The 128,363-nt window shown below is 46.7% G+C and overlaps 5 protein-coding genes and 1 long non-coding RNA gene across 12 annotated transcripts; 2 read left to right on the top strand and 4 right to left on the bottom strand.

Annotated features, from left to right (window-relative positions):
• Positions 1-8,348: 8,348 nt before the first annotated feature.
• Positions 8,349-20,219, bottom strand: NELFB (negative elongation factor complex member B). Its single transcript, XM_075055988.1, has 13 exons — positions 20,070-20,219; positions 19,682-19,845; positions 19,398-19,497; positions 18,445-18,675; positions 16,220-16,405; positions 14,721-14,833; positions 13,953-14,055; positions 12,893-12,988; positions 12,148-12,290; positions 11,076-11,182; positions 9,976-10,117; positions 9,044-9,152; positions 8,349-8,786 (listed from the first exon to the last, which is right to left on the bottom strand). Exons 1-13 carry the CDS (start codon positions 20,169-20,171, stop codon positions 8,649-8,651), a joined length of 1,734 nt encoding a protein of 577 aa, XP_074912089.1. The 5' UTR covers positions 20,172-20,219; the 3' UTR covers positions 8,349-8,648.
• Positions 20,220-22,717: 2,498 nt separating this feature from the next.
• Positions 22,718-35,837, top strand: LOC142044028 (ectonucleoside triphosphate diphosphohydrolase 2-like). Its single transcript, XM_075055990.1, has 9 exons — positions 22,718-22,860; positions 25,082-25,199; positions 26,865-27,015; positions 27,769-27,910; positions 29,237-29,461; positions 30,571-30,843; positions 31,686-31,781; positions 32,759-32,893; positions 33,944-35,837. The coding sequence occupies exons 1-9, from the start codon at positions 22,747-22,749 to the stop codon at positions 34,172-34,174; spliced, it is 1,485 nt and encodes a 494-aa protein (XP_074912091.1). The 5' UTR covers positions 22,718-22,746; the 3' UTR covers positions 34,175-35,837.
• Positions 35,792-43,517, bottom strand: LOC142044029 (uncharacterized). Of its 2 annotated transcripts, none has more exons than XR_012654186.1 (4): positions 43,298-43,517; positions 39,980-40,113; positions 37,265-37,352; positions 35,792-36,025 (listed from the first exon to the last, which is right to left on the bottom strand). It is a non-coding gene; the product is annotated as an uncharacterized LOC142044029 (long non-coding RNA). The 2 variants fall into 2 exon arrangements; XR_012654187.1 differs by lacking the exon at positions 43,298-43,517 and adding an exon at positions 40,664-40,866.
• Positions 43,518-44,364: 847 nt separating this feature from the next.
• On the top strand, positions 44,365-46,593 carry TUBB4B (tubulin beta 4B class IVb). Its single transcript, XM_075054992.1, has 4 exons — positions 44,365-44,474; positions 44,586-44,694; positions 44,781-44,891; positions 45,381-46,593. The coding sequence occupies exons 1-4, from the start codon at positions 44,418-44,420 to the stop codon at positions 46,439-46,441; spliced, it is 1,338 nt and encodes a 445-aa protein (XP_074911093.1). The 5' UTR covers positions 44,365-44,417; the 3' UTR covers positions 46,442-46,593.
• Positions 46,528-61,693, bottom strand: CIMIP2A (ciliary microtubule inner protein 2A). Its single transcript, XM_075054993.1, has 7 exons — positions 61,638-61,693; positions 57,842-58,035; positions 53,923-54,236; positions 52,799-52,916; positions 51,519-51,613; positions 49,208-49,325; positions 46,528-46,669 (listed from the first exon to the last, which is right to left on the bottom strand). Exons 1-7 carry the CDS (start codon positions 61,691-61,693, stop codon positions 46,581-46,583), a joined length of 984 nt encoding a protein of 327 aa, XP_074911094.1. The 3' UTR covers positions 46,528-46,580.
• Positions 61,694-63,372: 1,679 nt separating this feature from the next.
• Positions 63,373-126,663, bottom strand: LOC142044030 (discoidin domain-containing receptor 2-like). Of its 6 annotated transcripts, none has more exons than XM_075055992.1 (17): positions 126,536-126,663; positions 97,574-97,711; positions 92,607-92,709; positions 90,178-90,406; positions 86,276-86,423; positions 85,959-86,064; positions 83,048-83,234; positions 79,508-79,754; positions 78,406-78,498; positions 77,720-77,877; positions 77,284-77,479; positions 75,851-76,095; positions 73,118-73,239; positions 72,540-72,737; positions 69,504-69,738; positions 67,083-67,232; positions 63,373-65,847 (listed from the first exon to the last, which is right to left on the bottom strand). In XM_075055992.1, exons 2-17 carry the CDS (start codon positions 97,635-97,637, stop codon positions 65,707-65,709), a joined length of 2,622 nt encoding a protein of 873 aa, XP_074912093.1. In that variant the 5' UTR covers positions 97,638-97,711; positions 126,536-126,663; the 3' UTR covers positions 63,373-65,706. The 6 variants fall into 6 exon arrangements, with proteins under 6 accessions (XP_074912093.1, XP_074912094.1, XP_074912092.1 ...); XM_075055993.1 differs by lacking the exon at positions 126,536-126,663 and adding an exon at positions 126,299-126,372; XM_075055991.1 differs by lacking the exon at positions 126,536-126,663 and adding an exon at positions 109,597-109,765.
• Positions 126,664-128,363: the final 1,700 nt, after the last annotated feature.

Here is a 128,363-nt window from a genome sequence, read left to right as displayed (position 1 = left end):
ATGCAGAAGCTGTGGTCTAATACTGATGCTTTTCCTGTTTCCTGAGCACAGACCCTGCTGATCAAGGAGCAGCAGCAACACGGACTCATCTCAGCATAGCAGTCTATAAACCCAGGTGAGATACCTTTGCCCCTTGTGCAATTGTTTTGCAAGAAAAGGAAGCTGGTTTCACTGCATCCAGTTGTTCAGCTTTGTTGTTCTCATCAAACTCCCCTTGCAGGTCCAGCAGGCCAAAATCCACCCACACATAGGGTTTAGCTGCTTTCTGTGAAGTTATCCTTCAAGCTGGACTGACCTCGTTATCTTTAGCATGGTCTCTACATGCTAATGTATACTCTTCTATTTGCTGATGGTCATTCTTGCATGACAGAGGCTGGTATTAGCCAGGTTTAAAATCTGATTCCCCTAGAAAGTAAGAACCTTTCCAACATCAGTGTCTCCTGCCAGAAAAATCTTATTATTAGGGGCTGACATATAAACCCAGCAAAAAATTGGAGGCAGTCTGTAAGTGAATTCCCAGCACAGAAGATTGACAATAGGCAAGTACAAGCTGCTTACCTCCTGAGCCCCAGGTCCCTAAACACACCAAGCTGAGCCCTGCTTTGCCCCCAGGCAGAGGCCACCAAGCTGTAAATGCAGAGGGAGCTTGGGCTTGAGCACACACAGCCACACAACACCCCTCTCTCTGCCCAGCCAAGCCGCCAATGCTGGCCAGGCTGAAAGTCCTGCTTACCCTGGCCATAAAAGCACTGCGTGTCAGCCTCCCTCAGGAACCCGGCTGGAGGAAAGGGTTAAGGCACCTGCCCTCACCTAGATGGGAAAGATCTCTGCCATCCACACTGCCTGGTCTGCTGGGATCAGATAAGGGAGAAGAGACAGCAGCAGAGAAGACAACAGAGCTGAAGATGATGGCAGAAGTGCCAGGTGCCCCAGGGCAAGAAGCAAAGAAAAAAGCACCTGGGAGAGAGCAGTGAATGCAGAGGATATCCATGAATGGCAAAGTCTGGAGCAACCATAGAGCTGAAACCCTGTCTGATGTGTCCTCAACAACAAGAGTGGCCTGAACTTGGGTAGAGTTGCCCTTAATCCATGTTTTACACCCACCTGAGGCTCAGAGAAACTGACTTGCCTCTGGTTTTGATGCTGAGCCTGGCTTTGGTGGAGGGAGAGTGCTGGCAAGGATACCCACAGCATGTCTTTGGGTTCAGAGCCATGGGGATGGAACTTGGATGGGTCCACTGGGCCCTGCTGGGCTTAGCCCTTATTAACATAACAGCCTGAAAGGGAAATAAAGGTGAGAAAGCAAGCTGGAGAATGCAGAGAGCTCTATGGCCACAGCGGAATCTATCAGAGCTGCAAAGACAATTGCAGAAATACTTACTCCTCCTGAAAAGCTGCTCCATCAAGACATCTCTCCAGAAAGACAGCTGCAGTAATAATGCCATTTGTATGCCAGGACAGACTTGTTACTGCTGTACAAAAGCAAACATAAAGCAACATCTGTGTGTCATCCATCAAAATGGCAATAAAGGCCAGAAACTCTCTAAATCACCCTGTGTTGTTCAGTTTCCTCTCTGGTTCTGGGAGAGACTCCCAGCACTTGGGTACAGGCTGTGGCACAGCTCCTGCCCCACACAGCCCTGCTTCTGGTCACCTCCAAACACCACCTCCCTGAGACACAACCCCAGTCTAAGGAGGTCTAAAATAGAATTTAGAGCAGCTAGAAATACCTTTATATATACCTACAGGCAAAATCTGTTGATCTCCATCATCAAATGGCTGAACTATTCTGAAAAAGGAATAAACAAGATTTTTCATGTCACTTCCATTTTCTGGGCTAGATACAATCTTCCAAAGTCAAAGCAAGACATTCGTCTCGAGGGAAGCTGGATAAGGGGATCCTCACTTACAGGGAAAGTCACATACCAAGACTCCCACCACCCACAACTCATCAGAATTAACCTAAAGGCGACTGTAAAGCCTGAACCATATAGCAATGCCACCAGAAAAATATCTTGGAGAGTGATAATTCAGTTTTATGCTGTGCAGCATCTCCTCCAGACTTTGTTAGATACTCCTTTTAAATGTCCATCTTCCCTCCAGCCATGCGCATCACAACCCATTGTTCCCAACCACTTTTCCAATGGATCCACTGCCCACAGCACTAAGGAGAACAGGGTGCTCTGCCAACAAGCAGATGCTTTTGAGCGTTCAGACTTGTGAAGATGCATGACAATGCCTTCCAGTTGCTGGGTCCCCACCTCTTATTATGCTTTAAGTCACAGCCTAACAGAGCCCCAGCTGTGGCTTTTGTGGGACTATTTGGGAAGTAGTGTCAATGGGTTGGAAACCAGAAGTTGGCAACCTGTGCTCTTCAGGAGGATGATTTCATGGCTATTTTTTCCCACCACTTTAGGTTTCGTCCAGAGAAGTGCAGGAGTTGCAGGCTGTCAGAATCCAGCCCATTTTTTGAACAACAGGCTTCCTCTTATGGGTGGAAATTGGTGCAATAAAGTTTCTCACTGCACCCCTAATGATCCTACTGAGGCCACAGCACAACCAAAGGGATCTTCACAAGACAGACTTCTGAATACTGTTGTAAGAGCAGCTATACCCTACCTGCCAAGCTCCCCAGTTTCCTTGTTGTCCTCCCACTGCTTCAGAGCAAAGGAGGCATGAGAGATAAAATGTCTGAACCTTTGAGGCTTCTCCTAAAGGCACTGGGTAGATACACATGGCTCCATGTCAAAAGGCCAAGGTTTAAATGTTTAAATTGGATGGATGTCAGTGGGAAATCAGGCACCTAAGTAGTAGGTAAGTATGAAAATACCTTTTTATTTTGTAAGGTAAAAATGCTCATGCTGTTTTTCAGCATGTTCCAGCCAAGCGGGACCTGGGTAGATGTCACCAAGGCACTGAAACAGCATCAGCAAGAACCATGCCAGTGTATTCTTTCCAAGTGCTAGGTTGTGGTGTGGCACTGCAGGCAAGGAGTGTGCTGCTGTCCCACCGCTCCCCTTTTCTTTCCTCCTGGAGAAATCCACTGAGCAACACCCCTGGTGAGCTGCAGGAGATTTTTCAAGGTCAGGCACATCTCACAACACATCTGAACCGATGCACCAGGTCAGCAAACTAGTGCTAGTCAGCGATAGGCTGTGCATCTGCCAAGTGAAAGGACATGCCCTTCCCCCAAAAAGAGCAGTAAACCAAACAGAGGTGTCATCGCAGCCTCAGGGACCTCCAGGGAAGCAGGAACAGACTTGCTGAACCACAGACAAAGCCAGGATGGTCAGGACTCCCAACAGGACAACCAGGGTGATGGTCACATCATACCCTGGTTTGACCTCCCACTCACACCAGATGAAGGTGCACATTGGGAACTAGTACCTACCATACAGTTCTGCACTTCTCCACAGCAGAAGTCTCATCAGATACATTTACCTGCTTCCACCGCACATTGCCCCAGTAGCCAACCTTTGAAATCATAGCAAGAACAATTTGGTGGGTCTCCAGGCATTCCGGTAGTAAGGAGAAAGATCAGGAAGGCTGTTTTCTCTAGGACTGACTGCCTCTGTCCCTTCCCAGGGAAGCCGCCCCAGCAGTCCTCCTTCCATCGTCTGGTGATGAACAGGTACAGCAGAGGAGACAGCAAAGGACACATCATATGAAAACACCATGGATGCTTCTCTGCAGTTCTGTGCCTGCTGAAATTATTAAGGTCCCTGAAGGAAGGAAGGGCAGGACAGACGGTCACTTGTAAGCCTGATGCCCTGCTCCTTGCTTTGGCCAAAAATCAAGCTTTACTTGAGGCAGCACAGCAGCCTGAGACATGAAAGTAGAAGAACAAGAGGGGATTGATATCTGCTTCTAGCATTTCAGGTTAAAAACAGGGCCCAAGCATTCTAGCCAAGTTTAAGGCATGGGAGATGACTGTAAAGCATCATTTCCTCTGTGCAAGGCTATGCCAAGGCCTGCCCAGCATTGAAAGGTGAAAGCTGGTCCCTGGCAACTGCTGACAGCTCTCCATCTGCAATGAACTGGCCAGTCCACCAGCAAGGCAGAGCCGCATCGCCTAAGAAGCAGTGAGAGAGCTGGCAGCCGTGACCAGTTCACCCCTCCGAGCAGAGAAGACTCCAGCGGGCAGAGCTGGTCTGCTGGGACCTGTGCTCCAGAGCCAGACACACAGGGACCACAGAGTGAAGCTCAGGACAACCCAACTTTTGCATGCACCTCTGCAAGAAGACAGGGTAGATGTGAAGGCGATGCGTCTTCCCAAACCCAGCAACTTCAGTTCAGCACAGGAATCAAACAGGTCTTGGCAGAATACATCCTGCACCCTTCCTCCCCACGTGGAACTCACTGCTGGAATCCTCTTTTGGTTTGAAGGAGAAACCTCTAAGCTATCCCTCATACCTGGTCTCTCTTTTCATTCAATGCCTAAGCCATAGCCACTTCTGAGGTTGGACTAACACCTTTCTTTGCCCCGTTGGTTAAGAAATTCCACTGCTTTGGATTGCAGTTAAATGCACAGAAACTGGGAAAAAAATTATTTCCTCTGGATTTCAGCCATTTCCTTTCTTATAGTGCTTGCAAGAGAGTCAAGATAATAAATCCCCAATATCCTGGAGCTGGAATTTCAGCCCAACCCATCACCTTCCTTTGGGAACTGATATTCTCATACACCAAGAAAGTCTCCAGCATCACACTCCCAACAGAGCAGATACCCAGACCAGCAGGGTGAACTGAAACCAGGCTCCTGAACCAAACATGCCCCTGCTTTCAGCAGGAAGCATTCTAATCAGCACTGCACATGCACATTAACTAATTCATTTATCTTTGAAGTTAAACCCATGACAGGTTTCCTTTACACCATTGCACAGAGAGAAGGCCAAGAATCACCTAAAACCCAAGTAGTTCCCAGCAAAATAGAGAGGACTCACATTTGCTGAGGGGTATCCAGGGGGTCTTCATATTCTTTCTGGCCAAGGTGATTTGTTTGGTCTCCTTTTATCTTGGTCCACAAAGAGCTATCCTACATCAAATCAATATATCAAGTGGAATCTGGCTGTGTTTTGAAATGATGCTAGGCATGCTTTGGGTGTCAGGTAGTTTGGCAGTAAATATTTCACTACAGTAATCGTCTTTTCCACAAATTTTATATAAGACCTCGTTCCTCTGCTAGCACAGGCCTCAGTAACTGGCTGTTTCCATCAACTATTGCAGTTACAGTGCTCTATCAATCTTCTGACATAGCTCAATCCAAATTATTTGTTTCAAAGCTAAACATAAACTTTCAGTTAAATGTTAACCATCCAAAAAGCCTGAAGAACCTCTCTGGGCTATTAGTTACTCTGATCTCTCAGGAAAACCACAGAGAGGATCAGATTGCTCAAGCTAATTAGAATTAATTGTAAAAATTCACTCCCCAGTCAGGCACGGCAGGTTTGGAGAGAATACCCATTTTTTCGTATCACAGGTATCCCACCCCTGTTGTAAAGACAAACTGTGACGCAAGTGTAAATAGGGAGCGATTCTAGCGCTCTGTGCCGTGCCGAAAGGGAAGGGATTTCAAGCAGCAGCCTGTTAGGGGCAGGAGGCGGGGAGCCGGGGTGCACTACCCTCTAGTGTGCACCCACAGCAGTGCACGCTGCACAGCATCTCGGCTGGGATCACTTACACAGGGCTACGCATAGAGGCACCATAAAAAAAAAAAAATTAAAAAACCCAATTCTCTTACACAGTCCAGCTGTACTTCACTTTGTAGTTGTGCCGCAGGGTAGTACCATCCGATACAACAGCATCTGGAGGAGTAGAAAAGAGTGAGCTCCTCCGAGCAGGAACCGCAGAGGAGAACCCAGACATGTGTTGGCCCTGGACCAGGCGGAAAGAGAGCATCCTGCAGGCAGCTGCAGCCAGCTCCTGCTTCAGGTTCTGCAGAATTTTACACAAACAGGAATCTGTGTAATTTCTGGCACTGGAGTGAAACCATCCTCATCTCCAAGAGTGGAAACAGACCAAGATATTCACTACTAAAGTGATGTTTTCTGAAGTCTCTCCTCTTATCACATCTTTGTGCAGAAGGCAGGCCAGGAGAGCACAGACTGGCAGCTACTTCCACTCTCTGCTACCCACCAATTTCCCCTCCTCAGCTGAAGCAGCCACCAGCACAGGTAATGGCCAGTTTGTGCTCTAGGATTCAATTTCTTTGTGGATCTAAAAACCCGGAAAAAAATCACCAGCATGTATCTCAGTTCTGTGGGTACAGGCTGAAACACACGAGGTTTTTCTACCAAGTAGTAAATCACACAGTCAACCTGGATTAAAAGAAGTTTGTGCTGCAGGAGAGTACCAAGTCAGCATGCAGTATAAGGGAAACCTTTAGCGACAGAGAATCCCCAACACAAACCTAAAACAACCTTTGAGTCTGAGCAGGGCATGGCCCTGAGTAGGTTCATTGCGAAAGGTTCACCAGAAGCGTGGGTTGTTATTTTGTGGAAGTTACCATGACAGTTTAAACAGTTTAAAAACAAAACTTTGCAAGAAAGACCCGATTGTTATACCAGGTTCCTGTTTCCAACGAGTCCGATGCCAGAAGTGCCGAGAGCCTGCCAAAGGCAATACTGATCCCAGGAGCTGGAGTGGAGATGAGGTGCACAAAGGCACTGTGGACTAGAGGACAGTGCCCTTGTCTCATACACAAACCTAACCCACCTTCCCAGGTCTCCTACAAGATATGACAAGTCCCTGCATAAAAGGAGATATAAAGCACTAAGGTGATGAAGAGAGGTGACACTCACTTTCCTCATGCAGCACTTGAGAACTCAGGAGGAAGAAAACCACACAAAGAGGCGGTCAGCAGTTTGGGGAGGGATTTCCACCTCTACCTAACTAGTGCTTGTTTCTTTTTTTCGTTTTGGACACAACTTTAGGAAACAATAAAGTCTCATCAGTATGACTTGGTGCTGGGAGTGCTCAAGTCCCAGGAGACAAGGCTTGATGGGGAAAAAAACCCCAAACCATCATATCCAGAAACATGACAGACAAGAAAGTGACAGGGCATGGCCAGCATGGATGGGTAAATTCCAAGGGTTAATTGCACCTGACAGACCTAATAACCTTCTACAAAGAGATGCCCAGCTTGGTGGATGCGGGGAGTGCAGTGGGTAGCTTACCTTGATTTTAAACAGCTTTTGGCACAACTGTCTGAAGAATCCATATAGCCAAATCATTTTGATACAGTTCAGATAGCTGCACGGAAAACTGGCGGGACACCAGGCTCAGAGGGTTGTGATCAACAGCACGAAGTCCAACTGGCAGCCCGTTACTCATGGCATTCCTCAGGGGTCATTAATGGGGCTAGTACTGTTTAATGCCTCTATTTACAACCTGAAGACAGAACACACCCTCAGCAAGTTTGCAAATGGTACCAAGTTGTAGGCATGGCTGCCACACTGGGCAAGGCTGCTGTTCAGAGGGCCCCCCTCAACAGGCTGGAGAAATGGCCTGACAGAAACCTCATGAAACTCAACAATGGTAGATACAAAGTCCTGCTCTTGCGCAACCTCACCTAGGCTGGTCCTGCTCTGAGTCAGGGGGTGGACCACAGACCCTCAGAGGTGCCCTCCTACCCAAATTACTCTGAGATTTGGACTAATTCGTGTAGGCAGCTCTCTGCTTACAGGGGACTGGCAAGATTCTTTCCAGGCATATTGTACCTGCTGAAATGAGTGTAGTCCGTTGTAAACTCACACAACTCATTCTTCTCCCATGCCCATCTTCCTGCACACTCTACCTGAGGCTTACACTGAGGCGGCAATAAAAGCAGAACAGGAATTAACTGTAATAGTACAGACAGTGACACAAATAAGCCATGAAGAACAGGCTATTTTTTCAAAGACAGAATTTCACTTCACCTACACTCAAACCCTATTGTCATTGGGGAATACGCTAGTCTTGGTTTTTTGCACTGGCTCCAGGACTCATTTCAAGCTACTCCTTTGGAGAGAAAAGGGGAGAGAACGATTCAATTTCTGGCCTTCTTTGTACGAGCCTAGCTGAGAAGATGGCTGTTGACTGCTTCTTGGTCTAGTGACAGTGGTGGACATCTCTGACTAATGCAGCACGTCTTACCACGTACCAAAAGAGCAAGAACCTCAAATGGGAAATTGTATCAGTGGAGCTTATCTCCTCTGACACTTCCTTCTCTTTAGCATCATCTCCAAAGACCCAAACTAGCAGCCAAAGAAAGCAATGGTTAGCCTTCAGGAGTTCACACTATCTGCTCAACCACAATGGAGTTAAACACTCATTGATCAGTTCTTAAGGTAGAGTTTAAAAATACAAGATGCCAAGCTTAAAAATATGCATTTTCTTTTTGAAAAAAAATGTACAGTCAAATTTTAAGTGGATCTACAAGACACTCAGCTATCTTTAAGAAAAGTAAACCTTTGCAATGCACTGCAGAGTTTTCTAACCAGCAAGAGCCAGTGAGTTGGGTAAACTGCAGTGTTTCCTGAAAGAGCTTCAGTGGCTTTTTTTTTTGTTTCCACCCTGTAGGCAGAGACACTTGAAAGGCAGTACAGTGCCTTCACGCTGCAGAGCACTAGGTTAGTTCTTCTCCTGTCTCACTCTTGCACTACAGACATAGCTCAGCGCGAGGCTGGTGTGGGCACAGTGGGCAAGGGCAGTTCCATGGAGGGAGTCTCAGTCACTTCAGCTGGACTTGGCTTGCGAAGCTCCAGTTTCTCAGTGAGTTGGTTATAAAGCTCCTTCACAGCTTCCCCACTCTGCAGAATGAGAATTAGGGAGGGGAAAAACAGAAGTGTCATACTTCATTCTAGCTGCTACTAGCTAGAACGCTAAGTATGCAATTACCCTGTGTGTTTTAATACAAACCAACACAGAAGGAGGGAGTTACAAGGTTAACTTCAGACACAACTTGGTACATTTGGAAAGTAGAGCTCATGTTCCATTAAGCAACGTCTGGAAAGGCAGATGCTTTCATTTGCAATTGATTTTCCCTTTCTCATGCCTCCCTTCTTACCTGCTTGGTGGGTTCCAAAGCCTTCTGGAGAGACTCTAATTTGGCAGGCGCCACTTTGTGATGCAGATGAAGCAACAGTCTTAGCACATGTCTGTGTACGTTCTCCTTTCTGCAAAAAGCAATTTTTGAAGCAGAGTAACTGATATAAACAAACACCATCTTGAGAACAAGAAAACTACAGCAACAGTACCAGAATAATTCACACACCCACAGACTGGCAGCTTTGTTGTAATTTTCCAAAACACCTGAGAACTATAGCCTGTGTATTGCAAAGTGCCAACCCTGCCTTAAGACTTTCAAGCAATTCGTGTAATTATTCAACAGGAATGGACTAACTGTAGCAACCATGAGGAAGGAGGGGGAGATTTTAAGCACAGACTGTAGCACGTGGCAGCAGCTGGTCTCTGTTGGACAGGCCATATGCACATGCAAGAGGATGTTTGTCCCTCTGTATGTGTGGAGGAAGTGGTAACAGCAGCGGCACATGCTGCTATGCCTGAACAGCAGTTCTAGTCACTTTTGGGGAAGCCTCCTGGAGGTTAGATCTGGTCTCCAGGCCACCAGTTAACCACACTGACTTAACAGAATTAACAGATACAAACAGATTTTCTGCATGTAGCTGATACTGCAAAGAGCTGAAGTTAGCTCTTCACGTTCAGAGCTACTGCAAAGCATGAAGGATATTGTCTTTTGCAACTCCAACTTATGAATAATGAATTACAGTTTAGGTAATAGTTCATAATCAACAATTTTGCTGATAAAAACTTGATTACAAAATATAAGCCTTAAAGAAAAACAGCATCAGGCTAATATTTCCACTATATGTGAGAAGTTTGCTGTACTATTAAACTACAGTTCAAAGCAGTATAACCTCTCTCAGGTATCCTATACACTCACTTTCCTCACTTTCCCCTAAGGAAAATCACATTTACCTTGAGCAGGCAGTGAGAAAGAAGCCATCAAAGAGACTGGTGCAGAACTCCTCGAGTGCAAATTCATCACCCAGCAGCGTGAGGTTACCAGTAAGCAGATGCAGAAAAATATCACTGAAGGCCAAGTCACTGAATGTCTCAACTATACAACATGAAAAGGAAAGAGACAGACTGACAAGGGTGTGCCAAAACCTCACTACACAGCAGATGTTCCTGCTGAAAACTTTGCAGTAAAATTTCCTTTTAAAACAGGTAGCCCAGGCATGTCGCTTTGATCTTTCAGACATAAAAGATTAGGAGCAGAGGGGTGAGAAGAATATGTAGAAAGCCCATGTGTCCACCATGGCTGAAGTCACGAAGTAGTTTGCTCCTGCCAAAATCACTAAGTCCCCTGCTATCCTTGTCCCTCCATCATCCTTTGTTCATGGCCACATCCACCTCCTTGTACTCCTCAGACCCCATAGTGAGCAGATACAAATCACTTACCAGTGGAAAATTCACCCATGTAAATGAGCTGACAGTTCAGCAAAGGGTTCAAAGAACACCAGAGCTGGGGTGAGGGAGTGGAAAATGAACCCCTGCCACAATTACTGGGAGCTGCAATTCCTAAGATTGCTTCAGAGCTCTCAAGCAACTTACCCCAGAGAAGTCAGTGAGAAAGGTAATCCCAGGAAAAAATTTAAGGCTGTGTTCGGTCCTGTTTTGTTACAGGTTTTTTTTACCACACAAAGCCAAGTCACAAGAACTTCTGGCCAACTGCAATTACTATGAGCAGCGGCAGAACTAAGCCACCTGCTCTTTCATCTTTCAGATTCATTCCAAACAGTTCTCAGCTAATGTCATTGTTAATATAGCCTTCAATCTAAGGAACTACTGACCTTCAGCCACTATCCCTAAATTCTTGGATCAGCAGAAAAGTATCCTAATTGCAGACAAAAACAAACACTTCTGCAGGGCCTTACAACTAAGCCACCAGAACAGCCAAAGGCAGAACATTACATCTTTGACTCTGAAATCACTTTCACTCCAGCTTTACTTGCCTCCTAGGTGTCCAGTACAAGGCAAACAGCTGTAGAATAGAACACAAGACAAAAACTTACCTAGTGCTGGCAGGAGCCTAAGGAAAGCATTCTTGTTCCTCTGTTTAGTGATGTGAAGGATGTAATACAGCCCAATCTCACAAGCTATTCTGTTCTCCTGCAAGAATCTGTTATGGCAGAAGCAAAGTTTCTTAATTGATAAAGCTAGAACACTTTTTTTTTTTTTTTTTTAAGAGGATTTAAAGTACCGTTGGATAGCAATCGAGCAGTTACAGCAGTGGCTAACCTCAAACCCATTGAAGAGCAGCTACTCAGTGATTGGTAGATGATCATCACTATGTTCATTACCATTGTCCAGAAAAATTTACCATTCAGCAAACATCGCGCTGTCTCACAATCAAACAGTTGGATTTGATTGTGAACATTTATAATAGTATTAATGATAAAAGTGCTCATTCAAAACAGGTTTTAGAAGGCCAAATACTCAAAATTATACAAAGTCCAATACTGTTTTGGTTTAGTTTCCCAAACATCAAATATCAACACTGTCATAGAGGAGAGTACAACTACCAGGATATGGTACTCCAGATTCTGGCATACAGACAAGAATTGTGCTGGAAATTAGTGCAAGATCTGAACACAACATAGCACATAGTGGTTTTATTTATCTTTTGGACGTCCCTGAAGTGATAGGTTATGAACAGAGAATGAGTATCTGTGTAACAAAAATGCCAACTTTACGATTTACAATAGCACTCTTCAGAACCAGGCATGGGCACTCATCTAGCTGCACCTGAGCATCACACTCAAACACTCATCATTCACTGCTTGGGAAGGTACACAAGCAGCATATTTGAAAGCAGTAATACCAAATACTTCCATATTCAATCTGCCAAAAGATTGGTCATTAAAAGAAATATTATTTTTTGTCTATAAATTGTATTTGAGGAATCATGGTGGAAACCTGTTCTACTAAAGGAACAGTTCTGGTTTGATTAACCAGGACTGTCTTACTCCAAGAAAGTCTTCATTTTACCACATACAGTGGTTTTTCCTGTCAGTGTTGGCTGGCTCCTTGATGTTTTACTTTGGTAACAAGACTGGTTCAAAGGTGGTAAGGCAGGTTACGTACTTGGTGAAAGCTTCAGGAATGGTGCTGGGGTAGGGAATTGGCCCCTTCTCCTCTGAGGGCAGTTTCTGATCCACATTGTATGTGTGGTCATCCACCACAAAAGACATCAGCATAGGTAAGAACTTCGTGATCAACTCAGCTTCCTTAGAGGAATGGAAGAACAGAGGAAAAAGAACAATGCTTTCATCAATCAGTTGATGCCACCTAATGGTCCTAGAGTGCTGTAACAAATAGTAAGGCAGTATTACGAGCCCCATCCTACGCTTAGGAAAACAAGCTTTCAGACATCTAGTTCCAGTCAAAATTCTTGACTAATTCACTTCCCCATGTTCCACTGGTAATTAAGAAAACTGTATTTCACCTCATCTACAGAAATACTCCTGCTCAAATTCTTTCTTTTGACAATTTCGTAGCATTTCTTCTGAGAGACCTTTTCCAATTCCACAATTCCAGCTATGTAGAAGTTCCCAGGAACAATGAGCAACCAGTGCAGAATTTAATAGAGGTACAGTCTGATTTTAAAACAGTAAGAGCCAGGCATTCATGTAAATAAAAAAGCAGGTATATGAAGCTTTACAGCATGTCCATTCGAGCTGCTGCTCTGTGACCACTTACATGTTTTTCTAAGAAAGCTATGATAAGAGGTATGCAGAGTGAAGGTTAAATCAGGGATGCAATAAAATAATAAACAAGTCTAAGTTTGTTTAATTAAATAAGTTAAATTCTAAACATCAAAATGGCTCACCATTTTTGGTTCCTTGAAGACTTGACTGTCAATCATGTCCCAGGCCCCCTGTCCCAAAGACAGCATCCTAAGGAGCAGCAGCAGATCTGGGCTTTCCTCGAATTTTAAGGGGAGGAGAAAAACAGCTATTTTGATCTTCCACAAGTTGCACATATAGATACTTACTTGGAAGTAGTGGTTTACATTCAAAACTCTCCTGGACTGCTGGAGGCATTCAGTTCTCCGATTTAATTGACAACTGATTCCTCAAATGGGAATCAAATAACAGACACACCTGAGAGTTTGCGGTTTTTTGTAACGTTTTATAATGCACCAAGAAGTATGCAGCCAATCTGATCACGACAACATTTTTAAATGTGTCCAGCCAAATTAGTATACTGAAATATAATGCGTGACAGGACAAATCAATTCATCTCAGCAGAAGTAAGAAAGAGAAAGCGTGTGTAAGAATGACAATGTTTTTTTGTTTATATTATGCCCTGAAACCAAAATAACTTTCAGTCTGAAACTGTAATGAAAAAGTAACTCAATACAACAATAAAATTTAACAACTGAGGGTTAAAACCAGCAAATGCCTCACACTGTTCAGACACCTGCAAGGCTACCCTCCTTTAACATTTAAGCACCTCCTGCAGACACTGCTTGCAGGAACTATTATATTGCAGCCAACAGACCAGAAAAATGTAAACAAATCCATCGCATTTACCATGGCAGGAAAAAAAGGCTGCTGCTGTTAGGCAAACTGATGAAAGGACAAAGCAGGGAGGCATATATTCTATATATGATTTTATATATGCATAGCTCTTAGGATACAATGAGCCATGCAGACAATTCACTGTCAATTCGGAGAGCTCTGAAATGCCCGTCTCCAAACAGTGCTCCTGCAGAGCTCTAAGATATGTGCTACAAATGGATAGGCAGTATCACATTTCACTTATTTCAATTTACACATGCATTTGAGAACTTAATTGTACTTCTTCTGCAGTGCCAGCCCTTTGCTGATGAATGCTGTTCAATTAAGACTATAGTTCAGATTAGGTACACAAGCTGCGACACTCACCCTGGGTAAGGTGTCCTGCCCAACCAGGTCTTGCAGGTGCCTTATGGTACTCAAGGCTAAGGTGTTAATGGCAAAGGGATCACACAAGATCATTGATAAGTCCCTGAGAAATAAAAATCAAATACATGTCATACATAACAAACAACCCTACTGTACAGTTCCATATCTAGCTGTAGGACACCAGCATGTTTCACTAGAGTAAGATGTTTGAGCATATTCTTTGTTGTAACCCTGTCAACTATCAGATGTAACATCAAAGTAGTGTGTACATATGTACACTATATTTTTATAAGCACACACACACTGCTATGTTTTAAGAAGAGAGGTAGACGCAGGACAAGTACTGTAACAATACCCTTACTACGATAATGTAGAATCTGAATTTCTGTCTTTTGTCCACCTGATGAACCTTCTCCTGCCTTGTAAAAACACCATGACTGTTATTTCTTTGACTTGAAAGAGCCTGTTATCTGAAACAATTACTAAAGGTCTTCTGCACTGAAATCAAGCAGATGTCCCATAGTCAGTTACCAGGCCACAAGGGAGATGCAAGGGTGGTAATTTAAGCAGTACAAGCTACATCATCAGAACATGTCTGGCTATGCCCTAGTGCATTAAAGCTCACGGATGTACTGGATTTGACCACATAGAAGAGCTACTGGCTGCTAGCTGGCTCTAGGGAAGAATTAACACCTACAATATCTGCCAGATGTTGTGATTGCCAGGAACCCATTTTCAGTTTCTCAATAAACAGCCCAAGTGCCTTACCCCAACACTTGTTCTTGTCCTTTCTTCACTCCATCCAGAAACCCTTGCAATTCCCGAGCTCTCTTGTTGTCCACAAACTTCTCCCGAATGCAAGCATCAAGGCACCAGGTGAACTGTTATAAAAAAGGAGAAAGCTTTATGAACCACAGCAACTCCATAAACCAGCAATAAAATAGACAATGTCAGAGAAAACAGGCTCAAATAACCTCCAAATATCTGGAATTATAACATTTTATTAATATACTTAGGTATGGTAGCAAGCTGGCCACAAATACAGAGGACGTCAGAAATACCAACATTCCAAAAGGAAGTCAGAGATACCAATGCAAGCTAACCTGGTGTCACTTTCTACCCTCCCAAGAAAGGCATTCCCTGGCAGTTAAGGAAGAGGCATGTATAAAACATACCGCTGCCCAGCACAAGTGATCAATGTGGATTTACACAAGTAGGAGGCTGACAAAGGAGGAGCATCACTTAGCAATAATAATATGGGATATTTTAGCCATTGCAATACCACTCCCACCCTGTAAGAAGGGGGTATTAACAGTGGAGGTGCTTCTGCTTTAGAGTTGTATTATCAAAATGGAAAAAGACAGTTAAGTAAATGTTATACCTGACCTAAAATTAAGGGCTTTTTTCCTCTTTCAGAAAACAACATATATTTTCCCCCAGTATTTCAGCTGTCGAAAAAGAACAAGTTGCTGAATTTTCTGAAATGCTTTCATTGTGGCTTCCTTTTCTTGCAGCAGTCACTGCATTTTGCAGTGGCAAAATGAGGTTGCTGAAAATGATATGTGACTTGAACAAGAATTGCCCTTTTTTATTCAGTCACTGTCTGTATACTGATTTGGGGACTCCTGATCAGAAGACGTTAAAAAGCATGCAGTAACATCATTATTCTAGAATATATTCTCTACAAGCTGAATACACATAAAACTTAGAAAAACTACTTAAGGAAAAAGCTTTGTTCTAGATCAGAGTGATGCTGACCACAAAGGACCAGTAAGAAGATCCTGGTGTGACTTTAACAACACATCTGTCACCCCCCAATATTTTAATAATGTTTTCTTATAATTCAAGATCCAAAGTATTTAATGTTACACACACAGTTTACTGACAGATGGGAGTATATCACACCAGGCGCAACAGGGAGGGAAGCAAGATTTGATTAAGAACCTGGGGCTAGCTAATGTTTTTTATTATTTTTTTGCAGCATCCTCATAGGTCAGATTAGACATTTTTAACACTGCATAAGTACCATAAATTTGAATGATTTATGGGTTATGAAATGAAAGCAAGCTGCTGGTTAACCAAGATGAAATTTTCACCTGAGGTTCCAAGGAATATAAGATGACTTTTGGGTTCAAGGTCTGAACTCTCTTCACAGAGAGGAGTCATCTTCTCTGGGCTGAAGTCCTGCAGGGCAGCAGGTATGCACAGGAGTGGGCGAAACAGAAAATTCTGCAGTAATACTCCTATCTGTCCCACATGATTAATACCTTATGACAGGGGTCAACGGTGCAGATTTCACTGATTTCCAGGTCATGCAGCGACATCAGGAGCTCTGCCCGAAGCGTGCAGTAATGAACATTCCTTGTCCGAAGGAACAAGGTTCTCAGAAACTGCAACACCATATCATAGAGCTTCACATTCTTCCCAATCATCTGAGTCAGCTTCTGAACCACCTAAACTCAAAATGGAAAAAATGTGTACTCAGTACCAAAAGAGAGTGTTATTTCACACACACACAAAACACATTGATGTGAGTTCCTGAAAAGGAACTATTTATACCAAGATTTCCAAGAGCATTTGTTCAACAGATGTTTACCAAATCTTTAATAGCCATAACGAAAGAATAAAGAATGTCCAGAAAAGGCTCTCTTGCAAAATGAAATTGAAGCATTTGTAAAATCAGGTGCTCAGCTATGTAAAACAAGTAAGAAGCAGTACCCGTTATTGATGAATATAATTTACAATTACTGCAACATGAACAAAACTCTCTGGAAGTCTTTTTGTATTTCTATCTACCTTCAGGCTACAGGCATGAGAATGAAGGTCGTCTTGTACTGTTTTTGGCTGGGACAGAGTTGAATTTCTTCACAGTAGTTTGTATGGGGCTGTTTTGGACTTGTGCTGAAAACAGTGTTGATAATACACTGATGTTTTAGTTACTGCTGAATAGTGCTTAACATAGTATGAAGGGCTCCTCATACTGCCCCGCCAACAAGTAGTTTGGAGGTGCACAGAAAGTGGCGAGGGGATGCAGCCGGGACAGCTGACCCCAACTGACCAAAGGTATATTCCAGACCATAAGGTGTTGTGCTCAGCAATAAAACTGGAAATGGAGGTTGGTGGGGGAGCCCGCTACTTGGGGACTGGCTGGGCATCGGTTGGTTGGTGGTGAGCAATTGTTTCATTTGCATCACTTGTTTTTCTTGGGTTTTATTTTCCTCTCTCTGTCGCTTTTTTTCCTTACAGATTTTTTTCTTTACATTTCTTTTTAATTATTAAACTGTTTTTATCTCGAACCATGAGTTTCTTTCTTTTACCCTTCCAATTCCCCCACCCATCCCACCAGGGGGAAGTTAGCAAGCAGATGTGTGGTGCCTACTTGCCGGCCGGCGTTAAACCATAAGTCTGCAGTGTAAACTGCAGCACTTACACTAAATGGGCTTTTGAAAGCAAAACAGACCCAAACCAAACCCCCCATGTAGCAGAAGTGCTACCCTCCCTGAAATTAAAGCTTTATACTGCCTTATCACTGCAATTCCTTAGCATTCTTGATAGCAAGGTCCTTACAGGAACTCTGATATTTCCCTTTTGCAGAAAATGCCCCCTGAGGTAAAGCAACACATTATAGCTGAACCACTGTAATGGCTTGCTGTTGCCAAGAAGAGGAGAGACCCACTCCTCCTAATGCCTATGCCACTGTTCCCTCCCACATCAAGCCTGCCTGTGTGATCCAGCCCATCTCCTCGCAATGGCTTTGGTGCCAGCTGATCTCTTCTTTGAGCAGATCCAGCTCCCTGTCTTGGAAAACTACTTACTGGTTTTATTTGCCAGAGTTTCTGTAGCAATTACTGAGCTGAATCGGCTCATGGAAGGGTCTGATAATCTCCAGAGCTACAGGGAGGGAGGGGAGGAGCAGCACCTGCCCTTCCTGTGCCTGAGTGTTGGATCAGCTCAGTCACTTCATGTAATTCCATTCAAAGAGCAACTTTTCTGAATGCCAGCTTAGGTACAACTTTCAATGTCCTTTTCCATGATCAAAAAAAACCAAACCAAACCAAACAAAAAAAAACCCAAAGCTTTTTTAGACTATGTCCTGCTAAAAAAAAAAAAAAGTCCCAAGAAAAGAAATTTAAGATATTCAAACTGATTTGATAGACACTCATCCTTCAGAACAGATGAGGGGTATTAAAGCCAGACTGAGCAATAAAGGAAAAAATTTGGCCTTGCTATTTTTTTTAAAAGCTCATAAACAGTTTAGAACATTAATCAATTATTACACAGCACTGAGTAACTATTAAAATAATTCCTGCTACTTTCATCAAGCTATGTAGGAGAAAACAGCCTGGTAGTTCTCACAAATACCTTGTCTAGCCAAAGAACTTTAGTAGTAAAGTTGGGTGGGTGAAATGGACATTCTGTTATTTGATGAGGTTGACTGAAAGCTGATGAATTCCATTCACAAGCATGTTGTAAGAGGTTTCCTTGTCCTTACCTCTCCTTGACGTCTTGTTTTGGGAGACGGACTGAAGAAATTGTGCAAGACAGAAATATCATTGCTGAAGAGAGTATTTTCTTTCTCCAGGATATATTGCTTCAGCAGTGGAGATACCTCATCACCAAACAGAGCCTGGTTATCCTGCCAAATCTGGCGCTTCACCTCCACTGCACATGCTTTATATAAATCCTTATCAGCCATTACTAACTTCAGCTTCTTTTCAGGGACCTGTGATCAACAAAGCAGTTACCAAAGTGCAGAGCAGCTTACCTGGCTGACTGTCCGAGTAACGAGTAACTGACTACAGAAGACGTCTAAATCATAATCTCGGGCAGTCTGGTAATTTACACAACAGCAATTAAACAACAGGCAGTATCACAGACTCATCTTTTGCCTTCCCTACTCCTGTAACAGTAAGCCAGTCCTAAGACACTTAAGACTTCCTTTAAACCTACGATGCCAAGATTTGGGGTGATGCTTCAAAACTCAGTAACTTATAAAAATTCTAGTAGCAGTTTTTAATCCATTACCTTTAAATACAATATGATGCTTTTAATAAGGCTACTCCTAGAGGGTTTTGTTTCACAGAACTGAATCTCACTCCTTTCTACTTCTAGTTGCATTCTTCAAATGTTATTTTCCACTTGTCACAGATTTTTAAATCAGCTGTGGAAAAACCCACCTATCAGCGACTTGACTACTTTTCAGGAAGATGCATGTATTGAATAAAACAGGGAAATAGTCTCATCTGATTATGAAAATGTAAAACATTTTTTGAATTAGTCTACTAAGTTGTTACCAGATACAGGAATGCAGTAAATCTTCAGTCACTGAACGACAAACTTGCAGAAGGTCTGCAGATGGAGCAGGCAGCCCAGCCGACAGCACAGCTAAGAGAAGCTATACAACAGAGAGGTAATGGAACAGGCCAACGGGCAAAGCGGTTTTACCTTGGGCAAGTGCTTCATGACACACATTACCACAGGCTGTATGGAAGGCATCTTGACCAGGGAAAAGCTCTTCTCTAAGAGATCTTCCAGCTTCTTGTATCTGAAAACACGTAAGAGCAAGAGACTACCATGTTACAGAAAAGGACCGCAATGGCTCATCTCAAAGCCACCGGAACTTGATCCCCCAGCAACCCAACTCTCCTTTGCAGAAGTCACCCGTCCACTCTAGTTTTCACACAAGATTCCCAGCTCCCTCCAAATAACCAGCAAGACTGCACACAAACCTCTCCTCAACTTTCCCTTCCAAAGCGATGGCAGAGACCCTCTCCAGCAGCTTCTCCCTCAGCTCGTCGAAAACCGACTGGTGGAACTCCAGCCGGGGGGTGCCGTGCAGGTCCAGGAAGGGCAGGGCCGACTGCAGCGAGGGCAGGAGCACTCCATTTTCTGTCTGCCGACACAAACACCGGACAGGGACGGAGGCGAGAGGTTAGCCGGCTCCGCTAGCCAGCAGACGACGGCAGGGACTGCTAAAGCCACGCTGGTCAAAGAATAAAAAGAGGGGGAAACCCCACAAAACACAGGCCCCGCTTCGGGCCTTCTCGTGCCCCCCACCGCCCCACAGCCCCGGCCCCTCACGGGCGGCCCGCGCACCTCCGCGGCGACCCGCCTCACCTGGAACTGCTCGATGGCCTTCAGCGGCTCCGTGCAGTTGGTCAGCGTCTCCTTCAGGTCCTCGCCGTTGGCCACCCCCAGCTCCTGCAGCCCCGCGTACATGGCGGCCTGGCCGGGCCCCGCCGGGCCCGCTCCCGCCACAGTTTCCCGCCCCACCCCCCCCTCCCGCCGCGCTCCGCGGGCCGCCCCGCTCTCCGGTCCGCCCCGCTCTCCGGTCCGCCAGCCCAGCGCGGTCCGGCGCCTTTCCCCGCCCCGCGGAACCCGCTCCGCCGCACAAAGGTTCCGCCTCTACTGCCGCGGGGCGCCCGCCAGTGCTCGGCTGAGGCCTGGCAGGCGGCGATGAAAACGAGAAATGCAACCAAAAACAGCCTCACAAAGGAGAAGTGGCCTTTCCCCATCGCGGTTTGACCTTTGCAGGCCCGTACTTCAAAACAGCTGCTACAGAGCAGGGGAAAACAATCCTGATTTGTCCTTCATGAGGTCTGCAGCCAGGCGCCAGGACTGGATCGAGCTGCATCAGGCCAACCCATCGCAGAAACCCCTTTGGCATCTGCCCACCTGTTAGTATAATTATTGAGGCAAAACCGATGTGATTTAGAGCCCCCCAAACCACTTGGGTCTGTCGACAGACCCCCATGAACCCCGACGTCCGGATGACAGAACAGACGCGCTCCGCTATTCCCAGCCCTGAGCTGCTGCAATGTCCTCAGGTCCGGCATTTCCCCATTTCCCCTCTCCGTGTCCCAGCTGCAAGAGCAACCCCTGCATGGTTTGAGGTGCACGCTGCTCTGCCAGCGGGTGGTTTCTGCGGGAGCGAAGCAGGACTGGCCTGACCACGGCAGGATCTGGCAGCTCCTCCGTAGCTGCCAGATATCCTTAGGCGCTCATGATATATCGCGATATTGGTATAAACTACCGTGACCAGCCCATAGGCATGAGCAATCAGCCAACCACCACAGTGCGAGCAGCTGCTCCATGCATCCCACATGCAGCATTTCTTTGAGACAGGAGGATGCCTGGGGCACCCGTTTTGTTTGCGGCACTGCAGCAAGCTGAACTGCTGTACAAATCCTCACCAGCGAAGTGTGTGAAAGCCTGCCTGTCCTCCCAGGCCGACGTGAGAGCAGGGGGAGGAGGGCTGTCAGCACTCTGGCAATTTAATCTGTGTCCTGGTTGCAAACTAGAGCATTGTCAGCCCAAGTGTAAGCAAACCAAAGAATCACAGAATGGTTTGGGTTGGAAGGGACCTTTGAAGATCACCTAGTGCAATCCCCCTGCCATGGGCAGGGACTTCTTTCACTAGATCAGGTTGCTCTAAGCCCTGTCCAACCTGGCCATGAACACTTCCAACGATGGGGCTTCCACAACTTCTCTGAGCAACCTGTTTCAGTGTCTCGCCATGCTCATCGTAAAAAATTTCTTCCTTACATGCAATCTAAACCTACTTACTTTCAGTTTAAAACCATTGCCCCTTGTCCTGTCACTACAGGACATCTGCAGATGCATTCTAGTTGCTGACCAGCAAAATCTGAACTGGAGTCTAAAGCCTGCAGGAAGATGAGGGAATTCTGGCACTTTGCTTAAAACAACTCTAAGATGGACAGGTGCGTCTCCAAATACCCCTGCAGACCAAGGAGGTGTCAGTCCTTTAGTTCTGGAGACAGAGGCCTGGCTAGTGAAGTCCTCTGGTGGGGACAAGATGGCTTTGCCAGTACATGGTCCAGCTCACACAAACAAAAACATTTCTTTAAAGGAGTTGCACTTTTATTCCTAGACCTAGTCACTGGGACACAGCTGAAGACAGCCTGAAAGAAGCACCTCTCCTGGGACTAACACATTTTTCTTCAGAAATTCTGGTTTCAGAGACGTGTCTTTGTGGCACCAGAAAGGAGAAAGCAGGCGCGTGTTTTGTAAAGTCTGGAGGTTGGTTATCTTTCATGGGCATGCTGTCAAGAAGGGGTGTACAGGCACCTATCCTGACACTGGGCCTCTGGGGGCAAAAGACCCAAGCAGCCCCTGCCATCTCCTACCCACAGCAAAGACCAAACCAGCAGAGTCTCCTGCCGGTGGAAACCCAAATGTGCAGATGTTTTCCTGTCCCAGTGCCACCTGAGAATGAACAAGGAGTCAGGAGCAGTCTGAAGGAACCAGGCAGAGTGCCCACACTCTGCCCCAACCTGATGGACACGTGCTTGCAGGGAAGCACCCCAGGTCCACCCTGGAGCCTTCAGATATAAAGTAAACCCAGTGACAAGGAGTTTTCCCACTTCTAATTTTGGCAGCTAGCATTGCCAGGCGCAGAATACCAAACGGATGAGTTTTGCCTGCTTTCTGCTTATTACACAGCTGAGTTAACCCCACATTTCTGTTTACCTCAACCCCATCGCCTGGGGCAGTTTCGAGGTTGCTCTGATGCCTTTGCAAAACTAGCACTGGAATGGGCACGAAGCTGTCATTTTATTTATTGCATGGAGCAATGGAAGGGAGAAATGCCTGACACATCGCAGCTTGGCCCACGCACTTCTTGCGGTCCTTGTGGCTTGGGGCTGGGCTGAAGTCAGAGCCTGGCCCTGGCCCCGCCTTTCTCCACTTTTTGAAGGTTATAAAGAGCAGCCACTGTCAGTTTGCTGCTCTGCTGCTTCCTCTTTTGACTCTTTGTGAAAGGAGAAAGCGCTTCATGTCTTGGCGTGAACTCCTTCCCCCCTGGCTGGTGATCATAGCAGGACTGACGGGCATCGTGCTGCTTTGCGTCTCCACTAAAGATGTGCCCGTTACCCCTTTCAGGACTAAGGTAAGGGCGTCCACCTGCCCAAGGGGTGGCCAAGCCGAGGGTCAAGCGGGGCAGTAAGCAGAAGACCTTCTCCTCGTCTCTCGGGCTGCTTCTTAAGGAGAACCTGCCTATTTCCTTGTGCAAGCCAGGCATTTAAACTGGTGTGTTTTGTTGCTTTTTACATTCATTGCGCTACTGAGTTATTTACTAGCCTGAAACAACAAACTGAGGAGGGGAGGTGACTAGAAGAAGACTGTGAGGATGGGTTGGCATCCTTCAACATGCTGTAGTTTTCAAACTGAAAACAAGCCAACCCCTTTGGCTGGTCAGGGAAATAGAGGCTGGATATGGTCCATGGATCAGCAGAGATGCTCACTGCAGGCTGAGGAGAGGCAGCCTGTGTCAGGAGCTACTCCAGAGCGGCAAGGGACCAGTGCTGTCAGTGGAGGGAAAGAGCTAGGTCACTCTTGAAAGTTGGCAGAATTTGGCCCTGAACTGCTGCTTCTGTTTTTAAAAAAAATATATAATTATCTTCCATGCCTTCTCCTCTTCTGTCCTCTCTTGATTTTAACCAAAGAGCCAACCTGCCCTATGCAACAGGGTCAGATCTGCCTGGTGACTGGGGGGTTAACACCCATCCACTATGCCTCCTGATGCACCACTGCTGAGGTGAGATCAGTGGCATGGTTTTAATCGAACAGGAGTAGGTTAACCTGTGCATTTAGAGATACTACCCCTCCTCCACACTCCTCTTGGAAACAAAATTGGATTTAAAAAAACCCCTTATTGCTCCATGCTCTATCCTTCCCTGGTGTTGAGCTGAGGCAGAAATGTGGTGATCCATTCTCATCCCTTGCACTCCCAGCAGCAGCCTCTCATTTTGTGAAGGAGGAAAAAAAATCCAGGTTTCTCCACCAATACCATTTGTTTCTTCCTCTTCTGCGGCAGCTGACATGTCCCTGCAAGAAATACGAGCTGTCACTTGTGGGGGAGGATGCCAGCAGGCTTGGGCAGGGACCTCCATCCTCCTTCCGCATTTCTGCTCCAGCTCCAGTCCTGGGTGCTGTGTCTGGTGCAGCTGGGAGCTCCCAGGAAGGCTGCAGGCAGCCAGCTAGCTTCGCTCAGAGGTTGCAGCCAGGCTCTGTCTTGTGCTAAAACCCTTCTGACAGTGTTAACATCAACCTCTCAGGAGGTTTCTCCTCCCACTCAGTCACAGCTACAACTATTTCTGTGCAAGATACAGCTTAGACCATGCATTACCACATACCTCCCAGATCTCACAAGTTTCTTTCCTGTCTGTGTAGATGCCCCAGATTGGTATCATATAATAAGGGGGAGAGGGGGAGACCATAGGCTAGCACTGGGGCTATTTTGAGTGTGGGGATGTCCAGAACAGCCACAGAGAGCAGTGCTGCAGGGTACCCCAGCTGCGTCTCATTTCCTAACCCTTGCATATGAGGTGCAGCTCAGCAAGGCTCCATCAGCAGCAAATAGACCAAGCACTGGGCTGCAAAGAGACTAAGAAAGCCCTTGGCCTCACTGCTAGGCAACAGAACTGTCAGTGGACAAGGTGTTGAGAAATCTCATGTTTGCTGCTGCTGTTTCTGCCAAGACATTGTCTTGGTCTCTGTGGGGCTGCTGCATTGGACAGCGTATGTGCTGGTTGATCCCAGTGTGCTGTGGCTCCTACAGGTCTGGCATGCACCAAGGCAAACCCAGCCTGTGGCACACCATCTCTGCAGTGGGGCATCAAACAGATGAGGGAGGCTCAGGTTCCTCAAAAGTAGGAGCAAGCCACAGCCCTCCAATTCCTGCACGAAAGCCTTAGCAAACCAATCCAGCATCAGTCTGAGTCCCAGAATCATTCAAGAGCCTGTATAGTGCCATCTCCCACTGCTTTAGGACCTGTTTTTCCTGAGCTCCAGGTGGCTTAGCTCTTAGTGGAAGCCCTTTACCTGATTTCAGGAACAGCTACAGAGCATGCCACTGTAGGTCTGCTGAATTTCTGGGTGTTTCTCCACTCCTGCTGCTCCTCATGTATATTCAGAAATGCAGATGGTTCCCTGCAGATCCACATCATCTTCTGGCTTCACCCTTTCTTTGAACATAAAAAACTAACTCAAATACTGCAGTGCAGGCCCATGGGTTACCCACAATACCTACATAATGCTGAGTTACCCTACAATAACAAAGCAGCATGCATTCAGTGGTGTTTATCTAGAATGTTTTGGGGGTTTTCCAGTATGGCATTGTTGTGGATGCTGGCCCATCCCGCACCATCCTGTTCATCTACCAGTGGACCACCACCACGGCAAACAAGACTGGGGTGATCAGAGAATGCAGTTCCTGTCCTGTGCAAGGTAAGGTGCCTGATTCATGTTTGGTGGTCTGTGGGACTGGCATGGGATGGATGGAAACCCAGAGATCTGTGCGTGGACCATTGCCACAATTTCCTCAGCTCCTGTATCATTTAGCTGTACACTGAAGCAGTGTTGATAGTGAAGCACAAGCTGCTTATTTTCAGCATGAGTCTTCTCGACATGGGCAGATTTAGCCATACACAGCTGGATGTCAGAGCACTTAGCAGTAGCAGGTGACAGGCCTGCTGCAGGGAGGGAAGCATGCAGGGAGGATGGGGTTCATCCTGATGTCCACGTGGATCAGTGGCAGAGCCAAGGCTGCATATCTTCTCACCCAGGCAGGACATTTAACAGCAACGGAGACAAATCTGGTTGCAGGGTGACTCCTCGTATCCTCTGCCTCGTCCTGGAGCTACACCACTTAGTGCCCAGAGTACAGTCAGGACAACAGAGATGCAAAGACTCCAGCCCCCTATGTGGGGTTTGACAGCACAAGCATGACTTCAGCTTGGTTTTAGGTCTCACATTTTGGAGAATATTAGGGTCTTCTTCACTAGTTTGAATCAGTTTGGCCCTGCCAAAGGCAGCTGAAAGGGTTTCATGCATTAATGCTCAGGGTTTAACTTCCCTATCTCTCAATCTTGCTTTGATGTTGAAGCCTGATTATAGCGGTATGCTGGGAAACCCTGAACTCCCAGCAGCAGTGCTGTAGGAAGGCAGCTGCACAAGAAGCAGGGAAGGGAGTTTGTGCCCTTGCAGATTGTAAGCAATACAAACCACATACAGAAGATGCAATAAGTGTTCCCTGAAACCTTGTGTGTGTCCCTTGACTGCTGCCATCTTCACAGGGTTAAGAACAGCAACTGTAGCTCAGTACAGCAGTTTGTCAGCAGCAGCAACAAGAAGTCCAGGCAGGTGTCTCGCCCAGATGTGGGAAGTAGTCCTCTGTCTGCATGGCAGCGTGGTCACAGCCTTTGAGTAGCCATAGGCAAGCTGCAGCTCAGCCCTATACAGGGCCCAGGAAAGCAGAGCACATGGTGAAGGAGTCACACAGCCAGGAAGACGAGTGAGCCAGAGCATGGGGAAGTGAGGCTCTTCCTGGATAGTAGTTCAAAACCAGCGTTTAAGAAACCATTAAATCTGCTGGAAAGATGAGTCAAGGCTTGCACACAGCTTCTCTCCACACAGCACCAGCATCCTCTAGAGCAGAGGTGTCTTGCTTGCTGGTGCGGGACTCAGAAGATGGCTCCTCCAACACAAGAGGAAGTGGCTAGAGGAGAGAGGTGACACATCAGCCTCAGCACTGCCTGCATGGCAGTGTGTCCTTCTGCTATCTTTTATAGCAGCTAAAGCCCCATTTCTTCCTCTGTGGGCTGAGACAGCCTCAGCTGTTGCAGCAGTCACGTGGCTGATACGTGGTCATTTACGGGATGTCTCAGCAGCAGAGCTAGGGTACTTTTAGTGCCATTTGGGATTTATATGCACATGTGTTTTGCTCCCAGTACCATATTTTAGCAGGATGGCTACATGGAGGAACTCCTTCATTCCACCTGCGACAGGTCCTGTCTTTAACCATGCCCTAGGACAGCAACCTCTTGAGTAACAGCTCTCGCACTTCTCCCATATGTTTCCCTAGAAAATTTCATTCTTTCCCCTGGTCCTCAGGTCCAGGAGTCTCCAACTACTCAGATTCTCCTCAGACAGTAGGGAAGAGCTTGGAGCCATGTTTGAACTGGGCCCAGAAGGAGATCCCAGCAGAGCAGCACAGCCAAACACCCCTCTACTTGGGAGCAACCACCAGCAAGAGGCAGATGAAGTGAGTGAATGTTGCAAACCCACACCCAGAGATCAGCACGTGTCGTGTGGATCATTCTGTAAATGCATCTCACCCTGTCTGCTCTGCAGTGTTTCATCCCTAATCTGCTAGTCAGGTAAACCTTCTTCAGGTCCCAATGTACTCAAGAGGAGTACGGCATAGCTGTGTCTCCATACTGTCCCCCCAAGCAGCCATGAGGATGATGGTCTTGCTACTGCTACCAGTCTGTGTAAAGTCTTCTTCACAATTAGTGCTTGGCAAAAAAACCCCTGTCAGTCTGGAAGCTAAAGTGTTTTCAGTTTATGTGACAACCCACATGGGCTTTCAGGGATGCTTCTTGTCAGCAGGTTGGAAATGGCAGCGGGAAGATCCACCTTATCATACACACTTTTGTGGACACTGTTCTTAGTCACCTCATTATTGGGACCTTTATCTCCTTCTAGACACTGGGGAAAAGTAAGGTCTGGAGGGGACCAGGTCAGTGGGGCAAGGCCACAGGGTTCCCTCAGTGACAGAGGGTACTAAACTCCCAAATTCTTGAATGGTGGCACAACTGCTCAAATCATCCCTCTGCTGTTCTTGCCCCCGGTGCCATGTGAGGGGAGAGGGAAGTGGCAGCAATGTCATTGTGCCTCTGTGCTACTACCCAAAGTGGGGAGCTCAGCAGAAACCCTGCAGCTGTGCCCCCACTGCAGGCTGCTCCTGGCAGGGTCCTGTAAAAAACAGTGTGTCTTCTTTTTCTTTTCTGTTTAGCCTCACCCATCGCCTTGCAGCCCTGACTGTGGCCTTGAAGTCATCCCCCTTTGACTTTCAGGGGGCAAAGATCCTGTCCAATCCAGACAAGGAAGCATTTGATTGGGTTGCTGTTAACTATGTCCTGGAGAACTTCTTCAAGGTAAAGGACAGTCCTGCCTGGGGAGTACAGAACTGAGCTGAGCAACTCCCATTAACAAACAGCCACAGAGACATGTGGAGGGACTGTTAAAACCCTTTACTTTAAACAATGCTTAAGCACAACTTCCATGGCCTTTCAGAGGAGGCAGGTTATATCCAACACCAGCTGGTTGGGGGACATAATGTGAGATGATTATAACTAGATTGAAGGACCGAAACTCTAATATAGCCTTTCATGGACATGTTCATGCAGTTGCCCTAACAGATGTGAGGTTTTCTGGGCAACACATCCAGGATGCTCACATAGATGACCTTACATAGTCTAGCCCAGGATGTTGACAAGAACTCCACTGCTCTGAGTCCCTGCAGCTCTAGCTCAGCATCACTGTCAAACAGGCACTGCTGCTGTCTGTGGGGTGCTGTGGGATTGCCACTGGAGTCCAGCTGTCCCACAGGACATCCTGTGGATGATGGACAGAGAAGCAGAGTCTTTTGCTGCCAAAGCAAAAGCCCATCAAATTTCCTTTCATTGAGATACTAGTGAGAGTATAGCTGGGTGCCCCCAGCATAGAGGCCTGGTCTGTATTCAGAAGGCACTTGCTAAACAAAAAGAATACATTTAAGTTTCCTTGCTCAACCCATAGCTTCTCAAACCAAAGGGTCTCAAAAAGAACTCAAAGTGCAAGAGAAAGGTGGGTTAGACTGAGTCTTTCCACATCAGGGAAGTGAAAAGCAGTTCTGATAACCAGCAGCAAGCATGCACTGGTTAGGGAATTGCTAGCCCTGCTGGCAGCAACACAGCCTCCCCCAGCCAGGGACAGAGTGCTTACACCCACATAAACTTCCCTGCCTGTACTGCTAACTTCAGCATTGTCAAAATCAGTTCTGCAAGACTGCAGGAGATGAAACCACAGTGTTCTTCTGACAGGAGGATCACTTTAGCATCAAGGAAGCACCTGAAGCCCATATCTGCCCACCTGCAAACCCCCCTCCCATTCCCTACCACCACCACCCTCTCCTCTCTCCCCTGCTCCTACCTGCTGAGACCACTGCTTCGAACAGCAGTGGACATCCAGGATGGTGAGCCCTGTTTGCTCTTGCTGGCTGTGGGGACCTCTCTGAGCAGATGGCAGTGCTTGTACAATGGCTCCTTTGCTCCCTCCAAAGCCACCAGTTCAGCATCTGTATGTCCTGTGGACAAAAAAAAAAAAGTTGGGCTGTACTGCACCAGAAAGCTGCTTTCCCTCTGTGCACTAATGCTTGCATTTGACTGCAACCCAGATGTAGAAATCTTAAGAACTGACCTCTCTGGTTCTTTTTGGGTCAGTACGACTGGCGAGGACAGTTGGTCCCCTCTGGAAAGGGGATGGCAGGAGTCCTGTCTGTGGGAGGAACCTCAATACAGCTCACTTCCAAGGTAGAAGAGAGCCAGGCACCAGAAGAGGGAGTGAGGCTGCAGCTGTATGGGCAGATGCACAACGTGTACACTCGTCACTGCCCCTGCCATGGCACAGACCAGCTCCGCAGTAGACTGCTTTCTATGCTCATTCAAGTGAGTATCTGCCAGAAGGACATTTGCAAGGTTCTTGGATATGGTATCACTAAATGGCAGTTACACAAGGTGTAGCTTCTAATGGGCAAAATGTCAATCACTGTCTTTAACAGAGGGCATTTGCATATATCTAAAAAAGCCCAGTGCATTTGTAAAACATAGTCTCTATGCCCAAATCAATGCCCTCCAAGCAGACATGCAAGCACCCATTCAAGAGTTTCCTACTTGCAGGCTCTATTTGGCTCCTTATTTAATACACATGAGCACAAAATTGCTCTCCAGAGGTGCCAAGATAATTTTCAGGCTGAAGGGAGGCAAAGACTTCCCTTGGCTCCTCAGAACTGCTCCTCCATCCTAGAAGGGGAAGCTAAACAACAGCACCCAGAAACCAACTGGGACCTTCCATTTGGGGTATTTCCTTTGCTGTCTTTAACCCTGTAGCAGCTTTAAAAGAACAATATTTCATTTTGAAAACATGGTGGTTTTTCTTCCAAACTTTATTTCACGGGGGGGGGGGGGAGGGGGGGGCAGGATCTGATGCAAACTCAGGAATCATTTTAGTCTCCACCAAAACTAAGTTTTTCAGAAATAAACTACTCGCTGCCCATCTGCTTGCCTCCCTATAAACCACACCTCCCCTTAGTTGAGATCTGAACGTCCCACATGCAGACCCACTTCACCACAGTTATATTTGGGAATTCCTAGAGATAAGAAACACTGATTCTTAAGGGGTTGAGCCATTTGGAAGGCAGACCAGAACAGCCTCTTTCTTGCAACTAGAAAGAGTACAGGATTCACTGAAAATGTATTTCTGGTCTAAGGGAGAGCAGGTAGGGCTGGGACTCCTCAGCCTCCCACAGCAGGTCCAGTCATTGCAGCTTGCCCTGAACTCAGGAGGAGATGGGAGCCTGCTGCATCAGTCTGGGCCTTGCAGTTGGCTACCTGAGATAAGGTTTGGCAAACTTTTTGCAGCCTGCCTGCTCAATTACAATACTGTGGTGCCAGAGGCAAACTGTTCTTCGCTGTGTTACATTTTGTCTTCCTTTGTGAAACTCTGGGATGCCAACCTCCTCTCTTGTTGCCTCTGTCCTTGTTTTATTCTGCTCTAGGATCAGAGAAGTGCTAAAACTGTGTCTAATCCCTGCTGGCCCCTCACCTACTCCCGGGAAGTGCAGTGGCAATCAGTGCATACTGGGCCTTGTGCTCTCAGTGATGACGCATTGGACATCCCTGGCCCTGAGGAGGTCTTCAACATCACCGGCTCCAGCAATCCCACCGCCTGCATAAGGCTTGTGCAAAGCCTGCTCAACTCTTCTTCTTCCTGCAGCTTCTTCAAGCATTCCCTCAGCAGTGTTTTCAAGCCCCTCCGGACCAGGTTTCTGGTGGGTTCTCATTTACACTGGGGTAGGCAACTAGTACAGAGAACGCATGAAATGGGACCAGTTTGATCATTAATAAATACAGTGGGAACAGCCATGCTGTGCCCTCTGCTAGCCAAGAGAGCCAATGCCCTGGCTAATGCTGTACACATGCACTCCTGCCCTCTCCCCCTCATTAGCACATAGCTGTTCAAATATAGACCACAGGCTTCCCACCAATGACTGTGGTAGGTCTTTCTTCATCCATGCTTCAGCAATGTCTGCTTGTGAGACAAAGTTTGGGCATCCACAGAGCCAGCAGGGATAGGACAGCCAGGAGTTGCATGCTGAGCAGGTCTTCCTCCCACAAAGTCTGTGGTAAAAGTGAAGATCCTGCGCCACTCCCTTAGCAAACATCTGGGCATGCTCCACCACAAACATGCTTATATCTAAGACCCTAGATTTAGCATCCAAAGTCATTGGGTTAAGCCAGGACCAGCTCAAGATCCTAGGACAAACTGAGTGCATTTCAGAGGGAAGAATTACAGAGATTTCCCCACCTCCCTGCTCCTGAGAGCCTCCCATGGACACGGTGCCAAGGAACCTAAGGACCAGACTACTTAGCCAGGCTGGGCCAGGAGGGCTGCTGCACACAAGCTAGAAACAGTCCTGTTTCCATCTCCAGAGAGTAGCAGATCTGCTTGTCTTCCTTGCACCCATCAGAGGCACTGTAAGCCCTAACACAGGCACGCAGAAAGGGCACCCTGGCAATGCACCCCACAGCTACTGCCACTTACTTTCCTATAGGCACTGTATGCAATGCAGGGCACAGTCCAACCTGATGATTATTTCTCCTGCTGTTGTAGGTGATTTCTGAGGCCATGGACTTCATGAGAGAAACTGTACCCTCTCCTGACTTGGGTCAGGCAGTCAACAGGCTTTGTGGGATGTCCATCAAAGAGGTAACTGTGGAATAACTTAGTGTGCAGGGAGAGTGGGAAGCAAGGAACAGTCTGTTTTAAAAGCCCATGGGGCTCAGACTGACAGAGCCATAATTTACTGGCTCCCTCAGGGAAAAAAAATTAGTATTTGCCTGGTTTTTGGGGGGTGGGGTTTTTTTTTTTTTATTTGTTTGTTTTTACTTTGAGGAAACAGGCTCCATTTATTTTCCTTCCTCTCAAATCCCAGCTGCTGCTGGTAACACCTGGACTTAAATGAAAAGCCACAAGTACCTTTTACTGCATATTAAGGAGTAAACAGGAAGGCTGTCCACTCAGTCCTGTACATCATCTTGGTCTTCCTGTTATCCTCCTCTCCTTAAGAGCAAGGAACACATCCACTCAGGCTCCAGGGTCTTTCACATTTCACCTGGGCCCATGGAGACCATGCCAGGGGGAATTTGTAAGTTCTCTCAGTTGGTGGCTTATGAGGTCACCCTCATTTGCACCTACACTGACCAAGCATCCACAGTAACATTCAAATTGGACAATTTCTACAGGGTTTGCTAACAGGGTAGCAAAGCCCATAAGCAGTTCCCTAAAGCTTTCCCTTCTGTATAGAAAAGAAGATCTTGTTAATGCTCCTATTGAGAGAAAGGGTGCAGCATTAGCTCAACCTAATTAGAGAGCAGAGAATCATACCAAGCAGTTCACCTGCAAGGCAACTGTAGGACATGTGGCTGCCAGTCCTGCTGCTCTTGGAACTGCCTGGTCTTTAATAAGATGGGTACAGAGGCATTAAGAGATGACACTGGTTCCCAGACCACACAGCCCAGTGGGTGCAGGAAACACGGTTTCAGACTGCACAGACACAAACCCCTCCTCCAGTCCCACAGTCAGTCCCACAGCAGAAAAGAAAAGTTACAGGAGGCCTGAAATTCAGCTACTGAATATTTACTTCTTGTATTTTTTTCCCCATCTTCTTTTGGAAATGACACCAGCTGGTTAAGGAGTCCCAAAAAAGCCTGGATACACTTGTTGATTACTGTATTGTGTCTGCCTTCATCTTTCATCTCAGTACAAAGGGATACACATTTGACTTTGATGGGTCTATCTGGACTGCATTCCAGAAGAAGGTCAGTTACCTATATTGTGGTATTTCTAATTACAAGGGAGGGTTGGTTTCAGTAAAGCCAGCCTGTCCCCAATCCTACAAGCCCTAACCAGCTGGGTTTCTCCAGCAAGATTTTTTTGCAAAATAAAGTCACAGTTGTGATATGCAAGAAAACTAGTGTCAGAGAGCTAGAGATTACACTTGTCCCCACTGAAAAATAGATGGGTCAAAAGCCTTTTCTGGAGCAATACCATCTTTAAGAGTCTGTGCCCAATAAGGAAGGAAGTATGGCTTGATCACCACTTAATGCTAAGGACAAACTACTGATAATGTTTCCTGAGCCAAAACACACTGCCCTACCTCTCTGCAATCACCTTCGTGCTAGTGAGGGTTTATAACTGGCTCATAAGGTCTGAAATTGCTTCAGGATCTGGAGCTCCTAAGGAAGATTTGATTCAGGTCCTCCCCTTCACAAAAGAAAACAAAGCCTATTCCCAGACCTCTTCACAACTCACCAGCAAAGGCATGGTCCCATTGAGCAGGGCCACATCGTGATAGCAGTTCAGTCAACTATGTAGTGATAATCAGACTAAGGCAAGGTAATGAGGTAGGTCCAGGGTCCATCCAGGGAGCCCAGCCTGGAAAGCCAGAGACAAGCAATGTATAACATGTGTCTGAGATTCAACCAGGCAACAGGGCCAGAGGCAGAACTACCCACAATGTAGACCTGAGGTCCACCCAGGAAAACCAGTCAGTAAGCAGAAAGAACAACACACAAGCACAGCACAGCTCAGCTCAGGAAAAAAGTAACTGCCCAGGCCAGAGCTTAAATGGAGCTCCCAGGCCCACGGGCAGAGGGCGTAGGTAGATGTCCCAGGTGAGACTGGTCAGGGCAATTAAGGCCTATTAGTGCACTCTGGGCACCGAGAGTGGGAGAGCTCCCCATTTCAAGTCTAATCCTTGTATCAGTCTCAAACAAAGTACAGGAAGTCTTGGGCATGTGCACAGAAACACAGCTGGATCCAGACTATCTCCTTCTCTTCTGACCTCTCCTCCTTTTTTATTTCAATAGATGGGTGATACATCATCCAGCTGGACTCTTGGGTACCTGCTGAGTCTGACCAACACCATCCCCCAGGACAGCCCAAGCTTCCTCAAGGGAATTGAACCTGGGGTCTGGTCTTTGCTCCTTATCCTCTTTGTCATGCTGCTCACCGGCTCTTTCATGCGCATCTCATACCGAGTGATGGTCAAGGAAAACAGCTTCAATAACAGGAACAGCAGTGTTTTTGATGACAACTGACAGTTATTCTGGGACTCGATACTCTTGCCAGAGGGCAGTTAATAGGGTACATACAAAAATCACACAGGTGTAAGTCACTGGAGGTTGCGAGTGATTTTTCTGCAGGACTCCCAGAGCCTCAGTGCCTTATTTCAACTTGCTAGCACTTCCACTACTGTACTGAGACAACAGATCCTGCTCCGCAGGAAACCTATGATTCCTGGTGGATGGCAAGCTATTCGTTCTCCAAATGAGAGCAGCCTGCACTGATCTTGCTTGGGCTACAGCTGAGATTACTCATGTCAACCTAATGAAATAATGCCTCTGAGCAGGCAGGCCCCGAGCTATTGTAAAGTTAATATGGAATAATCCTGTCTAATCAGGAGACGTGGTGCCTGAAAAAAGAGCTCTGCCCTCTCCTGTGCCCACAAGAGAGACAATACCTGCAGTATTGTCATTAGTGAAGAATGGAACAGCATTAAAAATATAGTCAGAATATAACTGCCAACTTGCTTCCATGTTCAAGGGAAAAAGCAAGTATTTTCTGCCTGCTACTATTGATCTGTCTGTTCTTCCACCTCAGTGACGGCATCCATGCATCCCTTCCAGCAAATGCTCTTGCTGACCAAGAATCCTTCAAAAGCAATGCTTTTCAGTCTTGGTCTCTACAAAATGTGCAGAGCATCAAAGGAGGAACAAAGGGCACAGACATACAGCTGAGTTCCTGTCTCTCAGCTGAGTCATGGCAACTCAGGGTTAAAATTGTCAATTTAAACTCTTTAACCAGGACTTAAATTAACACATTTAATTTCACATCAGCTAAAAGAGGGTACATGCTGGGCTAAGGTTCACCAGTTTGTTCATTCACACTGAACTGCTTGTCTCGCTGACTCTGAAAGTGAAGTTATCTCATCTAACATTGTCCTTTAGACAAGAGCAGACCCAGGAACAGAAGCTTTCCTAATTGTCAGTCCAATTACTCTCATATTAGACTGTGACCAGAGTTACTTTATAATCCAATACTCAGGATTCCTCTGGGACTTGGCAGTCATTCCAGCTCCTCTGGTCTGCTCTGCTCATCTAAAACATGAGGTGCTGTACAAATTCTCTGTGTTGGTGTGAAGAAAAGGGATCGAATCAGACAAACACTGTCCTTGGACTAAAGTGTTTAGAGTTCACTTCTTGGATTGCTTCAGAGAGTTAAACACACAGGCTGTTAAAAGCCTAAGGGACGAGTGTCTCTAATGCATTTCAGACCACTTTAAACAGAAATTAAAATGCTCACAGATGCAGTGATGTGCCTTGCAGGATTTTTAAAGCTACCATGGCACCCAAATGCTTTCAAATCTGATTATTAATCCCTTGTGCTCCCAACTCATATATAGGACATACCCCCTCCCCTATAATATTGGGGTATTCATAAATGTTCAGGCCAATTAATGAAGGTTTGGAACCTGTCAGTCAAGTTTGGAGGGGTGTGGAAACAGATTTAAACAAGCTTCATATTCATTTCTTTGAGTTGCACATTAGATATTTTTAATTATATCATGTTATTAAAGATGTTTTAATAGACTGTCTGTGTTATTCTTGGCAAGAGATCAAAGCGGGGGTTTTATTGTGAACACAGAGTGTTTCAGTGAGGAGGACGGGGGATGCTGATTTTGCCTCTGTTTACTCAAGGGCTGTTATGCTGTGTACTTTCGGGGTACACAATGAGAACCCTTGAAGGCACTTTCTTCCCAGTGGCAGGCAGGTAGAAAATTACTTCAGGTAACCTGGTTGCTGGTATTTAGTTGATGAGAGACGTGTCTACAACTTTGATGTGTTCTTTGCTCAAACCATCTGAAGAAGGTAGGAGGGATTCAGGCAAGCCTGCATAGAAAAAAAAAAAGAGGTTATCAGGGAGTCAGCGATATCGGGGAAATTCCTGAGACTTCATTCCTCCCGCATCTGGAAATGCAATCATTAAACACTGGCTCTGTGACCTGTCAGCACATATGAGAACTGTGGGATTCCTGTCTGAGATTTGCAACCTGCCCAAGAAGAATCCTACCACTGTCAGAAATGGAAATAAGCCAGTGAGATGCCAGGAACCCCAGGACTCCAGGTGTTCTGGCCTGCTAAGTCATTACACCTTCTTGATTTTGAATACTAGATTACAGGGTCCAAGAGAAAAGGACATTGGCTGGAACTTCCCCAAGCTCTTGTTTAGAAGCTTTGGGACTTCCATGCAGATAATAAGTGAGCAATTAGGCAAGAAGCTCAGCATGTCCTCCTGACACTTTACTTTTGCCTTGCACATGCCACTGAGCTGTACTGGGTGATGGCACGTACACATGGCCTAATTTGCCCCATTAAATCCATGACACTTGAGCCACCATTTGACACTGAGCCACCGCTCTGTGATGTGAAGACAACCCACAAACACTTGATTTAGAGCAGATCCTAAACTCTTGAGCTAAAAGCTGCAAAGGCACAGTGAGACATTTCAATGGCTGAAGTTCTTTCCCCAGTGGTCCACGCACTACAGGCGGCAGCTCTGCTCCCTCCTTTCCCATCATTCCTTCCAAATACTGCCAGTGCTGTCTCCTCCTGCAGGCAGGTCACGGGGGCAGGCGTGACAGGCAGACTGTGCTGCCCAGCTCAAGCTGCAGCCCCAGCAGCTAGGGTTACCGGGTGAACCGGGCTTGGAATGGGCAGTATTGACGGTGTGTACCATTCTCTATCTGGCAGAAAAAAACCTGCTTATAGATGCATTACTAGATGATGAGCTAGACTGGTATGCTAAAAGCCCTGAAGTGTGCTTTTAGTCATAAAAAAGGCAAAAAATAACAAAATCAGGAACTTATGAGAAGAATGGAAACTAACAAAAGTAACATATTCCTTTCTCCCAGCTCTCTATACAAGCAGCTCCTTCATGTCAGCAGTACATAAATTTGCAGAATTAATCCCCATATTACCTGGACAACAGAAATCTACTTAAAAGCAGATTCTAGATTAACTCACTTTGAAACGAAGATGCTTGCAGCCCTTTGGCTACAATGCAATTGTAGAAATGATGAATAATGAGGATTTTCTAACTGTCTGTAAATTATTTAAGTTTATGCGTACCTCTTGCTTCTCAGTCAGGCTGAACCATGGGAGAGCTCTTCTGGAAGATAATGTCTGCTCACACGTAACTGCAGTTCTGCTGCTGTCACTAAGTATCAATAAGAGGGAAATCAAAAGTATTAGATATAAAAATTGACACCAGAAAGCACTTTCTCTATCTTAGCTCCAGAAACTTGTAAGTTGGCTGACCTGCTGCTGGCTAGAGTGGCCTAAATTTCATTTCAGTATGTTTGTAGGAGTATGTTAGTTCCTATCTTTCTTCCAATTTATACCATTTCCAAAGCGTCATGGATTCCCAAACAGTACATCCCATCTGGGTTGTACCAATGAATTTCCATGAAAATTGAGAGAAATAACGGTTTACTGCCTGCAGTCCCATTTTGCAGTATGAAGTTCACCACCACAGGACCAGAGTTGTTTCTTTCTTCCTGTTCTGATGCACCCAGGCTCCCTGCAGTTGTAGGAGAGACACCTAACCTCCCTCTCGGTACCTGGCTGTACCCAAGGCAGGGCTGTAGATAAGTGCTGCTTTTTGAGATACAGGTATTTCACAGGACATTTATGGATTAATTAGTTCACCAGGATTTCACAGAGCTGGACTCTCTAGCAGGTGCTGTCACAGACTTCCTAGCTTATCTTGGCAAGTCGTGAGAACGTCATGCATACTTCAAGGACTCTGCAAAAGTTGTCATGTGGCTGAGCTCCAGCTTCCCATTAGTAATGCAGTGATTGTAACTCCTCCTCCCCTTGAGATACTGTGCTGCCTGTGGAGGTATCTAGTTCAGTGGTTAAGGGAAGACCTCTGGAATAGCAAGTTTAGAAACAATGTACAGCACCAGGCACTGCAGTACTTGCACTCATTTCAGTTGTTTGGGGCTGTTATAATAAACAATAATGAAATAACTTGAAATCCACAAACACTGGAGGAGCAAATCCAGCACAACATGAGAGGAGTGCCTTTTAGGATGGCTGGATTTAAAGATTGATCAGTACATTTTTATTTTGTTCTTGTACCATGCCTATGATCATGTGCCTGAGTACCTTCCAGAGTAGTAGGAAGCCATATGATGTTTATATCCTACCTCATGGATTGTCACTCCTACTCCAAGAGCTAATTCAGCACACACTGAAGTAGATGGAAATGCTAGCAGAAGAACAAGCCCGAATGAATACTGGGATCAGTAAAACCCCAATTTTTGTCCTAGCTCTCTTAATATAAAAGTCCTTTCGCAATGCCATCAAACCCAGGCAAGTCAAAGCGTTTTGATGTTTTGCAAGTGCAAACATCACTGTGTACTCGTACACAGTGGAGACCAGGCAGAAGTGTCTTAGACCTGGTTTCCACCATCCCAATATGAGATATTCAGAGTCTTCTTGCAGTACCGTGCTTTTAGATCCCCTGTTCAACTCATAAACGCAGAACGTAAGCTGTTGCTCCCCTGAGTGTGTAATGACAGGGATTAGTCACAAGAGGGAGGCTGGCAGAACAGCGCCTTAAGCCTTAGGAAAGCTGCAACACAGCCAGTAGCTGGTCCCACCACAAATCAAATAAATTAGCAAGCAGGCTTGTCTGGAAACTTGTCAAGGAGACTCCTGATGTGGACACAGATGAAAGACACACTGCAGTATGGAAGCTCTCTATGTGTGGGATGTAAAAGCAGCTCTAATCAGTGATTTAAGAAGCCGTGGCTTTAGTGGAAGAAGGCCTCTATGCAAGGAGAATGGGCACTAGTGTGGATGAAGCCTTTTTTGGAAACAAGAGGGAGAAAGAATAATCCCTAATAGGAAGAAGACTGCACTGGGAATGAAGAAGATGAGGTTTGAGAGAGACAGAGGAATGATAAAATCAACTTCTGTGTGAAGGAAAGCTTATTTTTGTTCACAGCAGGGGGTGTCACCATATGCGCACCTCATGATCGAATTAGTCACCACTTCTTGGTGGAAATTCTCCGGAGAAACAGATCTCCCAAGTGAAAGAAAGCAATACCTATAGGCCTTATCGCTGGACAGTGTACAGTGGCAGAGCTCTGGAACCGAATGAGGGAAACTTTACAGGAATAGTGTTCAAAGTTCACTGGTTTTAAACACGGAGACGTAAACTGCCAATTAATGCTGAACTTTATGCCACGTAAAAGCTGGTTTAGCATTACCTTCTGTTTCATGGTAATCACTGACAATGTTTAAGACTCTCTTGAGTGCAAGCTTTGAAGTGACAGGCTTTCTTCTGAACTGAGGATCTCAGTGGAAATCATCAAACCAAATGGAAGGAGCTCTTCTTCCACACAGCTTGTGGTTAAACTGTGGGACTCATCATGACAGGAGGTTGTTTATGCCAAAAGTTCACATGGCTGCAAAAGGTGATTAGATAAATTCATAATAATCCATTGGGGCTATTAAACCAAAAGTTACTTGCTTGTGGCTAAAGAATTGCCTGCCACATCCATGTATGTTTGCCCTGTTCTTCCTTGCCAGCTGCTGCTAATCATTAGAGACAAGATATTGGCCTGGATGGACCAGTGGCTTGATCCCATTCAGCGGCTCCTATTTCTCTCAAGCAGGAATCCCACAATTGTACATCTCACTCACTAGTCTCTGGAAGCAGCCCCTCACCTTCAATAACTTCAATCGCTCAGGAGCAATAATTTCTATAAAACAAAGCATTGTTTATCCTTAGAAGTAACAGAAAGACTAGACTGACAAAAGGTCTGTACATACCCACGTCATACTTCAGTGTTACCGTAAACCTGGAATGACCCCAACACCAAAAGCTTTTCAGTTCTGGAGGCAGGCTTCCACCCACATTTGTTCTGCAGTGTCCCTCTCTTGAACTCAGGGCTTCAGATTTTTACCTATATAAACAGAATTAGTTCTGTGATTTCTGTTTGGGCTCCTGCCAGCCCCAACATCACCCCAGCCCCAGGTACTAGGCTCAGTTTAGACTAGGATGCTATTTCAGAGACACAGACTGCTATCTTGCTGGTTAAGCATCAAGAGATGAATTATAGCCGTTGTCTGCCTGCCTGCCAAGGGGAGGGATCATCTCTATATACCCCATAGCACACAAAGAACACTGGTTCAGTAAAAGGGGAATGCAATACTGAAAAGTTAAGAAAGCATCTCCCCACTCTGCTCTAACCAGTTGTATTCACAGTAAAATCTGTTTCCCTGTCAAAAGCAGTACAGACAGTTTAAAAAAAAACCACAAAAACAATTACAATAAAAAGTTAAAAAACAACTAATATATAGTTCAATGAAACAGAAATGCAATTTCCAACTTAGTTTTAACTTCACTACCATGTCTTTCTTTGGATTATAACCAGGGACTTTGCCCTCGTGATACTGGCCCCTAATGTTTTCTAGTACCCCCGTTACAGCCATTAACTGATATAGCAAACTTACAGATGGAAAATTTGGAAGCACATAAATGAGGTGAAACCTCCTCGCTTGTCACTTGCAGCAGCGTTTGAGGAGAACTTTCAAAGAAATCAAATACCCAATAAAACAGATGTCTTCAATGAAAACATGATGTGGGAGCCATGTACCTCCCCACCTTGGTCGAGCTGTTCTCGTCTCTGCTATCCCAATTGCTTTCCAACTGCTCCCTGCTCCCCCGCCCCGGGAATCTGCAGCAGTGTCTCTGTGCAGGCTGTCCACTAAACCAACGACGATTAGAAACGCACTTCAACATTTTGCTCAGGCAGGACCATGGAATGTGCATTTTTTTCCTCCCAGAATTTGCCCAATTGTCAGTGTTTTGTACAGAGGTTTGCCTTTGAAGGAATGCTTCATGTGAGACAAGGTTCTGGCAGAAACCTGCCTTGTTACTTGCCAGCTCACCTTCTGGTACACACTAATTAGGTTGCTGGGCTGCCACAGTATTAGAAGTCACAGGGCTAAGATAGTCAGCAGCTCCAGCAGCTCTCCATGGAGATTCCTGGCAGCTTGGCTGTGTTCCTCCTCACAGAGAGCTTAGAAGTACTGGCATTTTACTTTAATTTTTAAAATGCAAAAATATTTAAAATAGAATTGTCATTTCCTGTGGATCTGCATGTAGCCAAGAACAGAAGTACTACCTGACTGGGACAGAATTAGCAAAAATAAGTGTAGCATGAATAATTTGAAATGCCTCCTAACCCATAGATCTTCAGGTGGCTGAATCTCCCAGGGAAACCTCTGGAGGCTCAATCACAGGAGCAAAGTTTTAGCTACCCCATAGGGTGCTACCCCCTGCTCTGCTGGGTGCAATCCTGATAGCATTTTAGAGACAGAGATTGGAAGTCTTAACAGAGCAGCGTATTTCCACTTTTTTGCTGCCACTGGGAATGCTAGGGGTGCAACCATTTCTCACTCTACACATTACAGAACAGCTACCCAAACATTAAAGGCAGTGCGGGCTGAAGCACAAGCTGTGAGAAGCACCGGCTACAAAGGCTCATGATTTCTAACAAAGTAAGGAAATAGATCTTTGTCACTGATGTGCAGTCCTTTGCTTTCTGGCCCTGGCTGAAAAAAAATCCATATCTGCATTAAATACAGCAGCACTTGTACCAGCAAACCTCCTACTAGCCCTGTAGTGGCTCCCCCTGCTCCATTTTAGGGATGGTTTTCTAGGGCTTCATGAGCGCAGAAGCTTGCTAACGCTGTTCTGAGTACGCCTCGATGAGAATTTATGCTGAATGTACTTTCCTAGACAGCAGAACACGGGCAAGACATTCTATATTCTCTTTTTAATCAGAAAGAAGACAGCATTTATTTTTTATGTTACTCTGAAGAGATGGCATCACGTCCTGGACAAAAAGCTGTCTTTACTGATTATTACAGCTTTGTATGAAATCTTGAGCAAGTCTGATCTGGATTCATCTTGGCTGCCTTTGATACTTAAATGATACTGAGATTTTGGATTTGGTCACCTCAAACACCTTTACAGAGAACAGAAAGCTGTTGTCAGAGGGCTATCCAGAGCTGGAATAGGCCGAGCCATCCCTTTCCACCGACTCCAGCGTGAATACAGCCCAGAGTTAACTATTCAAATAAATGTGTATATTTAGGTGGGGTAAATCTGGACCCTAATGCCTTTGCATTACTCAGCTATCTCGAAGTAAACTGCATAAACCTCCTGCATTCTGGCTTTGAATGTGGAGGATGAGCTGTATGTGTGTCTTCCTAGTTGTGTCTGGGCACCTCTGGGGCTGATAAAGGTCTTTCTCAGGAGCTCCTGGCACTGCCCAGGATCCTCCTGGATCACTCCTGATGCTCTGGGGCTCCTCCCAGAGTCTCTCCTCCCAGGGTCTCTCCTCCCAGGGGCGGCTCCAAGTGCTCCTGGGCTCCATCCAGTATCTCTGGGGGATTATGTTGTTTACATGCCAGAACTATCAATCACCATAACCTTTGTATTAAGCCAACTACCACAGGCTATTCAATCTGCACCAAAAGTCTTCACAGTGCCATTCTCCTGCCCACCTCCTCACGTGACCCAGTCACAGAAACAGTTGGATTATTGTTAGCCAAGCATAGATCATGATATGTATACAAGCCATAATGTACCTCTGTCTCATATGAATGCCTGAATGACACAGAGTGCCAGCCCGATGTGCTCTGTTTGTGTAGAAAGAATTGAGGTCACTGCTGCTTTTGCCACAGTCCACCCCCACATCAAGGCAGCAGTTTGACACTAGCTAGGTTTGGAGAATTCAATTAGGAGTCTCTTTCAAGTTTTAGCTACAGTATGAAACAAGAAGAGATGCTAGGACTTGTAGACCTTGCTGGCATCCTAATGAATACATATAATCATAAGACGACTCTGCTGAAACAACAAAGTATGCTCAGTAGAAGCCGTGACCAATAGATGAACAGCCTATGCAAGAATGTGCTAACAAAGTTGGATGGCAGAAGGGAACAGTACAGCAGAGTAAGAGACAGAGAGAGAAAAGTTAAGCGAGGGAGACATTTATCCAGCTTCGGATGCTCGGCTGCCTCACGATAGGGCTGCAACATGAACAGAGGGGTCACCTAGCACAGCGCTGCTCTGCTCACCCTCAGCAGGCAGGACTCGGTGAGCCAGCCAGCCGCCCACCTGGAGGCCCGTGAGAGGACACCACCTCACACAGGCCCCCTCCCAGCAGGACACCACCTCACACGAGCGCTCCCCTCGCCGCACAGCGTGTTCCCGCAAAGGAGCTGCCGCCAGACGGCTCTCCGCGGCCGCCGGCCCCCGCGGGCTCCCCGAAGCAGACGGCGGGCTCCCCGAAGCAGACGGCGGGCCACCCCCGCCACTGACCCCCGCCGCAGGCCGTGCCCCGGCCTAGCCCCTTCCCGCCGCGGAGCGCGCATGCCACAACAACGGCCGCCCGGCCCCCGCAGCCTCAGGCGGCTGCGCGCCAGAAAGTGCTAGAAAGGCGCCGCAGCCCGCGCCTGCGCAGACGGGCTCCCTGCCCCCACCGCGCCGCTGCAGCGCCCCGGGGCCGACGGAGGGCGGGGGAAGGGGAAGGGGGTGGCGGCGGGGACGGGCGGCCGAGGCCCTCCCGGAGGAGCGGAGGCGAAAGGCGGGAGGAGTGGGTGTGGGTGTGCTCGGGACCCGCGGGGGGGAACGGCCCGGCCCGGTTTCCCCGGAAACCGCCCTCCCTCCCCCTACTCCCGCAGTAAGGAGGAGCTGCCGCCTACGCTGCGCAAAGCGCGCACACGGCTTCGGGAATGGGCGGCTGCGCGAGCCACCGCCCAGGGCCTGCTGCGGAGTCATTGCGACGGTTACTAGGACACTTTGTTTTCAGCCAATCAAATGACGTTAGCTCATCCCTGAGGCCGACAGCCAATCACGCTCGACATCAATCATTCAATTAAGCCAATCGGGAGTGCCCTGAGCGAGTAGGGCGGGCATTCGTGGGCCCCCGTTGCCTAACAGTAAAATCAACAGACAGTCGGGCGGAGCAAATAGGAGCCACTGATTTGAATGACAGCGCCCTATCCAACCAGATCTCCTCATTTTTAGAGCCTCGTTATGAGTGGCCAATAGCTGCTGCGGATGGCCGCCTGGGCGGGGAAAAGAAGGCTGCGCGCGCATTCCGCTGCTATATAAAGCTTGGCGGTCCCCTCGCGCCGTCAGAGTCGGTTGGGGGAAGAGTGGCGTTGGGAGGGAGTGAGCCGTGCCGCCGCCATCATGAGGGAGATCGTGCACCTGCAGGCCGGGCAGTGCGGAAACCAGATCGGAGCCAAGGTCCGGGCGGCGGGCAGGGGGGCGGGGGGGGCAGAGGGGGTGGGAGGCGGCGGGAGGACGGGGGCGCGCCCGGCCCGGCCCGGCCGCCCCTGACGCGATTTTCTCCGGCAGTTTTGGGAGGTGATCAGCGACGAGCACGGCATCGACCCAACCGGTACCTACCATGGAGACAGCGACCTGCAGCTGGAGCGCATTAACGTCTACTACAACGAGGCCACAGGTAGGGCCCGGCTCGCCGCCCGCCCCCTCCCCGGGCCGCCCGCCCCCTCCCCGCCGTAACAGTCACGGCTTCTCCCTGTTTTGCAGGTGGCAAGTACGTGCCCCGCGCCGTGCTGGTGGACCTGGAGCCCGGCACCATGGACTCGGTGCGCTCCGGGCCCTTCGGCCAGATATTCAGGCCGGACAACTTCGTGTTCGGTGAGTGCGCCGGGAGCGGGGGAGGGACCTGTCGTGTAACCGGCTCGGGGTGGGGTGGGCAGGGCAGGGACGCTGCAGTGCGGGCTTCAGCGCCGCACATGCTCCTGAGGCAAGCGCGGCCCCGGGAGGGGGGTTAATCCTGGCGCTTCATGACGGGCACGAAATACCGGAGATCTGCGGATGGTGCATGATGGCAGCTGCTGGGAGGGCAGGTCCGAGAAGGCACAGGAGGTCGTTGCTATTGCGATTCGCATTACCTCCTCCATGCCATCAGGAGAAATTAAATGGGTGCTGTATCATTGACAATGAATGTTTTCCCTGTATTTGCCGAGCCGTTTCAGAGGTGCTTGTGTGAAACCACAGCTCTGCGCTCGATAAAATGAAAGCTTTAGTGGGCTTTTGCTGTAGCCTGATGCTCTTAAGCTTTGCTTGCAAGCAATAAGCAGGAAGCAGTGACCGTAATCTAATACGAAAATGGCTCTCTTCCAGGTCAGAGCGGAGCAGGAAACAACTGGGCAAAGGGCCATTATACGGAAGGTGCTGAATTAGTTGATTCTGTGTTAGATGTTGTAAGAAAGGAGGCAGAAAGCTGTGATTGTCTCCAGGGCTTCCAGCTTACTCACTCTCTTGGTGGTGGTACAGGCTCTGGCATGGGTACCCTCCTCATCAGCAAAATTCGTGAAGAGTACCCAGACCGAATTATGAATACTTTCAGTGTTGTACCCTCCCCTAAAGTATCAGATACTGTAGTAGAGCCCTACAATGCCACACTCTCGGTGCACCAGCTTGTGGAGAACACAGATGAAACATACTGTATTGATAACGAAGCCCTCTATGACATATGCTTCAGAACACTGAAGTTAACTACTCCGACGTATGGTGATCTGAACCATTTAGTGTCAGCAACCATGAGCGGTGTTACCACCTGCCTGCGATTCCCAGGCCAGCTTAATGCTGACCTGCGGAAGCTGGCAGTGAACATGGTTCCCTTTCCCCGTTTGCACTTTTTCATGCCTGGTTTTGCCCCGCTCACGAGCCGTGGGAGCCAGCAGTATCGTGCTTTAACTGTGCCAGAGCTAACACAGCAGATGTTTGATGCAAAGAATATGATGGCTGCGTGTGACCCACGTCACGGCCGCTATCTGACCGTAGCTGCTGTTTTTAGAGGCCGTATGTCAATGAAAGAGGTCGATGAGCAAATGCTGAACGTTCAGAACAAAAATAGCAGCTATTTTGTTGAATGGATTCCTAATAATGTTAAAACAGCGGTCTGTGACATTCCACCTCGTGGCCTGAAAATGTCTGCCACCTTCATTGGTAACAGCACAGCCATCCAGGAACTGTTCAAACGCATTTCTGAGCAGTTCACTGCCATGTTCCGCCGAAAGGCTTTCCTGCACTGGTACACTGGCGAGGGCATGGATGAGATGGAGTTCACAGAGGCTGAGAGCAACATGAATGACCTGGTGTCTGAGTATCAGCAGTACCAGGATGCTACAGCTGAGGAGGAGGGGGAGTTTGAGGAGGAGGCTGAGGAAGAGGCAGAGTAAAAGCTATGCAGATGAACACCTGTAAATTTTGTTTAAAGCTGTATGAACTCTTTCATTCAAAACTTCTCTGTCTGTGTTGTGTTCCTCTTCCTGTCTGAAAGTCACTTCAAATGCTGTACAGGCACCATTAAAGCATTTTTCACAGTGCACAAGCTTGTCTCCTTTGTTCTTTTTCGTAAGCTTTTCGGGTGCCGTTTCCAAAAGTAAGCAAGTAGGTGTGTCGGAGACCTGGAAAAGAAAATAAGGGACTTGATGTGAGCCCTGCTGCTTTGCCCATGGCAACTGCACTTCTCTCCCTCCTAACGAGGTGGATGCCTGTTGCTTGTGTTCCTGGATGTGGTGGCAGTCCTGCTTCCTCCTGGTGGTGTGGGAATTGAAGAAATTCTCTGGTGTTCCTTTATAATCAAGGGTACTGATGGAGCGGGATACACTGCACACAGAGGATGGAATCCAGCTCCAAGCTGTGTCTAAATTTAGGTACCTGCGTGTAGACTCCTGTTACAGGCTTCACTCTTGGCAAGAGCTGAGCAGCTCTCCTGTCTATCATGGCTGTGTAGGTTCAAATGTAGGTGGCTGTCACCTATAGCTTGCCCCAGCTGCCTGGGCAACAATATGGTGCAGGCAAGTTGCCTTTCTGATACAGGTGGGTGTTCTGGCAGAAGATGAGCTGGGTTTGCCCCAGCTGATCCACTGCAGCTACTCAGCAGTATAAACCCAGCAGGTAGCTGTGGCCTGTCATGAGAGCATTGGGGTCAGCTGTGACAAGTTGTGCTGTGCCTACTGCTGAGGACAAGTGACACTGAAGAGCTCCCAGGTATGCAGCCTTGCTGGAGTCACTTTTTTAAAAAACAGTGTGTAGAGATTTTAAAATTAAATCAATCGGGTGTTACTGCAGCCTCTGCTTTTGAAGTGAGCTGAACAGCTGATAAAAATTACACTATTTTGTCTCATGAAAACCCTATATTAGCAAAGCAAATTTTTACACTGGAAACAGTTAAGATGTTCAGTGTTACCTGAAGTAACAAACCTGTCACTGAATAGCTGGCCAGGGGACAGCAGGCTGATTTCCTGCTGAAGCAATTCTGTTTGTTATTCTTAATTGTAACTGATTTTTTTGTTAAGTTTTTCTGTCTTAAAATAGGTTTCTCCTTCCAGAGTCAAACTGGTTGGAGTAGTTAAAATTGTGGTGGCTCTTGGGGCAGTGGAAATCAGTCTGTCTACAGAAACAGGTGGTCAGTTTCAAACCTACACAGGAGAATACTTCTATAGGTGAAAAGGTGGCAACAGATTTTTCCTGGCCTACCAGTTACCAAAAGCAGGACCGTGTTGTCCCCCCAACACCCTTTTGGGCAGAGCTACATTAGTCAGCCTCCCCTAAAGAGCTCCAGCTGCTCCCCCCCTGCTTTATGCAGGCTTGTGGAGAGAGGGCAAAACACACGGCTAGGTTTTAACACTGGAGTCCAGTTTACCCTTAGGTTCATAACAGCTTTTCTCCAGGGGGCTTTAGCTCGCAGGCTGCAGCTTTGTAGAGTGTGACCACAGCCGTTCCTGAGCAAGCCAGCACAGAGGAAACGGGCACCTGGAACAGTCAGGGCTTTGCTGTGAGACACCCAAGCTGCTGCGCGAAGGAAGGGGACGGATTGAGTGTAATGCACTGGGGACAGCAGCTGCTGGGCTTGCCATCTTCCCTGGAGCAGCAGTGTGGTGACAGAGGCCAAAATGAACACACTTCTTTTCATCTTTGATCAGAAGGCCTGTCCAGCCTCACCTTTCTCCATCAGCAAGATGCTTCCATTCTTTCCCTTAGACCATCCCTCAAGCTCCTGATGACTGGCTGTGTGTTAAACTTTGCTTTTTCTGCACAGCTTTCCTATGCCCCTGATAAAAGTCTTGCTAGAGCCACATTCACTGCCTCCACATTCTCCTCTCTGGGCTCAACCTTGGTATCAGCTACAGTCCAACCCTGCCAGGAGAGTTTGTTTTCCCATGCTTTGCTTTCATTTCTACCGCATTTTGCGTCTTCTACCATTTTCCTCCTCTACATTGGATTAAATACAAGGTATGAGTTTGGTTCTTTCTAGCTTATCCAGCGATTTCCTATCCCATATTACTGAGCTCTTGGGCTGTGGGCTCTTGACGTTGCTGTGGCTGAAGATAGCAATATTAGTTGCTGATTTGTTGGCATTTTAGCCTAATAACTAATGCTTTCAGGTGCATGGGCAGACCTTCCCCTTAACATACACAAAATTACTTTCTTCAGACCTCTCCTTTTAGGCAACATCAATAACTGACAAGGATCAGGCAGACAGTATGGGGTAGCCACCTCCCGTCTTGACAGCTAATACCATTTCACTGCGCTTTTTTTTGTGCTTTCTCAATCCCTTTGTATCATCTACCTTTTGCTTTTTATCAGACGTTAAGCTTTTTAGAACAGAATCACTTTCCTGAGGAAGGGATTGTAATGCACCCGTGTAACAGGTGGGGTGTTACAGAGCCTCCTCTGCTTTAGCAGGGGGTTGGTGGCTGGAAACCAGAGGAATGTTCTGCACAAGCCCAGGCTGGCAGCGAGGATGACGGGCTCTCCTGCAGGAAAGCAGGGGATGGCACAGCTCCAGCACTTTGGCACGGACTGGAAAAAAAATCTACTACTTGTGTGGAACGTTTCAGCAATTGTTCACTACTATAACACTACAGCTAATAACAGCGCTACATAGTGACAGTAATTAGTATTAGTGACTTTCATTTTCACTCAGCTGATAAACTTACCTGGTACAAAGCCCATGTAGGAAGGTATCAGTCCAGCGCTGGTATAAATTCTGTTGTTAGGCCAGTATGTTTGGGGAAATCTCTTGCCAAAGCTGCAAGCTGGGTTTCTCTGCAAAAACTGGAAAACAAACAACAAAAAAACCCTGGAAAACAAACAACAAAAAAATCCAACAACACAGTACAGTTCATTTTAAACCATACTCTTGTTACCCAAGTCATGTGCTTTGACTCCATATTAGAGAAAATATTTAAGCCAATGTTCAGCAATTCACTTCCAGTTCTATTTTCTTCTAATTAGGAGCTACATTGCATCTTCCCCATTTCCACTTCCTAAGTTTTTCTCCTGACAGGTGTTGGCAGCAGCCGTGGACTCTGCTGCCTCTGCTAGCTCATACCCCCAGGTGCACAGAGCAGCTCCTGGCCTAGGTGTAGTCATCAGGATCTCTATAGACGGGACTGCATTCATTGCCTTTGGGCATCATCCACAAGTCCCAAACACCTTGTGCTCATACATTTGATACACTGTGAGCTGGCAGGATCTGCTGGAGTTGTATACGTGCCTCGTCTGCTCCTGTGCTATGACTCTGCACATCTGCATCTTGGTTTGACCCCTTCAACTGGTTTTGTTTTTCTGTGAGTCCCACTGACAGTGATTAGCCAGTAATTCCCAAGCTAGGAGGAACAGGAAGGCTTAGGGAGCGTTACCTGAAGTGTAAATCATCTCCTGGAACTGTCCCTGCCCTCTGAGGTCAGACCCAGATAAGGGGCTGTGCTGGAGGACGGACACTGCAGCTCTGCATGTCTCTGCAGCGGCAAAACCCCTAAAGGTGTCTCTAGAGCTGCGCTGCCCTCCTCAGCACACCCTGCTGGGTGGGGAAGGGACGGGGTTCATGGAGCAGAGCAAACCGTGGGGCCATCGAACCATTTTGTGACTGATGGTGGAGTGACTGCTGCAATTCCTTAAGCGCAGCACTGAAGCGAGAGGATTGCATTATTTTGCCTGATGCAGCTAGTAAGCAATGATCCATGGCACATCCCAGTATGTAACCTAGGGCAACAGAGATTTAGGGCAGAAGATTAGTGGCTTGAAGTCAGAAGCCATCTTAGAAATGCGGTATGATTTATTTTTTTTTTTTTTAGCATGCTTATATTCCTTCAGTGCCTGATGTGCTGCAGCTAACCTCTATGAGCCTGGATTCTGCTGTATCCTGCAATGAAGAAACACCTCCCTCACTGATTTACTACATGGCAGACATTTCTTAAGAAAGCGGGAGCAGAAAGGCTTTGCAAACAACACATTTATTTTTTATAATGCCTGTCTTTTGTTCTGTTTGCTTCATTTCGATTCCTATTAATGGCAGAAGGAAAGGATAAGGAAGCCAGCACAGGGAAATACATTTCAGCCGAAGCATGAGGCTGCCATGAGCACTGTCAGCCCTGCTGCTCTCCCTGCTGAGTCATTTCTTCCCAGCTGAGTTTCTCTGAGCTGGAAAGCTTCAGTCTTGGACTTTTTTCTATATCAGACCCATACGCTCTGGGATGAAGGCACTGCAGTGAATCCCAGTGACCAGAAAGGGCTGGAAATGTAACCTGCTTTTAATGAGCTGTGTCACTGAGCTGATCAGCCCTCACTGGCGCTGGACCAGCAAGACGGCTGCATCCCAGGAATCTCACTCCATCCTGGTAGCAGGAAGAAATGTGTAGCGTTGAATGCAAACTAGTAACTACTGTGGGAGGGATCTCATTTTCCCCATGTAGGAGGATTATACGGCATTATATGGGAGATTTTAACAGTAGGGGTACAAAATAGTTTTTCAGTAGGGATATTTCTGCATCCTTCCCAAAACGAGGAGAAAGAAGATCTAGATCCCTTTAAAACAAATAATGTCAGTAAAGGAAAAAGCCTTACAACCAATTAAAAGGGAGAAATATCCATCCAAGCAGCTCAGGAAGCCATCCAGCACTGCCATCCAGGTAGAGAAGATATATTGCATAAGGGAAGCGCAGATAGCTGCATCCTGTGTTTCTGCACTCAGAGCAACATTTTTAATAGCCAGCCTTGACCCAACCCTCAACAGATTTGCTTAATCCTTTTATGAACTCATTTATCCTCCCTTTATGTCCCAAGGAAACAAGTTACAGAATTTAACTGCTCATGATTTTTTTCAATGTTACCTAATAGCATTTTATTTTTCTTGTACTTATAACCCCAGTTTTAATACTACTACTGTGACTGAAACCACTTTTGGTGTTGCAGATGAATCAAAACCAACATTATATTGTTGAAATAAGATTTGTGCATATAATCTACCTGATGTCGGTCAAATTCGTTCATTGCTTCCTTCACACCCTGTATGTAGTTCACACCATTAATCCAGGTGAGGCGGGGAACGAATCCAGCATACCCTTTGGATGAAGACAAGAGAGAACATTTTCTGCTTGAGAACACATATATCATATAAGGATTAAGCAGTGTGGAAGTGGAAGAGGCTGGGATAAATATAAAACCTTGGCAGAGAACAGGAAGGAAAAATTCATCCATTTAAATTGTAAAATTAACTCTTATATGTGAAGTATCTTTTCTGAAAGAGTCTTATTTATGATTCCCAAGGAAAACTCAACAAGCTGAGCTAATCTCTGTTGGTCTCCACAAGGTATGGAAGAAACATTTCATTTTATTGTAGCTTTTACACCAACAGCTCTGTCATGTTCTCTCCCAGTTTAATACACATTCAGGGGCTAACAGCCAGGTGCCCAGCCATTCCTCCTCATTTGTCCTGTCCATCCAACAAATTTTCACCACTTATAAGACAGAAACTATATAAAGTCTAAAACTACAGAAAACAGAGAGAGGTACAACCTAAAAGCAGCCAGAACTCCCTCTTTCTGAAGAAATGCTTTGGAGAGAAATTTGTCTTCTGCATCCTAAAACATCAATGCAATTTCATTTCGACTCAAATATTTGGATACGCCATCCGTGTATTTGCTGTGGTCTGCTGCAGAGCAAAGTATCCCTCCTGCTGGTGTTGTACCCTTTAGGGGGGAGTTCAGTGCATCACCCTTTGTAGTTCTCCTGCTTGTAGAGGAACACTCTTTCAGAGCAAGTGGAGAAGTTAGAGAGTATAACTCCTTGTAAGAAAGACGAGAGTTTTATACATTTATGATGGTGCAATACACCACTGTGTCTTGTTTTGATGATTCAGAAAAGCATCTTATTTCTAGGTGAGAAATAACTACCTCAACGGTAACAGATACTCATCAAGCTGCTGGAGTTGGTGCAGAGCCCATGACCCATCTCTCTTTGCTTTCTGGAGCATTTTCTAGCCTGGCCCTGCAGCTGTGGGGAACCGAGGTGGCTCCTGCATCCCTTCAGCCTGCCCATGGGCACGTGTCCCTCAGTGTGAGATCCACGGGGGTGACAGCATCCCAAAGAAACACCCTTGCATGGAGAGAAGCAGGGGCATTTTTCCATCCCAAAGTGTCAAAGTTGGAGCGACTGGCCAATGTCTCTGAGGTTTCCCCAGGGGGAGAAGGGTGACATGATTTCTTCCGAGGTGGACTCGTGCTGCATGTAACCTCCCTCTCTTTTACCTGGAATGACTTTCTGTTGGATCGCATTTGGTACATCCAGTTTTGGTAACCGATTATCTTGCTCCACATCCATGGTTTCAGCTACTCCTGGCAGTGTCATACCTTCAATTTTTACAGGCTCAAAATAAAAGCAGAAAAAAAATAAACACCAGTAGAACCCATTTCTTCCTTTGGCTCCATTGCTTAGATCACTGCCAGAACCTGTGAATGGCAACTACCATTTCCATTTCTTCCCAGCTTTACACCAAGAGCAAATCCAAGATTTTCTGGTAAAGTCAAATTACAAGACAAGCTCTCTGTACATAGAGGTTTTACAAAATCCCCAGGGAGAACAAGGGGAGCTTTGGGCACTGAGCTCCTCTCTAAATCTGCTTCTCAGAGCAAGGAGCAGGAATGCTCCTTCTTGGGATTTATATCCAAGCCAGCTTTTGACTCACTACGTCAAATCTCTAATCTCTGCCTTCAGAGGATTTGCAGAGCCCTAGCTGGCTGTGATGTGACAAATGCTGTCTCTGGTTCCAGAAGAAATAGGGGCCTCAAACACGTTGGTCCTGAGTGATACCAGTGGTGCTGTGCAAAGCAGCACCCAGCTCCATAGACAAATCCCAATGCTTGTGTTTCAACAAGGGATAATTAATGGTGGTGGGAAATTCAGGTGAGCAGTGCGAACAGTTAAGGGGTCAGAAACCCAGCACATAACCAAAGGTGCCAGGACCGCTCTTTTCTTGGGAGGAGGAGGAGGAGAGTAGCGGCAAAGCTCCTAATTTACCCAAAACACAAGCCTGGCTGTGTAGCACAGTGTAACGCAAGACCTAATGACTCAAATTTGAAGCTAAAACTCAACCAAATGAGAAGTTAAACCTTTTTGATTAGGAAGAGTAGTTAATGATTAGAACAATTTCCTGAAGATGTGGTGGATTTGCTACTGCTAGAAGAGTTTGTGTATTTGACATTTCTCTACACGACACTCTAAACTTTCTGTTCTTGCCATCCATGCCCATGTGAAATTCCCTCTTCACCACTCCTAGACCAAGGAGAGCCCTTCCATGCCCACCAGTCCCCAAACCCCATCCCTTCGCAGCAGCACCCCTTACCAGGCATCTCTTCCACCCAAAACCACTTACTGGTTTGCTTCCTGCCAAGGCATCGCTGAGCTGGCTGGGTTCGAAACTTTTTCCCTGTCCACAAGCTGGGCTTAGCTTGGGCAATCGCCACTCTCGCTCCTCAGAGGCAGGATGGCATGAAATCCTCTGTGGGTACCCATGTGGCAGTCGTGTCCTTGGGACATACTCGCCGGGGTGATGCTGGGGCACGGGGTCCATGTGTGTCATCGTCAGCTCTTCCTCCGCCAGCCCTGGCCCCAGTGAGGGAGGTTTTGGCCCAAGGGCTGGTTCAGGAAAGCTTGTTGTGGCCCCAGCTTTCTCATAGGGAAAGTACCCTGCGGGATAGACACTGAGTTAAGGGAAAGAAGTGGCCAAATGAGGATGAGGGATTCCCATCACACTAGACCTCAGCCCACACGCACCCCCCCTGTAGTGAAGGAAAGGACCCAGGAGGTCAACAGCATCCCACAGGCTGTGAACATACCCTGCAAGTGCCATCAGCCCCATCCAATAAACTGGCCTGCACAGAAAAACTGCACAAATAAAAGTTCGATAATTTAAAATTTATTCTAAGTGGCACCTAAACTGTAAAATATCATCAGCCAAGCTATAAAGAAGTAGGGGGGGGGACAGACCCAAAACCATATCCTTTTCTCGACATGGCTGTCAGCACACCCTGAACACAGACACCCACCCCCCACCCCCAGAGGAATTCTTGCACTGGCATCATTGCTACTCCTCAAGGAAAGGGTCTGCTGTAACGCCGGCCGGAAAAAAAAGTTATCTTACATCCAGTGTATGCTAAATATCTCCACTGTGAACTAGGGAGAGAGCCCTGCAGCTTGAGACTCCGCAGGGACAGCTGAGCTTGGCAACTTTTGTCTGACTTTCCCTTAAAAATATCCCGTGATGTGGCTCCTCAGGCTGCCCTGGCCCTGTACGACACCTCCAGCTGGGGTACTTCCTCATGCTCTGTGCCAGGAGTGAAGCCAATTTCTCCCTCCTCGGTGGTTATGAAGAATGATCACTCTTACACCCCACAACAACCTCTTCCTTATTGGAAAACCGTTCCTATGTCAGTCTTGTCTTTTTTTAAACAAACCAAATTCCTTCCATTTTTGTTCTCATAGGTCATTTTTTCTCAGCCCTCTGCTCATTACTGCCTTCCCCTGTCCTCCTCATGTTTGGTGGACATCTGCATCACAGTCCAAAGCCCCATGGATGAGACACCGTCTTCCAGTGAAGGCTTCTTGTGCACAGAGTCCCGGAGAAGTACAGTGTGTCCTGGCTCAAACAGCACAGAGCAAAATTTGCCCCTTCTGATAAGCATTTAGGTTTGCAATCCGCTTATAATTTTATTATAAAGTATATATAACTTTGTAAAGTATATATACTGTATGTAATTGAATTATCAAGTGTGGTCCAGTCTAGCAACAAAATAAAGACAAATCCTTGATGAAAGTGATTTTTCAAGCCAGTGTGCAAATTTTAAAGCAGGTTTGTAGTAGTATTTCCTTCATTATTAATGAAAATATTGCATTTACTCTCTTTATCCCACAAACCAGAGGAAAAGGAAAAATGAAGTTGTCTGGTACTTGAGAAATACATACGAGCTTTTTTTTTATGACCCTGAGTTTTGCAAACTTACTGATTCAGAAAGGTTGCACAGTAAGGCACTAAATTAAAAGCCAGGAGAGCACTGTCCATTTGATTTAAGTAAATAGACACATGTTTTCAGTTCAGGTTCCTGGGGAGTGAGTGCCTGCACGCTTGGCCTGTGCCATAACCCCCTCAATGCCAACACAGCCACCCCTGGGGATCCAACATAACCCTGGTTGATATCCCCAACCAACAGAGCCTGACCTCACTTCCAGCAAGAAAACAACATGGGATTCAGCTGAAAGAAACCAGCAAAATACTTGGTGCCCATCAAAAAGGCTTTATCAAAAACAGACCTTGAGAAAACCTCTTCAGACTGAGTTTGCTAATGGCAACCACACAGATCCAAAACTGCCGTGAGCATTTTGGTCTCCATCACGTAAAACACCCAGAAGGATGCCAGGCAGTACTAGTGAAGTTTGCAGTGAAGGGTTTAAGGGATCACTCACTGACAGCTCGACAGCAGGAGCTGTCGATGAAGAGTTATTGGCATGGCAAGGTGCACTCCTGTGGTCACATTCTTCAGCATTTCGCCAACGAGCAGCAAACGTGAGCTCCCAGCTGCAAATGTTGGCAGATGACATAAAGGTTGGCAAGGAGAGAACAAGAATGAGGACGGGATAATGAGAGAGAGCAACTAGGTCAACTGGTTGGTTGGGTCCATCCAAACTACATTTTAGTCCAAGGAAATGCAAATTTAAATGTCCAGGAATGAAGCCTGTAAACACCACCTGCATAGTGGAGAGCTAGATCCTGGAAAACAGGGCTAGGATGAACAGAAAGGCCAAAAGTTTGCAAGAAGCTATGCGGCATGAATTCCCAGCAAGAAACGGGAAAGCATCACTTTGGTGTGGCCATCCCCAGGGATATGAAGACTCAGCTCCTGCCCGAGCACATAAGCCCTGTGTTCAGCCGGGAGAGGACTCGCTCCCACCGAACAGGATGTCTGTAACAACTATGTGACGTGGTACCTGGCACGTGAGTCGCCAGGAGGGGCTGATCGGGATCATGGTGCAGCTGCTCCTGTGTCCTGATTTGCGGCTGTTCAACAGGGACCAAGCACTTTGCCCAGAAGGGCTGGAACTTGGCAGGAGATTCCTGCAGATTCCCAGTGTTGGGAACCTATGTGAGCATGTCCCAGTGTCTGATGGAGGAGATGGGGCCTGTTACCAGGAGTGGGGAAGGTGTGAAGCAAAGGGAAGGGCACACGAGCCCTTCTGCTGAGCTGAAGTAGGAGCAGCAAGATGCAAAATGAACCACAACGAGCTCTGCACCAGGTGGGTTAGCCAGGAAAGGGTTGGAGATGGCAGAGCTGACCTTCCCTAGAGAGACGGATTTTAGCCAGTAGAATTGTGCTGGGTTTAACTGGGATAGAGTTAATTTTCTTCGTAGTAGCTAGTATGGGGCTATGTTTTGGGTTTGTGCTGAAAACAGTGTTGATAATACAGGGATGTTTTCGTTACTGCTGAGCAGTGCTTACACAGAGTCAAGGTCTTTCCTGCTTCTCACCCCACCAGCAAGTGGGCTGGGGGTGCACAAGGAGTTGGGAGGGGACACAGCTGGGATAGCTGACCCCAACTCACCAAAGGGATATTCCAGACCACAGGACATCATACTCAGAATATAGAGCTGAGGGAAGGTTGGGGGGTGGGAGGGCTGCTGCTCGGGGACAAGCTGCGCATCAGTTGGTTGGTGGTGAGCAATTGTTTTCATTTGCATCCCTTGTCTTGCTTGGGTTTCATTTTGCTCTCTTTATTGTTTTCCTTTCATTACAATTTTTTAAAATTATATTATTTTATTTCAATTATTAAACTGTCTTTATCTCAACCCATCAGTTTTGTCACTTTTACCCTTCTGATTCTCTCCACCATCCCCCGGGAGGGGAGTGAGCAACCGGCTGTGCAGTGCTTAGTTGCCGGCTGGGGTGAAACCATGACAGGAATAGGGAGAAATTGGGAAGTGAGTTCATCCTATGCCATCAAATCATTGATATTCATCTAACTGAAGATAACCTGGGAACTAAAGTTCTCCCCACTCCACCAGACACCAATGTGAGAAGCCCCGTGCTCATCAGATGAGGCTGAGCACTCCAGCTCCGCACTGGTGCTGCTCTCCGGGTGTCTGTGCTCCTACACCAGAAGTAGGATTGCTCCATGGAAAATATCCCATTTCACCCCAGGAGCCTATCGAGGACAGATACAGACCCCGTTGCTCGTGATTGACCCTGTGTTCGTTAGCAGAGCCCCTTCTGGCAAAGGGACGAGACCCAGGGTCTGCTCACCTGGACGCCCAGGGAGATAACCCTGGACACCATGCTTCATCCCGCTGAAGTCCTCAACGAACTTCTGCTTGTGCAGCGGTGCCAGCAAGGAGCAAGGGCTCTTCCCAACACCAGGATCCGTCAGCAGGTGGTACGTGGTTTTGCCAAAGGTTTCTCCAAACTGATATTTGTACTGAGGGACGAAGCCCTCGTAGCTGAGGAGGAAACCAAAAAAGAGCAGTCACTGAGGAGCCATTGGAAAGCGTCCACCGGTAGGATAACCTGCTTTAGAGCTTTTGTACACTGGAAAGGCCACAGCCAGGAGCACACGTGGCTTGGAGCAGATGAGCCCAGGGAAGGTGATTGTACAGGGACATGCCTGCAAGCGTGAATGCATTTATGCCACTGGAGCAGCAGTGCAAGGGAAGCACCAAGAAGATGTATGTGGTTATGCATGAAGCCAGGTGGGGGGGAGCGTGTGTGTTTGCACATGACTGTTTTTACATGTCAGCATGAAAAGTGGCTCAAAGATTTACAGGTGCGTATAGGCACAGGCTTGTGCTTCAGTTCATGGAGGAATACAGGATGAGGTCAGGGAGCATGGCTGAAGCAGCACCTGCAGATGGGAAAACTTATGGCAGGAGCACAGCGTGGGTTGTGGGCGCTTTGACGTTGACAGCCCCCCAGTTAAAATATTATTTCCAGTTAAACATGCTTTGGTTTTAAATTTTGCAATCCCCCTCTCTGTTGTAAAACACAGTAAGTTACTGGGAATTTCCCAGTGTCCCTTTTTCAATATTTAAACTCAAATATCAGAAAAATTGCTTACCTTATACCCTCCAAGCCTCTCTGCTCTGTACCCTTGTGCAAACCCACCCATGCACTGCATTGCACGGGAGAGGCAGGGGCAGGCGGGCGGCTGCTCAGCCCCAGTAACAAACATTGCTCGATTTTTTTTGTGTTGGGTGCATAGTGACATACTGCTGCTCTGCTCCCCATGGCCCAGGACAGTTAATTTGATTTTTTGGTGGCTGAGGATAGGGCAGGTGCTGGAGCTCTGGCTCCACTCCCAAGGCCACCAGTATGGATCAGAAACTTTAGCTATTCCCAGTATCAAATTTCCTAATGGTGATGTTATTCCACCACCAAAGAAGAAAGGTAGAGCTGCCAGTTGCAATGTACAGACAGAAATATTCAATCAATGAGCCCACTGCGTATCTGGGGATAAAGCCGGATGATGCATGAGAATCATAAGATGATGAGTAAGTACTTTCCCTTCCAAATACTTTAAACAACAGTGAGCAGAGCCATGCATTTACACTTGGCAAGTTTTCCCACTTTGCATGCAGGATCTCTCACCAGCAGCTGCCGGAGGAGCTCAGTGGCTCGTCCCCATTGATTTTCAGTAAGTCTTGCAACACAGGGAAGCTACACCAGGACGATAAAGCTGAGCAAGAGCACAAATGACATAGCCTGAATAATTACAGGATGGCCAGAGGGATTTTGATCATGAACAAAATAATGGTAGGGCTGAGAAAGAATTCAATTCATAAGCAATTAAAAGCAAGGTAATCTGAGGAGCTTGGGCAAGTCAGTCTGGGTTTATGGAGAAGGGATCTGCCACAGAGTGAATTACAAGTGCTGCTGCTGAAAGCCATGATGCTTGGGGAAGAGATTGGCCTCAGCAGGGCTGTTTGTCCTTCTCCTGCTTGGTATTTTGATTAGGAAACCAGAGGGATCCCCTGTTTCTGTAGTTCATACTGAAGCGCTGCAGCTGCTGATCTCAAACCTCATTGGCGAGCAGCGAGTAACCTGTTTTCCCAAGGCTGAGCCTATTTCACTTTTCTCTTACTCAGCCATATCTCGTCGATCGCCACTCCCCAGACTAAGCTTGCTCAGTCTTCCTGATCACCAGGGAAAAGCTTTGGCCCTGGGCCCATCCTCACTCAGCTCCGCGCCCTTCCCAGCTCTGCAGAGCCAGGATGGGGCGGGTAGGGCTGTGCCTGGTGTCCAGAGTTCATGGATTTACCCCTTCTCTGTGCATCAAGTCCTTCCCAAACCATCCCACGCATTGGGTTTGACTTCCCAATGCTCTTGAGCACTGCGGTGGTATTTTCAAAGCCCTGGCTATGACCATTGCCCGACTTGAGTGACAGCAACCTATTTTGATGCCCTCGTGTTTGCGGGTTCACTGGCACGGCTGGGTATGCCACAAGGGACAGCTGGTGAGATGCTGCAACGCAGCATCTTCCTCCTCCTCCTGCCAGCACCCCAGTGCAGGGTGCACCGTCTGCCAGCAGCAGAGCCTGGGCTCCAGCAATACCCTTCAGGCAGCTCCTCTTGCACTCAGCCACCCAAAGCAGATGCAAAGCAGCACCCTCAACCACCCATGGGGGCTTCCTCTGGGGCTTGGGTGACGCTATGAGCCTGCATGGCACTGCAAAATGCAGTAACAGAATTTGTTTCCTCTTCCTCCTGCCTTCAGTGGCCAAAGCAGCAGCCCAGAGAGGAGCAGCCCCAGCTGCTGTGTCAGTATTAGGGCTTGAAGCTGCTTCTGGGGCAGCCGTCTGCAGGCAGGAGTGAGCAAAGAAAAGTTCTGAGGCTTTCGGAGGTGCGAGGCTGGCCGCGGCTCCCTCCTTGCTGTTACTCATCTTTCCCAAGCTGCTGTCAGCACACAGTTTTGACAGGGTGACAGCACGCACAGAGTAACACATCACATCATTCAGACAACTGCAGCAATGCAAAAACATGTTAAAAACCCCCAAGCCCAGAGCTTATGTAAGTTTGGAAGATAGGGAGATCAGTAATGGAAAAATCCTGCACGCTGCTCTAATGGGAAGGACTGATGTGATTGTCACCACAGGAGCATCATTAAGGAAGGAAACGCGCTCCACCCTCTCTCTGCAGCTTGGGAGCTGCCTGCCTCCTGCCCCTACCTGTGCTGCACCTGCAGCCGTATGGGACACAACTAGTTTTCTCTGTACCAAGGTTTGCAGCCTGGTCTGTAACAGCCCTGAAAAGTCATCCTGACGCCCTTCAGAGTTAGCCTCAGGCTGGACTAATCTGAGTGATTTCGTACCAACAGAAGCTTCTTTTCCCTCAGTGGCCGTCCAGCCCTTCCCAGCCCATTTATGTGTGTCATGGACCACGTCTCCCAGCACAGGTCACCAGGGGATCCCACACACAACTCCTCTACTTCACGGTGAAGCCTATCCACTTATTTCTGCTGTTTGTGTCTTACATTTTAACCAATAATTCATTACCTCTTACCCACGACAGCTTGGTTTCTTCTTTCCAAGCCTTTAGAGGAGAATGTTGCAAAAAGCTTTGGAAAAAAAAAAAATCTTAACTACCTATCAACTAGATCACCAGCATCCATAGTCACTTTGCTGAAATCTGGCAGCAGGACTGTGCTCCAACCAATTTGACAAGACCATACCGTGTCTATGCAAATACTTATTCAAAGGAGATCTTCAAACATCCTTGATACAAAAGTTATGACAGTTTGAAAGCCAAACCCTGCACAGCAGCCCTGGTAACATTTGGTAGCTTAAAACAGATAAAAAATAGGGGGGAAAAAAAGAACAATTTTGACTTTACCCTCAATGTGCTATGGTATGGTCTTTAATTATACCCTGTTATAAGGTGGTGCTTCTTGTCCTGGAGCCCTCCCTCCTTTGACGCACTGTTACATGGGATATTTCATAGTGCCTTTAAAAAAATCCAAAGTATCATGAATCATAAATACTACGTGATCCCAACCAGAGCTATTTGCATTGGAAATGAACAGGCATTTTGGATAAACTTCAGAACTTACCCGGGGATATAGTAAGGATTGGGAGGGAAGAGGTTATTTTCCTTTGGGGCTGCCATGGCAATGCAGCAGCTCTCAGTGGTGGGTGTGGGAGGAAGGAGTTTCAGCTCAATGCAGTCGCCTGGGAAACCTCTATGATGCTGCCGAAAGCAATGTCGGTACCTGACAGCACTTCCAGCTGCAGCACACAGCTTACCAGGTTTTTCTGGACATGGCTTTTTTTTCCCCACCACCTGGAAATTTTGGATGAGCATAGAGATTTTATAGCATTTGTCAGGTTTCCTGAATGCTCATAGCCCTTGGGACAGTAGTGCCAGATGTTCCTCATAAGCAGCCCCAGCACAAATACATGTTCACACTGCGGTTCGTGTCCAACATGCACAACTCGGGAGAGCCTGGCTGTGGGTGCCCTGGTCCCTGGTGCAGCCCACCCAGGGCCAGGCCAGCACCGTCTGCACACGCAGCCACGTGCACACCTTTGTGTTGAGGGAACCCCAAGGCAGGGGTTAGGGATTCACTGCCCTGCAGTGTAAGGCTCAGCTCTCCTCTCCCTGCTCTTTGTTGCCCTCCTGGTCTGGCTGTTTGAGGATGCAACCCTTCACCACCTTGCTTCACATGGAATAAAGGTTGTTCCTGTTCCCAGGAACAATCCTGTTCCCAGTATCGTATGGTCATGTTGTCTTGTGTGCAGTTTCAGCTGGGTTTCACCCCTCTCCAGCTGAAGGGGGGCCCTGGACATGGGTCTCCTGTTTACTGAACAGCCATGGTGGCCAGTATATCCTCAAATCAAAGACCACCACACCTATAAGCACCAGCATTGTTTCACCAACTGCAATACCAGCAGCAAGCCTGCTTCACTGCCAAAGTCCCTCTATGGCCTTGAAGAGCTCGGCCACATGGCTGGCAGATATTTCTGGTTAGTATCTTTGAAGTCATAGAGTATTCAAGGGTTGTTCTCATCTGTTTAGGTGTCTATATTCCACTCAAAATTGTATCCGAGATAAAAATGCTGCTTTGACCTTTGCCCTTGGTGCCTAAACACTTTGGGAGATCTGGAACTTCCAGCCTTTATATTTGAGTTTGCCCAAATACCTGAGCTCTGATCAGGGGTCTACCTCTCCAGCAACCCCAGGTCTGCAGGGTGGATGGGTCTGCGAGGTGTACAATGGCTCTTCTCAGAGGCATGCAGTGAAAGACCAAGAGGTAACAGGCACAAGATGTGACAAGGGGAAGGCCCACTGGACACAAGGAGAAAATTTTCCCCTGAGGGAGAGGCACAGCCCTGGCACATGGTGGCATCTCCACTCCTGGAGATCTTCAAAGCTCAGTGGGGAAACACCCAGAGCACCCCAGTGCAGCTTTGAAGTTAGCTCAGCTTTTAGTGGACAACTGGATGGGATACCTACAAAGATCCCTTCCAACCTAGATCTTCCCGAGTTTAATATGAACGCACAAAAAAAAATTGCTTACTGAAATACAGCACTGTATTCACAGCACAGAACAACAATCCCAGGCTGTTCCAGGTCCCACCAGCCTTCTCAGCTCCTGATGAAGCTCAGGCCAGCATCGCCCCAGCATTTTCAGAAACACCCTTCAAAGCTCACTCCTTTAAACAATCACAGCCAGTGGCTGCTCCTTCCAAATCTGGGGGTCACACATTTACCAAAGAGCTACTGAATAATCAGACCCAAATACTTGTCCTGACTGCAGACACCTAGGTAAAAAAGTAGAAATTCACTTTTGTCAAGGTTATCGTTAGAATTTATTGATAAGAGAGAAACTTCGTATGTCAACATGTCAACGGAGGAACAGCACATCCTGACATAATAGAAGTACAAAGCCCATCCAGGTGACGTTACAGCGCTCTGTTATCTCTAAACTCCAAAATACAGGAGATCATGCACATGGCTGTGTATTACTTGGGTACATTTTCTGGGACAGGATAGAAATACTCCAGAAATACAATCGATGCATGGTTTGCCAGCCACCAGTGCCCAACAGGCTGCAGCAGGGACCACGCTGGCTTTGACTCCCATTGCTCAGCTCCAGACAGACGATGCACACATGTAACAGCAGCTAACCCTGGACCCCTCTAGTCAAAGGCGAAAAATAACACTTATTTGGGGATGAGATTTAACTGACCCTGTGTAGCCCTCGCAGGGAGATGAGATGACTTGGACGTAAATGGGGCTCAGAGGAGCAGCTCGGATGGAGATGCCTACATGCAGCCAGGGGAACCTCACACCAGGTCTGCAGCGGGACAACCTGGGCACAGTCCTATCAAGTAAGCTGCAACCTGGGAACTTCACAACAGAGTTTGTTCTGCCCAGGGAGCAGACACAACCATGCCAGGCTTCATCCTGGCAGCTGCCAATTCAGAAGCATGCTTTTCTTTCAACATAAAGTTATCTTCGTATTATAACTGTTTTGACATTCCCTCTCTCAGCAGTTCCCCCTGTAAGAGCTCATAGCACAGACAGCTATTCATACTATGCTTGTGGCCAAGATAAAAATTATCTTTATAATCTTTACTGGAAATACATGCTATGCTGGATGCTGTTTAAAAAAAGCCAAATGCTGAGCTTTCATCTTCTCCCAGCCTATGAAATATTTGGTTTTCCTAAGTATCTTGCTAAAAGAAGAGGGAATAGCAGAGTATTCCCCAGACAGCTGGTAAATCCACAATGGATTTATTGTAGAAACGAGCTGAATTCTCTAACTCACTCCAAATGGATTTCAGAGCCCTCTAAAACCCTCCAAAGAATGAGCCGTTTGTGACACGATGAACAAAAAACAACCCCAATTTTAATGAGTAAATGGTCTTGCATTGTGCAGGGAGAATCCAAAATAAAACACAAACCCAAACTAAGGGGATGTGTCAGTCCCATCTCCCGATGCCAGATTTGATCACAGCAATAAAGGAGCCTGGGCTGAAGTGCATCTGCCTGGCTGATAGCACTAACCCTGCTGCAGGCCTGAAGAGGAACCACTGATGCTAGACATACGTATCTGAGTGTGTGTGTGCACACATGTGTGCCAGGGGACGACCTGTACTCTGCTCCTTTTCCTCTCACGTGAGCTATGACAAGTGACATAGCGGGTTCTGCTCTCAGCCATTCGGTTTCACCAAATCTAAGTTCCCTCTGCACATGTAACAGCATTGACAGATCTCATATTAATGGGTACTTATACAGGATTAATTGCACATCAGTCCATTGTGGCTACAAGTTCATTAGGCTAATAAATCTACATAGTGACAGTAGTACAGTATCAGCTACTTTTCAATACAAACTCCCTACCCTAGCCTTAATTTGTAGGTCAAAAGAAGAACTTCTACTGCAGTGACCTTCCTATGACCTTTAACATTCATTTTCAAAATTTTTTTTTCTAGAAAAAATCCAGTGTGGGGAAAATGCACATATATAACAAAAGCAGTGCTTAACAACCACAGGAAAAAAGAACATGATCTTGGACTCTTGTATCAGCATCCTCCGTAGACCCTGGTAGTGTTACTTCCAAAGGGTTGCTAAATGCTCCGTCAGTTCTCAAGTCTGTTAAAACATTTCCTAGCTCTAGACGTTTCTAGTCTCTCACTATACATATTGTCTGTAGCAAGAGCATACAGAAACACTTGCTAATGTGCACAAGACTTCCATTTGATTTAATGGAATAGTTTTAGAAGACTGAAGTCTCTACTTCTAGAAATCTGTTCTTCAGTGGTAGCGCTCTCAGTGACTGGTAGCCTTCTATTCCACCCAGGAGAGAGCTCCGAGACCCTCAAAGTTTCACTCATTTGTTTTGCCCAAAGGTGTACGGGTATCTAATAAAACCCCTCTCACAGTATTCCCAGGAAATGATTCAGAAGAGGAGATGATTTTTCAACCAAATGAGATCCTCTGGTCCTGTATGTCAGACCATGGCCAATAGAATGAGCAGCTGCCATGGACGTCTCAACTTAAATACGGTACAGTCAAGGGAGGAGAGCAAGGTGGCCTGACCATCTTCCTGTGAGGTACAGGCAAAGAGACACCAAAGTCACTCTGTTCTCAACAGTTTGTCTCTTTTTCTGGAGTCAAATGTTTGATTCCATTTGTTCTAGCAGGAAGTGGTGAATCATGTCAAAAGTGGGACGATCTTTTATATCCCTGCTCCAACATTTCAGCATCAGGTCAAACACAGGGTTAGGACACAGAGGAGTCTGGGAGAGATAGATCTGAAAGAAATAAAGTTACAGCTATATCAGTGTTTTTTCATAAAAGAAATGAACTTTTACTAAATTAACACCAAAAGGACAGTTTCATTCTAGGTTTACAAGACAAGGCCATCATGCAATGTTTGAAATCCTTTAAGTGTGAATCTGGCAGTGAAGTCTGGATGGAGCTTTGATGCCATCTCAAGTGGCATTGTGGACACTTTGCCAACTTGTTTGATGAGCTGGTCACAAAACAGTCCTTTGTCCCCCAGGAAACATGAATGCTTCAGAGAGATTTGTCTTCCAAGTGACAGCAAAACACAAACCAAAACCAAATTTACCACAATAAAATCCAAATACTTTCACTCACCGTAGACAAACCATGAGGCTTTCTAAGCATCGTGACAGCTTGTTAGCAGAGACAGAAAAAACACCTTTTAGAGCTTATCTAAAGCACAGCTTGGCAGATTTTTTTTTTCCCCCTCTCATTTCAATACACATCTTTTAGGCTCTTCACTAAATCATTAGTATTCGGGAGACAGTGAATATAACCTCCCATCATTTTATTCTCCTTAATCCTTTAACTTGCTTGGTGCTAAAGGTGCATTTTGGGAGAACAGCAAACTGTTTTAACTGGCACTCCACTTTTTTGGGTGCAGTGATCCTCAGTACTGAGAGGTTGGATGGTCCTGTGTCATCACTGGTATCTATTGAAGGCAGAAGCAGTGGAGTGCACAGTCCTGCCTGGGAGTTAGTAAAAGAGGATAGAATGACACAGACAAGCCCTTCAGCAACTAGAGATGGCCAAAGGCTTTTCAGCATATGTGGAGCTACTACGGGGAGCATTTAATCCCTGGGAACTAACAACTCCTCCTTCCCCACCTCAGTAAGCACTTCCTTGTCTTTCAGAGAAAATACTAGTGGGAGAGAGATCTGACAAAGGAAAAAAGCAAAGGATTGTGTAGGAGAGCCCAGAAAAGCTAAGGAGGACAGGGCAGATTGAAATAGACATGGCTTATAATAAGGAAGAAGCACTGGACAGGGCCAAGAGATTCTTCCAGTGGGACGCCAAGAGAGGAAAGCTGGGGCAATGAGCCTAGATAAAGGGGAAGAGAGGCAGGACACACTTGAGAAGATGAGTAACAGAAGCAGAGACTTCTGCAGATGATGTAAGGCCAGCAGAAAGGCCCTGGGGAGATCCACCTGGATGTGACCAGGTCAAGTGAAGGAAGGAGAGGTCATGTTTGCTTTCTTACCTGCCTGCCCTGGCTCCGGAAGAACTCTCCTGTGTTCTCAATAACTTGCTCATCTGAGAGGAGGCTGTAAGGTTGCTCCTTACACAGTATGAACATCTCCCAGAGGGTGACCCCAAATGCCCAGACATCACTGGCTGTGGTGAACTTGCCCTGTGAACAGAAAGGATGTTGTAAGCCTAGGTTGCTCACAGCACACATTCAGCAAAAAACATTTCAGTCTACACCCTCTGCAGCTAAACACAAGGATGCAGAATTTATAACTGGGAAAATGCTTTGAAAAAGAGACAGCAGAGCAGGTGACCTGCTCTCAGCAACACACAAAGGGACCAAGGTATGACATGGCTGCTTTGTGGGGCAGGAGCAGCATGTCTGTGAGACCCATGGGACAGCTCTAAGAAGGTACAGTTTTCACTGGGGCAAACGTCTTGAAACAGGGAGCAAGCCTCAGAGAAAGCCAGAGACTACTGTCCCTCCTGAGAAAGTCTGTATTTGCAGCAGTAGGAAAATGGACTGTGATGGGGGGGGGCAGATAGCTGCTGCCTACCTCCACCCAAAACACAGCAGTGCAGCACAGAAAAGCCTTTGAACAGGAAGCAAAGCCCTCAGGCTGAAAGCAGAGCTGAAGCAGACTCCAGACTCTTAGAGAAAGGCCAAGATAATTTTGATCTTTGCACATGTAAGAAGTCCCTAACAGTCTGCTTGCTGTCCCTGTTTTCTGTCTTCAAAAAATGTGCCCAAACTGGCCGTGTTTGGAACAATGTGTTTCTGAAGTAGTAAAAAGAAGCTAAAGATTGCTCAGAAAATAACAGAGAACAATCGGGGGCTGGAGGGCCTGTTTGGGCAGAAAACATCCAAAACCCAGATTGCCCAGGCTTATCCGGCAACCCTAGCAGTCTGTCAATGTTTGGAAGATGTTCACACAAGGAAGATGGGAGTGACTTATGGTTTAGATGCAGCTGTAACCAGGAAAACAGGGTGAATTTAGAAAAGCTTAGGCCTAATCAGCCTTTATAGCAGAGGTAATTACAATTTTTCTGGGTACTTGGAGAGCATGTTGTAAGAAAGTATAACCAGGTGATCTCACCAACTAGTTTGAAAAAGAAATATTGGGCTGAATATTAAGGAACTGCCTCCAGACTGGATGTGTTTGAGCTGTTGAACAATCTCCTAAGGGAAGACAGCAGGACCCTTAAACACAAAACAAAACCCCAACCTCAAAACCAGACTTGGCACTTGAAACTCATGAAGTTTTGTCCCTGCCCCTCTCAGCTTCCCAGCTGGGAAAATAAGCACAGAAAGGAACTTCTTTATGATTCCAGCAGGAATCCTGAATGGCATGCACAGAACAGAAATTAGGCCCCAGATGAGGGCTGAGGGATGGGATGCCATCCAGAGGGACCTGGACAAGCTTGAGAAGTGGGCCTGTATGAACCTCATGAGGTTCAACAAGGCCAAGTGCAAGGTCCTGCACCTGGATCAGGGCAACCCCCAATATCCATAAGAGGCTGGGGATGAAGGGATTGAGAGCAGCCCTGCGGAGAGTGACTTGGGGGTACCGGTGGATGAAAAACTGGACGTGACCTGGCAATGTGCGCTCACAGCCCAGAAAGCCAACCGTATCCTGCGTTGCATCAAAAGAAGCATGACCAGCAGGTCGAGGGAGGGGATTCTGCCCCTCTGCTCCACTATGGTGAGACCCCACCTGCAATACTGCATCCAGATCTGGGGTCCCCAGCACAGTAAAGACATGGACCTGTTGGAGCAGGTCCAGAGGAGGGCCACAAAGATTATCAGAGGGCTGGAACACCTCTCCTATGATGACAGGCTGAGAGAGTTGAGGTTGTTCAGCCTGGAGAAGAGAAGGCTCTGGGGGGACCTTATAGCAGCCTTCCAGTACTTAAAGGGGTCCTACAGGAAAGACAGGGACAAACTTTTTAGCAGGGCCTGTTACGATAGGACAAGAGATAATGGTTTTAAACTAAAAGAAGGTAGAGTTAGACTAGATAGAAGGAAGAAATTTTTTACGATGAGGGTGGTGAAACACTGGCACGGGTTGCCCAGAGAGGTGGTAGATGCCCCAACCCTGGAAACATCCAACGTCAGCCTGGACAGGGCTCTGAGCAACCTGATCTAGTTGAAGATGTCCCTGCTCATTGCAGGGGGGTGGACTAGACGACCTTTAAAGGTCCCTTCCAACCCAAACTATTCTATGATTCTATGATCTGTGCTGTATTTGCAAGGACACACTCCTTTCCCAGGATATGAGTTATGCCCAACACAACCTAACAGACTTCTCACCTGGGGTCATCTGTAGCATACATTTTGATGCTATAAGGACCATTACACATACACGTGTTACTGTTTCAGGGGCAGAGTGAAAATCAGAGGAAGGGAGAAAGAATGGTTTTGTGCAGTCCCTACCAGGAGGATGCTTTCCCAGGCCATCCAACGTATGGGCAATACAGCTCTTCCCTGGATACGGTAGTAATCCCCACTGTAAAGATTCCTGCTCATGCCAAAGTCTGCAATCTTGATGGTGTAGTTGTTCCCCACCAGGCAGTTGCGAGTTGCCAGATCTCTGTGCACAAAATTCAGAGATGCTAAATACTTCATTCCAGAGGCAATCTGGGTGGCCATGTACAGCAGGTTAGAGTAGCTGCATTAAAAGAAAACATAACAGAAAGAAAAATCAATAGTTACCCACATTCAACTATTTCTTGCATTTGAAATGGCAGAAAATAACAGGTCACTGTTAACACAACAGTGAAACTAAACTGTCTAGTTTCAGAGCACTAACCCCCCCACTTGCCAGGCTAAGCCAAGCTCCTGAGCTGACTCAGCAAGAACAGACAAGCTGTCCCTGAAATTCAGGGCCCTTAAAATTTGACATCCTTTAGATTTTTAATATCAAGCATTAATCTCAAGATTTTCAAAGACTTTATGCATCAAAGCACCAACTTTTTGCAGACACATGAAAAATTAAGCTGTACAATCTCAGAATCTCCTATCTTAACTGCTTAGCCTGGTATTCCAAACACTGCCACTATTGCATGCTTACATTAATATATGTATGTCACTTAACATTAAAGAGAGGTTACTTTTTTTTAATACGTTTAATATTACTGAAAATATAAACATGCATGTTCCATCTAATATAATTTTAATTCCCCCATTAGCAAAATGAAGATAATATTAATAAGTTGTGTGATACACAGACAGAGTTTGGACCATCTGACTTGTGGCATTCTTCACAGACTATTATTCTGTGATGCTCAGCTTGTTTCCCACTGTGCACGCTCAACTGCTTCACACAACCAAGCATTTCTCACAACAAATCTAATAAACTGTTCACAGTATTTCTCAGATAAAGGTCAGAAAAAGAAAGTCTTAGTCTCCTCCTCTTTGTGTTCTGGTGGCAATGAGAAAAGCTCTACCATGTTATCTAAATTACATGGTATAATGTGATGCCTCTAATGATAATAGATCCAATCTATCTATTCTAATCAATAGCTAAGCTATCGCTACAGCAATTCAGAGGCACTGGCAGGAGGGTCTGGTCACTGCTGCCCTCCCAGCCTTTCAGCATGGTGAACACCACAACTCAGGAAGGTGACACTTGGCCCAGTCCCACAGTCAGCTCGATGTTTCTCCTGATCTGGGTGGACCTGTTGTGCCCCCAGAGAAGGAACTCTGCCACCCACTTGTATCCTTGTTAACCTGGTTGTTGGCTTTTCACATAGGAGTGGGCATAGCCTCCAAGATCCTCTGTTCTCCCCTCCCCCTGCTCAGCTGCAGTTGTCTCCCTGCCTGGGGCTGTTGCTCTTCCCACTCAAGAAGCCCAGTCTCTCCTGTCCCACCTGCACCCTGGCAGGGTCCTGGGCAGCAGCTACCTTTTGGCTCCCTGCCCCTCTGCTCAGCAAGCTCTGCAGGGCTTCTTGCGTGCAGCTCTGCATACAGAGGGGCAGGACAGGAGACACTTCTCAGCAAACTCATCTTCATTATTTGCTAGATAGCCAGAGAGACAGTAAGGAGATGGATTTCAAACACCAAAGAGCCATAAGGACTTAAAAATGTGTGACCTCTCTGCAGGTAAAGGGCTGGTTACCACATTTGGTGCATCAAATATTGGGCTTGAGACACATGGGATGGTTGGACCTTGCCACGTCAATTACACACCCACAGGCACCAGCAGAGACAAGCTGCACTCTTTGGCAGGGGGATTCATTTCACTCTCAGTAAACAACTCCTATGTAGATATATATCTGAGCTAGTCATACTGGCTTCCTTTAATGTGAAACTGTATCTGGCTGGAAGGGACAAAAGGAGAAGGTGAAGGATGAGCTGGAGAGAAAGAAAAACTAGACGTAGAGCCAAGTAATGGAAACCAAGGATGAATAATGTGAGCAACAGTGCTGAAGTCAGGTAAGAGGTGAGGAGGAGATAAAGGAAGGACAGTCTGAGGCTTTGGCTAGGAAAAAAAGCCGCAAGTCTAAAGGTGAAAGCTGTTTCAGATGTGCAGAAAGGGCAGGAGACTGGAGAGAGCTGGAATATGTTTCTACTCAGATGCAAATCCTCTCCCATCCTGCAGTTCCTGGTGTGTCATGACTGCAGGATGCCAGTTTAACAGTCCCCAACAGGACCACTGACCACTGCCAGCTACTGGCAGAAACACTGGTGGTGTCTCAACCCATGGTAAGACCCAGCCACCTCCTCTCTAGTCCATCAACAGAACTGGCTCTGCCTAACTACCTAGTTCTTGAACTATAAATAAATCTAATCCTTTGGGGAGGTACATGCCAAAGGCTAAGCAATGCAGCAATTTCTCATCAGTGCAGGTTTCTTCATCGAGCAGAATACATTAGTACTACACACAACTCTCCTCTGAGGAAAGGATTTCTGCAATAGTAGAGATGCTTTACGTTAAGATTTAATCCTTCCATAGAGGAGGGAGATAAGTGCCACCGCTGACAGAAAAATGGTTTTCTTTGCCAAATATTCTCCTTCTGTTGACTGATGAAATCTTTCCTTAGGAAAGCTCCACACTCAACTCCCCCCATGTAATATTCTTTAGACATCCAGAGAACATATGAACCTTCCTAAAAGCCTAAGAGACATTCTTGATTTTCATCCCAAAATTCTTGCTGTAATGCAACTGGCTCCCCATATTAATGAAATATTTGATGCAAGCCCACTAACGTAAACAGATGGTCACATCAGCAAACAATATATCTAAGACGGTCACCGTGACCAGAACAGCCCACAGTCAGGGACACCTCATGGAAACACAGACCTCCAGACGCCTCAAGAACAACCTCCCATACAAAGCAGAACTACTGTCCACAGTATGTACCATGGCAATGGCTGGGCTGGAGGAAGGTCACTGCCTGGAGCACACAGCAGATGAAACTGGTAGCTCTGTATTGTTGATTTGTCCCAAAGATGGGTGGCTCCCCTTACCTGACACAGGGAATATTATTTGAAATGGCAAATTTGCTGTAGATCTCCCTCTGCGACAAGAACTGATTGAGGTCTCCATTTTCCATGTACTCTGTTATCATGCACAGTGGGTCATCACGCACACACACCCCCAGAAGCCGGATGATATTTGGGTTCTTCAGCCGTGACATGATCTTGATCTCCTTCAGGAAATCATTTCTTGTAAAAGAGAAAACACAGGTTTGAATCCTAAACTATTCCTTTGTCTAAGGAAAGCAGAAGCAGCATGTAAGAAAATCTCAGTTCAGAGACATTTACACTTCTGCACACAGTAAGTTTTAAAGCTGGTTCTGTGCTTGTGTTCAACATTGACCCCTTCCCCAGCAAACAGGATTAATACAGCATTTCAGTTTGACATTATGTCTATTCCTATTCCCCACTCCCTGCTTGCATCCTGTTCCTTACATGAACACACAGAACATAAACCAAAGACACACGACACTCTCTTACAGAAGTCACCAGGGTTACCCTATGTGAAGCTGTTGCTTGGAGAGTATTTGCTTTCCTTCTCAGATGGTCAGCATTGCAGATGCACTTACCTGGCTGTTTTGTTGACATCTGATCTCAGCATTTTCACTGCTACGAGAACCGGCTGGTGAGTGAATTCTGTAGACGAGACTCCCAGGAATTCCAGCAGGCCATCGGCTTCGCAAAGGTGTACCTGTGGCGCAGAAGGCAGAGGCAACTATGAGAGCGTGCACAGGCAGAAAACCAGAGGAAAACAACGTCACATTGAGGTCACCGGTTTGGTCACCGCTGGCAGAATGACTAAGCAACTGATCTAATGAAGGTGACACTGTTCTGATCAGAAACAGCCCATAGGTTGGCCCTAGATCCTCGACAAAATGTGTACGTAACACTAGATAGCCCATGATGTAGGTACACACGTGTATTGCAGCCTGATGTGTCCCCAACACACTGAATTTACTGCATGTGTGCAGACTGGTGCAGTAGACTACTAGGTGGGGCAGTCCAATTCGCCCAGCAAATACTGGAGGTGTTCAGGAAGGCCACTGTGCTTAAGAGTTGTCTGCTTTAATCTGCATGTACATGCAAACAGCACAGCTGCAGCAGGTTTGGTATGTAGAGCACATCACACCAGCCATACAAGTCCAGAACTGTCCTGCAGCCCAGCTTGAGTCACTGCTCAGACTTAACTGAGGAGCATCCAGGAATTAGACAGCTATCCAAAGTCCTTTAATTCCAGAAAAAAAAAAAAGGATGAAAACACGTGTGTGCCTGTGTGTCCGTGTATGCATCTGTGTGGGGGTGACAAGAACACCTCACTCAGAGTTGAATACTCTAATGAGTACACAGAATTTCAAGTTTCTTCAGATAAATAAATGAATAAAAACATAAACTTACTGCCAAGGTTGTATAAGAAGGGGTGACAAGACACTGAAGTTATCAGAATGAATATTCAAATGGAGAATTGCACAAGAGATGCTGGGGTGGGGAAAGCAGACAGACCCGAGTGTGTGGCATAGGAAAAAGGACTGGAGGAGGGGAGTAGACTGGATGTGTCAGTCAAAGACTTGCAGCAGTGAGGGTAACGTAATGGGAGCTTAATGAATTTTATATGAAGAAAGCAGTGAGAACTAATGTTACAAGCATGGCGAGGAGAAAAAGGAGACAGCATAGAATATGGGACAAACCCACAGAACAAACAGAAACGAGAATTACAAAGATGCTGCTGCAGTTACATGGAGAATGCAATCTGCTGTGGTGAAAGTACAGTCACGAGACTAGGAACAGGAAAAAGAGCCACAGTACTAAGTGCATGTATTACAAGCACAGGTAATGTGTCACTGAATCCAGGGAGTGGATGGTTAGGAGCAAGGAAGAAAAAAGACTGAAAGAAGGAAGCTCTGAGTGGCGAGGTGAAAAAAGCAATGAGCCATGTTTCTAGAAGCAAGACTGCACAGTAAGCCAGAGGACGATGACCAGTTTGGTAAAGACTAAGGAGGTGAGAAGGAGAGATTGGAGAATGTGATGCGGCATATTTGCAAAAGTAAGGGAAAGAGCCTGTAATTTGAGGAAAGCAAGAGGCTCTGAATCAATCTCCAAGGAAAATGGAGATGGGAGACCCTGGCTGCTGCTGTTTGACAACACAAAGGAGGAGAAGGAGAAAGCTTTGACAGTTATTAGAAGGACAGGAATGAGAAGGAAGGAGAAACCAGAAGCAAAACAACAAGAAAAAAAGCCTCTCTGTTTCACTTTTGGAGCACAGCCCAAGACAGGGCAGGATCCAGGCAACAGCAGAAAGGGCTACACTGACAGCCAGGTGAAGAGGCTGAGGATGTCAGCACCTTCCCAATACACAGAATGATCCAGAAAGAAGTGAGGGGGACAGGGAAGGGGCTGGGGTAGGGAAGGTGTGTTGTCAGAAGGGAGGAATGATAAAGATGGACACATCACAGAGGAGGAAGCTGTCAGTAAAAGGCTGTGCTTTGTCAAAGTGCAGGTAGAATTTAAGGCTGTGAGTGAGCAAAAGCTGGGAAGAAAAAACAGACAGTGGAAAAGTGAGAGCAGGAGAGGGGAAGACCTATTCAGTATGAAACTAGGGATAGTGTGGAAATGAAGCAGGGAGAGAAGAAAAGGCAGGGTGAAAACATTCACAACTTGAAAGGAGCTCAAGGAGTAAAGAGAAAGCTTGGAAGGTGACAGTTGCATGTATCATGCTGCCTGAGGCTTCTGACACAAACTGGGGCTTGAGCAATCAGCTATGCTAAATAATATGATCACAGTGCTTGGGAAATGTCTGTCTTTGCTTGGGTCAGCGTGCAGAGCCCCACCAAAACCTGCATCTGTTCACAGGAAAGCCATTTTTACAGCTAGGATCCATCTGTCTTGGCTGGAGTCACTGCTAGAGTTTTCAAACTCACATGCCTAAAGGTGGGTGACAGCCATGTTTGAGATGTCCATGGAAGACAATGAAACAGTCCGAATTCCCATCCCCACGTCTTTTCTATAAGGTCATAAACAGTGATATAGACAGTGAAGAGAAAAAGTTTGCAAAGTTCATCTGTTGAGAAAGACTCATATGGTAACAAGCAGCAGCCTCACAGGTGCAGAATGGGGCCCTCTAAAGCCTATCCTGAAGGACATCAGCTTTTCCCAATGCAAAGACATGTATTAAATAAAATACTGGTATGCAGAACCCTCCCCTCAGCCCCCAAGTATGAAGCAGTGCCAGAGAGGCAGGTCAGAAGATTCAGCTCTGCCAGGCATCTCCTTTCTGTTGGAGGAAAAGTGGAAGAGAATAGCTGTACCTCTCCAAACTGTCCTTCTCCCAGCTTCTCCTTGAGTCGCAGCTGCTGCCTTGGGAATTCACCCACTGAGATGTCCTTCTTGGTAAGCGAATCCACAGTGAGGGCTGGGACTGCATACATGTTGTTGCCGGTCACACCTTGCAGGTGGACAATATCTGTTTCAGCATAGTGAGGAACATTGTTCTGAAAGCCTTGGTGAGGAGTGGACTTAGTCAAGTCAGGCTCAGCATAGTCCCCACTGCACACTAAGGGGAAACCAAAGACAGGCAGAGTCAGACTCCCTTAAAACCAGTATGGCCCAGCTTCCACTCCTCTCAGTCCTGCAGACCTCTGGGAATTCAGCCTAGCTGCATGCCTACTACCTTGTACCAAGGTACACCCAGGTGGAAAACTCTGCTTTGTTTTAACTAGGGCTTAAACCAGAACAAGCAGCACTTCTGCAGACACCAGAATACCTGTGAGGTGCCAGCTATGCAGTTATGAGAGCTCAAGTTCTTGCCCAGACATGGAGGCATGAGTCTGGAGTGATTTCCTGTTTCTGATTCATCCTAAATATGACATGTTCCCCTTACCTGACGCAGAGATGTTGTTTGCAACGTCAAACTTGCTCTGGATTCCCTTCTGCAACAAGAACTGGCTGAGGTTTCCATTTTCCATGTACACTGTTAGCAAGCTACACTACCTCTTACAGCTTATTCACATAAATATCATGGGATAGCTCTTTATAAATAACTCCCTGGTCAGTATTACACCAAACATTTGTTCTGCTTCAAATTCACATCCTGACTCAATCCACTCAGTCTCCCTGTGTAGTATAATGCTGGATCTTAGCAACCTGTCAGTGCTTGAGGAATGCAGCACTGGCCTTCCATTCACTAATCAGCACTGCCATCACTGAGTGCAAAACACTGTTGGAAACATTCCCTTCTGCATGCATCCAAAAGCTCCCCAGGGGCTGGAAGCCAGGGCACCACTGACGTTCTCTGCCACATTTCCCTCTGTTTTTTCTAAGGGAATTTCAAAGAGCCCTTGCTTCAGGAAAAGGTGCTAAAGGCCTTCTCCGCCAGCCAGTCTGGACAGTCCAGGAGGGCTGCAGGCAGCAACTCCACTGCCAAGGAGCCGATGAGATGAATGACATGCGATTGCCATGATTGCCAAAACGAGCTCCTAAAAGATGACCTGGCTAACGTATAAACACAGTCTTCAAAGACAACAGTAAAAGGCCACCACCCTCTAGTGGGGCTGGTGCTCCATCTGCCAAAGTACATGCTAAAAAGTTTCAGAGCTCCAGAATATTGTCTTAGGTGCCTAGGTTAGTATTGTATTGCCTAGGAGTCAGAGAAATCACTTAGTGAGAAGTGTCACATTTTAAAATCTGAGAGAAATAATAGAAGAATAAACACGTAACTTCCGGAGACTGACAAGTACGTTACCTGAATCCTCTGCACTTTGGGAGAGCTCTGGAAGCTTTTGGAGCAGTGTAGCTGGCTGGTGATACTCCAAATCCAGTGGGAAAGCTCGTTCATAGGTGGGATTTGACTGGTGGATCTGGGTCTGGTTGTTGGCAATGGTGTAGCTGTAGAAGGAGAGGCGAACAGTGGCATCCTCCTCTAAGATTCGACGTGGGGCCTGCAAAAGAGAGAGAAGAAAAAAAAACGTTAAGGCAATGCTCAGTTGTTAAGTAATGTATTGGTTGCAGCCACAGCACTTTCCAGTAACATCTTGGATAGGGCTGGCATTCTCCCCTACTGTGAGAATAGAGTTTTAGCTGCTCTATGGAGCTGGGGAAACCCTGTGCTTTCCACATAATTTTGAGCTCATTAGAGTTAATGCTGAACTTGTGTCTGCAAAATAGCCCCATTGTATTACCTTTTCCAACCTTTTTTGAACATACTGCTTCCAAAGAATAATGATTATAATCATCAGGAGCAGAAGAATAATAGCCACAAGGCAGCCCACGAGGATGGAGGTATTGGAGTCATCTGCTTTCTCTCCTATCCAGGTGCTGGTTACTGAAGATGTGGTTTCTGCAATCATAGAGGTATGAAGAAGAATTTGGAGTTAACAAAGCACAGGTTGTTACCTGTGCTGGCTAACCTCCTACATGTCCCTTCCTACAGTCTGGTACAGAAAAGATCTTAGGCAGCTTCCTGAGCATTAACATTAGCTGTATTCACATTTTGTTCTTATCAGAAATTCTCATTTTGGAGGCTTGCAGTTAAGAATTGTGCAGAGGACTTCTGCAATCAAAGACTGTTCTTAGCATTGGAACAGATTCCTGCACTGGATCCGTATTAGAACAGACAGTTTTCAGAGTTTCACTGGCTGCACATATGCCTTCAGCCCGCTTACTCTGAGGCAGCCTTGGCCAGCTGAGGGAAGGAGAAATAGCTGAGGCTTTGAGGACTGTAAGATGCAGCCCTGTGCATGAGGACAATAACCAGACCATACTTGGATCTCCAGAAATGGAGGGAGAGACTATGTTAATTAGGATGTTACTGTGAAATCCCCCAACACTTGAGGCCTTGGCACAGCTAAGTGACAGAAGTCCTTACCCCAGGTACCCTCAGTAACATTGCACTCTGTTTCCAGGAGATCCGTTGTGCTTGTGGCTACTGTAACAAAATTAGGATTCACACTCTCCATGTCTGTGGAAGGGAAGGGAAGGTGTCAGTTCAACAAATGACCTCCCTGCTCCTACCAGCGGTCAGTGCAATCCCAACCACCACCCCTACCTTCCCAAGGAGGACAGGGCTGAGACCCATGCAGCAGGTCATGAACAGCATGAGCAGAGATACCTGCTCACTCAGCACGTCCCAGCACACCTGCAGGACAAGCCTCTGCATTGAGCAGCACGTACATCCTGACCACAGCAAAACACCAGTGTGTGTAGGATGCTTCCCTGAGCTTGGCCAGACACAGGACTGGAGCAAGAGCCTTTTTTCCATTTTAGCATGATTGTAAGAATTGCCATCCCAGCCTAGACCCACGTGTGACGGAGGGTAGCCAGGAGGGGCTGCTATCAGCAAGATAAGCAACAAGCTGCAATCAGAGTGCTCCTTCCCCAGGAATGTCATCTCACTATAGATGATCAGGGACCTTCCAGTAGGAAGCTATAGCTAGATCACTTCGCTGTCAGTGCTGGCAGTTTTCTCCAAGACTCTTGTCCATTCCATTTTAGAGCCTTTTAAAGCACCTCATGGCACCGACTTCTGCATCATAGTTAAGAATTTTTTAAGAAAAAAAGTCAGCTTCTTATTTTTCATAATGTGCTAACTTCATTATCATCTGTAGATACACTTAAATTATTCATAACAAAATACTTGGTAAAGAGAAGTAAAAATCAACCCTACAACCAGCAGGCAACTGTCTCAAAAAGAAGAAATGCTCTATAGTCCAATTTTTGGTTGCCCTGGTTGTGCTTCTGCGCATGTGCATCAATATTAGCCTGAAAAGCATCCACTGTAGACTGGATCTTTCTGCCCCTGCATTGCCCTTCCAACCCTCTCAGTGCTTCTACTACCTCCTCTGCCTTCTCCCCATCATGTAGCCCCACAGTGCCCTGCACTCAAGTTATCCCCACATGTCCTGCACCTCCACATCATGTCTTTTGCTCTCTGTCCTTCACCAGATCTGCTTGACTGAAGGAATACTCACCTGACTGGAAGGAAATCTCACTCATCATCATCCAGGTGTCAGCAAAGTAGAAGCGGCAAAGTATGGCTTTACCTACACGCTGATTGAGGGGGACAGTCACAAACCTAGCACTGGGGTTTTTGTCATCTAAGACAGTTGCCACTCCAACAGGTTCAGACTCCCAGTCTGCAATCAGGCGTGGTTTGAACAGACACTCCACTTTTTGGAAGATCTTCACCCCCTTGGAAAACATGTTGTTACAATGCACCTAGGAAGAAGGGAATAGATCAATCAGACTGGAGGAAGATCTACTAAAAAGTAAATCAAGCCTCACGGATTTTCTGTTCATGAAGATTTTCTATTTCTATTATCTCCCTGTATGAATACTCCTAACCCAGAACGAGTAACTTGTTTCAGTATAGCTCCAGCCACTTGTAGTGTGCAACGAGAACATTTGTGCAAAAAGTTATTCTGAAATAGCTCTTAACTTCACATGCAAAAGCTACATTAATGGTCAAATTTTGGCAAGGTCTTCAAAAGGCCCATATAAAAATCTATCAAACAAGCCCTGTACTAATCTAAAGCCCCACAGACCAATTCTCCTTGAATATATATCCGAAGAAGGGAATGAAAAACCACACCTGGGCTCTAGCCTCTTTTAGAAAGCCTTCAGCATCTGCAGTCTAAGCTAATTTCTTCCAAAATAAATGATACAAGCTCAAGAAGATATTCCCCTGACATACAGCAGCTCTTCTGCTGTGCTTGCACCTTGAAGACAACAGAGGATCTAAGTTTTAAGAAAACCATCATGTAAGCCTGCATCCATCAGCCTCTCCTGGTGGCTCATCACCAGGTTGTCCCTGCTGTAATGGCACCACTGGTGTAGCTCATGATGCTGGAATTTAAACTGCAATCACTACGCTGCCAAGCTAACATCTCACTAAAACAAAGGCATCCTCTCATCTCCGAGTTACAGCTCCACATAGTCCGCTTTCAGACTAAGCGGTTCACAAAATGCTTTCAGGCTGACTTGACACCTCCATACTTGGGAGGTTTGTTTTACCCTCCCAAGAGCTGATAGCAACTTTCTCCTTTCCTGCTCTTGAGCTGCACTCAAACCAAGAAGCTACAGCATAAAAGCAACATCTCCCTCTTCCTGGGTGGCAGCACTGCAGACCCATCAACACTAAACACCTGGCACTCTCCCAGGCCTCCAGCACTTCCAAGGAAGCAGGCTTCACAAAGAGGGACAAGGCTTGTAAGGATCCTTTATGCTGTTCCACTGTTTGTCTTCAATGCAAATGTTGCCCTGCACCTTTTTTAATACAAAAAAACCCACCATGACAGTTTAAGTTCTGCCATGCAGTCCCGAAGATCTGGACCACAGTATCTTGGCACTACAGACAGTGACCAGGAACCAGAAGGAATAAGGTCACCCTTAAAGTCTTCAGTATCCCTCAGACTACTCCACTTTCATAGCCATGGTCATCCAACCCTCCCTAGCAACTCTAGAAATTACTTCCTAATGACTGTGGAGTATTAGCAACTGTGACAACAACAGTTTCCAAACTAAGTGCAGCTTTGAAGCCTATTAATCGCTTGGCCTCTGCAAGGACTTGTAGTGAATAGCAGTGAAGCAGTAATGAGGACGACAGGCCTGATGAGCAGTAAAAAGACAGAAGAAGGGTATTTGTGTATAATTAGGAACAGAGGAAGCTTAGACAACATTATTCAATAAGGAGAAATAGTCATCCATAACAAGGCAGGAAAGCCTGATGCCTGCAATATACAATTTGTGCCCTATTTGGACAGGAGTTGGATATGTTCGCATCTTGTACTGATACAGAGACACTTTCTATTTGAAACACCACCTACTAAAGTCCAATTTTACAATATGCAAGTCTAAGTAATTTGCAATGCAGCTGCAGTATTTGCTAACGTTTATTTTTAATACTTTTTTGGATACTGGGGAAGTTCAGAAAACTGGGATAAAGCTAACAGATATGAAGGTACAAAAAAGTATTTACAGACCCCTAGCCTATACAAATTAAATGCAAAGCTGAAACAGGCAACATTCAATAAATAATCAAGAATAATTTAAGCTAATCAACACAGCTTTATAACGAAATACTAGATGAAGTAGCTATTTTTACGAGCTTGTGTGTTTGGTTGATCAGAACGGCTGTGTTTACATGACAGACTTTTGCAAGGCATTTGATTTACTTATAACATCTGACTCCAATTAACATAGTATGAACTCATGAATTATATTAATTTGATTAAAAATTGGCAACTAGTAAGTCTTACAAGTTTTAAGGCACAAGTTCTTCTCTAGGTGTTTTTCTAACAGGAATGTATTCCTAGCTCAAGGTTATTTGCAACCTTTTTCAATGATCTGAAAGAGACTGCAGAATCACTAGCAATAAAATAAATTAAATGGGGAAAAAAGTAAATCAAAGTTTCCTAAAACAATCTGAAGTTTTCACGATTGACTCATTTCAGGGTAGTGAACTTGGGAACAAATTGTAAGTGATGCTTTCTACACTGGACTTTTACCCTGGACACCAATAAGTTTGAACTGACTTTTAGCATGATACCAAAGTCTTAATGAATATTGGCTCCCTATCCGTTGGCTAGGAGGACTAATATCATCACAAGATTGATAAACAAAGAAGAATCATCCAAAAGCAGGGAATTGGTACCATTCTTTTATGCAGTTTGATGGGAAGCCTGCACCCAGTTCCAGTTTCTATACCCAAGGAGTACTGGCAAAGAAAGGATTGGAAGATAGCTACAAAAATGACCCTGGATCTCACAGGGAAAGCATTAAGAAGTTCAGTCAACTTAGTTTACTGAAGCAAAGATTAAAAGAGTGGTTTAATCACAGTGTAGAAGCAGGAAAATTTCTGAGAAGGCAGGACTCTTATTTTTGTCAGTGAAAGCAGGCTAAAAGCCAATGGTTGCAAGTTAAAAATAGACAAAATAAAACTAGGGTAAGCAACCACCAAAACAATTTACTTAAGGATGTGGTAGGTTCTCCTTCATTTGAAATCTCTACAAGAAAAGCCACCAATCCTTTGTAAAAGATTCTGCTGTTTACTACAGACTCAAAGTTCAGCTCATCCTTTTCCTGTGTGTTTAAGTAATTTCCCACAGCACAAGCACAGATTGAGGCATCCAGAGAAATTTTTGGTCGAAATGGAAGCACAACCACATTCTTTTACCTGAAAGGTGAGTCAGGCAGCCCTTAGGCAGTAACTAGCCTACATCCTAAATCCATCTTCAGCTGCCTAACCACTGCTTCAGGTGTCTGCTTTTTATTCCTTTAAGACAAATACTGAAAGGAGAGTGTCCAAGCTCTGGAGAGGCAAGTGTTCCCCTGCTTCACCTTTCTACACTAGCAAACTTGGGACATCTGCTGCTCAAATTCTGCCTACGGTGGACTCTGCTGTCAGGCACCTTGTACCCTCCTGCTTTGCGAAGAAGATCCAAAGAGGCAACCTGGGAGCATGCAGACCCAAACCCCACTCCAGGCTGCTGGAGAGGGACAACGCTGACTACCTTCATGGAGGTGAAGTTCCGTGGTCGGTCAAACTGGAACTCCATTTCAACAGAGCCTGTGCTGAAGCTCTCATTCTTCCAGCCAACGTAGTCATAGCCTGGCCACACACGGTACTGATGGCTCTGTGTGAAATCGTCCAGTCCTAGCACACCATCTGTCAGCTGGCCCAGACCACCGTACAAGTGCCTAGGCAAGAAAGAACCAACAGTTAAGGCAGAATACCAGCCAGGAGAACTCATATGTGAAAGCACGTGGGTCCTTCAACTGGTACCAGGAAAACATTAGTTTATTTTCTCTTAACCCATCCTGGACAAGAACTCATTCCCTGTTCTTATGCAACATCACCTTTATGTTGTTTGGGCTGGGCTTTTAAAATCTTTCCCTGCTTAGGAAAAGGCAGAAGTTTTTGCCTGACAAAGCCAAGCTACGAGCAGAGTTTCTTGAGAATCAAAACTACGACTACAGAAAATGACACTATGCTCTCCAAACAGAGTGCTTTAATTGCAGCATTTCATCATGGAGCTGAATGGGAGGAACACTGCTCCATCCTGTCCTGGGGGGACCAGTGGGGAAAGTTTTGCAGGCAGGCACAGAAAAGCAGGAAAAAGAACAGCAAGACCATGGGCAGCTCACCCAGCCACAGCCAGTTCTAACTGGGATAATTTCTGGCATTGCTCCTTGTGTAAGTAGAGAGTGTTACCAGCTCCATTTCCAAGGCTGGTTAGACTCTTTGCCCAGGACCCTGCCTCATTCTACTTCTTATCTGAGAGTGCAGAGCCCACTATACAGTTTTCCAGCACTGTCCCAGAGTAAATGATGCCAGATGTGGTACACTCCTGACCCACCTGCCTTCTGGGAGCCATCCCTGGCATGTCCCTTGTCCTGTAGCAGGGAAGTGCAAACAGTTCAGCTGTATTAGTGCCTGAACTTGCTCCCTGGACCTGTTTCATTCAGCTGCTTCTAGGCAGTCTTTGTAACCTGGGCTGGGCTGCTGCTACATGCACTGAAGCTCTGCGAGTCCATTCCAGGTGAGCCCTCCTGTCTCAAACTAGAATTTGCACAGGTATGCATGCCTTTGAACTCCACAACAGGATTAACAGCTGGAAAAGGCAGACTCCTGCTTCCAGGCCAGTCAGGCACATGACCTAGAGGTTAAGGAGTTTGAAAGAATCCTTGCTTAGCACATTGGGTTTTCTGCCTACATCTGTAGCTCCCTGACACTGCCCAGCAGGGCCAGCTTCCTAAGCTAGTGCTGGACAGCTGAGCGCAACACCTACATCTTTCTGCGTGTAAATTTATTTTGTTTTTTTAATATCCAATCCCTACTATATCAGTTCAGCTTGAAAGCATCAGATATTAACATATAAAGACATTGTTACCCAGTATCTTACAACATCCTACAAGCATGAAGAATGTACTTTCCAACCCATTATTTTAACCTCCAGCACAAAAAAACACAAATAAGTTTACAAAAATCACCTCTAAGCATAAAAAAAATTTTAGGCAACACTAAAAATTTTCAGGACTTTAATGACAACTGAAGCAGGACATATGATAAAAGCACCTTAAGTCAATGGATGACACCAGGTCACTGAAGAGACACTGTCAGATCACTTATTAGGCACATTCCTGCATGGGCAGGAATATGCTGCCTCAAGAGTATACCCATGCCCAAGTTTGTCTGAGGTTTCAAGCTGCTGAAACACACTCAAATCTGTACTTATAGCAAAGAAAGTGGTCACACTAAATGTTAAATAACTGGCTGAACTTTCAGACATTTCACATACAGACTCTTAATGAACTCTCCTTCCATGAAAGCCAACTATTAGGTTAACCAGACACCTCAAAATGTCAATAACATGCCACCCTACCTAACTAATCTCAGTGATGTGAAAAATTAACAGACCTTGTAATGAGCTGTCAAAATCCAGTTACTTTAGGCTTTTTGACTCCAAATTGGAAAAGCATCATACCCAAGAAATCTTTACAGTGAGTAATCGGCCACCTTCCTCTCATACCACATTGGCAGTGGTGCCTCTGCTGACTTGGAGCTTCTCACAGGGAGTGATGCAGTTTTCCAAGTTGTTTCAAGTCCACCAGAGCTCTGTTTTCAAAAACAATATCTCAAATCTGTCCAGAAGCTCACAGGTATCAAGTGCAGGCCTAGAGTTCAGGTGTTGCGCACTTTCTCGGATGCCCAGTTTACCCTGGAGACCTCCTGCAACAGTTTAAGATGCAATCTGCTAGAGAATGCATTTCAGATGTCAAACTGCAGAAGCAACAAAGGCAGTGAAGAGGGGAAGGACCTTCATCTGCTCCAGGGACACTGGGACTGCACAGGTAGAAGGTCCAGCCGGCTCTCTAACTCCAATCTGGGGCAACAGAAGAGTAGCAGCACCTTACAGTCTGCGGTATCAACGACAGCTTAAGGCTATACCTGAACCAACAAAGATATCAGTGCAATGAATATGGTCACAATTAGAGACCAAGAGTAAGGAGGGCTTTAAGGCAATCGGACACACCAGGACTGTGTCATCACATCATGTAAAGATGGAAGCTATGAACAAAGACAGCACTTAGCTGTATACAGACACACTCTTCTCTTTAAAGAGAAGCAACAACAACTTCCAATAACAAAGAAATTATTTGTCTCCTGCCAGCCTTTGTGAGCTGGGGGAAATTAATCTGATGCATCCTGATCCCATGCCTTCCTTTAAAAAACAGCAACTAACAATGTGTCAAAGGGCCTGGAATAACAAACTTACAATGCTTTGGAGAACCAGTAGGTTAGCTTGCAGCTCTGGAGGTCTCAAAGAAATGTTTGGGATAAAAGATACTAGTGACAGGGCAAGTAGGAAAGAAGAGATAACTTGCACAGTGACCGAGAGAGAACAGGACGACTTCTCCCACCTGCGCTCCTGGTATCCATCATAGGTCGAGTCATTCAGATAAACGATGGGGAAGCCAGGAGCCGCTATTGTCCCTCCTTCAGGGATGCTATAGGATGCCAAACCATCTAAAAAAGAAGGCCATATACCTCAGAAATACAGCAGCAGCAGCCTTCCATCATGTCTGTCCATATGATCCTTTTATTTATGATGTGGACCAACAGAAGCAGTTCCGTGGGCCTGGGATTCCCTCTGCACATGTGGGGACGCAGGTGAGTCCCAGTCAGCGTTGTATATAAGGACTACTTTCCAGTGACAGGCATGGAAATTGCTACTTACCATACCAGACACAGCCATAGAGCTCCACCCTCATACAGACAGTCATTGGCATCTCTGTCACAGGAATCACCCGGATAAAACGAGCAATGATGGGAGGCCGAAGATCTTTCAAGACCACATCATAAGTATCAATGTTCCCTTGGATCACCTGGAGAAGAGAGATCCTTACTAGCAACTTCTCTCTATTGTGCTGTTCATTTGTACAGTGGTGTACTTGTACCCTATCATTTGACACTGGGGAGCTTTCCCATGCAGTATCTGCAGAGGGTTAGCTGCTGCTGCTCCCCTCCTCCTACCTGGTACATGGCTTACAGGGTGAAGGATGCTGCCATTTCACCTCCTGTCCACTGCAGACCCATACCAGGCAGTACTCTGAGGGAGAGGAGAAAGGCAAGTGGGAGATGAATGTACATGTGGACTGTATGTTGCAGAGAGCTCCGGTTATAGTACATAACCTCTCTTTCTTCAAGTGAGCCTCCATGTACATTCTAACAACAGGCAACTGAGCACTTGCCCTTATCACTAGTTACCTGGTGGAGGGTCCTGATGTCCTTTCTCTATAAGCCAACAAAATTCCAGAGGTGCTGCAGTGTTTGGGGGATGAAAGTGCAAGCAGCTGCACAGATGTCTTGAACTGAAGTGTTCAGCATTACCACAGTCACCCCATCCTGCTGAAATACAGTCTGATATGGCACAGACTTTCACCCTCCCCCTTCCCGTCAGTTTCACTATGGTTCTGGGAACAATCCACTATTTATTTTGACAGTCAGTGTGCAGAAACAGCTGAAGCTGTCAATCCCCCAGCAGTGGGCACAAAGTGCCCAAGAGATTTTTTTGAAAGGATTTGGACTTATGGAAACAAAATAAGAACACCTTTGATATCAAAAGTCTGAATTACAAGTGTGAGGGCTCCTGCTCAAAGGTGCTATTGGTGGGAAGGATGAATCAGACTGAAGTTACTCAAAAGACCATGTAGATTGCAATTGTTGATGTACAGGCAATTTAAAAGATGAGGGAGGCCAACAAGGGAGCAGAAAGGTGGCTGCGTCTTCATGGCAGCAGAGAAGATCTCCAGAGAGTGAGTACGGCTGGACAGTCCATCGAGGAGTGAAAGACCTTATTGTATCACAAAAAGAAACCACTCCAAAGACTGCATCTCCCTGAAGAAGAGCCAGCCACATCTGGTGGTCTACTGGACTGCACCGGGATAGCTGTGAAACAGCTTCCTGCACCTGGCTGGACAGTTCTACAAAGGTGCACAGTCCCAGGAGTTGACCAAAGAAAACAGAAGGAAAGCCAAAAAGTAAGCTTGCTTCCTCATCCTCTTCAGCTCCTCAACAGGCTTTTAAATCTGCAGCCTCTTAATATCCCTCTTCCTAGGACAAACACCCATGACTTCTTCCAGTGAAGTAGGGACACGTAAGTAATCCTTGCTTTCAGGAACCAAGTGACAGTTATTAACCCTTTTGGTCATCAGACGGCCTAAGACAAGAGGCCTGGAAGCCACCTCTGCTGGCTCCACAAGACCTTGCTGATAGGAGATAAAACCCAAGAGCAGACAACATATGGCAGAATATCTCACATCTTCATCACAGAAGTTGGACAGATCCTCTGGAGTTGACTATTTGGCAGGGAATCTCTGAGGTGGCAGATATGTCAAGCCAAAACGTCCTAGATGGACACAGGGCAGACAGAGTAAAAGGAAGAAACCTTTTTCTGAGGGGGGTGGCTGAAGCTATCTTTGAACCAGCTCCACAGTGGAAGAGCTGACATTTTTGCCTGTCCTGTACAGACATCTTCTGAGAAGCAAAAGAAAAGATGCACTTTGCGCAGCACCTCCACAAGGTGGGGTTGCTGCTATTGAGCACACAGTTTCTCAGGGCCAAAAAACCCGAAGTGAATTAGCTGCATGTGGAACAAACTCAGCACCAGTTTCCAGTCCTGGCTGCTACTGATGCCAATGTTCCCAACATCAAGAACAAAGCAGTGCTGCTGGCAAACAACTGTAGGTGGCTGATACCAGAAGTTGATGAGGGACCAGGACTTAATGGTGCTGCACCATATAACATTAGTGCCAATGGAGAGGACCATCCTTAACTGATGTCACTTAGAGTCAAGGGGACCCCAAATTGACTCTTTGCCTTTACTGAGCAAATTAAAGCTGGAGGTGACTTTACTGGTAAAGCAGCAGCATGTACTACCTGTCTGAAACTCAGCAGCACAGTGAAGGGGTTGGTTTGGTTTTTTGACTAAAACCAATTGTGTGATCCCCTTGGACAGAGACATACCAAGATGGGCTCACATAGTCACACTGAAATGTCAGTGATTGGGCATCTATCAACCACAGGACTGGAAGAGGCCTTCCTAATGCATACAAATAAGTAGATTAGGATCTTGCACCTCCATCTGCACCTCATTCCAAGGTCAGAATGATTTTACAGGACATTTTTACCAAATTATTTGACCACACAGCAGTGCTTCTGAAATATGGATTCACTAATGGAATATGTGACATGTTACTGGTGACACATTTTGAAAAATATGTTTTATGGAAAGTCATTTTTCAGAGGAGCTGAAATGGCAGGAATTGCACCCCATTCTGTATGTCCAGAGCAGCAGGAACAGAGGAGCAGAAGCATCTTCCCTAAGTATACCAGGAGGGAAAACTTTTTGGTCTCATGCAATGGGGAACAGATACACACTGACAATATATGTGTACTTCCACATATATAGAATAGAATAGAGGATGGCTCAAATTATAGCATCATAACACAGCTGAATACATGCTCATTACCTTATTATGGCCTAGGGAGATCTTGCAAAAATTGACCCATAGTAAATCATAACACCTGACACTAACACAGTCCTGAGGGCCCAAGAACACTGCTCTGCACAGGACTGGGGTGGGAAACAAGGAGCATTTAGCTGCTTGTGAACAGTGTAACCAGTTGAATTCTGGTATAACTCAAGATGCAGACAGACTTCACCTAAGAAAGTACCAACAAAGAAAAGTTAACCCCATGGAGTTTAAACTTCCCCTCCCATCCTGCAAACACAGTGTTTGTAGCACACACCAAAATGTGAGGGATGGGCAAGATAATGGTAATGGCCAAATAGCCAAAGGTCTGAGTGAGCAAATAATTCATTAACAAGCTAGAAGCTATTACCTAATACTGCAATACAGACCCCACTGTGACTTCCAAAGCACCCCCAGTGCCATAAAACATCACCACACCCAGTACCTTTCTAGTCTGGCTTAGGTCTTCAGACTCCACAAGCCAGCCTGAGGCAGGGTGATCAGGTCAGACGAGCTGCAGATGAGAGAGGGGATTCCTTCCCAGGGAAAGTTTATTAAAGGCTTATGAACATGACCAGAGCACATCCAGTGCTAAGCTGTGTGCTCAAGTCTGGAGATAGCAGGAGACAACTGTGGTGAACAGGGAAGCATTTCTGAGTGTGCGCACTCAGCCCATTGCCTACCCTCTAAAATCCTTCCTCTTCATTGCTCCCTACGTTCAACACTCATCAAGAAACTCATTTCCATTCCCTGCCACCCCCTCCTTTTTTTTAATCATAAAGCAGGCATTTGCTTCGCAGCTTCCAATTTAGAAGCAAGTGTCTGGCTGGTAGAGAGACATTCACATGATATTTTGAACATGCACAGAAAGGTAGTGAAGAGCCACAGTTTTCAGTGATGGCAATGGCTGGGATCTGGGGGATTAGGTCAGGGGAATAACAGTCTAACATGATAGCAAACACAGGACTAAGGCAGAGGATGCTAAATGCCTGACAGAAGAGTCAGGATAAAGTACAATGCACTAGGCAGTACGTAGAGGATGTGCCTTCTACAGTCTAGTTCTTTATGACTGTGTGCTCCATGATTCAGTTCCTACTACACTCACCTTCCTGCCCTGACGATCTTTCCAGGAGATCCAGCGCTCTCCATTGCGGCTATAGTCAATTCGGTAAGCACGGGCAAATTCTTTGCCTGTGGCACGGGCATGCCGTCCCTGAGTCCCAATCAAGGTAATGAAGAAGAGCTTGTGCAGGTCAATTTGAAGGAACTGTACATCTTCTGGTTGCAACAAGCCAGCCGGGCACCAGGCTCCATCCCCCTCTTCCCTTTGTAACCTGAGGGGAAAACCACACACATTAAAAAAAAAAGTCACTTCCAAGGATCCAGCCTTCCCAGTAACTGAGGAAACATCTTGAAACTTTGAGAATTGGGAGAAAGAAACCAAATCAGCAAGCGAGACCTGACAGCTGGCTACCAAATACCTCTCCCCTTCAGGGTGATGGTCAATTGAGACTTAGACTCCTGTAGCCAGTTTTGCCCTGTTAAGAACAATTCCCTCAGTTTCAGGTATCTTTCATTAACTGTTAGAAGTAATTTCTTTCCTAGACACATACTTCCATGCTGATCAGAAACAACTATGCTACTCAGTAGGTAATTGCATACTGCATGCTCTTTAGCACCTTGCTAGTAAAGTGCATACTCACTTCTCCTAAACCCCATAGAGTAAGGCCTGAACCTCTGCTTGACCACCTGCTACAGCTCTAAAAGGCACAAAGAGGAGCAATCTTAAAAATACATTTTAGAAAGAAAAGCTCTGCCCATCTACAAATTATTCTGGGTCATCTCAACGCATCTTTCACATTTCCTTCATTCATCAGAGCTGCTTGTGCAGGACACTGCTAGGTGTACGATGTAAAGGTCTGCTTCCAAGTTGAACATTATGACACCAGCTGCAAAGGTTAAGGCTTTTATCCTTGGAGATCGCATGCCGAGCAGAGTGTTGTAGCAATCAGCAGGTGGAGCCACTAAAGGAAACACTGCCTTACCTAGGCTTCTGTAGGCTCAGCTGTGCAAGCCGCAAGGTGGTGAGTTTTAAATGTGAAAAATTTATCCAGACACAAAAAGACCACGTAGGCTTTTTAGCAACAGGGATTTCTTAGCAAACAGCAAGCCCATGAAGGGCCCTTGTCTTTCAGACAGCAATTCCTGTCTCTGACGGGATTGGTGAGTGCCAACCCCTGCATCAAGGAAGGTAGTACTCAGGAGACACTGAAGGTCAAGTCACAGGCTAGAGAAGATTTTTGTCTCAGGTTGGTCAGCTGTTTGTGCAAATCTTTCTTACGGTGAAGTGGCAAGTAAAACAAGTTCTAAGAAAGGCAGAAAGGGTGACTATGAAATGACAGGGACAGACATCTGCATAGGACAACTATGACCTCTAACAAAATGAAGTCAGGTAGAGGGGTGCCTTCACGTCTTCACCCTGTGGACATCCAGCTGCCCTGGCAAAGAGATGATGATAACAGATGGTAAGTGATGCCTGAAGTATTTGCAGAACTGGAGATAGGCCCTGTCTCAGAAGAAAGTAAGTCTCCCAGCTTTCAGACCCACAGGCTTGTTCAAACTCCATTAAAACACGTGACACTTAGCATCTTTGCTTTACCACAGACTAAGAAAAAAAAATAATCAAGCACTAGGAGAATTTTATGATTTTGAACTGCCCAAATTCATCATAAAAATGTAAGTATCATAGTTAACCTGAAATTCGCATCTAACTTGCACCAAAACTGTAGGAAAGTTTGGTATCATCATTATAAACAATTCTAAGGACACTTACATTTTTAAGTATTTTGCAAATCATCAGTTAGTAGCTTTGAGAAATGAAATGACAAAAAATGAAAAGCCAAGCTTATGAGAAAGACTGTAGTACTGCTTGACATTGAAAGAAAATCCTTTAGCTACTTTTTAACAATTCCTTAACTCTGCAGTTTCCAGGTTTTTGAGCCCATTTCCTTAATAGGATGCAGTTGAAAAGTTCATCCTTGTAAATGATTTCCTATGATTTACTTTAAAGCACTCTACAAGAATCCCAGGGGCATTGTATCTAGCTGACCTGTAAGTCACAAATCCATATAGAGATTTATTCACAGAACTATAGGAAGATGAGGGTCGGAAGCAACCTCTGCAAGTCTCTAGTCCAATCTCCTGCTCACAGCAGGGCTAACTCCAAAGCAACAGTGTGTTGCTCAAGGCCTGGAGACACCATCACCCCTCTGGGTGCCTGTCCCACCACTTCATTCTCATGGGGGTGGATTTTTTTTTTTTCCTTAATATTGAATCAGAATTTCCTGTATTAAAGCTTGTGACCAAGACCATTGCCTCTTGGTCTTTCACTATGCACTAATTAGATTTAACACAGAAGCAGTGAACAAGCTAAGCAAACAGGTTTCTTTAAGGGTGAGGGAACTTCTTCCTCAATCACATATTGGATAGCTAGATGAAAAAAAGGATTACATTTTTTGCCAGAGGTTAACCTACCGTGCATACTGGGGTCCCGTGGAATCATACCACTGGCTGGAAGCAGTGATGTCTTCGTCTCGTATCGTCCCTTCATGCATACCCAAAGGGTAACGGCATATAGCTGAAAATGGGAACACAAGCAAGTAAAAAAGATCAGTACCAATTCTTCCTAAATCACCAGACAAGTTTAATTAAAAGGCTATCATGCCTAGGGAATAAACATGGTAATGATAAAATAGAGAATGCAAATAAAAAGGATGAAATACTTCATAATTACCATAAACTGAAATTGTAAGTAATGAAATACACTCACAGTTAATACCATTCAGCAGAGTCCTAGCAAGGCAAAAACTTTACAAAGAAACATTTTAAGAACATGAAATCCAAACCATACTAGTGTTACTGGTTGTACAGGCCTATTTTACAATGAAAAATTATTTATCAATAATGATGCAACATAAAATGGATGTATTTGTTAAAAGATTTTTCTTCTTCTGGAATAAACTGGATGCTTGACTTGCATTCAAATAGGAACAATTATTTTCACCAGTCCAGTAACAAGTGAGAAGTTAAACAGCTTCTATTACAGATTACTAGACTAGCTTATGGAAACATCTGCTGTGTCGTGTCACTGCAGGTTAGAGCTCACACTTGAACACAAGCCCCTGACCATCCACACTGCCCCACCCTAGTCTGTTCCTTGCCTCCAGCCTCACATGGAGCAAGCATTTCTCTCCAGGCTTGAGAAGACTCTTAAACTTGGTGCTGCCAGAGAGTACAGACACAACTGGCTCAAGCCACGGAGCTCTACAAGCTCAATATGGCTCACTACACCAAAGACAGTGCAGATGTAGCTTACAAATCCAAGCTGGCCAAGCTCTCTCCCCTGACACAAGTTTTTAAATATGTCTTGGAGTATTAGAGATGTTTCAGAAAACTCAGAATCTTAATGTGTTCATTAAGGCTCAGTATTCAAAACAGGCAAGCAAGATATTTTTGTCAGACTGACATCAACAGGAGATTTAAAAGAAAGTTATATGTGATTAAATCATGAAACAATTAAAAAGCAAAAACATAGTCAATGGCAAGTCCCAGAAAAAAAGGAAATGGGACTTTCCTATAGATCTTTCGTCTTTGTCCTCAGAGCTCACAACAGCCCCAGCTCCTCCCCTGTCTGCAGTGACACAGACAAGTGCCAGCATGTGCTTCAGTCACTCCAGAGTGGCATGCATGCCAGTTGGCATCTTCACTGCTGCGCTGCCTGCTGCCATATCAGCAGTTCCACCTGCCTTTCTCTCAGTGATGGCACTGCCTTGGGCGTCTTCCTCATTTCTGTATCTCAGGACTACTACCCTTGTACCAAACCTGGATAAAGCTGTTCACCATGTTCAGAAGCTACAAGAAAAGATAGAGGCATGAAACCCACCTTGTTGTTACCACCACAGAGAATAACAACCACAGGCCAAATAACTACCTGACAGATTTCAATGTAGAAATGTTTGCAAACAGAGGTTGTTTCAATAGGGTTTGGCTGCAGCTGTTGTCAGGCTCAGTACCAATGAATGTGTGACATTCTGTATATTCCTAAATAATGTAAAGGAGATGGGTGCTGAGGTGACAATGTTTGCTGATGATATCAATTATTTAATATAGAAAAAAGCAAATTATGGGAATACATACAAAAAACTAGAAAACACCATTACACCACTGACTGTGTTCATGGTCAGATGCCAGTCGGATATGGAACAGAGCTCTGTCATCGTTTAACCCCAGCCAGCAATTAAGCACCACACAGCTGCTCGCTCACTCCTGCCCCACCCAGTGGGATGGGGGAGAGAATCAGGGGGGGGAAGCAGAACTCATGGATTGAGATAAAGACAGTTTAATAGGACAGAAAAAGAAGGGAAAATAATAATAATAAAAATATACAAAACAAGTGATGCACAATACAATTGCTCACCACCTGCTGACCTGGTGCCCAGCCAATCCCCAAGCCACGCTGTCCCCCAGCCAACTCCTCCCAGTTTATATACTGGGCATGATGTCATATGGTATGGAATATCCCTTTGGCTCATTTGGGTCAGCTGTCCTGGCTTTGTCCTCTCCCAACTTCTTGTGCACCCCCAGCCTCCACTGGCAGGTCAGTATAAGCAGCTGAAAAGTTCTTGACTTAGTATAAACACTGCTTAGCAACAACTAAAGCATCAGTGTGTTATCAACATTCTTCTCATCCTAAATCCAAAACACAGCACTATACCAGCTACTAGGAAGAAAATTAACTTTATTCCAGCTGAAACCAGAACAAGCTCTTACTCCTTCCTTCTCCCATCAAAGGCAGAGAAGGCAACACAGATTATTCAAAACAAAAGATCAGCACCCTCACCATTACAAAAGAGATTACTGAAGTGCAGTATGACAAAGATTATTTATATCCTGAACAATTACTCGCTGCCTCTCAAAATACCAGAACTAGGAGGCATCAAAAGATCAGGTAGCAGAGTTCAAAAACAACATATGCATCCTTAACCTATTAAGGCCTCCGAATGCCAAAGGTTCATATGGGTTCAAAAATCAGCTAGACAAACTCACAGCTAGCACAAGCAAATACACAAGTGCTAGCTCAGAAAGCTCCTAAGCAGCAGACTGCAGTGAGCCGAAAGCATACCTGGAGTAAAGCACTGCTGCATGCTTGCCCATCTATGCATTCTTCTAGAACCAGCAGAGATGGGACCCTGCTGGAGTCAGGACACCAAGCTGGATCGCCCCCTGGTCTCACCCAGAACATTCATTCATTCATATGTCTGAGGTTTTTTAAGAGGCCTGTTTACAGAAGAATTCACTGGAAGGTAGCTGGTGTCTGACTGGGATCAGACATGATGACTGTGGCTGCTGAAAGCCAACTGAGAACTCTAACCCTGCTCTGATACTGAACAGTAAGTTTAGTAAACCAAACTAGCCTCGACCGTCTGCACTCTTACCTGTCCCATCACAGACCAGCACAATCTGATCTATTGCTGGAAAGCTAGTATGTTGCTGAACTATGGGTAAATATCTGAAGATTTTCCAAAAGGGTGGGGTCATCATCTGAAAGCAGAAAGTGTTTTTGTGCTTCTGCAATAGGAGTCCTGTCTGGTCACACCTTATTTAAAGGTCAAGTGCACACCCTACAGCAATGCCAGACAGAGAGCTAGCTAGTTGGGAAGAGCTCCGGGGGACGGGGACTTACTGCAATCCTTAACAAAACTCATTTGTTCACAAATCCAGGGCTGGCAGATGGAAGCCAGAGTGTCCCTGGCATCAAGGGATACACTCTACGGGTGGCTGTGGCTCTCGCCAAAACAAGCAGCATGAGGTTCTCAGCAAAATGCACATCCTCTCGAGCAAAATCATCCTTGGCTTCTGTTTAGGTGCCACCAGACTCCTGCTCAGATATCACTGACACTTTACTACGCACTCATGCCATGCAGACAGGATACATTGAGGATCAAAGTGTTAGCTCACCTCTCTTAGTGAGGTCAAACAACTGATGCTAGGCAAAAGGACTCCACAGGATCTTTCCTACATAGGTCTGAAATCATCCACAAAGCAGTCCCTTCAGTTTAGAAGGCAATGCAGGAGATGCTTCAGACCACTCCTGGAGCAGATCAAGAGGTCAACATAATCAATGGAGCCTGTAGGCATCACAGCTGAGGAGCATCAGCTGGGCTATGGGTGTGCTGGAGTCTGGCTGGGAACAACAGGGAATGGCCCCTTGGGGCAGAGAGACAGCTGAGCAGCTGTGGGAGCTGAGAAGGCAAAGCTGCTTAAGCCAGTCACAGGCAGTACTGAGAAGTGCGAGCAAAGCTACATGCTTATTTCTTGGTGGAAAAGATTACTGCAGGAGGGTGGGACCACAGCACTGTGCTCAGAGCCCACCCTACCTTCCAGGATCTGGTGGTGGGGGAGCTATTCCTGCATATTTACGTGTGCTAACTTCTGTATTTACCACCACCAAAAGGAATCTGCATGTGACTGACCCTCTAGCTGCCATCTTCCCTCTTCCTCCACTAGGTTTTAACCATTAGAAGCAGATGGCACCCCAGTTCAAAGTTGGACATGGGAACAGGGGAGCACAGGAGTGTCTGCTGAGCTCCCCCACAGGCCTCACTTCACTTCTGGCTGGTTGCTGCGCAACCTTAAACCTCTGCAAAGATCCACAGGCTAAAGCAGGGTCAGAGCCAGACACAGTCAAAGGGCTCCAAACAAAGAGCCAGACCCAGCAAACAAAGGCCCTCAGGGTAGCACTGCTGCCTCACCATACCTTCAGCCAAGCTGGAAAAGGATTAGACTCGTTTATTTCACAGACCGTCTCCAGCTCAAACTACCTAATTAAGGGGATTTTTGCAATATATGCAGACCATTATCTTACTCATCTCCATCATGATTATAACTTGCCAAATGCTGTAGGATAAGAGGCCGTGCGCTCCATAGGGACTCAGGCTCATATCCCTGTCTCCACCCTAGCTTTGTACCCGGTAGGGTTTTCTACCTTTCTTTCCACACTTCTCTCTCCAGAACCCCTCTTGCTGGCTGGAGAGCTGTGCCTTATGCTTTACTAACTGGTAATTTGCTTTCCACAGTGAGCTCATTAACTCTGAGCCAGTCTAGAGCCAGGTTTGTTCTGCAGATCACATGGTTGAAGTGATGAAGGGATAATCAGAAATCAGGACAGGCCTGCTGAGAGCACAGACCCTCTGGGTGGGCAAAAAAAGTAGTATATCCATGTGCCTGAGCCATCCTGGCACTGTCAGGACAGATGTCCCACTCCAGCACAGCTGTCATGGAAGACTGGCCGTCTCAGTCCAGAGGAGGACATTCAGGAACTACATTAGTGATTGCATTTACGTACATTCATATGCATTCACCATGAGAGGCAAAGAAAGGCTGAGAACAACCATATGAAAAGTGGGAGATCAGAGTCCTCTCCCAGCCTGGCAGCTCCCTACCAGGGTTGACTTCGGTGCCAGATGGCTCAGGCAGTAAGGCCAACAGCAGCATGCAGAAGATCATGGTAGCAATCGGAGGTGCTGCGCAGGGTCAGATGGGTGCGAGTCCTTCAAAGACAGCAGCTGCCATCTACATTTCTGAAAGACAAAGCAAAGACAGAAGATGAGTCCTCCAAAGACAGGACTTCTCTGTGCTGCAGACTTGCTATATTGTCATTGCCTGCTGATGTGTTGGGCATTCTTTTGTGCCTTCAAGAGGGTCTTGACTTTAGCCCTACTCTGACCCACCACCTGATCAGAGGCTTAGTGAAGTACTAATGATTGCCTGACTACCCATACCATTGCTAAACCTATTAATGTAATTCAGCTTTTAGGAGCTCAGCTGCCATGACTACTGTGTGGACATACTCTCTTAACTGCTCTTAAAGAAGTCCAATGCAAAGTAATCTCTCCCCCATCAATTTTCACTTTCCTTACTATATTAACAAGTACTGAAGCTGCATCTACAATGAACCTGTATAGTCCAACCAGGCTCCCCAAGTGGTGCCTATCCACCCAGTGCACACCTCTATCTGCACCAGCTGTGTACTCCACATGGCCTAGTGGACACTCTGGAACTTGTCACAGAACCTTAAGATAAATGTCTAAAACAGGGCGAAAATAATCTCTCCCTACATGTCCACATTGCTGCCAAAAGAGCATGTGCACTCACACATGCGAGCACACTTAATTTCCTGTTTGGAAACAAGAAAAATAGCAAAGGGCTTAAATGCTGGCAATTTCAGTGGAAAGCCATGATAACACCTAAAGGAACACAAGGTCATATCAGCAGTTATGCGAATTCTGTGTGTCCTACAGAAAGCCTCAGGAGGTTCCCATACGAGAAGACAGCTTTACAGAAGGCAGGTTAGAGGCTCTGTCTCATATTGAAATGTCAGGCGAAAAGAAAACAGAACAAATCAATAAATGAAAAGTTGCCAGGACCAGAGGGTGTTTGCTCAAGAATCCTCAGAGTGGTAGTAAAAAGGCAAAACTGAATGTTAGGATTTTAGTAAAGGAAGAGAGGATAAAAAGGGGACCATCACTATGCCAGTGCATACATGCATGCAAGAGCATCACATGCCATTAGCTCGGAGATTTGTAACAAAAGGCTTTATTTTTTCCACCGAACATAATTAAACTGTACAAGTAGCAGCCATGAGTTGCCATGGATACCAAAACAATTGGATATATTCACAACAGAAAGATACACCACAGTTTCTTAAATCCAAAGGTAAAACCTTTGGCTCAGAAAATCCCCCAGCCGCAGATTGCTCGACGCCCAGAAGCTAAATCAGGGTTAGAATCACTGAGGCTTGCCCTGTTTTTATTCTCTTTCCTAAGGATTTGCTACTGGCCATTGTCCCTACTGGATTCTGTCCGAAAAGATGGCTCTGAGCCTGAAAAACAACTAAGGGCCTTCTTGGGAAAAGAGCCAAACATGCATGCAGGAGGAGAAACCAATGATCAGTGGATGCTGCCCAGCAGTGCTGTGCCTGGCCATCTGACAATGCAAACTAACCAAAAAAGACCTTAAAATTGCCAGGATCCCTCCTGCTTCAGCCACCTCTTGTGCTCCAGGTGAGCACCCTGGCCACAGCTGGGAGGAGGCTGTCGACAAGGTTCTGTGATTTTGTGGCATCTCAGGTGGAAAGTGTGCAAAAGCAAAGCACTGGAGAGAAGAGGCAGCCCATATCTCAGCAGGAGGGTCTTGCAATCAAAAAAGAGGTTTTGACCAAGCACTCTCGAGCTACATGTGCATCCACAGTCACCTTCGCCCCTGAAATGGAGGGGGGTGATCTCTGATGCAAACACACCAATTCCCACCATCCCATGACACACTGCAAGTACCATGGAGCAGAGACTTCTTGTAGTCATGCCGAGGGAGATTTTGTAAAGACATTTTTTCAGCAGAGTTTGAAGACAGACCTGGTGGAAGTTAATCTACACAGGGTGCTCCAGAGGCTCCAAAGCAGGACTTGCAAAGGGAACTGCAGAGAGTTCAGCACTAGAGGAGACTGTCCTCTCATAGGATGTGAGAAAGTAAAGTGTCATGAACATTAAGGCTTTAACCATGCTCCTGGAGGAGGTGATGGGAAACACAGTAGAGAGCTGTTTGGTGGTATATGGGGTGCCCTGACCATGATCCAGGAGTCTGCCCAAATCAGCTGGGCTATGGGGGTGTAGCCTGGGCTAGAGAAGATCCTTCCCCTGGGTCCCCATGCTGGACCAGCCACCAAACAGAGCTGCAAGTTGCTGAGAAGACCCTGGCAGGAGAACAGCAGCTTGAAGACACCTCCCAGGTGACTTCTCAGCTGGAGGTTTAAAAGCTGCCAGCTGTATTGGAGTCCTCAGATGGCAGAGGATGAGCACACTTACACTCCACACCCTCATCACCCCCTCAGGGCCTAGAAACAGAGCCTGGCAAAGGGGGAGAGGATCAGGCATCTGTGAAGGCATAGGCTAGCTCCCACCAAAAAACACTCTTGGATTTCCCTCTAACTTGGCCAGGGTTAAAGAAAAGGGGGGCCATACAGCACTGAAACAGCAATTCTACATGGCTAGGTGAGGACCAGAGCCCACTGCTGAAGCCAAAAAAAAAAAACCCCCCAGAAAAACAGACAGACATCACTGTAAGCATTCAAATGCCTTGGCCTCCCATTTGACCCAAAAGCCCAGCAAAGAAGGATGAACAGCAGGGAGGCAGATGCCTGCAGCAGAGCACAGGGACGAAGTAACACCTATCCTCTGCTATCAGCACAGATGTCACAGCCCAGCTTGGATCAGCTAGCACCCTGAGTGAAAGTACTAAGCTAAATTTTGGTGTAAGGGTTTTGCCTGTTGACAAAAAAGTAATTGTGCTAAGTTTGTCATGGTCTCAAAATGACTTGCAAGCAAGTCATGTCAACGGCCACCAATGTCACAGCAGTAATAATGAGATGTGTAACACAAACAGCAACATTATCTCATTTGACCAGGTACAGACCAAACACCATAATTTAAGTGCCCATTTGCTTTACACAAAGCTCACACCATGTTCTAAATCACACCTATTGTATTGCCACATAGCCAGTCACATCATTTAACCACTGGAATACAGTGATCAGAATGTAAAAGGTAACAGAAGCGAAGAGGGAGTGGGGTGGGGACAAGGGAAGTCACACAGAGGTGCCCAAGCACCACATCAGCTCCTGCCCCTGAGATAGCAACCAGTGCTGGAGGAAAGGTATGGCCTGGGGCGGCACAGACAGTTGCCTGTCCCACCCTGCTGCAGCCAGCACCCTGTGAACAGGGGGCTTCTCAGGACTTGATAAGCACATGGAGCTTAGCAGGTCAAGCAAAAATGGTGTGGCTTGGGGGAACTGCAAGCCAAAACTGGAAGATGTGGCCATAGAGACCAGCCTGGCCTCCAGGAAAGACAGAAACCTTCAGAGCTGACTCTAGAGCTCACCTGTCTGCACCCCTGTGCTAACAAAAGCCAGCTTTGAATTTGGCCCTTGCCTAAGTAGCATCCAAGATGAGCAGGACGAATCCCCTCAAGATGTGTCTATCTCCACTGATGACACAGGGAACCTAAATGGCTGGCCTGGACTAGCCTCATCATTCCCAGGTGGCCAGTCTGGCAAGACAAATCCTCACCTTTGTATGTGGCAGTGAATAAGTATTTACAGCAGTTCAGCCATATGCAGGAACCCCAGCAGCTGAGTTCAGGCTGTGCGGAACTTACTCCTCCTGCCACACTTGATTCCTGGTCCTGGACCACCAAAGTGCATGTTTGGGAGTCCCAGGAGAGGTGCTGCACACAGGGAGCAGTGTCATTTCTCATCTTCTCATGCTCTACAGCAGCTGCTTGGGCAAGGTCACCAAGAGTGTTTTTCACCCCTGTCTCATAATTTAGAGGAAATTCAGCTCCACTCAGGATCTCATACTGCCAGAAATCACTGTTTGAAGAACTACTGATGTTGATTTCTCCTAAGTCTAAATCTCAGCTAGTAGTAGATTGGATTCCCAAACTGCACAATTCCCAGCACTAGAACACACTGGAATATACTTCTAAATACAAGCCTCTGTACAAACTGCTTGGAAATCATCTTCCTAATGATTTTTTCTGGGTAGACGACTTGATACTTTTCGTTGTAGCTCTTTCAGCTGCATTAGAGTCCCTTGCTGTACTCATGCCTTTCTTCCTGACCTGCCCACACATACACAGAAAGTGCCAAAACTACAGCACAAGCCCAAAACCAGCAAAAACAGGATTAGCAACATCCTCACAGAGGCAAGAAAGTGTTAAACTCTGTTCTCAGGACTGAATGGATCAAGTTGCTAATTGCTAACAGCTGGCTGCAGGAGAATAAAATCCTGTTACAATCATTGTGAGTGGAAAAAAAAAATCTACTTGCTGAAAAACTCAAAGAAATGCAAAAGAGGACAGTTTTTCCCGATATACCCAGCAGATACCATGTCTAAAAATCCAATCCATCTCTCTGAAGAGAAACAGCTCATTGTGACCCAGCACTGTACCCAGCACAGCATGGGGCCTGCAAGCAAAAGCACAGTGGGCACAGGAGGGAGCTATTCTTTAGTGATGTGCATGAAGAAGGTGGGACTTGGAGCTCCTCCAGGTACTGTTCTCCCTCCAGAGATCCATTACGGAGGTCTGGCATGTTTGCAAGCCTCTCTAGATCCCAACTGAAACAGGCATTTGTTTTAACTGGTTCCTTCGCAGATCATTACCTTGGAGTGGGACCTTAGGGTTTGCTGCAGGAATCCCATTACAGATGCCCAACGCCACGCCAAGAAACTCCATGGTCATGATCAAGACTCATAGCTGTGTGTATGATGCACTCTGTATGTATTACAAGAGGATCTATCCTATATCAAAGTATGCTCAGAAGATGTTCAGGAATGGTCAGGAGGACTGGATGGTATCTCCTAGCATTCCTAAAGGAATTCAAGGAGGAAGCAGCAAAGCTACTAATTGGGGCAGTATCTGAAGCCTGAAGAAAGAGAGGCTGGAAAGTGTGATTTCCATTTTTCTGGCTCCAAAATGATGGTAGAACATTTCTCTTTGCCTCAGAATTAATCTGAGATACCCCAAATCCAGCAGTCTTCCTCTGGAGCCCATGCCGCTTCAGTTTGGACCAAACAGAATTTGCTGATGAAAATGCTTACAGAAAGGATTCTGATCACTTCTTAAAACATTTTGCTTAGTTTACAATTCAAATACTTCTTGCTTCTGGTATCAATTTTGGTCTTTTAAGGGGGCTTTTAAGCCCCAGTCATCTCCTCCCTATATATTCCTATTTACCATTAACAAAGATTCTGACTTTGCCACTTGGCTAGCATCATGCCAAGAGTGTACAGGGACAACAATCTTAAGGAAAGGCACTCTCTTCTAATGAAACCAACTGCCATAAGATTGGAAAAAGCAGAGCAGGGCTGCTGGCCTGAGAAGATGGCCACCCACTTCAGCAGAGCTGCTGGAGGGTGAACGGATGGGACCAGTATCAGGACAGCCATGCCATATGTGCAGGAGACCTGTGAGAAGGCAGCAACAAGTTTTCCCTTAGGTGAACTTGGAATCTGGTCTCTGTGGCCATCCCTAGATTCAGTCAACCAGGCAGCGTGGGGAGAGGTCTCTGAATGACATATGTGTGGCACCTGGACAAACCAAGTGCAAACAGTGACACCAAATATCAACATGCTGGACAGTAACCAGGGAGCTGGGCAGGCCCAGCAAGATCCTGGCATGAAGCGTGAGGCTGCAACAGGACATCTTGGATATAGGCACCAACAGAGATGGTCAGAAAGAGCAAAAACCCATGGCAATGTTAGGAATGTGGTGGGAGACATAGGGCAGGAGCAGTGACACCACAAAGGGATGTCCAGAGCAGCAACAAGGCTGGACAGATGAAAGCAACCAGATTTTAGGTGAAAGGGTTGGGTTAATCAAGATGCGAGAAGTAAGGCACAACAATGGGAAAAGTGAGACGGGAATAGGCCCCAGCATGATCTTTGAGGTGGCATTAGGAGACCTGTCACCACAAGAGACACAAAAGAACACATGGGGCTAAGAAAAGGACCACAACATTCAGGAGTGGTACTTGGGGTGGGAACAGGAACATCACAGAGCTGGGTCTAAGGTAGTGGCAGAAGAATGGGAACATTGAGGTCTGGGTATACTTTGTGGTCACCCTCTTGAGGGGTGGGTGATAGGACTGCCTGGAGGCTGAGGAGGGTTTGAACCTCATTTTCCATGTTGTAGCCAAACATCTAATGGGGCTATTATGAAAAAAGAGACACCTCACTCTAGATTTTAGGAGAAAAACAGCATTCCAGTCACCTATGACACAGCCATTTAACACTGGGAGAAGGTTCAGCCCATGGACTCAAACATGAAGGAGTGCCTTACCTACAGCCCAGAGGAAGGTGCTGGTGTTTTTGTAAAAGGTTTGGAGACCTGCAAATCCTCCAGCATTTTCCCATTGCCTGTTGCCCAGTCCCACAGGAGTGGGGTGTCCTGTGTTTGTGAAACAGGACAGAGTACTTTTGTCACAAAACCAGACTAAGGGATAAATGAACAAATGTGATTTAATCTATCGAAGTAACCAGGCCAAAATTAGAAACCATTACAAAGGCAAAGCCAAAGATAAGGAAATGCAAATTCATTATACTAACAGTGGGTTGTTCTTGGCTCACCTAATCCAAAAACATAGCTACCTTTTCCCACTGACGCCAGGGCAGGGGTACTCTGTGCTTCTTTCACCTGAGGAACCTGGAGGTACTTCCCACAACCCAGGCAGACATGCCAGGCATGCCGCGACTCTACACAGGATAGGAATGCACACTGCCCCCCAGGAACCCTAAACTCAGCAGCCAGGGCAGGGGGAGTCTCACGCACTGCAGCAAGCACTCCAAAATACAGGTCCTCTCAACTAAGGGGCAGCCTCCAGGCTCCAGTCCCACTGTTTCTGTATGACAGAAGTGGCAGGAGAACAGAAGTGCATGAACAAAAAGTTCCCATTACCTCCTTTCTCCTTGCCAAGCAGCAGCAATCACTGTCCTTTATCACTGCTTCCCTCCCATGCAGAACAGGCACCAGAGAGCACCTGGCACATTGACATTTTCACTCTATTCCTTACACTGGCATGTCTCTCCAGCTTTTTTTTTTTTTTTTTTTTTGAGGAGGTTGCTTACTTTTTTTCTTTAAACTATCCTTAAAACAGATCAACTACAGGTTAGCAATAGTCCTCTCAAGACCTACAATCTTCCACTGCGAGAGTCTCATATAGCAACCATATATATGACATGTTAACCACACAGATGACAGATGGAGTATTAAGAACACTCAATCTAAACCACCTTCCTCCCTCCCCGTTCTCAAGGGGCTCCACCATAACCTTTTACTTAACTGTACTCAAACTTGCATTCAGAAGGAGATCAGGTTACTGAGTCACAGAATTATTCGGGCTGGAGAAGATCCTCAGGAGAGCATCTAATCCCACCTCCTGCTCAAAGCAGGGTTAGCACCAATTTCAGAACAGCCTGGGCAGGACTTTGTCCAGCTGGGTCTTAAAAATCTCCAAGGATGGAGCCTCCCCCACCTCTCTGGACAACCTTTTCCACTGCTTGACTCTCTGCAGAAAAACTTCACCCCTCCTTACGCTAAGGCAGAACCTCCTGTTATTTCAGTCAATGATCACTGTCAACCCTCCTGCTATGCACCACAGTAAAGAGCCTGTTTCTGTCTTCTTCATAATCTGCTCTTAGGTATCCCAAAGCCTTTTCTTGCCCTGACTAAACCACCCTGCCTCCAACCACCTCCTCATTGAAGCCAAATTTCAGTATTAAGTTACTTAATATTTTCTCCCAAGTCAGCACTTGTGAGACCAAGGCTCCATTCAGGCAGTGGGACAGCTCTGGTCGGATTTTGCTATGACTCCCACCAGCTTCTTCGTGGGCAAACTAGGGAATAACTGTCCCGTATTGATGCCAGAGCATGGCTGGAGCACTACTCCATGGCCCTCTGTTTAGGGATTGCATGGATCACATTCCCACTGGTAACTATTTTTGAGAGATATCAGGTGGCACTTCCTAAATCAACTTATTCAACATAGTACTGATTGGCAAAATGGAAACTGAGATAATGCCACCTTAGCACAGTGAGGGCAGGAACTGGTTACACTAACAGCAAATAAAGACGAGACACCACCAAACTGGTCAGGAGGGTGTTTCTCAGCTCAGAGCCCACCAGCCAGCAGCAGTGGTGAGGCACCCTAGCAGAGCATGAAGGATATGCCAGAGATCAGACCCTGCCCAGGACAAGGGGGACCTGCCTTCACCGCTCCACCCAGGAGCTGCCCTGGGGACCTGACACACTCCTGCTCCCAAAGCAGAGCCTCTTCTGCCTTCCCAGAGGAGCGGCATTGGGTCAACAGCAGGGAACTTAGTCGGGATCCAGGTATATGATGTCAACACAGTTACTTTTGGCAACTGGAACAGGAATCTCATTAAAAACCACAATCTGAAGACTTTTCGGACATGATCTGCTTTCCATCAGAGCACATGAATCACTGAGCATGTTCTTTCTTTAATTTGACATTGATTTACAAATGCACCAGCTTCCCCAGATCTCACTCTGGATGGAGGCTAGTCTCAACTGCCTGTTGGTTACCTGCTCCCACTCTATTTTAAAACACTGCTACAACATTTATGTATTCCCAAACTTCTGGAACTCCTTCAGTCTTCCCAGATTTATTACACATCAGCAGCCAGGATTCAGAAAGCTGCTTTGCCAATTTATTTAAAAAAACAGCTTCCAATCTTGCTCAAGTTTCAAAGACTTCAAAAATGTTATCTTGTGTTTAGCACCCTCCCTTGTTACCAGTACAACGGAAGGTATTTTGATATCTTCATAAAGGAGAGTACATCATCCAGCTTCTCCCTAAACACAGGAAATGTTTTACTTCTCGGTATTGTTATTAGCAATCAGTTGGGTTTTTTTAACCTTTCCCAACAATATAAACACCATTGATGAAATTTATTTTGTTATATAGATATTAAAATATTTCTCACTGCCCTGAGATATATTTGCTATGCTTTTTCAGTTATCTTTATAGCTTTCCTTATTAATTGCCTAGCTTCCAAAACACCCACTTTACAGTAACAGCTACTTATCTACAACTTTTTCTGCAAATGGCTCCAAGTGGATTCTTTTTAAAAGATAAAAGATGATTACTGGGACAGACTCTTTGCGAAACAAGAAGGGAAGCAAACAAAGTCATGTACAGCAGCACATACTACCCAGCACCAAGCTGAGAAGCTGCTGGTTTTTGCAAGGGTGGAAGCCAAACTCTTAAGAGATGGTTCAGTGAAAATCAAACCAGAAACACTATTTTGGAACATCCACTAATTTAGCTGGCCATCTAGTTTCCATCAAACCGCCACAGAAATGCTGACACTACCAACAGCTACGTTTTATGAGTTTTGTAAAATGTATCTTCATATTCAGAAAACAAAAATTCAGTGCACCTGTCACTGGCACACAGACATTGCCCTTAGCTTGAGGAGCACTACTGGCTCTGCTGTAGTCTTACTAAAAAAAGTTTATAAATGTGAAAAGCCATGCCATACATCCTCAAAAAGATACCAAACTTGAAGCTTTTCCAATATCAGAAAGAAGCAAAAATTATCATCACTTACTGCATTCCACAGATTGAAATAAATCCAAATACCAAAATGCAACAAGTGGAAAGTGTTACTGCCTTCCCACAGCACACTAGCCTGAACCAGAGGGGACAAGGCAGGTTGTGTCCTCAGTGGGTATCATTTCTTCAGAGGCTGAGCAGAATACGCATCAGTGCACTTAACCAAGAAAGCAAAGTCTGGGTACACACAGCTGTCACATTCTGCTTGAGCAAACTTTGTTTACTACACAAAGTGGTTTTAAAGTTTAATTTATGAAGTGCCTGGCAAAGATGGGAGCAGTGAGTGGCAACACTTACAGATCACCTGAAATAGCTGCATCAAGCCTGGAGACTCCAGTGAGAATTTCCAGAAAGGTCTAACCATGTTCTGGTGGGTTTACTATTTACTAGTACAACTCTACAAGACAAAATTTAACTTTTCATGTCCAGAGATGAAGTTTCCATTAACTAAATGTTCCAGCAAAATACCTAGCATGACTATGGACAGTTTAGAGAAGATCTTTGCTTACCACACAATGTATTTCAAGCAATCAAACCAAGTGTTTTGCTTATAAACAAAGGAAAAGACAAGAACACTAAAAAAGCTCTAGCAGCATTTCACAGCTATGGAAATCCAGAATGGCCAATTCTGATCAAATTTTCTCAAGGCAGACCAGAAAACAAGAGCCCACAGAGAAGTAGTAAGACTTAGCAATTACAGAGAAGGCAAGTAACTGTAGGAAAATCCTGGGACTGCCTGTGGCAAAGATGAGAGAAACTGGAGAGATGGGGGAGAAGAAATATGTAAAATAATGACACCTAGACCAAAAAAAAAGGATCCCATTTACCTCTTTTCCATACTGAAAATGAACTGAAATTAAAAAACAACAAATTAAAACAGAGGAAATGAAATTCCATGGCATACCATGTGAATTAAGCCTCTGGGATATATTGCCACAGAGCAATGTGGGAGTAATTCAATAAAATATTGGAAGTGGATCTACAAAATAAGAACATCTGCAATTCCATTAGCAGAATAAAAGAAAGAATACACTGGATATAAATTTTCATCTAGCCAGGCATAAGCAAACCAGTAATTAATGTAAGCAGAAAGTTATCTCCTACACAGGCAGGTTATTCCACATTTGCCTGCATTCAAGCTCTTGGGCTTTCATGTGCGATGTGCCAAGCAGCCGCTGCCTGAGATAAGATGGGTGCCTGAGTAGGTGGGCTGTGATCTAATCCAGTTTGGCAAGCTTCACGTCTGTGTATAAAGATCGCGTTTCAGTTTTCAGAGGCTTATTGTGCAGCTTCTCAAAAAGAGAAACAACACTACCCACCTTTTTTTTTTTTTTTTTTTTTAGCAGAGATTATCCTCTGTGACACAAAAAGGGCAGATGAAATTTCAGCCAAACCTATTAAATAAATACCTGAGGAACAGTGAGTGACCCTGGAACACTCCAGTGGAAACACAGCTATTTTGGAAAGTTCTCAGCACCTGAAACAATGGGTTTACTGGGGAAATAATCAGATTTTATGCAGAGGGGCTGCTTCTGGAGAGGCCCATGATTAACCCTAACAACAAGGATTCTCAGGAGCAACTTCCTGCATATTCGTACTCCTGTGTTTTAGGCTAAATGCAAGTCTGAGAAAGTTTGACAGTGACAAAAATTGCAGTAGGTGCATCAAGAGTGGACAGCGAAGTCTGCATCTCCTCAGGAGAAGAGGAGAGAGAATGCACGCGACACGCAGCCAGAAAACTTGCACAGGGCAGGAGCCGCTGGGGCTTGGAGTGCAGGAGCATGTCCCCCCCAGCTTTCCCACCATCCACAACCCACTCACTGCCAGCCCCAGTTTTCACATATCTGACTTAGCCTTAGCCCTGAAACATTTCAGGCAAGCATGTCTGATTGAGAGCTCAAACACCATGGGCCTTCCCGGAGAGCCACAGCCCCAGAAACCACTTCTGTCTGGGAGAACAACACCAGCCAGCTTCACATTTCTACCCAACAAAAGATCCCGCAGGTCCCAGAGGGCTCTGGGCATGCAACACTGCGAGAATACCCATGATTTGTGAACCCTCCCACAGCCGCAGAAGGAAAAACAGGGCGCAAAGAGCCACCATCTCCCTACAAGCCCAGGGAGAAAAGCCTTCACCTCCCGGCACTGCCACCTCTACAAACCCCCCTCTGCTTCCAGCAAGTCTCCAAAGGCATTTGTGCTTTATCCAGCGACAGAAACGCGCGGGGGGAGAGCTGATCGCAAGCTGAGAGCAGAGTTAAGCTGGAAGGACCCTACCTGCCTTGCCCAGGGCCTGCTGAGCACAAGGAACAATTGCCATGTCTCTTTTGAACTCCATAGGTTGAGCCAGGCTGTAGTTTCGACATTCCTTGCAACTTTCCACCAGCACACATGATATGTTCAAACTTGAGTAACTCCTCCCTCTTCCCTCCCTCCACACACACAGACAGGCCCAGGAGATGGCCCTGCCTCTATCATCCCAGTTCCTATAGCAACTCCTGACCGAGCAGATGGAAACAGAGCTGTTTTCTAGGCAAATCTGCCTTCTTGGATTCCTCCGCTCTTCCCTGCTGTTGGCCCCTCCTTGCTCCAGTGCTCTCCCTAGGGGCTGCTCCGCTGGCACTTGGCCCAGACATTGCCTGGAGGAAGGCCAAGCTTTGAATTCATTTAGTAAAACCACAACATAAAGCAGCTCTCCTGCTCAGGAAGCAGGGCCCGTGTAGTCCCAGGGGCAAGCCAGGCCCCGGCACAGCACCGCAGAGCCAGCTTGCACCTTCTGGTATAACACGGCTGCCTGCGCTCACAGGAAAAATCCTGGCAAGGGCATCACCATGCCGTGCTCCTCGCATTCATTCTTCACAAGTCTGTGTCGTCCATGGCGGAAAGGTAAAAAGCAAAGACAGAACTAGTCATTTATTAAGCAATTCCAGCCGACAGGATTATTGCAACCAGAGAGCAGAGCAGGGCACTTCTCAGCCATTTGGACTTCCAAAGTCTTTCCTGGATGAGGGAGAGACCAGCAGTGACCATGGGGCTCAACCCGTGTTCATTGCAACAGCTCACCCCTGTTTGCTTTCCTCAGGTTGGGGTCCCACAGGAGTGAAGTTCACTACCGCAGCTGTCAAGACAGCTGAGTGACATCACATTCTCTTCCTTTTCACTTAAAAATACAGAAACAGAGGGAAAAATACAAAACTCCATACCAGAATGTGGCACTTGGGGGGAGGTAATTACCAAGGGTGACAGTGGAAACCTCATCGGCAGGTGACATTGCTATGGCTCCATGGTGGCAGGACAAGCAGGACCATAGCAGATGGAGCCACAGGAACCGCTAACACGGCCACGGGGGCCAGCAGGCTGCGGGCACCCTGAGGAGACCACCCACACATACCAGTACAGCACCACCGCAGGGCACAGCCATGGGGCTGCAAAACCCTTCCACCTCCAGGAGCAGCTGCTGCCGCTGCCCACGGCCAGGCTCTGCTGCAAAGCTACTGCTGTGGCCATTGGAGAGCCCGGGAGTGTGGCAGCCTGCAGCAGGCTGGGGCCACACTCACCTGGGTCACAAGGCCACTGGGATTTGAGCAGAACATCACCTGGGGTCACCAGTATAAAGCCCCAGTTTAGGGGACCAGCAGCAAGGAACACAACAGCACAAGGAGACCAAAGAGCAGAAGTACTTTGCTGACCTGCCCGTTGGGATACACAGGTGCTGTCCTGCCTCCTGCAAGGAAGCTGCTCGGCAAGGGAAGCCCTGTGATGTCCCATTTGGACACCCCAGCATGGGAAAGCATCCTCCTGGAGCTAGCAGCACAGGGCTGCAACAGCAGCACTGGGGCGGGAAGTGGATGCCAGTGATGTACAAGAGTGACACTCAGAGGGACTCCACAGCAGGAGGCTGAGAAGTGGGGACAGCAGCAGTTCAGCCCATTCTTCAAAGACTCCCATATGCTACAACAGGTTTCAAGCAGAAGAATCACAGCAAAGCATCAACAAAAGCAGCAGGTATTTGAGGTATTCAAAAGAAAAAAAAAAAAGGAAGCAGACATCAACCACACTGTGCTCACACTAAGTCCCAACTGAAAAATACAGCTGCAAGCTGTAGGACATGGTCATATGTGCAATCAGATGCCGCCTTGCTCCCATCTTCCTCCCTGCCTCTGTACCCCATCTCAGCCACACAATCCACCTCTGTACCAAGAACAGAAAACTATTTACTTTTTTCCCCCTTGGGTAATTTTTCCATGTTTGAGTGTGTTCATCAGCTCAGAGGGATGGGACAATCCCTAAGGCTCATACACGGTTTGGGACAGAAGCACATGACCAGCAGTATGATAGAGGTGGAAAGACATGAGACCCCTTCCTGCTTGGGAAGCTCTACTCCAGGAGGGTGTTACTGATTGAGATAACACACTTACAAGGCACTCCCCTGCCAAAATACGGATGCCTGCCCTGTTAACAATGATGTACAGGGACCAAACTGGATACAGGCCTCTGGGGTAAACTGGGACCAAAACAAATCCCTTTGGAGGACACAGGTCAGTTTGTGGCAGAGGGTACCTCTGGACATCCAGGAACACGGAGTGCAGGAGGGACATCAATAAAAGCATCAAAGCAGATGCAGATCACAGAAGCAACATCAAGGGTCTAGAGAAAGCTCCCCATTGCCCTGCAGCACAAGGAACAGCAATGGCCCAATTCACAAACAGATTTGAGGAGCTCCTTTCCCTGGGGAGGCACAGTGCCGCGGAGGCACAAAGCACTGCTAGAAACTGCTGATCTTGCAGTTAGAGTCACTGTTGCCTTCAGCACTTCAATACAGAAATAGGCTCTCTGCTGGATGCCCTCTGAAATGTAACTTGATCCCACAGTATACATTCACTAATCAATCTAGGGATAAAGCAAAGCAGAAAACAGTCCTTTTTTCACTGGAATGAGCCCAAATATGCACAATAACAGTTCCCACTCAGAGCTATTACAAACCAAAGTACTTCAGAAAGTTTTGCATCTCACATCGCAGAGGGAGCATACTTCTGCAGTAGCATCATCGGTTCTCATATTGTGTATTTGAGAGACTTCCTAATGACCTCATAGCAGCACATGTGACCAGCAAGTCATCTTCTCAAAGGACTAGAAATAACATCAACAGACCCTGTTTTGCTTTTGCACAGAACAGCTTTCTGCAGCACGAGCAGGTTTCCAAACGGCAAGGGAGCAGAACCGGCTCAGGCCAGGGCTGGCATTTTTATAGTTTCTCCAACAGATTGTGTTTGGCTTCGGCAAAGATCAGTCCAATTAACAGATGAAGACCCATTAGCAGATACTAAATACCATATACAAATTTAGACACAAAAGCTTGTTTATCCCAATGCAGGACAATTTGGCTTTTTAAAGTGTCCATATGGTATTGTGAATCCCAGAAGTATTTCAAAAGTATTCTACGAAGAGATAAGAGGTGGTCTCACAAAGTAGAAGATAATGCCTTGAAAAAGTTTCAATGGGCTTAAAAGCAGTTTTTTTCTTCCAGTGCTTAAAAATAACCTCCTATGCTGAGCAGCAAAGCAAAAATTTGAAATTTATGGGTGATGAACTGGTGAGCTGTTCACTCGGAAATCAGGAAGTTGCCTTTGGCTGTCCCAGAGCCACTGCCTGATCAGGTGGCATTGGGAGAAATAAATGAACGAACACCAATGAGCATGTTGATGCCAAGGTGAAGGCAACTAGACAAACAGCTCAACATGGGCTCATAGCCTTGAACAACTGAGCAGATCCCTCCTCTGTACTGAGCACAAGATTCTGGCAGAAGAAAAGCTGCATAACCCCATTGTAGAAATGAATGTCAAGAGACGTGCACCAGACCTGTGACCTGTGGCCAGAGAACTGCCCCAGTTACCAACAGCGAGATGGGAATACACATCCGAGTGAGAATAAGGAAAACATTAATTAGAATAGCACCTAAAAGCTTTTTCTGCCAGGCCTCTCCTGCAGCAGCAGCACAACAGGCTGCTCCAGCAATATCACGAGACCATCCGTCTGCCTACAGTGGCTCTGCTCCACAGTCCTTACACTCCTTGCCTTCCAGTCGCCTGCCTAGCCCAGCTGTGGCACGACCTTTATCCTAGAAGGCCATAGCAGGCCCGGTCATCCCAGTAAGCACCAATATCTCATGACAGACAGGAGCAGGACATCACCTGAGTGACCTTTGGTGAAGCAGTGACAAAGGACTTGAAGAGCACGGGACAATCCCACTAGGAGGCTGGAACTGTACAACATCCAAGCTTTTTATTCTTTCAGTGAGAGGCAGCGGAAGCCAGCTCCTGCCTTCACCTTTCCAGGAACTTTTACAGCAGGCTTCTGTGTTGCATCAAAAGTGCTTTGTGTACACCTAAAGCCCTCTTCTGTCCTTACCCATAGTGTGAGAGTACGTTCACCCCCACCCTACTCCAGCTAAACATCTGCTCAGTCTAGCTCTGCTAGTATCATCCTTCCACTGCAAAGAAATCCACTTCCATCCATAAACCTGGGAAAAGAGGAAAGCAGGGCAGAGCTTGGCATGGTGGGGAAGGCACGTTTGGGACGTGCATATGACATCCTCCAAGAAATACTGACAAGCCACCCTTACATACAAGATGCTGACTAGAGCCATTCTGCAGGATAACAGAAGAGGGCTCAGAGATGACAACATACCACATGCGATGACATACAAATACCTGACGTGGGACAAACCCTCCCCAAGTGGTGTAAGAGACAACAGGGCACAAGGGGAACACTCACCCTCCACCACACACCTCCCACCCCATGCCAAGGAAGCCTTTCCTGCTCTGAAGACAGATGATGAGTCCTCAAGAAGACAAACACCACAACAGTATGGTGTCTCCTTTGCCCCTCAGTGACTTCCTAAATCACCAAAACAAGTACAACCTCTGGTCCATCCATGGGATAGACACATCCTCATGCCCCCAGAAGATAAAGTTCTGCAGCTGAGCCAGGCTGCTGGTTTCTGGGCACACAGGCAGCTGCTCAGTGAAGCCTTGTCCTGCTGGGACAGAGGAGCAGAAGAGGCCTCAGCATCACTGTGCCACCACAGCTCCTTCACCCAGGGATGAGAATGGCTAAGGAGGTGGTAATGGAAGAAAAACGACTCCTACCCAGCCCCCAAAATTTCACTCAGAGCTTTAATACTATCAGGAAAGATCCAAGCAGCAGCAGCCTCTCATTTGCCCTGTTTTTTAAACACCATGGTCCTCAGCTGCTGCATCATGGGCTGCCTCAAAGATGAGGATGAGATTAGAGAGAAAAAAGTAGTACTTATACCCCCAGGTCAGAACAAGTGGAGCGCAATCAATTTAGCTTTAGTTGTTGTAATGACAAAGCCTCAGTGAACACGTCATCCAGACAAGGAGTAACCTCCTGGCACAGAGCAGCGCTCAGCAAGGACACACTTGTAAACACTCTCCCTGGCCATCTTTGCTGGCGCAGCTCTGAGAAAGGGGCAGAGAAAACTATTATCTGCAAACAGACATCCCTCCCTATCCCTGGACACTGGGACCAGCCCAAGCAGGACACCTCCAGCCTTTCTGCTTTGCTCTCATCTGCACGATGAGCCAAGTACCCTCTGGTGTCCTGCAACAGCCAGCGCCGCAGATGAGAACTGCTGCCACTCCAAGGAGGGGCTCAACTCCCACGAGCTAGTAAGCCTCTGCTCTGGGCTTTTGACATCTAATCCCTGAAGCAGTTGATATATTCAGCAGGCACAAGGCCTCTTTCAAAGCTGACCTTTCTTCTTGAAGCACTAGATAGTATCTAATGTCCTGAGCACTGTCCTTCGCGTGTTCCTCCCCCACCACTGCAGTAGGCCAGCTCTTTCTGCCCTCCATCCTTGTAACAAGTTTGGAGCAAGGAAGGCAGCGTAAGGAGAGTTTTGACAAGCAGAGCTGCACAGGTCCCAGGACTGCTGGGGGACAAAGCCCTGCTATCTCACCTGCCATGGTACTTCCCCAAATCTGTTCCTCTCCCCAGAAGTTTCCCCAGTGAATCTGTGTTGGCACATTTCACGTCAAAAACTACAAGCTGTGGGGACCTGAGAAGACCAATGTCTGAGTATTAATTCCAAATCCAGCTCAGAGAAAAGCTAATCAACTTCCTTCACTGGAGATTTTATTCCAGAGACATGGAGAATATGAACAGAAAGCCAAAGCAAACCGTAAGCACTTGCTATAAGCTTCAGCGAGGAGGGACAGCATGTGGGAAGGGAGAGATTTGGTACCAGCCATTTGCTTTTCCCAGCAAAGGACACCAAACCAACTGAACCACTGAATAGGCAGAGCTCAGCTTGTGGCAGTGATGCCATTACGCTCCTCCGCCTGCAACGCACAAAGACAGACCCCTGCAAAAATAAGTGGTGCATAGAACTGGTGGTAAAACGAGAGCTGTCAGCCAAAAGTCAGCTCTAGCTGACATCCCTGAAGCTCTTGCTCTACAGCTGTTGCTCCAGGACCCTCTGGCCATACAACCCCAAACCTGACCTCTGCACTTTCGTCCAAAGCTAGCATGCAGAAAGCAGCTGACAACAGTAGTCACCACATTTCTGCGATTCCTCAGCAAGGACTATCATCTTCAAATAACCAGAAGACTGCAGAAGCCCACAGTCCCAGTCCTTTTCACTGGCTCTGGTATGGAAACAAAAGGCAGAAGCGTGCTCTCGGGTGTGCAGTTCAGATAGGCAAGATACCAAAGGGCCCCTCTGCACAGTGCAAGTGGGAATTTGTAACAAACCCAAGGACACTGCTGCTCACTCCACGCCACCGGACTCATCCGACACAAGAGCTAGTTTGCACTCTAACAAGAATACAACATGGATCTCCAGAGCAGAAGGCAGTGCCAAGCAAGATCACAACCAGCCCACAGGAGCTCTCACTTTCAGTGCCAGTGAAGCACGCACATAATTTCTGAATCTCCCCATTGCATGAGGGGATGCAAAGTCTGGAGATGCAGCCAGATTTGAGTCTAGCAACGAGGCCTTGGCTAGGGAAGCTTCCACCTCCTCAGCAGCATCTTGCATCTCAGCCATCTCCCTTGCAAGCAAGGCCTCCTGGCCTAAGTAAGCATAAGGGTGTTGCAATCTGCAGTTTTGTCTGAAGAAATCCAGCCCAGCCCAGACGCAGCAGCAGGCCTCTGGTCTGGCCTGACTACATGCCATTCATGGACACCCACTGCGTCCAGAAGCTTGTGGCATTTCTGAAGGCAAGTTTACTTCTTGGACGTAGAGAGCTGTTCTGTTCCCATTAATACTCAGAACCACGTCAGGCAACTTAGACGTGCACTCCAACAGCCACACTCATCTCATGACCCGGTATTTTTTCTGAAATAAATGCAGCAGACTCTGGGGAGAACCCTCTCCTCCCATTGCAAGGGGCTGAGGAGGTTAGACAAAAGGCAACTGCATGCCTTGTGTACGTGTGGCCTCAGCCTGGGCACACAGCTGGCCGGCACTGATCCTACACTCAGCCTCAGCGCGAAGCATGCTCACAGTGCTCATCCTGTGCCTCCTGACAAGCCCTGCTCATATCTGGGCAAACACCATGGCTAATACTGAGGGGAACACCCATGTACTCATTCCAACAATGGGATACATCCTACAAGCGCTGCTTCACCTGTAATACCCCGTGCAAACATAAGAAAACCATCTAACAGGATCCCTGCCTTTTCCTGCAGAAACAGCCCTAGCGTCTGCTCACATTTCCCATACTAGCACGGAAAAGACAGAAGGATTCAGATACATTACACATTACATTATTAGCCCTACTGGGACACTTCCTAACAGTTCACTTAAATGTTTTTAAACCTGCAGAATGAGGTAATTCAAACCTAAATGCATAACTGACACTATGAGGTGGTTCACTAGGTAAACTCTCAAGCAAAAGAAAACAAAAGCTGATCCAGCATGGTACACTGCTCCATCCCTGGTCGTTTTCAAGACTTGGCCAGACAAAGCCATGGCTGAGGCGATCACATGCTGGAGACAGTCCCACTTCAAGCAGGTCAGGCTGAAGACCTCCAGATGTCCTTTCCAACCAGTATTTCCATCATTCTGTGACAGCAAATGAGAAGAGGCAGAATAATTATTGCCAACAGTTCTATGAGAGACTTGCATCAAGTTTCTCTGAAGAGATCTTTCTAGATTATATTAAAAGCTTGGTTAAAGATGTCAGCACTGACACAATCAGGGCTAATTCTGTACTGGTAGGGATACTGCAGTACCGGTATCTGTGCCTTGATGTATTGCACAGGTCTCAAACAGGGTCAGTACACTGCACCAGACCATCCTTGCACAAATTAACATCCGCCATAAGAGATTTCTTTCTGGCATTTAACTTCAGCTATGTATTCAAATACAAAAGCTTGCAATAATTCCAATAATACAGGTTAAAAGCAAGACAGCCAATAGCTCTCAAGACATTAGAAGCAACTAGAAAAATCATTTCCCTCTCTAAGTCTTTACTCTAGGGAGGTCTCAGAAGCACTGCTGCTCTTTGGTGTCCTTCCAGCGCTGGGAGGAGGCCAAAAAATGCCATAGCAGAGACTGAACCACATCTAATCACTGGTGGGTGCAGTCCTCGGGAAGAAAGCAGCATGTCTACATGAGGTGCTTTGTCTGGAGGGTGATGGGGAAACAGCAGCAGGCGCCGAGATGAAAGAGGGTCGCTGGCCACCAGAGAAACTGCCATCAATGCCATTCCTCCCAGCTATCTGCCCATGGTGCTGCCAGGATTGACCCATGGGATCTGTACATGGCACTGGCCAGCAAAGCTCATTTTCTCAGAGTAAAGCCCTGGCCAGGTTGTCCCAAAACATGAAAGAAAATACAAGATTGCTGCTAGCTAAGTATGTACATGGATGGCGTCAAACTCAGGGAAAGAGGAAGGACACTTTGGGAAGTTGGGTCATTTGAATAATATCCATCGCAATCCAGACAAATGCAAAACATATGCACTTAAAAACAAAGTCCACGAGATGAATTTACAGCGTTGGGACCCTTGTCCAGGGAAACAGTGAGGGAGCTCACTGCATGGCTAGCTCTGCTAGTCTGCTGATTTGTTCTCTTCAGCAGCTGAATCATAGCACACATGGCCAACACCTCATCCCAAACAATACCATGGCGTTGGAGGCTCGCACCGCACATGTTCTTACAGGCACCTCCAGCTCAGCTCCACTATAAATGCAGAAATGAAAGATAAACATTCCTGGAAGATCACATTACCCACCATGAAGATGTGACAGCTTGTCAGGAACAGTAGAAACAGCCTGAGCTCAGTGAAAAGCACTCATTATAATCTGACATTTTCATATCAGAGAATACTGGTACTCCAGCTATTTCTGCTACAAGTTTGGGGGGGTTTTGTTGTGGTTTTTTGTTTTGTTGTTTTGTTTGTTTGTTTTTTACTTTTTCACAGGCAGAAACAAATGAGCACAAATGAAATAACATAACAGTAATACAGATGGACAACAAAACCTGACACTTGGCTAGTTTAGCTCTCCACAAGAAGGCAACACAAATAACTGATACCACTACCAAATGATACATGCAACAAAAACATGCCCAGTTTCTCATCCTTCAAGGAAAAAGAGCTGCAAACACAGTGTGCTCTGCAGGCTCTGTCTCTCTATTTGCTTGTTCTTCAGCAGCTCTTCGTTACTGATGGGTGGAACATTTTTACACCTTAAATGCTATTCCCAGAGAAACTGAACTAACTTCTCATTTTCACTGCATAAATTCATCTGGTTGGAAGAAAATACCCCACCCTATTCTTCTGGCCTCCAGATCGCAGCTGGCAGACTCAGGACATAGGACAGTCCTGGGGAAGAAACACAACTGTTTACTTTGTCTGTCCCTCCTCTTGTCCTCTCACCCTGTCCTCCATCCCCCATGGCACATATGAGCTGATCATCTCACTACCATCTCTTGACAGGAGCTGACTTGTTTCAGGTTCATCAGGCACTGGAGCTCTGCACTGCAGAGCTTTGCAGACAGATTTGGGCACAGTACCTAAGCATCAAAAAAGGAAAGTCAAATCAGGTCAGAAGAGCATCATCCATGCTGGGAGCCCTTCCAAGCAAACACCCAGAGAGCTGCTGCATTAGGAGCGAACAGGCCCCAAATCCAACTTTTGGAATAACTCCACCCAGTTTAATTCCTTGCTCATGCATTCTGCAAGCATTAGTTCTGAGTGGGCTGGTTTTTCGACAGCTCCACACTTGAAGCTTCATGGACAAAACAAGGTTTAGGCAGCACTCTTCAGGGTACAGATCATCACCTCCCATGTGTACACACTGCTCGACCCAGCCAGTGGCCCCGGGAAGATCATCAGCCAGTCTCCAGGTGGACAGACAGCCCGTGAACAGACCCAGCAGGATCCCATCCAGGAACAGGGAACAGCATGAAGAATGAAATGGTTGAGCTGCTACGAAAAATATACAACCTCACTGCAATCTGTCAGAGCAACAAGAGTTTTACCAGTTCTTTTCATTAAAAGAAGGATCCTGGGATTATTAGCCAGTCAGTAAGGGCATAGAACCAAAGCAACTTATGTTCACAACTATTTTACCTAGGGAATAAAATAATACAACACAGAAAGTAGGTATTTTAACTTGCATTGTACTACACACTCACAAGGATGCCAAATGAAGTTTGACAAGCCTGCATATAGGTGTCTTCCACTTCCATGTGCTTGACTTTCCACCTCTATAAAATACTTGTGTGAAGTTACGCATTGGAAAGAGCTTCTGATAAACTCCCATGGAGCAGGCATGCTTAAGTCTGCAGCATAGTGAAAGGAAAAAAAAAAATACCACCAAGCCTGTGCTCACCTGTAAGATCTGTAAGATTTACTTTCAACTATTTGTTTCAGAAAGCAAGCTCACAAGAGTGACCCATAGAATGAGACTCCCTTACAGGCAGACGAACACTGATGTGGAGTGGTAGGAAGTTTAATACATCTTGCCTTATACATTCCTCTCTTCAAGTTGCATAAAATGTTGGTGAATTTCAAGTTTGGAATTTGAAATTTTCCCTGCCCAGTCTGATTCCGATTTTTATTTTTTTAAAGAGAGACTGGGAACAAGTGGTTCCTTGGCTCCTATTTCCATCATCAGTGTTAGCAAAACTACCCCCCCCCCCCAAGTGTTTTTGCATAACTAATGCCTTCTTGATGTGGAAGAAGTAATTTTAGGTACAAAGAGGCACTGGCATCAGGAAGGTGCCTTTCTATCTTGCCTGTGAGAATGGGTTGTACTTTAAGGCTACTGGCCACAAAAGTTTTTAGCTTGCTCCGCTATGCTGGGAATACCACCCAACATCACCTTAGAACAGCTTTGCTTAATTTTCAACATTCTTGAATGATGGCTGTGATTATTTTGGAAGAAGAGTCCTTTCTGTTAAGGACACCTTAACCCAGCTGCCATCAAGAGAATGGAAAACATCCCTTTTGAGAGGGACCGGAGATTGGTGGGATCCTCTGCAGCAGAACATTAGCATCAAGTCTTCCCTGCTCAGAATGTTCTCATGCATTAACAGAAAAAAACATCATCAATTCTACATAAATTCCTTTGCTGAAGCCAGCAGAAAAATGTCTGTGGAATTAAGGCAGATGAGAGCCTTCCCTCGCTTGGGCCTATCCCAACACCACACACACTAAAGAGAGAAACAGAGCTAAGGAAAGATGAAATACTTCCTTGCTATCTCCTGTTGCTGTCCAAGCAACAGGACCCAGCACTTTAGAGCATCCCTTGGTATCCTTCATATTTAGAAAGCTCGTTGAAGCACAAAGCCGTCCTGAAGATGGATATTTTCACAGTCTCTAGTGTTTTGTATGTGCCATGAGGACACTGGGCATGTGACTTGTGTGTTAAAACTTTCTGGCTCACCAGTCTAAGTTCAGATTCTTTCCCTGCAAAACACACTGCATGATCTCATCTGCAAGCAATCAGCCTGAGAAATCAGCTTGTTAAAGGAAGCTTCTAGGAAAGGAGAGATGTCTCTGGAGAATTTGGGGGCCTATATAATTTTAACCAGTTTGTTAAACCCCAGCTGCTCTTCTCCCCATTGGGGTCACACAACCAAGAAACCATTTCTCCTCCCACACAACTCCAGACAGCCGGACAGTTTGCCAACACCTAACTGGAGCATCACACTTTCATTCTCCACAGCCTGAAAGCACTCACATTTTCATGCAAACTCATTTTAAGCAGGCACTGGAAGAGCACAAGAACAAAGTCAGAGCTGGAAGTTGAGTAGCATCCAGAAAAGCAATCCATTAAACATGCAACGGTGGTGACCTGAACACGTAAGACACAATATTTTCTTCATTTCTGGATATGTATTTCAGCATTTCCCCACAATTATCATCTGGGCCCTAGACACGCACCCAGAGAGAGGAATAACCAGTACAGTGGAAGCTCTGAAGAGGAGTAAGGGAACAAACAATAAGCTCCCCAGAAAGCCAGCTTTACCCTGAGATTGCTTGAAGTGATGTAACAGAATTTTACCTAATTTTCTGATGACGCTGCAGGAGCATCCAGGAGCCCTACACTCCCTCCCCGTGCTACATCCCCACAAGGCAACATCCCTCCCCTCCCAGTGAAAACCTTGGGGAAGCACAAGCACTGCAAAGAGTGTAGGAAATGAAGTGCAGCATTTGATTCCCAGACTACACTCTCAGGTTGTCTTTGCAGGGACAGCTGCACCTTGTTCCTTTTTACTCCTGTGGTGAGTAGAACAAGCAGCACAAGTCTTGTGCCTGCAAACTCAGTCACATTTGCACCCCCTGAGCCTTCGGAAGAAGGACCACCACTCCTGCACCCCAAAGGGGAAGGAGGGAAAATCAGATCACAATCCTGCCTTTCTTCACTTTCTTCCACGAAAGCTGTCACATGCTGCATTAGCTGCTCTCAACAGCATCTCCCAGGCAACCCTTTCTTAGCTGCCCCCAGTTGGTCATTCAAGTACTTTGAAAGACTTTCCTTAAAATTCTTGCATAGAAATCACTGTTTAATGTTCAACACAGAACACAGGAGGAAGAAAAAAAAAGCTAGCCTGCCTCTAACAAAAGAGATCAGGAGGACTGAACCCTTGGCTCTTCCCAGCCATGGATTATTCCAAGAGAAGAGATTATTCACCACTTCCAGCACCTATTTTCAGTTCAACTTGCAAAAGTAACTATTATGAAACAAACAGAAGCAAAGATCAGAGTGGAAAGGCAACACACATTTATTACCATGAGAGCAGAGGATCAAGTTAACCGCACTGGGCTCTCCTTCAATTTGTATCTTTACTTACTACTTTTTAAAAAGATTACCTACACTTCAACCCACAGTGCTTGAACGCACCATGAGAATGGCTTTGAGGGACTTCGCCCTGTACAATGCAGGATGACAGAGTCATAGTGAAACTGTTTTGGTCAATAGTGGCAGCTTCTAGCTCCAAATGAGGCTCTGAACCTCATAGCAATTTGAAATATTGCCCTAAAGAGCTTTTTGCTCTCTGTGTCTTTAAGAAAGAAACACATAGCTCTGTTTGACTGCAAACATTCAGGCTAAACAAAATGTTATGAGAAAAAAGGTCTCCAAGTTTTTTTACTGCCTAGCCAAGTTCCTAATTTTACTAGGTTAAGAGCAGACACCCCCACCCAAACATATGTCCACTACTAAAATCAAGGTACAGGACAACCACCCCCTGAATCCCTGGGAAACCACATCTCAAAGTTCAAAGCATAAGCTGGGGGGGCAATATTGAAGGGCTCAGCTGCTACCTCCTATGGTGCAGCTTCTCAACCAAATCATGAAGGGGAAGAAGAAAAAGGAGACTTTCCAGCTCAAGTTCCAACTCCTTTTTAAAAATCAGTTTATAACCACTAAAATAAACACTGTAAGAACAACTGTGCAATAACTGGGAACCTGCAAAAACAGCTGCAGTTTAAGAGCAGCTCAGGCAACGTCTGGCAAACACCAGCAGATACAAACGGTCCAAGGGGATGGCAGGACATTTGGGGAAATGAAACAGTTTCACCCATGGGCTCACCGAGAAACTGCCTAAAGTTGATCCAGCGAGGGCATGCTGCGCAGAAGCAGCTATTCCGTCTGTGCTGTTCAACACTGTGGTGGGCATTTGCTCCCTGTTAAATCTGCCTCTCTCCCAAATTCCTCTCTCCTCCTGGACACCCAGGCCTCTCCCACGTCCCTAACTGCCCTGTGCTGTCTCAGCACAGCCGAGAGCATCCCAGTGCGCCTGGCTTGAGAGATTCAGAGTGCGGCTGCACCATTCCCCAAGTACATCACTGGGTTGGGCATGCTGCTCTCTGCACTGGTCTCCCACTTGTCAGGGGCTCTGGGCTATCACTCTGCTACCCAAATGCCTTCTCATGGGACACTGCTGGTCCCTCCAGGGCACAGACCCCCATTGCAGCCAAACTCCCCAGGAAACAGCCACCTCAAAGAGAAGGAAGGGCAGGAAACCCAGAACAAGCGGAGTACTCCAAGACACCAGTTCTTGAATATTTCAGTTGTTCTGAAGTCACTCTAGGACGCCTTCAGAAGAACAACCACCACATCAGATGGTGCAAACTGCAGCAGCAAGTAGCACATCTGAAGGAAAGCCACGCAGAGTCCTACTGCTATTTCACCTTTGGACTCCAGCCAAAACAACTCCCCAGTATTTGGAAACTCAGGAGACTTTCTGACACTTTCTCCTCAATTACTATTTAGAACTGGAGATCCAAATCCCCACTCAGTGTTATCCAAGGGGCTACCTCAAGCCTCAATAGACAGCCACATGCTTTGAACATCCTCCTTCGCTGCAAAGTTGACAGTTCTCAATTACACCCAGTTCTAGTTGTTCTTGACACTCCATCCCTCACTGCGGACCTATGCTCTCTATGGCCAAGCTTGTCATTGTGCACAAAAAGCAAATTCAGGAAAGATGCAACAAATAAAAGTCTTTCTGGACAATGAGAAAGATGAAAGCCCCTGGGAAAGGTAAGGAGCCTGCTCTGGGGGAGAAAGCAGGTCACCTAGGCAATTCCCAGGGGAGGAAAAGGACAGGGTCTCACATGGACCACTCCTAAAAGTTTAAAATGCTACAATTTTCAAACTGCAGCGTACCACCTTCAGAAGGCCACAGATCACTTGCTGGCAGCAAAATAAAGCTCACACCCCCTGACATCTGCCATGGGAACAAGCACACACCTGGGTAATAGATTTAAGTCTTCTTAAAATACAATTACTTTCCTCAATTATACACCAGAGGCCAGAACCTGCAGGCTGAGCAAGCCACGAACGGCATGGCACCTAATTCACAAAGAGCTTCTCTTGATTTCGACAGCCCACATTACCCAGACTATCAGACTAAATGGACATCGGAGCCTTTCTAATTTTATGGTCCACAGAGAGAAGGCAGGAACGCCTGATGGATGAGCAGCAAGGCCTCTCTGCCCACACACGACACTACTTCTGGCTCCACAACTGGAGAACTGCTGCTACATTTTTTTTTAAAAGAACTTTTTTTTTTTTTCTTTTTTCAATGGAGTCAGTTGAAGAGAAAAAGAAGAGCTCGGCATTTTAAACCAAACTGTTTCAAAATGTTCGTTTATCTTTCAACCTCAAAAGAAGGGAAATATAAGCAAAACAAAATCCCAGTCACTCCCTCATGACATTTTTCACTTTCTGCCTTGAACAAAGCAAAGCACCCTGCGCTCCACTTGATCACTTTTTCTGTTCTTTCCTCTTCCCCTTTGGCTTACAAGATTCCACTAGAGAAGCTAACATGAAATAGTCCCAGATTCTTATACTTTATCTTTTCCCAATTCCGTACCACGCCCCCCCGCCATTAAAGAACATTTAGAAGCCAGACCAGCCAAAGAAACATAAAGCCAGCACATCCAGCACAAAAAGGAAGAAAGGGAAAAGCATCAACGACAAGAAATTGAAATAGTATCAACTAGAAAAGGCCAAAATAAGTTTAAAAGCAAAGTTTTCCCACAGAGGTCTGCGTAAGGAAAAAAAAAAGGAAAGCTCTTTCTTTTCCTAAAAGGAAAAAAAAATCCAAGCAAACGAAACCATCAGCCAGCACAAGTGTCTAACTCTCAGGCTTGCAAAGAAAAACCAGATCTCGGGACCTGAGCGTAACTAACACCGTCGTTCCACACCGCAGCAGCGCAGTTTACTCCCTCCTGCCTGCTTTACTCACACCTTGCACAGCCCCAGCAGCTGCTGGTAGGGCCACAAAGAACCTGCCTGAAAGCTGATCCAGCTTCAGGAAAGAAAAAGAACAACAAAAAGGCCCGGTGCACTCGCAGCTGGTGGCAGTCCCTGCTCTGGGTCGGTGCCTGGCCGCAGGCACCTCAGTGCCAGGGGCCCAGAGGAGCAGGGCAGCAGGGTCTGGGTCCCGGGCAGGGGTAACGCGCACGGAGCGGAGAGACAAAACCCGGCGTCACCTTCTGCCTGCGGAGAAACCCTTGAGCAGGAGCAGTGGTGCAGCCCGCTCCTGACGGCGGCAGGCGAAAAGGCCTAACAAAGCAAGTACACCCCGTTAAGTACTGCTGGCAGCGTAAATTAAAAAGGTCTCTCGCTGCATGTAACTGCCTTAAAACACCGAACTGTCCCGAGCAGCTTTTCGACAAGCTTACGGGCTCTTGCACACACCAGTGAGTAAAACCAAGTGCTGCAACTCGCAGCGGTAACCGCAGCCAAGCACAAAACGGGTTGCCCTGGTTTTGGGGGCGGGGGGGGAACCGGCAACCCCGTCCCACCTCCGGCGAGCGGCCCCTGCCCACCGTGGGCGGCCGCGGGCCGCAAGAGCCGGGGAGAGGGGGCGGCCCGACCCCGGGGGCGAGCGGCGCCTGGGCCGCAGGGACCCCGCCGAGCCGTCCTCGCTCGGGCGCTGGTCCCCCCAACACCCACGGGTGGCCGAAAGCCCCGCCGGGTTTACCGAAAGGCGCTCCGGGAGCGGCTCCGAGCTCCTCCCGCACCTGCGCCCGCCCGCGCCGGCCGAGCACGGGGCGGAACGGCGGCGGCCCCACCGCCCCCCGAGCCCCGCCGAGCGGCCGGACGGGCCCGCGGGCGCCCAGCGGGGCGGGGCCGCCGCCCCGGGCAGCGCCTCCCCCGGTGGCGGCGGTGGCGGAGGAGGAGGAGGGCGGGGTGGGGCCGGGCGAGCCGCCGCGCTTACCTGAGAGACCGAGCGGCGGCGGGCGCGGGCGGGCGCGCTGCATCACGGCCCCCTTCCGGCCGCCGGGCGGGCGAGGGCGGGGGCGGCCGCGGCCGCGGCCTCGCCGCTCTTAAAGCGACAGCTCTCCGGGGCGGCGGGGGAACGGCGCTGGCGGGGCGCGGCGCGGCGCGGCTCTGCCGGCCGCCGCCGCTGCGGGGCCTGCCGGGCGGCGTCGCCGTGGCAACGCGGCGCGGGGGGCGGGAGCCGCGACTCGCTCGGCGCTGGGCCGGGGCCGCCCTGGGGAGCGGCGGGGCGGCCTGTGGCCGGCGCCGTGACCCCGTGTCCTCCGTGTGCCTCGGTGCCCCGCCATGTCCCCGAGTTCCCCGTGTGTCTCAGGGCGGTGCCCCCACGTCCCCGTGTGCCTCAGGGCTCCGCCATGTTCCTCTGTCCCCCGGGAACCTCAGGGCTGAGCCATGGCCCGGTGTACCTCTGCGCTCCACCGTGTCCTTGTGTGCCGCAGGGCCCCGCCGTGTCCCCATGGGCCTCAGGGCTGAGCCATGGCCCGGTGTACCTCTGCGCTTCACCCTGTCCTTGTGTGCCTCAGGGCCCCGCCGTGTCCCCATGGGCCTCAGGGCTGAGCCGAGTCCCAGTGTGCCTCAGGTGTCCTCGTGTGCCTCAGAGCCCTTGCTGTGGCAGCGTGTGCCTCAGGGCTGAGCTGTGTTCCCAGGTGACCCCACGTGCCTCAGGGCCGTGCTGTGTCCCCGTGTCCCCCTGGTGCACCTCGTGGCCCTGCCACGTCCCCAGGTTACTTCATGTACCTTAGGGCCCTGCCATGTCCTCGGGTTCCCCCACGTACCTCAGGCTGCCGCCATGTTCCTGGGCCACCACTGCGCACCCCATGGTCCCCAGTCGCTGCCGCCTACCCCAGGTCACTGCCATGTCCCCTAGGGTCCCATCACCGCCGTGGTGCCGGTGGGTCCCTCCCCGCCACCCCCAGCACCCTCCCAGAGCCAGTGCCCGTGCTGTGTGGCCGCAATGGCAGTTGGCGTTGTTGGGCCACCGGCCAGCGTGTGCTGATGGTGGCCTCTGAGGACACAGGGAGGCTCAGGTACAACAGCCTCTCCCACACATGCCTCTTTTCAACAAACTTGACGTCATTTCAGCTACTTTTTAGGATGGTGTCAGTGAAGATTGGCCCTTCCCTGGGGCTGTCCAGACACATGGCCACAAATAAGCCAAAGAAAGTGAAGGCAAGTGGGAAACTCTCCTGAGCAGGAGGAAGGAAAGGAAGGAGAATACTGGTTAACAGGAAAAGGTATGCTCAGAGGAAGTTTTCAATACCTCAGGTGAAAACATAGCCAAAACATTAGACTAGCGGCCAGCTGGAGAGAGCTACATAGTCTCTGGGTGTAAAGTAGATGGACATTTTGAAGATACTGTTTAAGAGCAAATAATGGTGAAGAACATCGCTTTGCTCCAGGAAGCAGAAATGCTGGGTATTCAGGTAATCCTGTGGTCCTTACAATCAAACTTGCTGTCTCCTATAAAGAATTTTCACTCATGTTTTGCAGTGTGAGCGAACACAAATCAGTTTTCAACTTCATGTCTTTTAGCTCTCTTGAGTGGCTCTTTAATGCTGTGAGTCAGGAAGTACAGACTCTGGTGTGTCTTCACTGGATTGCTCGTTGGTCTATTGATTTCTGATCATTTCCCCTGATTTTTTTCTTCTTTCTAAGTCTTATTTACAGTAATCTTTTCAGGCTCCCCTTTTTCAGACATCCAGTTGTGCAATGGAGTAGTGCAGCACGTAATACCTAGGTGAGGCAGTGCAACAAAAAACCACTTTAAT

The sequence above is a fragment of the Buteo buteo genome, chromosome 23 (assembly GCF_964188355.1).
Source record: "Buteo buteo chromosome 23, bButBut1.hap1.1, whole genome shotgun sequence".
Classification (NCBI taxonomy): Eukaryota; Metazoa; Chordata; class Aves; order Accipitriformes; family Accipitridae; genus Buteo; species Buteo buteo.
The sequence above is the reverse complement of the archived record's forward strand: the minus strand, read 5'-3'. Positions and strand labels throughout refer to the sequence as shown.

Coding starts and splice junctions, on each gene's coding strand:
- NELFB (XM_075055988.1), bottom strand. CDS start 20,171: ATGTACGCGGGGCTGCAGGAGCTGGGGGTGGCCAACGGCGAGGACCTG. Junction 19,498..19,681: donor GAAGGGAAAGTTGAGGAGAG/GTTTGTGTGCAG, acceptor ACGTGTTTTCAG/ATACAAGAAGCTGGAAGATC. Junction 18,676..19,397: donor TCATGAAGCACTTGCCCAAG/GTAAAACCGCTT, acceptor TGTTGATCACAG/GTCCCTGAAAAGAAGCTGAA.
- LOC142044028 (XM_075055990.1), top strand. CDS start 22,747: ATGTCTTGGCGTGAACTCCTTCCCCCCTGGCTGGTGATCATAGCAGGA. Junction 27,016..27,768: donor ACCAGCAAGAGGCAGATGAA/GTGAGTGAATGT, acceptor TTTTCTGTTTAG/CCTCACCCATCGCCTTGCAG. Junction 27,911..29,236: donor TCCTGGAGAACTTCTTCAAG/GTAAAGGACAGT, acceptor TTTTTGGGTCAG/TACGACTGGCGAGGACAGTT.
- TUBB4B (XM_075054992.1), top strand. CDS start 44,418: ATGAGGGAGATCGTGCACCTGCAGGCCGGGCAGTGCGGAAACCAGATC. Junction 44,475..44,585: donor GAAACCAGATCGGAGCCAAG/GTCCGGGCGGCG, acceptor TTTCTCCGGCAG/TTTTGGGAGGTGATCAGCGA. Junction 44,892..45,380: donor GCCGGACAACTTCGTGTTCG/GTGAGTGCGCCG, acceptor GCTCTCTTCCAG/GTCAGAGCGGAGCAGGAAAC.
- CIMIP2A (XM_075054993.1), bottom strand. CDS start 61,693: ATGGCAGCCCCAAAGGAAAATAACCTCTTCCCTCCCAATCCTTACTAT. Junction 58,036..61,637: donor AATCCTTACTATATCCCCGG/GTAAGTTCTGAA, acceptor TTTCCTCCTCAG/CTACGAGGGCTTCGTCCCTC. Junction 49,326..51,518: donor ACGAATTTGACCGACATCAG/GTAGATTATATG, acceptor TTTGTTTTCCAG/TTTTTGCAGAGAAACCCAGC.
- LOC142044030 (XM_075055992.1), bottom strand. CDS start 97,637: ATGATCTTCTGCATGCTGCTGTTGGCCTTACTGCCTGAGCCATCTGGC. Junction 86,424..90,177: donor AAGATCGTCAGGGCAGGAAG/GTGAGTGTAGTA, acceptor TCTCTTCTCCAG/GTGATCCAAGGGAACATTGA. Junction 78,499..79,507: donor TGAGATTTCCTTCCAGTCAG/GTGAGTATTCCT, acceptor TCCCTTCCACAG/ACATGGAGAGTGTGAATCCT.